The following is a 119,729-nucleotide window of genomic DNA, read 5'->3' as shown; positions in this document are numbered from 1 at the left end:
TGGAACCCGTGTCTAAGGTTGGGTGACTGACCAGGTCCAATTGAGACCCCAGTAGTAATTGGACCGTGTCCTATCAAAGTAGTCATAATAAGCAAAGAGTTCTGGCAACGTAGTAAGAGTATGTAACGTGTCCTGGCTGCACACCGTTAAAAACCGGCCAATTTGTGCTCCAATGAAAATAAAGTAACGTGTGCGCTCGATATCAAAACACTAATGGAAACTGTTGGGTCTCCACGGGCACATACCTTCCACTGACAAAAGTAGTTCTTCTCTGGCTCGAGCTATGGACGCCCGCGCAATGTCGGGCTGGAAAGCAATTAAAAATGGACATGATAGGAAGTAGAATACATGCTAGCGAGCCAACGCTACTCCCTACTAGGTTAAGGGACTTACATTTTTTGCCGGGATGTTGACTCCTGTCCACCTACCCCGTCCCTGCGTCTGCCAGTTATGAGCCAAAAGGTAGTGGGACGCGGTACTAATAAGGGGGAGTATGGGCGGTAACCCTTTCCGGAATAACCTGACGGAGTGGGGAGAAGTGCGCATGCGTAAGGGGAGGAGTACAGTGCGCATGTGCTGAAATGTGGAAGACTACTTTACATGCCCTGCGCAGAACCTTGCTGAGGAATTAACTAGATGGATGCTGGTGTGGACAATACGTACACATCGATGTATTGCCAGCAAATTCCTCAAATTAAAAGCATGGTGTTCTCGAGGTAATGGGCACCCCATAACTAATCGCTTTTTAATCACTGTGTAAGCGTCCAATTGGACATATTATGTTCTACCTCAGCCTATCCATGTAATAAAGGAGGCTGTGAAGGGGGTGCCAGTACTTGATAATTCAAGGAGGAGATTTTTTACAAATCCTATCATTATAACGTTTAAAAGAAGAGGCGAGGCTCAGTAAAATGTCACTGGAATTGCGAAATCCGCATCCCTCATGCCTCCTACCTTAAAGGTGTCATTGAAAAGATAGCAAATCCCACTATCAATAAAATAGTACCTCATGTGCTCGTTGAAAGGAAAAGCAAGTAAAAAGCGACTATAGAAGGGTCCTCGGCTGAACCGCCGTACATTATCAATATAAACAAAGAGGGGGACCCAGGAGCTAATAAAGGTCCAGTATCCATGCTCCATATGCCAATATCAAAACCAAAGGGGGGATACTGTTCCTATTGCATGGTGCAAATAGTCACCATTGCATCAAGGTGCAAAAAGTCACCTATTGATTAAAAAGGACCCCCACCCCACACACCCGCATGCACCATCCGGCAGTCCTAAAAGATCTCCGACAAAGAGACCCTTCGGGGGACCCGTGGGGAATTGCAGCGCCGGCCCCACGAGGAGCAAACGCCCGATGATGAAGCATGACACTCCTTGGGGTGTGTGAGGGCAACAGAGGACTACATGTGTCCTTTCACTTCACTGGTGGGTCCCTCTTACCTAGGATTTCTTTCCTTTTCCTTTTCTTCTTTCATTTTTCCTTTTTAATCAATAGGTGACTTTTTGCACCTTGATGCAATGGTGACTATTTGCACCATGCAATAGGAACAGTATCCCCCCTTTGGTTTTGATACTAATTTCTAGGCCCCAGGCCCCAACATCACACTGGCGACGAGGTGGTCTTGCCACCCCATCGCGTGCTTCACCGCCCCTCGCTCTTGCCCAAGGAGCGGACCTGTTTCCCCTCCTCGTGTGGCCGTCGCACTGCCCCGGTGTGGCCCCTGCAGTCTCCAGGCTGCCTACCTTGTGCCCAGCCGTGCTGTGTACATCCCTTGCCTGGACAGGCCCACCGCTGCACCCTCGGCCCCCAGCGACCGCCTCCTGCCTGCCCGGGAAGCTTCTGAGCCTGCGGAGCCTGTTACCGCGGAACAACGCGACCCGCCTGCCGTTTCTCACGCATCTCGCGTGCAACGCGTGGTCCAGACTTGCCGTTTCTCACGCATCTCGCGTGAGATGCGAATTTAGCCGTTCTGAGGCCCTGGATCGCCCTTCCTGCTCCCCTGGCCGCCCCTGGACACCGCGGGGCCCCTCAGGACCAGCGCACGACGCCTGGAGGACTAGTGCACCGCCCCCGGAAGGGTGAAGGTGAGCCCGCCCCCGCTGCTGCGCCCATCCCTAGCGGTCATGGCCAACGTACCCCCTTTAGAGCCGTTTGCGGTCACCGGTACCCCCCCGTCGCAGGCAGCACGGTGGAAGAAGTGGGTGGAACGGCTCGAGAACTATTTTGTGGCGGCAGAGATCGCGGCCGAGCGGCGGCGTGCCATGCTTCTAAACTTAGGGGGAGAAGCCATTCACGATATATCGAAGGACGTAACCGAGGCTGGCCTGCCCAGGACATATACCACGCTGCGCGACGCCATCACGGCGTACTTTGAACCTTTCGCTAGTGCCGACTATAAGAGATTCCTACTGCGCCAAGCCCGCCAACTCCCGGAGGAGTCTGTGGACGTCTTTTACGCAAAACTAAAGAAGCTAGCCAGCACGTGCACGCTCCCCGACGTGGATGACGAAATCCGCGCCCAATTCATCCAAGGCTGTGCGTTGTCAAAGTTGCGCAAGAGGGTGTTGGAGGCGGACAACATGCCCATGCGCGACATCCTCGTACTCAGGCGGTCAAAGGAGTTGTCTAAAGCACGAGCCGCGCACATGGAGCCAAAGCCGATGGTCGCAATCAAGACAGAGCTAGTGTGCGCCCTCAAGACCGACGCCGGCGAGAACAACACGAAACAGCCTCGGCGGAGGAACCCAAGACCGGCGCAAGCCCCCCCCCCCCGGCCGCGCCTGCGCGTGGTGGCGCGACGCCCCACCGAGGAGCGTGCCCGGCACAAGGCAAAGTATGCAGCGCGTGTGGAAAGGCTAACCATTTCGCGAGCGTATGTCTGTCGGCACCCAGGAAGAAACAGAGTGGCCCACCCAGGAGGGTAAGACAGGTAGAGCCGCTACCTAGCACATCCACCAGCAGCGACATGGATGACGATGAAGCGGACGTGGCCTCCGTCCATGTCGTGAGAGTTCTTCACACACTGGCGGCTACGCCATCCGCAGAACCCATGTGCACGGTTAACGTACGGGACCAAGCAGTGGCGGCCCTGATCGACACAGGCGCATCAATCAACCTGATGGCTGCCAGCGTATATCGGACGCTAGAAAATGCCCCGGCACGCCATCCCACGAGGGTACAAGTATACGCCTACGGCACCAGTCGCCCACTCCGCCTGTGCGGGATGTTCCGAACGGACCTGTCCCACGACACCACTCGTTTACAAAGCAAGATCTATGTGTCGCAAGAGGGATCGGGATTCTTGCTTGGTTACCGAACAGCCCAAGACCTCGGGCTGATCCATTTCGCGCTCACAGTCCAAGCCCGCAGCCTCGACCATCTGGTTCAAAACCACACATCTCTATTCGAAGGGATAGGCTGTTTGAAGGGACCCGCCATCCACCTCCACATAGACAAGTCGAACGCCCCGGTAGCCCTCCGTCACCGGCGCATTGCGTTCCACCTACGACCCAAGGTTGAAGCAGAGCTGAGAGTACTCGAGCGAGCTGGAATCATTGAGAGGGTAAGCGGGCCCACCCCGTGGGTGTCACCCATCGTGGTGGCCAAGAAGCCGAAACAGCCGGACGCCGTGCGAATCTGCGTGGACATGCGCATTCCCAACCTCGCTATCAAGAGCAAACGCCACCTGACGCCATCCATAGACGAAATAGTCGGAGAGCTGTCTGGCTCAAAGTGGTTCTCCAAGATGGACCTGAGGTCTGGATACCACCAGATTCCCCTGCACCCTGATTCGCGCCCGATTACCACCTTCTCCACGCACACGGGCCTCTGGCGCTACACCCGGCTCAATTTTGGAATATCGAGTGCAGCGGAGGTGTTTCAAAACATCATCCAGAACGTACTACAAGGGCTCGAGGGAGTTCTGAATGTCAGTGATGACATTTTGGTCCACGCACCGACCTTGGACGAGCACATCCAACGCCTCCAGGCAGTATTCACCCGGCTTCAAGAGCAGGGACTGACCCTCCACCGAGAAAAATGTGATTTCCTACGCAAGGACATCCGTTTTTTCGGCTACCGGTTCTCAGACCAAGGAATTGGGCCAGACCCAGAAAAGGTCAAGGATATCCACGCGGCTCCAGCCCCCACGTCGGTGACAGCAGTCCGCAGCTTCCTCGGGATGGTCACCTACTGTGGGAGGTTCATCAAGGACCTATCTGACCTCACCTGCCCCCCTCGGGACCTCACAAAGGTGGCTGCCACCTGGGAGGGTGCCCGGCACAGCAAGAGGCATTCCAGAGGACCAAAGCGGCACTATCGGCCGACACCACCCTGGCCTATTTCAATCCCCGCAACGAATCGCAACTCGTGGTGGACGCCAGCCCGACAGGCCTGGGGGCCGTGTTAACCCAACAACAAGCATGCGGAGAATGGGCCCCCATTGCATATGCGAGTAGAACCCTCACACCGACGGAGCAGCGGTACTCGCAGATCGAATGAGAGACCATCGCCATCGTGTGGGGGTGCCGGCATTTCCACATTTACATGTATGGGCACCCCTTTGTGGTCATCACGGACCACAAACCTCTAGTCCCGCTGTTCCAAGGTTCCTCCACACGCCCCCCCTCCTCGCATCGAAAAATGGGTGCTCCAACTCCAGGAATTCCAACTCACGGTGGAGTATCGGCCGGGCACCCGGAACCCTGCTGATTTTCTGTCGAGGCACGCACGCCCTGCCACGGACTCGGAAGCTGCAGAAGCCGCGGCCACGGAGGAATACGTCAGGATGATCGTGGAAAGGTCACGGCCGCTACCGATCTCTTTGGAGGAAGTGGCGTGAGACACCAAAGATGATGACTGCCTACAGATCGCCATCCAAGCCGTCACGTCAGGCAACTGGAAAGCACTCCAAAGCCCATCGTCGTTCCGCACACCGGATGCCCAAGCGACCCTTAAGGCCCTCCATCAAGTCTGGAACGAACTGTCCGTATCTCCGGAAGGATGCCTCCTGAGAGGGCCCCGTCTGGTGCTACCTAACTGCCTCACCCAACAGGCAGCCCTCCTGGCGCACGGCGCGCACCAAGGCATTGTGAAGTCGAAGAACCGCCTTCGGAGCAAGCTCTGGTTCCCCGGCCTCGACAGGATGGTGGAGACAATCATCCAGCGATGTCCTGTGTGTCTAGCGACCAGCCTACCCAACCCTCCAGCACCAATAATCACAGAGGAAGGACCAACGGCTCCAGGGGTGCGAGACAGCGCAGACTTCGGCAGCCTCCCCGGGGGAAAGTACATGCTGGTGGTGGTGGACGATTTCTCGCCATACCCCGAAGTGGAGCTCCTGTCCTTGACAGCCGAAGCGGAGGTAGTTCCCAAGTTGGAAAAGATACTTGCCACACACGGCCTCATTGGGGAGCTGCGCACGGACAATGGTCCCCCGTTCAATGGCGCCGAGCTGGCAGAGTATCTGCAGTCACACAGCATTAAGCACCGACGCATCACCCCGAGGTGGCCGCAAGCTAACGGGGAAGTCGAGAGCCTAATGAGAACTCTAAACAAAACAATTCAGATCGCACTGGCGGACGGCCAGGGCATAGAGCTAGCCCTCTATCAATTTCTACGGGAGTACAGGGTGACGCCCCACTGCACCACGGGGGTTTCTCCAAGCCGCCTCTGTTTCGGCAGAACGGTCACCGACACTATTCCACACCATCCCAGGTGGGCGTCAGCACCGACCCCGCCTAACCGGTCCATGGAACAAAGGAAAAAAACTAATCGCGAAGCATCCCGGAAAAGGAGAGCTGCCGACAGCCCCATCCAAGTGGGTGACCGAGTGCTGGTGAGAGACCGCCACCCAGGGGGAAAGTTCCGCCTGCCCTTCGAGCTAGACCCCTGGACAGACACGAGGATCAGCGGAACACTGATCATGGCGGTCAGGAATGGAGAAGAGGTCACAAGAAATGTGTCGTTCTTTAAGAGGGTCCCAGGCGAAAGAGAGGAAGAGTCACCCAAGCAAGAAGACTACTTGCCGGCGGCGCCCCCGAGTCCCAGAGAGGCCACGGAAGAAGAGACAGCTGCGGCAGGAGATACTCCACGTAGAGTCGAAGACAAGGAGAGCGCCTCGACCACACCGGCCCAAGGAGATCGGGAATCGCAAGGGACACAGAGCAGCCCCAGCGTGGTGGGTACAGACTGTTCGGAGGACATGTTTCCGACTCCTTCAGAAGGGCGCAGCCAGAGCAGGTACCACCTACGCCCATGCCCACAGCCATCCCAGATGTACCGAGACTTTGTGGCCCGATGTCAACTCCCGAAGCGGAAGTGAGCTGCACCAAGACCAAGTAAGACTGTTCTTTTGTTTGTTCAGGAAATCTACAGAGACTGGGCTAGAGACTCTAGAAAAGTTTGTCGTTATGCATAACGTTTGTTCTGTTTTTGCATTTGTGGGTAAAGGAGGAATGTAGTGTTTGCCAGTGGACCCTACCACTGTCACGGGGGTCCCTGGCAATAGCGAAAGTAATTTCCCCCCTTGAGCGTGCCCACCGTGGACGTGTCTGACGTCCACACGGGAGGCACGTGACTTGAGCAAATAAATGGCCCGGAGTGCTGGGCGTGGCAAGCAGTGTTCTAGCCACCACTTGAGAACACGTGTGGCGTGGCTACTAATTTCTAGGCCCCAGGCCCCAACATCACACAGACCACCACACTGAAATGCGTTTGTCTAACGCCTGATGCATTGTACTTGGCAGGGCTGCTGGTGTGTCCAGGCATCATATTAGGAGCACACTTCCACATAAAAAGAAATTAATTAATTTCTGTCCTTCCTGACTGAAGAGTGTGAACAGGTAAACAACCACAACTGCCTGTGAAAAAGATACCAAAGAAAGCTTAACCCACATAATGAACATCTTTCTGTGGTTTAGAGTTATTTTGGACTTCTTTTAACAGGCAGTTGCAGTTGTTTTGTGAAAACGTCCTTGTTAAAGGGTTTAGGGTTGGGCTGGAGTAAGGTAGTACTGTGGTGGCCTGAAGAACAGCTGGAGGCCCGAAGAAATGTTACTGGTGCCTCCAGGGAGACTGAAGGGCGAGGAATCTGCAGAAGCCAGCTAAAATGGGGTGATAATTACAGAGAGCAGTATAAAATGCAGAAGCTAACAAGTCGGAGACATTGGTCCTACCTGTGCAAGCCTGGACAGCTTACACAGCAGCATTTTAGAACAACAAAGTGGGAGATTTAGAAAGAAAATCGGGGAATGTTTTTCCCTATTGACTTATATTGAAACAGAGGTAAAAAAATCAAATGGGAGACAGCTAAGATAACACCATGTGTGGCTTAAGCAATCGTGAGTCTCCCATCTGTTGGCATGTGTAGACGTAGTATCTTTGAATGATGGTCAGCTCAGTATTTAGTCTGCTTAAAAAGTACATTATTCTTTAAGCCCTGGTTCTTTGTGGGACTGTAGTCTAGACCTTCTTCAGCACCCAGTACAAGCAAATGCTGTCAAGACTAGTCCAAGCTCCCTGCACAACTTTTCAGTGGTATGCCAGTTTAGGAGAAAAACATTTCCTTTTTTCCAGATGACAAGTGCCTGAGAATTTTTTTCACATGCCACATGTCAGTTTTCCATAGATGAGTCAAGAGTGTGGATGGGTACCCATGGCTGAAATATGTGGGGGAACAGCTGAAAGGAAAGTGATTTTCTCACAGTGCCTTTGATGGGGTCATAAAAAGTGTTGTATAATGGTCATTCAATCTTTGGCATCTCTGAAAAGCTCACAAAGCAATGGTTATATAAATGCTAATCATAATTTCCATTCTAAAGTGTATGAAAGAAATGAACAGATACTGATACAGGGCTGTGTGTGTCAGCATGCACATGCTCATGTGGGGCCAGGAGCCCCTGTGTTGTTTAGGAACCCTAGCGACCAGGGGGTGGCCCGTGCCAGGGCAGTCATCTTATGCAGAGAGTGATGGTTGGGCACGAGTGATCTGGCAGAAAGGCTATTTTGAATACCATTAAATAAGGAGTGATTGTGTGTGAATTATTCTTATTACTCTTCTCCTGTGGGTTTTGCATTTGCATGTTGTGGTACCATTGAAACACAGGAGACAAAACAATTGTGGGTGGAGGAAGATTTTCAGGGTGGGAGATCCCATTTAGGCCAATTGGAGGCATTTTGCTTGTTGGGAGGATACAATTAGTCCACGGGGGACACTCTCTAGATGAGGGTGAGTTGAGCAGTGCCCCAGAAGTAATGTGTGCTGCAAGAGTCAGAAAGGGATAGAACAGTGCAAGACATGAGGGAGGGAGAGCTGTACGAGTAGGAATAGAGAAGGGCACTACAGAAATTCAGGAGATAGAAAGGGAGACTGTGCAGGCCTGGGGAATTAATGCAGGTGTCAGCAGTGATAGAGGGCTGAAGGAGCCTGGAGGGAGAAGGCAAGAGGGATGACCTACTCCTATACCCCTCATGGCCAAGTACATTTTCCACTGTGCAATACGAACGAATAAGCTTCCACCCATTACACATGTTCTACTCTCCGAAAAATGTGATGCCTCACACGTGCTTCAGAATGAGGGGATGATGTAAAAACCTTTTGCTCAAAGGGTGCTCAGTTGTATAAAATGTTAAGTTCACTGGTTTATACAGACAAGCAGGAAAGCCATGGATGAATCAGAGTGCCCCCAGACATCTCTATCGTCTGCACACACAACTCAGGCCATGTTTAAAAATAGATTAAAGAAATTGAAGATAATCAAGAAAACTCAAATTGAACAGGGCCCTTTGATGGAAGAACTTGGCATAAAAGTAGATGCATTAGATGACAAATTAGGAGTTTTCACACAGGTTCCTCAAGATACTGTTTCCAAAGTATACAAGTTGGAAAAATGCTTCAACATATTGGAAATCAAGTATGCAATGCAGGTTAACACACTAGCTCGAAAATGCGAAGACCTAGGAATAAGTCTCAACGATCCAACTTGAGGATAGTTGGAGTACCTGAAGAACTCAAATGGGAACAAATGGCATGACGGTGTAGGTCAATGTTTTGTTAAAAGAAAGCCTGAGAGAAAACCTTCTTAATAGCTGTCCAATACAGATCTATCCATTACTATAGCCAACAGGGTACCCACAATGATACCAAAACCCAGGGGTAAGTCCAGAACTATTACCACCTCCTTTCAGAATTATAAAATCAAAGAAGTATTTTGCTGCCAAAAAGGATTTGTCTTTTCTGTATTTCTTGATCTGACACGGGAGACTGCAGAATGTAAGTAGGACCTATGTTTCTGGATTCCAGAATTTCATAAGTGTACTGAGATCTGGGAAAGGTAATTATCCAATCTAGAGGAAAGGAAAAACTGATTCAGGACTTCCACTTGTTTTGGAATTAAATGGCATATTTTTGAAGAAGCCATTCAGTGCATGACAGCAAGTCACCTTGCTCGCTGTGTGACAGGGAAAGGGCAGGAATGCGCCATATTTAACATAATATGACTTGTTCCTGTCTTTTCCCAGCGCTTGCACACAATGTGCTGGCTAGTGCCAATGCAGGCACTCCTGCACCGTGGTGCCCCTTCCTGCCCAAAAACAATGCCCTAAGGCATTTTCCTCTTTCTATGTGTGCTACAGCACACATAGAAAGAGGAAAATCCAAGGAGAAATAGAGATATTTCTCCTCGTTTTGCCTCCCCTGGGGATGCGTAGCAGTTTTGGCGCATTCCCAGGTCTACCATCTAGGGTAAATCTCGAAAAGCGTCAGAATCATGAGTTTTGCATGGCAAAACCCATGCACCACCCATAGAGCACCTCCCTGGGGCAGAGAAATGCAAGGCAGCGATTTGCTCTGGGATGTGTTACTCTGGATTCTTAAAGCCACTCAGGGCTACGTAAGGGTGCCTTGTGTGGCTTGATAAATCATCTTAAGGGTGATGCCACTTTTGCACCCCATTACATGGTGCAAAAGTGACGAAACCCTTTGATAAATATGACCTTTGGTGTGACGAGATCTTGGAAAGAGCTTCAAAGGATACACAAAAATACATCCAAAGGGAAGGAAAAAGGTGAGGTCTATCAACCTTCTGAAGAAGGCCCAAGAGTGGAATGGAAGAGACACTGCAGAGATCCAACAGAATGTAGATGACCGAGGAAATGGGGACTATGGAAGGGATTGTGGAAAGGCAGGGAAGAAGGAAAATAGGCAGAAGATAATGGCACCCAGAAATACAGATGAAACCACTGTTTATTGATGTATCCAATACAAATTATTTCTCTAAATGTTCAGGAAACTAATAAAAAAAATTAAACAAAGCAGGATTAAACAGGAATTCGATACTCTCAAGCCTGGTATAGTTTGTCCCCAAGAAACACAAGTGGCTGTGAAGAACAGGGAAGTGTATGCAAGACTTCATGCAAGAAATGTTTTGAGAGCTTGTCAAGTGCTTGTCCTAAATGTACAGATGTTCTAATTTCTCATTCAAGTTAGCAATTATTTACAATAAAAAGAAGACCCGGTGTACAATGTTTTATAGTTGAGTGTAAAATAGGACCTTATTTACTGTATATTTGTTCAGTACCTGGTCCTAATGAAGATAAACTGTCAATCCTTATAGAAATCAAGGATTTACTACAGACACTCTCAGATCAATTTATAACAGCAGTTAATTTTAACTGCATAATCTTTCCCATTAAACATACGCCAACAGGATGCTCTTGGATGACCAGAGTAAGACAATCTATCTACTCTTCATTAGAAAATGCGGACATGTTTTACCTATAGAGTTGGAAAAACTCAAAGGCTACAGCACATACCTTCTTTTTCGATGCACACTCTCAATACTTTAGAATAGACTAGTTTCTGGTTAATAAAACATTGGCTGCAAGAATGGCAGTTGATTTTAATTTGATATGAGTATGAAATCATCAAGATAAATATAAGCACATGCAAAAAACTATGATGGACCTTTCTCAAAGCTTTATTGCAGAATGAGATATTAATTTGAGAACTACGATTATTGGCCACAGAATTTCTATCTATAAAGTTGGATGCAGCCAGTGCTAATATAGTATCAGATATTATTAAAGCCACTATATGTGGTTTCACTAATGAATATTCTACAAGGAAACAAAAGCTTTCTCAGTGGGAGGCTACACAATTATGGGCTAGGTTAAAGGAAAGGGAATGTGCCCACACTGGCTAATCATTGCAAAAAATCCTCTACATGTTAGAGTATGGTTAGAAATTCTTAATATAAGATCATAGATTAGAGGACTGTGAATTAGAGGTATAGCTCAAGGACTGCAGAATACAAGGTATCTGTGATTTGAACTCAGAGTTAAAATTGGATCATTCTTGGCTGCTCAAAAGCAATAATACATCAGAGCCTACACGGCCTTAGAAATGATTGCTATAGAAAGGAACCCCTGTACCTAACTTATCTGAGATAGTGTCTGCTTTTGCCCAGTTTTATTCTGAGCGTTATACTATTTCAATGGAAATGCACAATTCACAATTCAATTTCTCCTTTTATACAACAAATAACCATGCCTAAGTTAACACAGCAACAACAAGTTGACAAGATCAAAAAAGCAACTTTTCCAGAACTTTAGAGATAGTCCACACAACCTCTCCCTAGGCAAAGATACTCTACGTAGTGAGCTGTACATAAAATTGTATATTCAAAATTTGACCTTATTTCCTCCAGATGCCTCATGTAATTATGTTTGGTGGCCCATCCTTAGAAACCTGGAAGAATGCTCACATAATGACTTATGTCAAAAGGGCAAGTTTCTTTCATGTATAGGATCATGCTGACCTATATCTATTCAATGCTCAGAATATAAAATGTATACCTGAATATTGGCCATTGGAGTAATCAGGTTATTGCTGATGTAGATACACCTTGGCAGGATGGGTTTATCCAGGCAGGAAAACCACCATTCATATGAATTTTGCAGACACTTTAATTAATTAGGCCGAAAGACTACAGCCACCCATCTCGTTAATGGACTTTGATGCTGAGAAGGCATTTGATCTGGTCAAATTGTTTTTTTACTTGGGAGGCCATGCAACCTTTTGGATTTCTTGAGTTAGCTATAAAGTAGACTCACACTATATATCATGATCCAGTTGGTATTATTACCATTATTGGCTGTGGTTAAATCCCTTTCAAATTAGGCAAGATATGAGGCAATACTATCCTCTCTCTCCATGTCTGTACACCCTGTACAACAAACTTTTTTTGAGGCTGCTAGTGTCTTAATAACCTTCACCCAGGAAGAGCACTATAGGCGATCAAAAAAGCAGCGTGTTCATTTCGAGTACATTTTTGGTATACATGAAATAGAGGCAATACAGAGATTCTAAACAAGACACAAGAGCAGTACTTGTACCCCGACTAAAATATTTGGGAGTTTGCTTTACCCAGGAATATGATTTAGTCGAGCCTGTTAACTATAAATGAATTCTTAAAGAATTCCCTTATTTGCTCTATAAGTGGGAAGGACTCCTCATGTCCATTTTAGGTCAGGGTAATTTAATAAAAAAATTGTATATTTCTTAATATAGTATATCTGTTTAGAGCTCTCCAAATTTGCCACCCAATGTAATTTTTTAGAAATGTTGATGCTTTGATCACATCCTTCATTTTGGTATAAAAAAGGCCCACACACTCCTTGAGATTCATGCGATTACCTGCATTTAGATGATGAGGAACCCTCCCTAACTTTCATTTCTACTACGTGCAGCACAATGTAGCTGATTAATCAAGCTTATTAAAAACCTGTCTAACACCCCACCATTCATGAAACTATACTGGAAAAACCACCAGCTTTGTTATTATTCCAATCTGCCAATCCCAAACATCACCCTAAACACATCAAGTTTAAGGTAATATTAGCTCTTCTTAAAGCTTGGACAGGTATCTCTAGGTGCCTTAAATATCTACCCAAATATATACCCATCTGGAATAACCATCTGCTCCCTATCTCAATTAAAAGACATCATTATGGGCAAATACACATTTCTTATGCCAATTATTTTACCAATGTAACCTCAAAACTTTTATCCAATTTAATGATTAATTTAATGTAAAAAGAGGTTTTTAAAAAAAATAAATAGACAAATTAGATCATTGCTAAATGAAATAATTAAATTAATTATGAGCCCCGATGAGCTACTGAAAATATGTTTCTTGTTACTAGAGGAAGCGCCACAGAAAATTTCAAAGTACTACCGTATGTTGAATTAATAGACAGACAGCCATTTTGCCAAGTGGGCACTAAAGTGGTCTAATTGACTGAGAGAACATATTACACCAGAAACAATCTCTCAATCAATCTCAGTGAGCTGCTCTGTTAATAACACTGCCAGATCCAGTCTCTTGTATTATTCTAACTTCTGTGGTCAGTCATGGAACAGCGAGTTTCCCTAGATGCAGAATCCTAGAGGTGGGCCTTGTAAATTTGTGCGCTACCAGTCCCAAGATTCAAACCTACAATGAATGTTTACTAATTCCTCAATATTGGATATACTCTATTCAACCTGACAACTTATGAGTTCAAGAGTTACTGGACATCTATAATTATGAGAAACAAACATAGGCCTGAACAATTTCCTCAAATATATCAATCAGTAAAGTATTTATTTTATTTAATCAAAATACTTACATTCTATAGAATTGTATGCATGTAGGAAAATGTCACTAGTTCTATTCTGCATTCTAAATATAATAGTAATACATTTAAATTATTATATAGATTAATTAATTTCTAGATGTTTCAGTATTTGTTCATTTTGTTAAATTATTAAATAGATTATTTTTAGTTACTGAGTATTTTTCAGGGTGATTGTGTATTTTATGTATATTGAAATATTATAATTATTTTTCTTTAGCACAATGTTGGATGTGTAGGGTAATAGGGTTGGAAGTGTTTTAAAATGTATGTTTTTTTAATCTGATCATAGATTTATTAATTTTAACTGGTTAATTTGTTTATAAGTATGTAAATTCGTCAGCATATTTTTGTTAAATATGAATATTTGGTTAGGTTGATAAACATTAAATTGTATAATTATGTTGTTTGTATTAAGAGCTATTTTACAATATAATGTGTTTGTGGCTAATATGTATGATAAACCATAAGAACTGTTATTAAAATCATCGTCTTTGTTGGTTGTTTCTTCTGTAGGGAAGTAGCATTACACGTTTAAAAACAAAATCATTAATTAAATAAAATAATTAATTTATTAATAAATGTTTCCAGATGCTTGCACTCAGAAAGTAGCATTGAATTCCTTTGAGTCTTTTGCAAAAGACCTTACTTTTTGAGTATTTTCCAGTTTGTCTGTGCCCAGCTATTTTTTGTGTTTACGAACTACTTAGCAGAACTGATGAGAGGTTTGTGTGTTTTCCCCATATGAAAGGATCCAAGAGGAGGAGGTGGGGGCTACCAGTTTCAAGACAATCAAGATGACATTTCTATTCAGGAAAAATAATGGAACATACCTAAGCACAACACCCCCAAAGTGGATATTCTGTTCTATAATCTGCCTTTAATAAATGAAAGACCTCCTTTTTGCTTGACTAGATTTGCACATGCCTTTCCACTGTGACTAGATCCACAACCTTTGGATTTACACTGATTCTAGAATTTTTATTTCTCTCCACATTGCTGAAATGATCAAGAGCTTCTTGTTCTCTCACTGGACCCCGTAATGATTTCTTTACTTTCTCTTTTATTGATGACAGTGTTAACACTTTAAATTCATCATGCATGGACTTCTGCAATGTGCTCTATTTAGGCCTTAATAAGACCACAGGTCCAGAAGGTTTCATCCCGGCTACTGCTATATTTCTGTTACTATGGTCTCATTACCCCATTACCTTATTAACTGCACTGTCTCTCTGTGAAATAGAGAATTGACATTAAGTATATCACACAAAACCTACTAAACCACCAGTAGGTTTTCTGACTCAAATGTTGGTCCATTTTGTTACCAGTTGACTATTAATAACTGGCTTGCAACATCTTTTGGAGTCCTCATTTGTGCTCTTGCTCAACTGGGTAGATGATCACTGTTTGTGCTGCTTGCAGATAGAAGGATTAAATACGAGTTCAATTCTCTGAGAGAGACGAAGGGCCTCCTTAGCTTCATATACAATCTGAATACCTGACTTCTCCACCCTGATCCATAAACGTTAATAGCTGAGCCACCTTTGCAACTGTATTAAGATGCCCTTGCTGTCCATACTCAATAAATTAATCGCCTGAATTGTCACTGTGAATGACTCATAAGACATTAATCGAAAAGTCAAATGAGGTGTTGTAGCTGATGCTTAACATTCAGTGAGGCGGCTTCTATATCAGGATGTGAAGTCAGAAGAGTTTACCAATGTGTTGCGAGGATAATGTATGGTAGAACAAATATATACTTACAGTTGAGAGAGATTACTATGTTGAAATCCTTGACAATTGACTTAGTCCACATCATAAAACTGTGCCTAATCTGCGACAGGATTGAAGAAACATTTTTTATCTCTCATACAGTAACACCTATTACAATTCTTGAAGAATAGTGCATTTGTGTGCAACATAGATTTGTGCTACTCTTGTACACTTGGCAACAAGAGTGTACTCTGTGTTGGGGAAAGTGTAAGAGCAGCCTAGTTATGAACTGCTGCCGATACACTCAAAGCATAACAAGGAACTTGGTATCTGCATGTTCATGAAAAATCATTAGTTTGGCATCACTTGGATGATGTTCAGCTGGAAATAGCAAGCTCACATCTATTTAACAGAACGCCACCAACAATCAAAGAAGGACTTTAAAGAGGCTGTTTCAAGGAATTCTGATGAACTAGGAAAGTAATTAATTACCCCTGACTATAGGGTAATAATTATGGATCTTTGGTACTGCTCAACATGGACACATCTCTATCATGGGAATTAACCAACAGAGAGGTCAGGATTCCCCCCTGTGTAGGGTACAATGTTCTTGGATCTTGTCTATTTGTCCATTATGCCAATTAAAATCTCTCTTCAGTTTATCTGAGATGTGACCTGTCTTCCTTTAGTTCGCTAACTTTTCAGTTTGTTTATTGAGGTTTTCTAGTTTGTCTTTTTACTTTGAGGGAGTTTGTTTTTGGGAGATGTGGGTAACTTGTTGGGGTGGGCATGTGAGTAAGATATGGTGGTCTAATTTCTTTTATGTTTTTAAGTGGTTATTTGTTTTACTCTTCCTGTCTCTGTCACACAAAGGGGCCGATTCACAGAACTAATCTTAGATAAAATCCTAAACTTAATACTTTCGGTATTCACAAAAGGCATTTAGTAGTAGTAAAGTTAGGAGTCCTAACTTTACTACTACTAAATGCCTTCTGTGAATACCAAAAGTAGTACGTTTAGGATTTTATCTCAGATTAGTTCTGTGAATCGGCCCAAATGTTTTCTCCTGCAATGTTTTGACCATATATTGTGAAGCTCTACACCATCCATCTTAATTCAGTTACTAGGATTTTAAGTAATAAAAATAGAAATAAAAATTAATTTTTGGACAAATCTCTATGATATTAGTACCTGTGGATGTACGCTCACAATGAACGCGGTGAAATAATAAATGAGCAACATTAAGGGATGTATGTCGTTACAACGCACACTTTTACAACGCATGCACTTACAACGCATTTTTTACAACGCAACATCCACTACAACGCATTCCATTACATAGCATGACACTACAACGCATTTTTAAAAACTACCTTTACAACGCATTCCATTACATCGCATACTACCTTTACAACGCATACCATTACAACGCATAATATTAAATTGCATTTAAGGTAAGTGTTGGATAGTATAGGGGTAAAAATTGCTATTCTAACTCCAGGGGGTGCAACAGTAGGGTAAGTGTTGGATAGTATAGGGGTAAAAATTGGTAATCTAACTCCAGGGGGTGCAACAGTAGGGTAAGTGTTGGATAGTATAGGGGTAAAAATTACTATTCTAACTCCAGGGGGTGCAACAGTAGGGTAAGTGTTGGATAGTATAGGGGTAAAAATTGCTATTCTAACTCCAGGGGGTGCAACAGTAGGGTAAGTGTTGGATAGTATAGGGGTAAAAATTACTATTCTAACTCCAGGGGGTGCAACAGTAGGGTAAGTGTTGGATAGTATAGGGGTAAAAATTACTATTCTAACTCCAGGGGGTGCAACAGTAGGGTAAGTGTTGGATAGTATAGGGGTAAAAATTACTATTCTAACTCCAGGGGGTGCAACAGTAGGGTAAGTGTTGGATAGTATAGGGGTAAAAATTACTATTCTAACTCCAGGGGGTGCAACAGTAGGGTAAGTGTTGGATAGTATAGGGGTAAAAATTACTATTCTAACTCCAGGGGGTGCAACAGTAGGGTAAGTGTTGGATAGAATAGGGGTAAAAATTACTATTCTAACTCCAGGGGGTGCAACAGTAGGGTAAGTGTTGGATAGTGTAGTGTAATATTATGCGTTGTAATGGTATGCGTTGTAAAGGTAGTATGCGATGTAATGGAATGCGTTGTAAAGGTAGTTTTTAAAAATGCGTTGTAGTGTCATGCTATGTAATGGAATGCGTTGTAGTGGATGTTGCGTTGTAAAAAATGCGTTGTAAGTGTAGTGCGTTGTAACAGTTGCGTTGTAAATGTTGTTCCCCAACATTAAGACATATTATCTCATCACCCCTATCCTAATGGAACCCACTGGTTGCCTTGCTTGTTTACAGCACCTTCAAAACCTACTGCATCATTTACAAAGTCATCACAGTGTGCACCGCTGCCTATCTAGCTGACAAGCTCACCGTCTCTGGTGGCTTTCTGCACACTTAGAGCCAAAACACTATCATACGGGAGGCAAAGAAGTGAAAAAAGTGAAAAAGAAACAAGCCTTTTCCATCCATACACCCATGAACAGGAATAACATGCCTGTATTCATCATGACTGCCTAACCCTTGCTCTAATTCAGGAAAGAAATGAAGACACAAATCTCTAAATTAGTAACCTACCTCTCAAATGACTTGATTGCATCTTTGACTTTGACCTTGTATAGTGCTCTGCCGCCTTTGGCTATGTTTGTGCTATACAAATATCACATGCTACACACATAAATACTTACTTACTTACATACATACACACAACGTGGCACATTATTATTATGATGATTATTATTATTATTATTAATATTATTATTATTATTATTGTTATAGTGCCAGCAGTGAATGGAAAACCTTAATTCAGGAGCAGGACAGTTATGGCTTTGGGGCTGATACAAGCAGTTTTTTTCTGCTATTTTGCCATCCTCCAGCTAAACTGGAAAGATTATGTAGTTAATGGCCTGCGGCTAATATCACTTCCATTTCTTAGAGGTTGAAGTGAAACGAAAAAAGAGTAATCAAATTGTGAATGGTACAGGTTACACTTATTTTATTCTAAGCAAGGTAGAGAGGGAAAGGAGGAAGGAAACTAGAGGCAGTGTGGCAAGGGCCAGCTCTGCAGCTTTCCCTTATCCAGAGACCAGGTCAAAATTAGTATGTGGTTCTGCTGCACAGTAGCACAGCAGAGAAAATAATGCAAGTGGGGTAAATAGACCCCTGCCCCTGGCGGGGTACTGTAGGACAGTCTTGACTGGGGTGAAGTGGGTCCAGTGCTGTTGCGCCATTGATAACTATAATCCACATTTTTGTAAAGCGCAAACAATCACCCATAAGAGTCTCTAGGCGCTGGGGGCCGTCAGGAGGATTAAACAAGCTATTGCCCAGAGCCACATGGTGCTGGGCTAATCTGCCACCGGCGATCGAACTGTGATCCCCAGATTCCGGAGTCAGTCGCCCTGGCCGCGGCACCACACCTCTTCCCTAACTGCATCCTTGTTGTCACAGTTTGTAAGCTCCTGGCTGCCACCTGTCGCTCACCTTAGTCTGAGGTATCAGACGCTTTGAAACTTGAAAAGTAAGAAAGCTGCCCCCAGCAGTGTTGCCCCTTCTATGTCCAGGAGAGCCGACCCATTCACAGTAAACCATGCCTCCCTTCCCCTTTGCAAGGAGCCCTGCCATACACCCTTTCCCCAAGAAGCCTGCTATTCTGAAGTCATCGCCATGATAGGAGAGACTCCTGTCTGGTGGCTTTACAAAGCGTTAGTGCATTATTTGTGACTCCACAGAATAACTGCCTGGCAAAAACTGTAGTACAATTGCATGCCATTCATAAGGAGATCTGCAGCCATGTGGGTGCTCTTGCGAAGGGGAAAACTCATTTGCTGCTTCCACCATGCTGTCATGCCCCTGTGACCCTGGTGTCAGAGGAAAGGGTCATGGGAACAACACATCTTTTGCAGAAGTTTGGTATGTAAAGTTGAGGGTGTTCACGGCAGGGTAAATTGGGTTTTTGAAATCTTTGCTGTCAAATGCTTGAACTAATAGTCTGTAACACAGGTTTGGTAGATTGGGTAGCGTATTCTTGGTCAGTTGTCATCTTCCATTGTCCTTCATGAATTTTGGTGAGACGGTTCCAAATTTAGCACATTGGTGTTACTTCAGAGAACATGTGTGGTTATAAACATTAATTTACATGTCAGGAAATTCATTATTCAAACAGTAAGTGAACAACATGATTATATTTTAGAAACACAGAACCGTTTAGGGTGGTTTGTTCATGTGTCCTCTCCAGGCTGTTCTCCAAACATAGCCTTTGTGTAGAATGATGCTCCTCACAGCATACTGCCTGGAGCATCCCCGACAGGGGCACAAAGAGGTGCAAGCAATCTGGCTATCAATAGCTACTCTGACAGTGATCAGGAAAGAGACAAAAGACTGGCCCCCTTCTAAAGGACACTTCACACTCTGACAACAGGAACTGCAGTCCTACCCGCTCCATCTACCAAATGGAAGTGCATGAGCGTTGGGCCAGAGCGGAGGAGAGAGCCTTAATCAGGGAAGACAAGTTCACGAAACGGCGTAAACCTTTGGCGGAACCATGGGCAGAAATACTGGGGGCGTGGGATACCCGTAGCGAGACTGACTGAGATCCACAGATGGACACTTCAGACTCTGAGAGGGTGTGAGGGGCAGAGGTTGGTCCTGTTTAGGCGTAATGATTATCTAAGTGTTTATGGGCCTGAGGAGGCATGCTGAATGGGCAGACCTAGGTGCTTCACACTGTGGGGAAGACACAGGCAGCCCCTCCCCCATTTGGCTTCTTTTGTTTCGTCCCCCGCTCAACCCACTGTCCCCGTTGCCTCCCTATCTCTCTGAGAACCTCCTTCTCTCTAGTTCCCCCTCTGGAAATCCCCGGCTTTCCGGGAGGACTTGCCCCCACAAGCACTGACTTACTGTATAAGCAGAGGACCCCTGGTGGATTTATTTACATTTAAGTTTAGATTGGTGTCTGTTGATTCACAGACGCCCTTAAGTTGGGGTTTCGGTATTTTTTTCCCATCTTTTGGTTCAGTAGAATAACATACATTCTGACTCATAAAGGGCATTAATATGCGAGAATGAAGCATAGACATATACATAACTACTCCTTGTAAAATATTTTGTCACAACAAGACACTAACAAATGGATTGACAGATAAGAGGGGGCTCCCTCCTAAGGAATGAGACCTAGTTAGGAAATGACCTTGGTGCTGGGTATGTTGTTTATTTAATACTGAAGTTTATTACATAGGATGTCCAAGGTCCCCACTATTTGGAGGGGGCATCCACTGTTGATGCTGTGATCAAACATGATTTGTACTGTATTAAATATCATAAATGCCAATAAAGATGATTTTTTTAAAAATGGCAGTGCTTCAGGATGACTAATCAGTAGTTCCCCTCAGCAAAAGGTCTATGTGAATTTTTAAAGGAGCCCAACCTCTTCTGTTCCCACATCAATGTCTAGGTCTCCTCATTCCAGCTTCTGGGATGTCAGCAATATACTTCCAATGCCTGGGAAGACAACCTCACCATCATCTTGTGCACAAGAACAGGAGTGGGGTTTCCAAATAGGACTCACTGTCCTCTATTTTTTAGAGTCCCTCAGACACAAAAGTGTGTACCACACAGACCACAGAAACAAACAAATGCAACATACACTAGCTCTAGGTACCTTTAGCGTTTGCTGGTCTGCTATAGAAATGACCTAGAATGGGGTTAGGTAACATGAGTATAAATTTGAGTACGTGTTGGCGAGATGCTCTCAGTCAGTGCCAAATAACTAATTTTCAGTGATAATAAAATAGTAAGGACAGACCAATAAATGAGACTTCTCCTTAAAGAAAGAGTCTGCCCGACCTTTCCTTTTGCAGTATACAAACTCTGTACTAATCTTGAAACACTCTGGATTGTGTTAAAAGATCTCTTAATGGTGTCATGCATGAATAAGCATTATGTACATTTTAAGAGTAAGCTTTTGTTTACATTTGGTAATTGTCAATAAACTAGGTAGAGGAATTAAACAGAAAAGCACTGACAAGATTTCTTTTTCTAGAATTGATCCTTTGGGTTTGATATCGGGTGTTAGAAGAAAAAGATCAATCTGTAAATCAGGTTTTCATCATCAATCAAGAAACTGTAGAAATAAATACTACCAGGAATTTTACCTGGTAAGTAACTTCCCAGATATCAAACAAAACTGCTGTTTGTGAACATAAATAAATGCAAATATAACTATGTACTCAAGGCAGATGACAGATATTCAAACAGCATGACAGCTTCTTATGGCCAAACAAGCAACAAATGAAGACACTTTTAAAATATGTTTTAAATTTTGATGAACATGATACATCTAAAAAATGTTATCTTGAAATAAATTAAATTAGTAGCTCATATCTTAATTTATTTGCACACTTTCAGATTTAGATACCTACCTGGCCAGAAATCACGAGCTGGAGATGATGAATCAACTGAGAAATTATCAAATCGCCAACCACTTCAAAATATTGTTTTCTTCTGGCACAATATACTTTTTTCTCTATTCTTAGTGTGTTTTATACCTGTTTGATGTTCTCAGAGAATATGTCAGAAACTGTAGCAAGGTAATTAATGTCTAATAGGCACTAGAAGTCATTTCAATTATTGTTGTTCCCTGATTTTCCATTTCCGATGCTTCTCATTACTTTGTGTCTAATGTCATCAGTCATCATTAGAGCAACATCATCTTCTAAAGTATTTCTTTGGCTTTTAGAATGTATACTGCTACCAGAAATCTGGTTGTTTTTATTCTCTTTGCTTATGCTGTTTAAAACATGATATATAACATAATAAGTATGTATTGTTGTTTAAGGAATTTGTGCCACTTCTTCAAACATATCACATTACAAATCAAGTTTGGACATTTCTTGTAGTATAAACTAGGTAATTAACTCAGTAAACAACTGGTTGCCCTCAGTTAAGTTTACATAAACGTCCATGTGAGATTTATATTCTTCAAAACATATAGTGGTAAACCAGAGTCGGCTACATTTTCAATAATATTGCCTGCTATTGTAGGGAATGCCATTTTTTCAGTAATTCTTACAATAATTACTTGTTGCTTTTTAAGGTACAACTCTACAGAGCAAAATAATGTTGCCATTATTTCACAGAATTTATCTTCCTTGTGGTTATTATTCATGTCATATGTTTGGACATCAGACACTATTCTCCAGAAAAAAATATTTTTATTTTGTTTTACAGACAAACAACAAAAAGGGTATGACCTTGGACACACAAGAATACAAAAATGAGTGTGGAGGAGTTGCAGCATTAATTTAGCAATTACAAATTTCACAGCCAGGTACATTGATTCAGTCAGACAGATAGCCCCAGTCATACAGGTAATGGCAATTGTGAATCCTGGGACATTAAGCCTGGGTTGGTGGGGTCTCCCCTCCACCTTCCATCAATTCCAGATCATTTATCCAGGGGCCCCAGATCTTATAAAATGTCCTTGGTTCTTGTAGGTGCCCTTCTCAGCAAACCATATATATAAATATCCATTCCAGCCATCCACTCGTAAAGGGACAGGACTTCGGGGGATTCCAATGTTTGGCCACGTATCTTTTTGCCACCACCAGGCCTAAATTACAGAAAAGGAGCTTGGTACACCATGCATCCACACCCGTGGGTTTACCTAGGAGAATATAGTTAGGCTGTACTGGAAAGGACGACCCCCTTATCTTTCCCAATTCTGCCAGTATTGCTCATCAGTATGGTTGTGTGAGAGAGGAATCCCAAAGCAAAGGCAGGATGAACCCCCTAGCTCCCCTAGACACCAGACACTGTTAGTATTCTACATAAAAGTTTGCAAAGAATATTTTTCAGGAGAAATGCAGAGTAAACCTTATAACATGAATCATTCCCACATAGAGAGGCACTCGGCAATTCTTCATGACAAGCTCTTCAAAAAATAAAATCCTTAGAGCAAAATAATGACTCCAAAAAGATAACTGACCCGAGCCATTTATAAACCAATTCTAATGTTATTGAATTAGGAAGATTATAAACAATAAGTACATTCTCTTTCTTAAATTTTTTCTGTATTGCATATGGAGAGCCCAATTTTCAGGAATGTTTGCTGTAAACTGATTGCAGCACTTGCTGGACTCTTGCTCTTGAATATACAAACAGCTGAAAGGTTTTGAATCCCAAAATTCCTATTTTAAATCCACGATTAGTTGGTTTAGCAGTAATACTGCATTTCTTTTCATCTTCATCACCTTTTCATCTGTATTTTGGGAACTGCTAGTTGTTGAAGGAAAGATAGTATTTTCAAGTTGAATAACAATATCACCTACCTTGGTTCCAGTGACTTTTTCATCATCAATAAATGTGGTTTGACTCTGATTCATTGAGTTACCACCTGATTCATTAACATACTCTGATTCATATATATATATTATCTTTAATAGAAGTCCCTTGACTGTTATCACGTGTACCAGAATCAATCTCTGTTATTGGTGGACGAACAGGTGTCTTTGCCTTTAGTGTTGTTGAAGCGATTCACATACTTAATGTTTTTTTTGATATGCCTAAATCTTCAGGTTGTTTGCTTGCCCTATTTTCCTTGATCACAGTTATTATATTGCACTCTTCTGACACTCTTTACCAACTGTAAGAGGCCCAACATCCAGGTTAATGCATGTATTTTGACATGATTTACGTGTGCCAGTTTCTCTGAAACATAGGGTCAGTGTTGTAAATGGAAGTGAAACATCTCTGCATAAACCTGCCATGAGTGTTTCAATGGCAATGGCAACAATTTCTCCAGAGAGCCATTATAAGTCTAATTTATTCTGCTGGTATACTTTAGGATGTCAAAGGTGTTCTCTAACAGACAGTCAATCACGGAAAGTTGAATGTCATGTGTGTTTTTTTCATTTATGAACAGTAATAGTGCAACATGAGTTATATAATTAATATTGGTTGAAAGGGGTTCTGAAGTGTTGTTATAAAAATTGCCTTTCAACAGATGGTCCTCATGTTTTTCTTATTTGTGCGTATTTTGAATTTGCCATTATTCATATGATTGCTAACTTAATGAAAGACAAGTTTACAGCATCTTGACATATTGATCCTAAAAAGGTGTTGCAAAATTCAAAGTTCTTTAAAACAATGTTTTTTATCATTATACATGTTGAATATCTTATTTTTTACTTCAACAACTGTCAGTTTTACAACTGAATCTTGCAAACAATTTGGCTTCATTTGATCCTGCAAAGGATAATCAGAATAGCATATATTTTTCCTGCTTGCATTGGTTTAATTTTTGTATTTTTCCCCATAGTTGCTCCTTATTTGAAGTGCTATCTATGTGGCCTCCAGCATGTCTACAAGTGATGTTGGTTTTAATGTGCCTTCGTTATTTGTAAATTGGAGGAATTAGGAGCTGTGCACCATTGAAATGCAGATAGCTTGCATAAAGTAGAATCTGCATAGTTAGCATATGCAGATGAAAATCGTTTTTGTCTCCTTTACATACTGGAACTTATCATTCACTTGATAAAGCTCAGTCATATTTTCTAGTCATTCATTGTCTGTCAGCATTTAATACTTGTCATAGATTCTGCTGTAAAATCCAAGTTAGATGACGTGAAAGAGGACTCCGCAGTTAGTGATTTGTTTTCTTGCACTGTGGTCTGCTTAGCATTAGAAAAATGGCATATATGTATTTCTCTAATGAGCTTGTTTTTATTTAATACTTTCTCTGGTTTACAAGACTGAGATTCTGTTGAAGAGATTTGGCAGCCTCCATCACCAACAGAAGATTTATTTAATTCAACTTTTATTGTTGATAATCATGTTTCTAGAAAATGTGTTGTTATTTTTCTGAAACTGCACATGAAAGATTCCTCAAGGAGGAAGATCAGTCATCTCCGAGTAGCTTGTGAGTTGCCAGTATCTCTCCAGCACCTTGTGAGTAGCTCTTCTGTGTCCAGCCCAGCCTCCTACAATAGAAACTTTTGCTTAGCTGAATTATTTGTATAACACAATTACAAAGCATACATTCATGATGAAAATGTGTGTATTTTCAGAACTCTTAAACTGTTGTTTGGAGAAAAATGTTTGCATTTTTAAAATGTATTTAAAGCTGTTATTTGAGTTGGAGAGATTTATTACTCCCATTATTACCTTGGTGCCAAGGGGGTACAGCTATGTATTACCCATGTAGTGGGGAATTTACAAGTAACCCTGCTTAATGCACTGATGTGATTACTGCTGACAGTCTTGTTTGGGGTGGCCACTCCTACATCACTAATAGTAGTAGCTTGTAATGATTTTCATTGAACATAAATAGCTCTTTTTGCAGAAAAGGTTGGCGACCCCTGATTATATGTTCCTAGCTTATTTCTTAAAGCATTGCAAGGACGACTTTATGCTTCTTCATATATAACTGTAATAAATGGGGGTGAATCTAGTAAGGCAATTGTTCAAGCTGAATTGAATGCACTGCACATTCTAAAATACTGTGAAATATTGTTTAATCAAATCATTGGCAATGTTTTTATTTAAAACATCAATGTCATTTGTTAGTGAATGATAACAATTTCACTTTTATTATAGCTGAAAGAGGCATCTTCAGTGGCCAAAATATTTGGCGGCTGGCTATATCAGAATCTCTGAAAATAAGCACAGGTTTGGTGCCGCCATTGTTCATCAAACGTTGCTCTTTAGCTAATATGAAATCAACAGGATGTTCGGAATTGATCAGAGACCATGAATTTAAGGTGCTCTTGACTTCATTTTGTTCTTGTAACAATCATGGGTAAGTCTGACAATTGCTTTTCCTCAGGGAGACGTTTTGTGTTTGGGTTAGTTCCTCTGCAAGCAAACAGTTCTGATGATTTCTCTTCAGACACATTCAGAATTCCATCCGATATGGCAGCTAATGGACTATGAAGTGTAAAGTTCACAAATGTGTTTGATGGTTGACCTAAATTACTTTAAAAATTTGCTATAGATGCATTCAATCTTGCCACATACTCTGTCCTTTTATCCTGAGCTTGAAGTCCAAAGAATTAGTTTTAGACCTGACAGCAATAGGGTGGGCTTCCCCCAGATTTTTGCCTTCCTCCTCCACTTCCACTTTTTCTAAGATTGTTGTTGCTGATATTAGGATACAAAAGGGGGGGACTAGAGAGGCCGTTTTCCACTCACGAGTGAGTGGGAGGTCCAATAGGAACAAAGGCCCCTAGTACAGTAGTAACAACAAGTGTTCCTATAGTTCCTCAAAAAAGGAGAGTGGTGTCAGCAAGAAGGCTGACGTAAATTAGAAGCACCGTGTAGACCTAATTGGAAAATCCATATGTCGGATTTGAATGCCCTCACACACCCTTGCAGGTGTCATGCTCCATCATTTGGGCTGCTCCTCGTCGGGCCGGCGGTGCAATGCCCGACGGGCTCCCTCGAAGGGGCACTTTAGCGGAGATCTTTAATCCGACTGCCGTATTGGTGAAGTGCGCGTGTGGGGCCTATTAGATGTAGATATAAGGTAGTGTGGTTAAAATGAGGTGAGGAGTGCCTAGTGAGAACGAATTTTATTCTGGTGGCCTCCTACCTGGGATTAAAAACGTGTGTACATAGCACTTATACGGGTGTAATGTCCCTGATTAAAGTGGCATGTAACTGTCAGAAGTTGGTCAACATGTTTCTTGCAAAGAGTATCTCTACTCGCGGTTCTTCAGGACCTTATCAAAGAGAAAAAAGATAATATCTACATTTATGAACCTATTCAGGTCAGGGTTGTAAATAGTCTACGTATTTTCAATACCTGTTGGTGTCAGGAACCTAATCGGTTATAAGCCTGTCATCAACAGTACTCGGTGGACTGTACATGGGATTATGTTCCTCAAAGTCATAGGAATAGCTTCTTCCCATGTATCGTAAGTCGACCTACCCTCTCCACCGAGTCCGGTGATATTAGGACCCTGCCCCCTTTACCACTGCTAACCAGTGTTAAAGTGCTTGTGCTGTCGCACCTAAACACCTTAATATTGACTAATGTGTTTTGCATCAGATTAATGTATGAATTCATTTGCTGCTTTTGTCATGTTGCACGCTGTTGCCAATAATTTTTTCACAGTGTCTAAGTCCATTTTTGTCTTTAAGTGTATGTTAATGTGAATTGTATATACGTGTAAGTTCATGTGTGAATTTGATAAGTCTGTGTTTCTTTTTCAGTCCAAAAAATTGTTTTGATCAATTTTTAAATTAATAAGAAACAGGAATGGTCTAATAAAAATTCCATTCGGACAGATAAAAGAGTTGACTGTTCGTTACTCCATGAGTAGTAGGAGTGTACGGTAGTACGGGTTCATTGTATTGTGTTCTGACTTTTAGAAAGTTGCCATTTTCTTGCCTTAGCCGTTTCGTGCCCGCAGCCTGTATTTGATCACATGACTGGGTGTAGTTGGCAGTTGGGCTTTGTGTATTCCACCTAGACAGTCACACACAATGGGAGCTTAGCTGGGACTGAGTGGGCTATCCTGAGAGGATGGGAGGGAAGAGCTGGACCCAGCCTCACTTACACCTGAATAGGCTGTGTCCTGTCACCACACAAAGGGCTGCAGAACCCCTGTAGTTAGTCTGGAGGCAGGGCTGATAGGGCAGGACATCTGTGCACTTCATAGGCATGTATTTGAAGTCTCCCCCACTTCAACGGCATCACTGGGTATAAGTAGTGGACCTCAGACACCATCAAGTCAGTACATTTCTGGACCTGTGGACACTCTACAACAAAGAAGAACTGTTGTGCTGCTGAAGGACTGCCCCTCTCCTGGACTGCTGCTCTGCTGGACTCCTGCCTTGCTGTGCTGACCTGCTGTTGTCCTCCTACCTGGATGAGAAGGACTGACCTGTATCACCTGACCCCAGAACCCAGAGTGACTCCAAGGGCTAGTTGGCTGGCCTCCTGATCTGAAGCCTCATGGACATCACAGGCATCCAACCTCTGCACCTGGCCTCTGCCATCTGTGAGTCTACCCTGCCAAGTGGTGTCACCCCAGGTCCTGAACCCTTGGAAGTGGACCTAAGATACTTGATAGTGGTACCGAAGCATCTCCTCTGCTTAGCGCCGTATCCCCTAGCAGAACCAAAGCATCTCAGCTGAGTGGAACTTCCCCAAGGAGAACTAACGCATCTCTGCTGTTGTGTGAATTGTACCTTGCATCTCCACTGCCTCCCACATCTTGGGATCGATGCATCGCCTTAGGAACCACCACTGTGCAACGCTTTTTCCTGTACAAGTTCCTCATATCCTTCAGTGATGCCAGCCACTATGCCGAAGCCAATGATCCCCTTTGCAGTTTCACCGCTCATCGGAACTGACGCACCGCTTCGGCTCTGCCTCTCATTCTCAACACCAGACTTCAAATCACAAGCTTTGACGTTGATGCATAAGAACCTCACAAAGCAGCCATGTTGCATCTTGGAACCGACACATCACCTTCGCTGCACAACGCATCTGTGACGCAGATCCACGCAACGCTCCACAACCAGGGTTTAACGTACTTTGTTCAGCGGACCTAACTAGGTCCCTGGGGAGGCCCACACTCCACCGTGATGTGCCTGAACTTGTGACTTTGTCCCAGTGCAGAGCGACCAGATAACGCCTAAACGTTTAGTCTTGTTTTATTTATTATAACTTACTCTCGTTTTCCTAAACCTGGTACAGGATCTTTTTGTGTGTTGTTTTCACTGTTGTACTGTTTGATGTGTTGAACAAATACCTTACACACTGTCATTACGTTTAGCCTCATTGCTCTGTGCCAAGCTACCAGAGGGTGAGCACAGGTTAATTTAGGTTTTGCCTGTCTCTTACCCTGACAAGGATTGTGGCTGCTGCTTGACCAGGGCTCATACAGAGTCAACCAACAACCCATTATCTAACACTTAGCAAAATATGGAAATAACCCCAAAGATCCTCTTTTGCAAACCCACAGTCTTTCATAGATCTGCTCTTCACACACTAACTGGGCTAGAGATGATGACATTTTGCACCCAGTTGCTAGAGTGAGACTGGTGCCAAATGAGTTGAGTACTGTGCCTTGTTGCATCTCATGCATAATACATTGCCGAATGTGAACAAAGCCATCGCCAGGTGGAATCCTACAAGAGTATAGTTCTTAAGAAGCTAATCCTTCACTAGGGTTTCTCTGATCTAGGTTTGGTACATGAGCGTGCAAAAGTGAGGCTATGGAGTGTCAGGCCACCTGCATAGGAAAAAATAAGTGAACCCAGTCTGTCAGTGTCGCTCTCAAATATAATTAAGGTATGATAAATGTATACTAAATGTATACTAATTGAGCTTCCTTTGTCAATTATTTAATGTACGTGTCTGTTTGTGACCACCCAATACTTAAGGTCCTCGGCTCCTTCTTATGCAGTAAGTTTTTAAAATGGGAGTCTTAGTCTTTCCCTTCCACATTTTTTTAAATAAGAAGTTCTAATTAAAGTCATTTTATTGATTTTGTAGCTCTTTAAGTGTGGGAAGTACCATATATGTGTCACCCTTCTAACTCCAACTCAGCCCGTCTAGAAAAGTAGAGAGACCTTTTCTGGGATTGACCAGTACATAAATGTAGTGAGTCAAGTAGTCAATCGCAAGCCTGTGAGCAGCTGATTGTAACTAAACGGTGTATAAATTCAGTGGTTTTGTGTGCTGCATAGACCCTAAAAAGGTTCAGACAGAGGAAAAGTATAGCAAAGATTCCCTAATCAGACATCAGAGTAGGGATTATAATTCAGTTTGCTTTTGTAGCTCCTAAATGTGTGATATGTTCCATAAGCACATTTTGAAAAATCTCTGCTTAAATAGGCATGCGCCCACTCATGGTGAGAGCCACTATCCAAATGGTTATTCACAAAGGTCTCATGAATACTCCATTCAAAGTTATAAACTTCTAACTTTTCTAATATATGCTTGTGTCACTAAACCACATGAATGTGGACCGTACCCAGTGTGGAATTTCTGCTATTGTATTTTTAAGTTGTTTGTGAAATGTACAAATATATTATTATTTTTTCCACATTGAAAATGTTCTCAATAGAATGTGGGGGAAAGAACATCCCCAACCATGATCCTACCAGAAGTATTCAAACAATACTCTGCATGGTGAGCCGAAATCCTGGCAGAAGCCTTTGTAGAGATCTCCATCACTGAAGCATGGCCCCTTTTCTGGTGGAACAGCATAATTGTTCTAGTCTACAAAAAAAAGGCCTCAAAGACGAAAAAAAATTATAAAGACCTATCAGTCACGTCGACATTAATTGAAAATATAATCAAAATTGTTGCCAAGTGCCACAGAGGAGTGACTAGCACAGGAAAACTTCATAAACCCTATACAAAGATGCTTCATGTAGGGCTTATCCATGCTGTATTTGTCTTCTTACGCATAATCTACATACAATATAGCACACTACAGAAGATGCCAGTTTATGTTGTCTTTCTAGACTTAAGATCTGCGTTGGACCTCATACTAAGGCAGAAACTGTGGGCAAAACTTGCAAATATGAGCCTTGTACCAGCCCTTCTTTTGCCATTATAAATGATGTATAGTGGTACGACACCACAAATCGTGCTAAACAATAACTGGCTTTTCAGCAGACAGGTAGGGTTAAGCATGGTTGCCTCCCTGCTCCCCTACTGTCCTTGATCTATACCTCTGTATGCTGATGACGTGATTCATTGCACGTGCTCTTGGCAAGAGAAGGGGAAGAGAGTAGTCTGATTTTAAAGGGGGTGTCTTTAAAGGGTCTTCCCCACCCACCACTGACACTCCGAGGTTGTAGGAACACCAGAAGGAACACCAGAAGCTCTTCATTTCAACTAGGTAATATGAGAGTGTGTAGCCTTTTCTCTAACCAGGTTTATGAAGAAATAAATCAAGTGCAGCAGTTGGGTGATGCAAGCAATCTTGGTGGATTGCTCATGACATGTTTTGCTCATCCTCAGGCAGATGGGGCCTGGAAAGGAAGTGGAAGATGAGGAGGAAACCTCATTGGAAAAGGTGAGATGGGGAGACACGGGCAACCCTGGCTGAGTACCTGTGACAAGTTTCTCTCATCCCTGGAAGCCAGAGCCATATACCGAGGAACACTGAACAGAAGCTCCCCCACCAACGTAATGCATCATCCCTGGTGCATAAAGTACACAAACGGCTTTGATAACTGAACAATACCACTGTGAAAGACAAATAGGGACTCTATACCAAACTTGGGGCCTAATTTAAAGTTGGCGGGCAGCCTGTTTCTCCATTAGGGCATGGAATCAATTACTCTGTCGCTCTGACGGAGGTTCCACCAGCCACATTAAACAAGCATTGGCATAGCCAATAGGTCTCGCCTTTGGAACCGTATAAGTGTTTAGCCAGAGATATTGACTTTGCCTATGTCTTTAAACTGTGCTGTAGAGAAGTGTGCAGCATGCTGAAAAGTTATAATAAAGAAGTCTCAGAAGCATTTTTGTTACCTTATATGTGACCAAGAAAGCATTATGTACAACTGAACGACCATATTAAACAAGGTCTTTGTAATGTATAAACTATAGCGCTACAAAGCTGTGCTGGGCATCTGGTGTTTTTACGAGATCTCATTAAAACATTTTCCAATGGAATCCGCAGTAAGAGGCACCGTGTTAAAAACCTGCCCCATTGTTCCCCGCTTGGTGTGCAGTCAGCAAAGCTCCCAAAGGTTGCCCTCTTGGTGATTCTCACAGTCGCACGAGCTTTGCTCTCCAAGCTCCCAATGCAGAGGGAGGGTGCGGAGAGGGTGTGCTTGATTCCGTGTGACTTTACTAGTGAATTCTACATTGAAATTTCCAAATGAGACTGTGGACGATGCAAATAAGAAATAATGTCACTGATGTTTATTAATTATTTTTTCGGAGTTTTTTATATAGCGCGGATTCGACCAAAAGTATCTGAGCGCTTTACATAAGCACCAGTGGCGTTACAGACGGAGCATTGATTTTGTTAGGCACGGGGAGATTAACTAATTTGCCCAGGACCACAGGATGTTGAGGGTTTCTACCGAGACTGGAACCCGGTCCCCCAACTTCAAGGTCCACCGCTCTAGCCGTTAGGCCACATCCTATTGCTGTGGGTAGGCCCAGCAGGACACATTAATCACAAGAGCTCATGCTGTATATATCCATCCTAAACCACAACAAGGTCTTTGTAATGTATAAACTATAGCGCTACGAAGCTGTGCTGGGCATCTGGTGTTTTTACAAGTTCTCATCCAGGGGATACTCATCAATAGTCATAATCTATGAATAATCCCCGCCCATGTGCGGGATCCCGGAGCATATAGAAAATACATATATATACATATATATATACATATGTGAAAACATATAAATGCAGCCTAATAATGTTCAAAACATGGCAATGCTGTAAATTACATATTTTTGCATAGTAGTGCCCCCGTAACCCGTAAGGAAAAAAGGAAGCATCAGGCAAAATATAACACAGCACTGCTTTATTGCCATAAAGCAACATGTAATTGTAGGCATTCGCCAGTAGGCTGCAGTAGAGTATCAAGAAACCAAGAAAACTGACACCCTGCCTTTAAGGCATTAGAGTAGGGGGACCATGCCTTTAAGGCCTGCCTGTGACCCCCTGCTCCCATGATGCACTACAGGTGGCAGTTGGGCCAGTTCTTTTTTCCGGCTCCTTCTGTGAGGATCCTGGAGCTTGAGCTCTTCAGTTTTTTGACTGAAAATTTTGAATTACAGCTTTTTCAAGCTTTTTTCGACGTTTTCTGGCTTTTAAGGGCTAATTCTGCTGGTTTCAAGTGAATTTTCCAATTTTTTCCAGTCAGAATGTCTCCTTTATTTAGGAAATGCCCTTCTTGTGGTAATAAAATGGCACTGGCGGATCCACACTCGGTGTGTATTGTGTGTTTACCAACAAAACACGATCCTGACCAGTGTCCCCACTGCCAGAAGTTCTCAAAGCGCACTCTGAGGGACAGAGAGCGCATTAAACTGCATGCAAGACTGGAGAAGGAACGAAGCCGTCGTGAAGGCGAGCATTCCTCATCAAGACCACCTTCTTTAGCTACGCAAGTACAGAAACGGCGACATACCAGCTCCCCGGGCTCCAAAAAGACCAGGAGTCCAAGAGGTTCGCCGTCGACGTCGAGGATGCCGGCGAAAAGGCAGAGAACTTCGGCGTCGAGGGATTCATCCCACCATCTAGAGTCTCCGCCGCGCAAAAGTAAGTCGGCGTCGAGAGGCGGTCCTTCGGGCTCGAAGGCTGCTGGTCCGGTGACATCTGGACTGTCTCCGTCGACGTCGAGGCTTCCGTCGACGTCGAGACACTCTCCGCCACACTCGAGGGGGTCGACGTCGAGAGATGCGGCGACGTACATTCCGCCGCGAGTGGGCCGGTCGCTGTCGATGGTTACCCCCACTCGGCGACATAGAAGGTCGACGTCGAGAGGAAGATCGACGTCAAGATCACCACGTCGACGTCGAGAGAGGTCGCCGTCTAAGTCGCCCAGTCGACGTCGAGAAAGGTCGACGGCGAAGTCGCCCAGTCGACGTCGAGAGAGGTCGACGTCGAAGTCGCTTCGTCGACGGCAGGAGAGGTCGACGTCAAAGTCGCCCAGTCGACGTCGAGAGAGGTCGACGTCGAAGACACGGCCGACGTCGTGGTCATGTAGCCGACGTCAGGTGCCAGAGAAGAGGAGATCGACGTCGAGGTCTCCGCGATCGGCGTCGAGACCGCCGTCGAGACCAGAACGGCATACCTCACACTTGCCGATGGTGACGCAGACGTCGTCGACGTCAAGGGATTCGACGTCTAGGGCGAAAACTGGAGCGCCCGCGGAGAGGTCCCCAGGAGAACAGACATCATCTCCGGGACTGCACATCGTGCAAATATCTCCGGAAGGATCACCCGAGGCTCCAGAGCGGTTCGGACTGTCACCGCGCTGGTTACGAGATGTGGGCGCAGGCACATGTCAGAGTCCGGGATCGGACTACTCCCGCAGGTATTCCCCACCGCGCAGGAGTAAATCACCTCCGAGGGATCCAAGGCCAATTTCACCACGCCGGTCTCGTTCCAGGGACCGTCGCACCGCGCCAAATCGTCCAAGATCTCCGTCCAAGCGCAGATCAGGGTCAAAGGCTCACCATAGTGAACGCTCCCACAAGAGGCGACGCACCAGGTCGTCCACTGGGACTTCATCCACAAGATCCTCAGTCCGGGACTACTCTCCTACTTTTTCATCCATGCCTCCATCGCGAGTGTCTTCGGTGGATGACATTATAACTTTCTCGGACGTCCTGGGTAGAGGGGCACAGAAGTTGAACATCGCACTGCACGTCCCTCAGGCACCCACTTCTGTGATCTTTGACACTTTCCACCATCGGTCAGCTCCCAGACCTCTGCTCCCGTTGGTGCCAGGATTGTTAGAACCAGCTATGGCCACGTTCCTTACACCGGCTACAGCGGGCTCGGTTCCTTCGAGAATAGCAAAGAAGTACAAGGCTCCGACCAAGGACCCTTTATTCTTGAGGGCGGACCCGCCAGCGGATTCGGTGATCGTGGCGGCGGCCATGAAGTCTCACTCAGCCTCAGTATCTGCTTCTGTCCCCCCTGAGAAGGACAGCAAGCTGATGGACTCCTACGGCAGGAGAATGTGCAACACCTCTGCCTCGCACATGAAGGTCGCTAGCGCTTCAGCCCTGCTGGGGAGGTATGATCGCTCCCTATGGGATTCCCTGGCCAGGTTCGTGGAGAAATTGCCTAGGGAGGACAGGCAGGACTTCACGGAGATCCTCCAAGAAGGCGGACTGGTGGCCAACCAAGTAATAAGCGCAGCGGCGGATGCATCAGATCTAGCCGCGCATGGCTACTCCCATGGCATCTGCTCCCGCCGTTCGGCCTGGCTCAGATTAACGGGCCTCAAACCAGATGCGCAGAAAAGAATTCTTAACCTGCCGTTTAATGGGTCATCGCTATTTGGAGCTCATGCGGACGACCAAATGAGCAAGATGAAAACGGAATTGGACACTGTAAAGGCTGTGGGACTGGAAAAGCGCAAAGAGTTCCGCAAGCGCTTTCGCCAGGGCGACAAACGTGCCTTTCACCAGCGCGTTCAAACGCCCCAATGGTCCTCTCAAAACCAACAGAGGTCCCAGTTTCAGCAAAGAGGGCGGGGCAGAGGAAGAGGAAATGCTAAACAGCAGCAGTCCTCTAACAAGCAACCTCCCAAACAGTGAAAACTTACTTCCTCTGCGCTCGTTCGCCACTCCGGTAGGAGGAAGTATCACCGTTCACCTGGCAGAGTGGAATGCAATTACAAACGACAGATGGGTGCTGAGTATTGTAGAGTGTGGCTACTTGCTGAGGTTCAAATCTCCCCCTCCGCAGGTACCCCCACGGAAACAGCCACTCCCTCCCAGCCAAAACAAGCTTTTAAAGGACGAAGTTGCCACTCTCCTCTCCAAAAACGCCATAGAGGAAGTTCCAAACAGGCAGAGAAATCAGGGAGTGTATTCCCGGTACTTTCTTGTTCAGAAAAGAGGAGCGATCGGAGACTACAGACCCATCCTCGATCTCCGCTTACTCAACAGATTTCTCAGAAGAGAAAAATTCAGGATGCTAGCACTGCACCAGATCTTCCCACATCTACACCAGGGGGACTGGATGTGTGCCATCGACTTACAGGATGCATACTTCCACATTCCTGTCTCAGCGAAACATCGGAAGTTTCTCAGATTTCACATCTTTCGCCAACATTATCAATACAAGGTCCTGCCATTCGGCCTCAAGTCCGCGCCACGAACGTTCTCAAAGTGCATGGCGGTGGTGGCTGCATCTCTCCGCAAACGGAAGATATTCGTCTACCCCTATCTAGACGACTGGCTCTTAAAAAGTTCCACTCCGGCTCGACTCCAGAGTCATCTCTCGTTTTGCCAAAACCTTCTACACTCGTTGGGCCTTCAGGTCAACTACAGGAAGTCGATCCTCAATCCAACTCAGCGGATCCACTACCTGGGCGCCTCTCTAGACTCCTCAAGCGCAAGCGTGTGTCCTTCGGAGGAGAGGTTATCCTCCATGCTGCAAAAAAGCCGCACACTTCTCAGCACGGAATATCCCACAGCCAGACAAGTGTCATCTCTCCTGGGATCCATGGCCTCGTGCATCTACATCGTGCCCAACGCACGTCTGCACATGCGTCCTCTGCAACAAGACCTAGAGGATCAGTGGGCGCAGAGGTCCAGCCGCTGGGAGGATCACATTACCCTTCATCAAGCCGCCAAAGATTCTATCCGGTGGTGGATGAAGCGCTCCCATCTGCTTCACGGCGTCCCTTTCCATCAGGCGCCTCCGACACAGACAGTGGTCACAGACGCCTCAATGCAGGGCTGGGGGGCTCATATGGGCCGGCTTCAAGTACAAGGTCTCTGGTCCGCTACCGAACAGAGCTATCACATCAACTTCTTGGAGCTACGAGCAGTCCATCTCGCTCTCAAGTCCCTGTATCCATCCCTGCAGACCGACTATGTTCAGGTTCAGACGGACAACACCACAACTATGTTCTATCTGAACAAGCAAGGAGGGACCAGATCACGGGTCCTGTCTCTGGAGGCCCAGTCAATCTGGAAATGGCTTCTGGCGAGAAACCTGACGATCGTCGCTGTTCACCTGCCAGGGACCCTGAACGTGCAGGCGGACGGCCTCAGCAGAGACTTCGTCAAAGCGCACGACTGGGTGCTCAACGAAGACGTCGCTCAAGACATCTTCCGCTTGTGGGGCATACCGGACATCGATCTCATCCCGGCTGTGATTCAGAAGTTCTACAGGGCCAGAACTCGGATGATCCTAATAGCACCGGAGTGGCCCCGGCAGTGGTGGTACCCAGATCTACTCCAGCTGTCGGAGGTACCACAGAGGAGGTTGCCATGCCTGCCGAACTTGCTGACCAAGGACAAGGGGAGAGTGTTCCACCCCAATCTCCCCTCCCTCCGCTTGACGGCATGGCTCCTGAATTCATCCAGTACGGACATCTAGATCTTCCACCGGACTGTATGAGCATTCTTCGGGAGGCAAAGAGGCCCTCCACGAGGAAGTCGTATGGCTTTAAATGGAAAAGATTCTGCTTCTGGTGTAGAGATAACACCCTTGATCCGATCCGGGGTCAAGAACAGGTTATTCTCCCCTACTTACTGTACTTGGCGAAGTCTGGGTTAAAGTACTCTTCCATCAGAGTACACTTAGCTGCTATTACAGCCTATAGGAAGTCTCCTACCCAGATCTCATTCTTTCAGATGCCAGTGGTAAAGGATTTCTTAGAAGGGCTTAAGAAAGTTTACCCACCTGTGAGGTCTCCTTCCCCTTCCTGGGAACTGAACATCGTTCTCTCTAAACTGATGGGAGCCCCTTTTGAACCGATTCATAAGGCCTCCTTGCAACATCTGACCTGGAAGGCTGCCTTCTTAGTAGCCATCACTTCGGCCCGTAGGGTTAGTGAAATTCAGGCCCTCTGCTGCAAGGAACCTTACACTGTGTTTCATGCTAATAGGGTGGTGCTCCGTACCCATCCGAGCTTCCTACCCAAGGTGGTCTCGGACTTCCACATTAACCAGGTGATCACGTTGCCCACCTTCTTTCCTCAACCGACCACTCCCCCGGAGAGAGCCCTACACTCTCTTGACCTCCGGAGGGTTTTGAAATTCTATCTGGCTAAGACCCTTACTCTTAGAAAGTCAGACAGGCTCTTTGTGAACTATGGGCCCACGAATACCGGGCTGGCTGCATCCAAGACATCTATTTCAAGATGGATTGTCTCTTGTATAGCTTTGGCTTACCAACTATCCCACAAAGTTCTGCAGGGTAAACCTAGAGCACATTCTACTCGAGGGAAGGCTTCTACGGTAGCACTCCTTCGCAACGTTCCCATGTCTGAGATCTGTAAAGCGGCTACATGGCGCTCAGTCCATACTTTTACGCGCCATTACTGCCTAGATTCAGACGCGCAGGCCGACCCCCAGGTGGGGCAGGCTTCTCTGAGGAACCTGTTTGCATAACTGTAAATGCAAAATGTGTTTTGCTGTTTGTTTTTTAACAGTTTTTTGCTCGTCCGCGAGACTTTGGGTATGGGCTTGCTACTCTATTCATAGATTATGACTATTGATGAGTATCCCCTGGATGAGAAGGATTAGTTACTTACCTGTAATCCTAGTTCTCATCCAGGGGTATACTCATCAAAGTCATAAGCGACCCACCCACCTCCCCGGACGAGCAATGTTTTCTCTTTAAATAAGTGATGTATGGAAGGCAGATCTACTCAGGTGCGGAGGCACCGCCAAAAAGAACTGGCCCAACTGCCACCTGTAGTGCATCATGGGAGCAGGGGGTCACAGGCAGGCCTTAAAGGCACGGTCCCCCTACTCTAATGCCTTAAAGGCAGGGTGTCAGTTTTCTTGGTTTCTTGATACTCTACTGCAGCCTACTGGCGAATGCCTACAATTACATGTTGCTTTATGGCAATAAAGCAGTGCTGTGTTATATTTTGCCTGATGCTTCCTTTTTTCCTTACGGGTTACGGGGGCACTACTATGCAAAAATATGTAATTTACAGCATTGCCATGTTTTGAACATTATTAGGCTGCATTTATATGTTTTCACATATGTATATATATATGTATATATATGTATTTTCTATATGCTCCGGGATCCCGCACATGGGCGGGGATTATTCATAGATTATGACTTTGATGAGTATACCCCTGGATGAGAACTAGGATTACAGGTAAGTAACTAATCCATCTCATTAAAACATTTTCCAGTGGAATCCGCAGTAAGAAGCACTGTGTTAAAAACCTGCCCCATTCTTCCCCGCTTGGTGTGCAGTTAGCAAAGCTCCCAAAGGTTACCCTCTTGGCGATTCTCACAGTCGCACGAGCTTCGCTCTCCGAGCACCCAATGCAGAGGGAGGGTGCGGAGAGCGTGTGCTTGATTCCGTGTGACTTTACCAGTGAATTTCACATTCAAATTTCCAAATGACACTGGGAACGATGCAAATAAGTAATAATGTCACTGGTGTTTATTAATTTTTTTAGGAGTTTTTTTATATCGCGCGGACTCAACCGAAAGTATGTGAGCGCTTTACATGAGCACCAGTGGCGTTACAGGGGGAACATTGATTTTGTTAGGCACGGGGAGATTAACTATTTTGCCCAGGACCACAGGATGTTGAGGGTTTCTACAGGGTGCGGAGAGCATGTGCTTCACGTGCACCCCGAGAACAAATAACACCCGGACACGAATCAGAGGAGCATCGTTGTGCACAGTAAGTTATATTGAGAGGCTGTAGTGAAAAAACGCGCTGGCAGCCTGCAATTGAAAAACAAGTAAACGCCGGGACAGGGGCTTTAAAAATGGCAGCGCGTGTTAGCGCCCAAAGGCTGCCCTCTTGGCGATTCTCACAGTTGCACGATTTTCACTCTCCGAGCTCCCAATGCAGAGGGAGGGTGCGGAGAGCATGTGCTTGATTACGTGTGACTTTACCAGTGAATTCTACATTCAAATTTCCAAATGAGACTGGGGGCGATGCAAATAAGTAATAATGTCACCGGTGTTCATTAAAAAAATAATCGGAGTTTTTTATATAGCGCGGACTTGACCGAAAGTATCTGAGCGCTTTACATGAGCACCAGTGGCGTTACAGATGGAACACTGATTTTGTTAGGCACGGGAAGATTAAGTATTTTGCCCAGGACCACAGGATGTTGAGGGTTTCTACAGGGTGCGGAGAGCGTGTGCTTCACGTGTACCCCGAGAACAAATAACACCCGGACATGAATCGGAGGAGCACAGTACGTTATATTGAGAGGCTGTAGTGAAAAAACAGGAGCTGGCAGCCTGCATTTGAAAAACAAGGCACCGCAGCAAAAAGTAATATCTGTAATGTTGTTTGTTTATTCTTTAGAGACTGGGGTGTCTGCAGTCTTGTGGGAAATGCGTAATTAGTCTGTGTTCCTTCTTTGTGCCTAAAGATAACTTTGCTTCTTTTCACTCGCAGAGGTAAACAGCACAAGGAAAGGAAAGGAAACTGACACGGCCTGCCAGACACACACAGCGTTTACCTTGCGGGAACGAGCAGGGGCACCATCTGTTTGCAAGTTAATTACAAACAGATGTCGCCAAAGCTTGCTCCCGCAAGGGAATCACCAAACGTGCATGCGTTGCCATTGAAAGCAATGCAAAGCAATCACGTTTTTGGGCGAAAAAGCGAATCGATTCCAAGAGGTCCCCTCCTATGCCGCGCATGCGCACTGCGTAGGCGAGACATAAAAATGACTGCAAACCAGGTGGCAGGATCTGCTGTTGGGTGGTTTCCGTCAATTATTTTTTAGGTTTGGTCAACATGACGGAGCCCTGCACCAAACTGGTTTCTTTTTTATTTTCAAAAAGAAAATCCAGAAGCAGGCTTTTCTATTTGAAAATAAAAAATAAAATGCTCCCCTCACCTTGGGAGTCCCTCCTGTGGTGAAGGAAACATTTAGCTGTTTTCAGTGACCCTTAATGCCAGGGTTTTCCTTGCAGTACCGGGCAGTGAAAACTGACTTCTAATTCCATCCATTTAAATCGGCTGGGCATAATCAGAGGTCTATCCCCAACGGCCCTTACTCCGCAGCGCCGTCAGAGGGGTTTAACCATAACAGAAATGGAGTAGTTTACACTGTGATTATACCTATGCTCTGCCCGCATCTAAATCGGTCCGGCTGACCTATATCTTCGCGGTATATATACTCGACCACTGTTGCGCTGGGGTATACATACTAGCAAGGTATAAATCAGGCCCATAAGGGAGTAAATAAGAAATGTTGTTACATCGTCAGGTTCCAAGAATTCCTTGAAAGAGTGAGCTGCGCGCACAGTCCTTACTATTTCAATGTTGTTCTCTTAAAGACTTTTTATATTACCAACCCATTATAATGGTCACAGATTTTCCTTTTTTACTGTTTGAAATACATAAAACATTTAACTGTCTGTATTCATTTGTATATATGGATAAGAGTGTACAATGTATTTTTTTCGAGTGATTATCAACGTGGTAGGTCATGACTGTGAAGCAACAGCTGTGGAGATTGACAGGCATGTGTTCACGTGTTTGTACTAAAATACTCCTGATTTCATATATGGGTTGTTATATCATAAAACTAGGCCTGGGCGGTAAATTCTTTTCCGCTCGCGGAATTTGGGTAATTTCACGTTCCGCGGAGAACGTGGAATTGCTAAAAATTCTGCAATCCGTGGCTTCGCGGAATTTTTTGCTTGTTCGCGCTTTCAAATTGCGTGTTCGCTAGATATTTCTCCCCGAACACGCAAACAGAGTTCGCGAACAAGAAAAAAGCATTGTGAATGGGCAGAACAAGCAATTCCGCATGTTCGCGGAACTTTTGCGTGCTCGCTGAGATTTTTTACTGTTTCACGGAGCTTTGCGTAGCGCGACTATGCAAATTCCGCCCACCCCTACATAAAACCCACCAGGTATTCAAATAAGAGTGTATATTTGTTGATCCAAGGAAAAATACTAGCACCAGCTTTTAAAAAAATTTAAACCCTAAAATAGTTATAAATAATACGAGATAAAAGACTCAAATAATAAATTAATAAACATAAACAAATATACGGATATGTAAAACAGAAAATACAATAAACTAGTTGCACTACTTATAAAACACCTAAACAATGTGTAAAAATATGCAATACCAAAAAGCAATCACTCTGCAACACCTGATTTAATGCAGTCGTCATATTTAGAGCCAAATAAAGCAGTGAGTAGGTACAGCATGGCATTTTGTCAGTTTCCACAGATTGAATTAAAAGTAATTTAATTAAAGAAACATGCTTTGTTTCCCTTGCTTGGTTACTGTGCTGCGCAGCTGAGAACATGAGGAACGTTCACTTTGTAGTTCTGGAAAGAAGTCAAGGTGGTAATAGAAATAAGAATGCGCCTGCCTTCGACTTTTGAAACTGCTGAAATTCAGAATAACTCATATTTTTGGTTGTCAGTCATTCTTTGGGGAAAATTACTTTATTTTTCCTGAGAAAACACAATGTTCTGACCTCGCCCTCCCTCTCTCTGCTCTAGTACTTTTGCATTGTTCTTTTATTTCTCCGGTTCTGTTCCTCTGGTGCCCTGGCAGCCGATTTGTTCTCGACAGGTTGGACTGGGCACAGCGAGTCAGTCTCGAAACAAAGTAATGACTGGCTCTTAGCGACTTTCATAGGCTAGTAAGAGGACAGCCCTTAGAAGCTGCACCTCGCGCATGCGTTACATGTAACAAATTCTGCAATGGAGGCACTACTCGTGGATTAACTCATACAGGGGTCAATAAAATGTTGACCTCCTGCAAAGAGGCAGAGAAAAAGTGGGAGAGCCAAAGCCCCCATTTCGGCACTCCTTTTTTCTTTTTCTGTGTTACAATTTCATCTCCCAGAGACATTCAAGGCTGTCTCTAGGCAGATGTAATCAGTGATGGCTGGCCTATATTTAGGGTGGTGAGGCAGGCAACATACGGGCAGAATAAAAATAATTTTTAAAAAGGCACTTTCCTTGCAGACATGCAAAACGACGTCCTCCTCACATGGGTGTCTTTGCTCCAGAAGCTCCAGATCAGGAAACATCATCTCCAATCCTGGAACGTCTCTCAGCATGAGAGAAGCGTCACGATTGGTAGGGAGCAGCCTCTCGCAGCACTCCTAAGAGTACTGGAGGACTACGCTTTTTCTAACCTAGCTTTTTAAGACAGCTAAGTTAAAGAAGTTTAAATTGTGCATGTCTGGCTGGCCGTTGCAAGATGACCGCCCAAAGGTACATGCACACTTTAAACTTAAGTGGCCAACTCTTTGCTGCCACTCAGCAGTACTGGCCCCACTCCGTTCTGACACTCAGTTCAGGACGGGTTGCTTCAAAATAAAAGGGTTATAAAAAAACTTTATTACCATTTTATATTTTAGATGCTCTGGGATCTTTTTTTAGGGTGGGGGAGACGCTCCTTCGCTGTCATGAAGGAGCTGCTCCTGGATGTAATGAGTCTCCACAGCAGCCCCACAAACTGAGCAAGCAAGGGTGCGCAATGGCTGATTTAATGCTAGCAACTACTGGGAATGCAAATGGGCTAGTCATGAGGATTGGCACACTCTCCCAGCCCCTTTTGGAGGGAGAGCAATGGTTCCTGGAAGACCTAGGCATAGAGAACATTTGGCTTGCCAACGAGGGGTCTTGGGCACTACTTGAGGCCCAGACAGCAGGACTTGATTGAGATGAATGTTTATATCGGGGATTCAGAAAGCACCAATGATTATTACTAATCACATTGGCACAAAACATTCTAGGATTTGTTCACACAAGATACTTTAATACTGGACACTAACACTACTGATGAATCAATTTAATATCGGGGGTGGGGGCTGAAATTGATATATTAATACAAAATATTTTCAATCGTACGAATGCTTCAAATATAACACCAGGGGCCGTATTATACATATACGGTGCATTTTCCTTGCTTGCGCCGGGCGCACCTTTTAAAACGTGCGCCCGGTGCAATCAAGATAAAAGCAACGTATTAAAGTGAATGCGATGCCCCTGGGCAGCCGCAAACTCATGCTGCTCTGGGGGCAGCGCATTCCTGTGTTTTCACAATGCAGGCCGCAACCCACCTGCACTTTGAAGTGGGAATAGAGATCCCCAAGCAGGCGGGTGCAGTGAGTGACTGCACCTGCCTTGCATGGTTTGATAAATCTAGAGCACCGCAAGGCAGCACAAATCGCTGCCTTGCATTACTCTGCCCCAGGGAGGTGTTCCATGGGTGGAGCATGGGTGTGCGCACACATCCACCCAAGGATTTTGGTACACTCCCAGATTTACAATTGCTTGTAGGCCTGGGAATGCGTCAAAATGATACGCATGCCCAGGGGAGGCGTATAAAGAAAGGAAAATGCCTTTCAGGATTGTGTTTTTTGCAGGAAGGTGCCCCTTCCTGCACAAAAACAATCCTGCTCACAAAGCATGCACCATGGCGCAAGGGTGCCTGCGTTAGCATTAGGCAGCACGTTGTGCGCCAGCCCAGGGAAGACAGGAATGCGCCGTATGATGTTAAATACAGCGCATCCCTGCCCTTCCCGATCACGCAGCACAGCAAGGTGACTTGCTCTGCTGCCTGATATTCCAATAAATATGCCCCCTGGTTCTAAGTGTAGTCTTTGTTAAATTAATGCATGTGCTTACGACATTTTGTAATAGCTTTGTTCCACGACGCTTTGTTTAAGCTTTATTGCAACCCGTACCAACCCAAGGACGCTGATACAGTCTATCACAGAATGTATATTACATATTTTTATTGCCACTTGTTCCCCAAATGCTTCAAATATAACACAGTGCACAGGAGTGAAGAAATTACATTTTGGGAAAGTTGTTGCTGGAAATCTAAAGTTCAGACGTTATGCAAAGTACAGTGCATAAGATTTAACAGCACTCTGATTTGCCAATGACGAGTCATTGCGTAGGTATATTAGGGGGAGGGGGCGGAAGTAGAGGGCATAGTGCAAATCTTCGTGGGTGTGTGGAGAAGGGATGTTGAGGGTTGGCATTTTATCGGCGGAAGCACCGAGTACTCGTTTTGTGTGGTTACAAAATAAAGTCATGACTCGGTTTTAGAAGTGGTGTGCTTTCAGTTTGCTTTTGATCTTCTTGATGGCTGCGATTCGTTGTTCCCGTTTGGCCTCTTTGCTTCGCCCAGGGAAGCTCGCCGTTGGGCCTCCTGGAGCTTTGTTTATATTACCAACCAGTGCTCAGAGCTTGGAATGCGGTCCTGCTGGTATAAAGCACAACGCAGGAAACTTCGCTGCCCCAGAACAGGTCGTTTTTCTGGTCAATGCATTACCAACACAACCACATACTCTGCACGACGTTTTCAAATATTTGAAATCAGCTATGTACTTAGACAAACTGTCCAAAACAGGCACCTGGTGGTGGTGGCATTCTTTAGAGAAAATCACAATTCACATTCAGTCATCTGTTGCACGGTTCCTCCTTGGCTTTTTCCATTGAAATTCCTCGTCTGTGTACTTTGTGTTTTTCAGTGCTGCAAGAAGAAGGCAGATATGTCAACACTTTAATTCGGACACAAAATCAGTTTCAACTAAACTTATAAGCAGCTCAGCAAAGCCAGAAACTTAGAAATACTGTACATCATTTATTCCAGGATTAAACAACAGTAAAAAATGATAAATGAAAGGGAAAAAATATACATGGTCACCATGTTATTGCCTTTTTGATGTCCGGGCTGCTTGCTGTTTCTGCGAAAGCTAGTCCACGATTGGCATTACCTGGCTCGTAACAACAACGTCTCGCGAGAGCTGAACCTCATTTTTACAGATTATGGGTAAAATGGGTAAGATGTGCTAAAAAAATTTAAGTTGCACAAACAGCTAAAATTGGAGTTTGCAACCGCAAAAACGTTTTAACAAATGTACTAAACCCATGTTAGGAGTCAATAAATTATCCAGACTCCAAAGTGGGTTTAGAAATGCATAAACAATCACTATTTGGAAGGTCTTTTGAGTCATGCCCCGGCACACATTCATAGTCATTATAACAAGTAAACAACTTGAATATCAGCATGAATACATGAAAAATATGAATTTTTTTGTAATGCTTTTCTTGTTGAGACTCCAGCCAACACGTGTTTCGTCGCTCGGGACAAGACACCCGCGACTTCCTCAATTTTGCACAATAGACGATATTAGACTTTGTGACCGCTTGATTTCTGTAAATGGTGACGGCTTGACTTTTGCAATTTGGAACTATATCTTTCTATTTTTTTTTTTTGAAAACTTTCTTTATTGGCATTTATAGATAGTATAACACACGGGCACAGGCGATATCGGCATTATCACATAGGTTTACATTTCAAGTGCACCCGTGCACAGTCCATACAATCGTGCAGCCTTCTGGCCCTTCAAGCCATTGGAACTATATCTTTCTAATGGTAGACATCTTTGATGATTATAACAATGAACACCATTGGTGGTATTGTAACTGTTCCTTGTCTCACAATCCTTATATTTTAAGTATATACACCTAGCTTGATGATAGTAGTCATGAACAGGAGCCTTTGCCTCAGCGTTTCTAAATAGGACCTTATTATATTTCTGCAGATACATGTGAAAATTAGGACTCTTCATGAGACATCTTGCTTTGCCCAGCCACAATTAGGCTGGGACAGAATTATAACCAGTCGGAAGGTATGTTTATACCCTGTGGATGATATTTAGAATGGGCGTTAATCTGATTAGAAGGGACTTCCTATAGTAATTTTATTTTGGATTTTATTAACTTTAGGCGCACAGACTTTTGCACTTCTTGGAAGGTAGGCCTGGGTTCTCCCAGTATATGTTTTTGTAGACAATCTGCACTGGTTATGTCACTTATGTGAAGATTATTAGCTGCATGCTTTCCATTTGGCACTCCACACAATCTTATTGACCCCTTCGCGTTATCCGTAGGGTGCTTATCTCATTGGTTGGTTGTATTCATCAGACGTGATCAATGGATATATCAAGATGAATGTTATGTAATGCTAAGTTGTCACTGTCCCTTGTGGGGTATTTCTGACACTGATGAAGGACTCATGGTGTGTTTTGAGGAAATTAGTTGGGATCACAAATAATTTACATGAGATGTACTATATCATTGAAGCACCGAATGTGGTGGGCTTACATTATGTTTTTGATATGTTTTCCAGCCCTGAGGAAGTCGCGGGTGTCTTGTCCCGAGCGACGAAACACGTGTTGGCTGGAGTCTCAACAAGAAAAGCATTACAATATTTTTCATATTTTTCATGTATTCATGCTGATATTCAAGTTGTTTACTTGAATGTGTGCCGGGGCATGACTCAAAGTTGTTTATAGATCTGCTGATCTTATTTGTGAGGCGTTGGATGATTGCCTCTTCCCTGAGCACCTAGACTGCTAATTGTACTACTAAATATTTACCGCACATAGTGAGCGCCATTCCCATCCAGGATATAATCATCCCAACGTGTTCGTACTATTTGGAAGGTGCATGTTGAAGGTGTCCCTCAAACATAGTGATTCCTGAACATATGTATCAATGCAGCAGATCGTGAACCACTGAAATGTCACCAGGCCCCCAAGCTGAGGTAATAACTAAAAGGGAAGGGACCTGTTTTAGGACCAGATGTACGAAGCTTTTTACAGCCCGTTGAAATGAAATTTTTTTTTTTAAGAGTACAAAGCATATTTGCGATTTAGAAGCTAGTTCCGAATCGCAGATCGATTTTGTGAGTTGCTATTAGGAAACAGCGTGCAAAAGGTGTCCCTTCCTAATAACGAGTTTCAGGGGCATGTGTTAATGTTTTGGGATCGGAATGCGGTCAGAAAACATTCATACTTTACCGACTACATGAAGGAGGTGGTAACCCATTCGCAAATGGGAAGGGATCACCAAGGGACCCCTTTCCCTTTGTGAATGTGGGCGCCAACATTTTTTTAGAGCCCAGCAGTGGTCCCAGGGAACATTGCTCACTCTTAAAAAATGAAAAGGAAACTTCTTCTTTTTTAAATGCATCGCATTTTCCTTTCCTTTAAGGAGAAAGGGCTGCATTTTTTTAAAAACTGCTTTATTTAAAAAGTAAATACTTGAAATCAGAGTCAATCAAAGATCACTGAACACCAAATGTCACTCTAATACTTGTCACGTCAATATTGCATTTCATTTTAACAGCCCTGTAAATACTTGTAAATACACTTGAGAGCTTCAATTTATATAAAATAATACTTTTGCAAGCATCTACCAGCCAGTGTTGTGCAATTCTGTGTTCCAACATCATTGAACATACGTTATTATTTTTTAATTGAAACAATTGCTGTATTTCTGTTATGTATTAAGCAAACAATCTTTGATTGACTCTGATTTCAAGTATTTGCCTTCTCCCTAACGGAACTATTGTAGTTTCTCTTATACATACCCAGGTTCTGAGGGACACAGGGTTACCCCATTGTGGTTATACTTTATTTAAAAAGTAGTCACAGACATGGAGGCCACCATCCCTGTGAGTGCCGGTCATTCCCAATGGGTCTCAAAAATGCAACCTGCCTCATGAATATTATTGAAGCAGGTCCCTTGTGACCCATTCCAAATTACAAACAGTGTAAAGCACACTGTTGTACATAGCTGTTTGTGATTTCCTAATAGCAAATAACAAAAATTTGCTATTAGTAAATTGCAAATGGGAGTCTATGCACATTTGGGCTTTAGATCCTTTCTCTAAAGGGGGAATAGGCTGTGGTCCAGGGGACCACTGCCAACTCCGAAAGAAAGAAAACTTTTTTAAAGCATCCTTATTTCTTTATTTAAAAACAATTACAGACAAGGTGGTCTGCTGACCCTTGGTGGTCACCACCCCTGTGATAGCCACAAATCTAAATGAGCAATCTGAAAACCATTACCAGGGCCACTGGAATTATGTAATTCTGTGGCTGTGGTGTATTCTGCAAAATGATGGATTTGCTGCATTTGCCATATAATCCCTCATCTGCTGCATAATGTATTTCTAATTCAAATGGGTAAAAAGTTACTAAAATTGTAGTAAACTATTTTGCTGCACAGTGGAAGGCCTTATGCAAATTTAACTGGTCATTTTTTTTAATATCTTATGGCTGTATTCGAATGTTAAGCTAGTACTAATGAGGTGAAACCTTTGCCCAGACAGTGTTAGCCTGTGAAAAATGCCAAAATTATGGATCAATACTATCACAAAATATGCCTCACTAGGCAGCATAATTTGCCTTTTCTTGACGCATAATTTAGTCAAACCTCCCTCATAATTTGGCCCTAGCCTGACGCATAATTTCAGTAGCCATGCCTATTACTCATGATTATTAATGAGAGTGGTCAGAGTGCATCCCACTCTAAATCAACATTTAGGAAAATGACCTATTGCTATATAGGTGTGTTGCAACTTTACACACAATTGTGACCAGTCTCTTAGTACATCTGTCCTAGCTTCTTAGTTCATTCTCCTGACAAATCAATTATGGCTAACTACTAACTGCACAAGTGAGCCATACCACTCAGACCTTCATCTCTTGTCACAGCAAACTCTTAAGGTAAAACCTTAAAACAGTGATAGATATCATTACCACCAGGTTGATCCATTAGAATTTTTTTTATGAGATCTTCAGAGAAGAATATACAAATTAAAAACACACCTTATTCAAAAACACAGCCACAAATGATTCTTGCTTATGAAAAATATAAATCAAGTCTTTGCTTCATTAATTTCTCTAACAATGTTCGTCAATATAATCAGTTCCAGATAACTCATGGCTTTGAACACACATAAAATAAATGGCCATGTCCTATACCATTTGACTACAGAATTAATGTAATCGTTTGTTGAATGGCCAACTGGCTCACACTCTCTCTCCACTTCACTTCAAATAAGCAACAAGCCTATCCTGAAATTAGGAAACTTGTTATAAACACTCCACAATTTAACCCACTATACACTCGCTGGTGGTGCTCTGTTTAATTTCTAATAATGTGCTTTTGACAACCTAGCAGCCAAAAGCATGTGTGCCAAGAGTTGGCCCATCTATGTCAGGATTGGGTAGGGTCCTCCATCTTCGGGGTAAACCATTAAGGGGATAAAAGGATCAAGTGATAAGAGAAGGGCCGTTAATTAGTTATAGGAACATTTTCCAGAAAGTGTGGATGTGAGGGCATTGTCACCACATAGGGGCCCTTGTCCCTTCAGCTTGGCTTGGCAGCTCCATCATTGTTTTGGGGTTCTAAACATAGAACCCAGTCTGGCTGGGGTGAGGTACAATCTTAGCAAGATTTTATGTGAGTTTACTCTGTGGTGGGACTATAGTGAAGATTTTGCAGCTCTTCGCCAAATGAGCACCCATGTATCTTCAGGTATCTCTGTGTTGAATTCTGCTTCCCATTTGGTCATATATATGGGTTTGTGGTTCGTGAATTGTCCTTGAAGAATCCTGTGTAATTTAGAAATCACTTACTTCACTTGCTAATGTGTAAATGGTGTTTCCCTGTTCGTTTTCTCACCCACTTCCTTCTCTGCATGCTTCACTTTCCACCCAAGGTAGAAGTTGGATTAATCAATAATTTAGGTTTCTGGTTTTCAGGTGAAACTGATTATAACTGATAAAACAGTAAGGAAAAAGATATTTGTTTTTCCATAGAAACTAGAAAAAACTGACTTTAGCTTCCCTTCTATTGACTGGGTGCACGCTGGGCCTGTATAAATGCAGTCCCTACTACTAAGCACTATTTTATGATGGATGCTCCCACTATGACCCACTTGGGCCATGCTAAGCCATTTATTATGCCTTTGTGGTAATTTGCAAAGTCCCCCGACCCCAGGACCCACTCCCACTCCTGTTCTTGGAGTATGGCTTACATCATATGGCTTCAGCCCACTGTTCAACTCATGTTGCTGGAAATGGTCAGCAGGTTTGCATCTGAACTCTCAACAGTGTCTCAGTCCAGAGTAGTCAGCAGTGGTTTATGGGGTGTGGGGGCCTTGCCCCCTGCCCCCAAGCGCCATATTAATAACAATTTTAACAACCGGATTGTTTATCAGCTTCAGCACTGTGCGACATGGCCCAGGCAAAGTTTGCCATTTTGCAGGAATACAGTCAGGTGAGGGTGGGCCGAGTCAGATGTGGGTGAGGTGGAGCTTGCTTGAATTGTTGAGTGTAACACTCCAGCTGGGCCTCCTTGGGGTAAAGTGTGCATGTCAGGTTGGACGGGTGCCTTGCTTTGACCAGCCCGAAAGGGTCATTTGAACCCTCACCTATGTGCAATGCTAGGAGCCGGGGGGATTCCATCCAAAGCCTGCAAGTCTCCAACAGAGTATTGGCAGCCCCTGACCCAGCCAATTGTCGCGCTGCTGTCATGCTGTTTACAGCAAGTGCGCAGCATCTAGATTGGCTCAGGAGTAGCGGGTAAGCCTAGAAGGCTGAGCTAGTGAACTCCCATGCACGCCTGGAGGCAATCATGAGTGCTCTCTCCTCCCACGGACTGGTCGACATTGAGTATTAGTGTTTTTATATATTAAAAACATTTGACTTCGTCCTGTGGAGAGTTACTTGATAAATCAGTAGGTGAATGGCTGTCTGTTTGTCGATCACTTTGTTTGCAACTGCAAGAATGACCCCCAGCCATTATTACCTGACATCCGGTCAAAATGATTTAGAGGCCGGGCCTGGACTTACTGCACTACTGTGCTGTGTGCCACAGAGATGCTCTTGGGTTTTTTATAACACAAAGACAGGTTGATAAAGTGGGATCGATTTAAGTTACCAATAGGAGTGTTTAACATTTACTTTAACATGAGAATAGCTCATACTTTGTGTATAGGGAGGGATGAAGCTTTACTTTCATTGTAAGCTGTCTAATCTCTGACACAGAGAGGGGCCACGCTTCACTTTACAATAAGAATGGATGCAGTTCAACTTTACCATGAGACGCGTCAAGCTTTGTTTATAAGTGAAGAGGGGCAGCCGTTACTAAGAAGTGGCGGGCAAGCCCTGCAGGAACATTAGGAGAGGCGATGCCATCAGCAGCGGCCGGCACAGGTAATCACTGAGGAGCAGTGGGCGGGGCAGGACGCGGCAGGGGGGGGGAGTCAACAAACGACGGAATAGGTGTTGTTTATTTTTTTTATTTAATTATACCTATTCTGCCGTTTAGCGACAGAGTGACACTGACTTGCAAAAATTGTGCATGGCCCATATCACTATATATATTGCATGTCCTTGGTAGAAAATCTTCATTCAGCAAATCAAGTCAAGTCAAATAAACTTTATTTCGGAGAATATCTCCATAAAAGATGCATAGAATTATACTATTATAAAAATATTTAAAAACAAGCATAAAATTAGTTAAAAAGTGGTTTAAAATATTTAAAACATTTAGAAGACCAGGACATCTATATGGCCGCTTGTTACAACAGTCATATACAGTTTAAACCAGTAGAAATTGAATCAGGTGAGCGTTTTCAGGTACCGTCTCCTTGTATGCCAGAAAGCCCCCAGAAATGTGGCCACAGCAAACACAATATGGGCAGCCATTTCACTCTTGAGGATTCTAAAGGCTTCATGACACCTAGTAAAACCCAAGTTCCTGCAAATGGGGATGATCCATTTTCTCCGTGCCTCACTATTGCCCGGACAAAAGAATATTATATGCAGTTCAGTTTCATCACTTACTCTGCATGCCGGGCAAGTGCTAGGTGCGGACTCAATCCAGTGACTAGTGAGTGCACGGATTGGCAGGGACCCATGCCTCCATTGCAGATACAGCTTCCTTATTAGTACTGGGTGTATATTGTCCAGGGCTGGTTCCAGGCTATAAGCATTTTTAATACAAATAAATTGCTCCGTGAGGGTCCCAGGGGTTGTGCAGGGGTGGAATGTGGGAGCCTTGGAGTCATAGTACATTTTAGTGAGGGCCTTTTTTGGAAGCCTGGGGCAAGCATCTAGAGGATCATTCCATAGGGTATCAAGGCCTAGACCCACCAGACTACTCCTTACAAATTTGAGCCAACCAATGTTCCCCGAATTCGGAAGGCTAAGGACTTCCTGCAAGCCCTGCCTATAATGGATCAATTCGGGCACCGCCCACAATCTGTGCCAGTAGATCAGAGGGCGGAGCGCCAGATCTTCTTCCAGGGGTCTAATACCTAAGTCAAGTCTTAGTGGCACTAAAGGTGTGCTTGGAGGGAGGGCTACTAAGCACCTGAGAAACCTGTTCTCCTCCTTTGCCAAGCAAGACGAGACTTTGTGGCCCCATAATTCACTGCCATAAATAACGGCTCCTCTGGCTTGCGCCCTATAAATGTGGAGCGGAGGGCCTATAGGTTTAAGAGTTGACCTATTCTTCCCCAACAGCCTTAATATCCCACCCACATGTTGTACTAGTTTTAGCTTTGCTTTCTCCTGATGCGGACCCCACCCCATTTTCTCATTGAGGGTTACACCAAGATATTCAAAGGTGTTAACCCGTTCTAGCGTATTGTTCCCTATACGGGGAATGCAGTGGAACCTAGGTGGGGGATTGAAGGCCATAAATTTGGTCTTCGTAGTATTAATCTCCAGTCCGTGCTCTCTACAGAAGTCCACAAAGCCATCCAGAACACGCTGGATTCCCATCGGCGACTTGGAGAGGAGGAGGGTATCATCCGCAAACATAATTGCCGGAACCCTCCTTCCTGCCAGCTTTGGGACGTCAGAATTAGGGACCCCGTTGAGGTGGTCAATGACCCCATTGACAAAGAGGCAGAACAGGGTCGGTGCAAGTACGCACCCCTGTCTTACCCCTCTGCCAACGGGAAACTTGTTGGATAGGGCGCCCCGCTTACCACACCTCACTTGAGCATAGGTGTTGGTGTGAAGTCGAATAATCATCGACAATAGATCACTTGGTACCCCCACTCTAGCCAGCACTTCCCACAGCTTACCACGTGGAACCAGGTCAAAGGCCGCCCTCAGGTCCACAAATACAGTATAGAGGCTGCCACCCTCCAATTGTATTGTTTTCCAATATATGAGGGACAGCCTGAAGACCTGGTCTATGGTAGAGACCTTTTGTCGAAACCCAGCCTGGAGGGGGCTCAAGATTTCCCTATCTTCAATCCAGTCCGAAAGCCGATCCAACAGAAGCCTCGCGAAAAGCTTCTGGGGGACGTCTTTCAGACTGATCGGTCTGTAATTGGCTGGAAGCAGAGGTGAACCCCTTTTAAATATAGGGACAATCTCTGCCCCCAGCCAAGTAGAGGGAACCGCCATACCGTGGACAATAGCATTAAAAAGTACGAGGAAGTAGGGGGCCCCGATTCTAACCTCATGTTTTAAGAGGTCGCCTGGGAGCTTGTCAAGTCCTGGCGCTTTTCTCGAGGAAAGGCGAGCAATCGCCATTTCCAAATCCTCCAAGTTAAAATCTTCCATCATGGAGGAATTACCAGTGGTTAGGGACACTATCTCTCCAGCCTCGGTTCCCAGGTGATCCAGCCCAGCTACACTATAGAGGGATGAAAAATGTTCCTCCCACGCTTCAGGCGCAATATTTGCCTCTATAGCCAGAGCAGGCTCAGCAGAGCCATGTTTCACTATTTGCCAGAACTTCCTGGGATCTCTGACTTTGAGAGCAGATGTCATTTCTGACCAGTTCTCCCAGTCCCAATCTATTTTGGCATTTTCAAGGAGGAGCTTATAAGCGGCCCGCTTTTCCCTAATAACCAGATGGGCCTCCCTGTTTTTGAGTGTCTGGAGAAGGTCTACCTTGGCTTTCCTGCAGCTGGCATTGAACCAGGAGGCTCTTTCTCTCCTCGCTTTCCTCTCCCGAACCACCGGGTTCAATACCTCAGCAAGGTTATTACACAGGGTCAGATGGATATCCCCCAGAGAACGGCATCCATCAGGCGAAGGCAATTGTGGGAGAAGCCTTCCCACCTTTTCGAGGGCTGGGGCCACTAACTCATAAATCGCCCGGATACGATTTGGTTTTTCCAAGAGTTTTTCCCACCTTATTCTTCGCCTATTACTGGATATAATTAAACTTGTCACCAATGCTCTGTTTTCTACCACAACAGCGTTGAGGAATCCGTTGGCTGCTAAGGAGAGGGACAGGCCATTATGATCACTATCCGGCCTGGGGACTATTTTAAATTCTTTGACTAGTTTCCAATCCTGTAATCTAGTTAGTATATAATATATCCGGGACTCATGGCCTAGTCTATTAAAAGTTGGTCGCGGTGGTATGTCCCCTTTAAACCTGCCGTTGCAAGCTCTAAGTGAGTTTGCAAGGGTCATAGTTGTTATTTGGGATACAAGTGGTGAGCATGCCCTGACCGGGGGACCCGCAATAGTTGGAATATCCCAGAGGTCATCCTCCTCACTACTGACCCCGTCTAGATAAGCCGGGAGTGGTTCGTACTGAGTGTTAAAGTCGCCTCCGACAAAGAGTGTTACTGAGCTAGAGACAGAGTCGAGAAATGTAGCCAGGTCCTCCATTGTCCCTGAAATGCCCGCTACTCCAACCGGTCTGGAATATACATTTACCAGTGTTAGACCCATCCCAGTGGGCCAACACAAGGCCACACACAAAATATCCAGAGAGTTGGTTTCTACAATCTCGGCCTTGCAGCCAAGATGGGAACCAACCCATATTGACAGACCACCGGACGGGCGTCCCTTCCCTCCCCATGTGGCTAAAACATTAAAAGTTGCAAACCCAGCATAGCAGTGACTCTCTCTGGCCCATGTCTCCTGGAACATACATATATCGTATTTTTTAATGAAGTCCGCCCATTCACTACAGTCTAATTTATTGGGTAACCCCGCTATGTTCCAAGATAGGATTTCTAATGACCTCAGATCCTTATCTGTATTTGTAGCAATCTCGGCAGGAATACTTTGATCGGACCCCGGGAGGGCCCGATCCCCAGTGACAGAGCGTTCACTGCCTAGGATAGCCCGTGGCGAAGAGACCTTTCTTGGTGAGCACCCACCCACCCCAGTATTCCTCTCCCCCCCAAATGTTGGACAGACAATGTGCTCCCCTTTGGAATTATACCGTCAATCCACAGCATCAAGACAGTCAAATCTGTTAGAGTGAGTAAATGGGACCCCATTCAGACCCAAGGCTGGCTGGTTCCATCTATTCATACCCCGGGGTTCCCCTTGGGGATAGACTCTTCTCCCCTGGTACAACTTTCTCGGGCCCACCCATGACCAACCCTCGTCGCCTCCCTCCGCAAACCGCTCTAATTTGTCGGGGTAGAAGGCCGATAAGGGAAGTGTCTGTATGGTGGTATGTGGTGAGCCCCCAACCCAATTACAGATGTAGGCAACTGTTCTTGGGTCTCTGAAGTTAACCAGGACGCAGTCCCCTGTGCCCCTTTTGATTGACTCTCCTACCCACGGAACCCGCCTTGCCAAAATAACCTCATTATGCATGCCCGGGGGTAGGGGCCTAAATTTGTTGAGCCAATCTATGGTCTTATTTTTAATAGAAGTGGGAGTCTCATTGGAGCCCTCAGCAAGCTCAGGGACACCACTAAGCACTACCACATAAGGAGCGGCACCTGGAGGTAGATGGGCTGGTCTCCTGGCGGAATTGGAATCAGGAATCTTCATTGAAGGTTGCATGGCTTGCTCCCTAGGATATAGATTGGGTCCCTTTGGCAGATTTACCGGGAGATTAGGTCCCTGTATCTGGGTAACAGGGGTAGCTATTACAGGGATTTTGTTGGTAATGTCCCCCCTGGGAGGTATAGATGGGGGGGGGTGGTGGGGAAGGGTTTGGAATACCCCGTGGTGTGTCATTACTTGGGACTAGATTGTTGGTACCAGATGTAGTAGGTAGAGTAGTGGCTGAATAGAATGGATTCGTTGGGTGGGTGGATGATGTTACGGGAGCTACATCTCCCCTTGCTGCGCACTTTAAACAGATACCACTGCTGTTTTGCGGTACCTTCAGTGTCCCTACACCCTTTACCAGATCTTTCATTAAATCCTCCATTCTAGTCAACCTGCCCTCTACTTTCCCTAGCCCCTGGGTAGATTCCATAAGGGTTTGCTGAGTAACGTTTATACCCTCCTCAATACCACTTAGTCTAGCCTCTAGCCGTGTTAATCTAGCTTCGAGGAAGTCTATCAGGCATTCTATAGTGGAGCTCAAGTCTCTATCCCCCAATTGCACTTCCCCGTCAGCGTTGGAAATTGCAGAGAGACTGCTTGACAATGGGGGAGTAGCTTCTACCCTTGGGTTGGTGTTAAATACCTGGGGGTTCCTCCCTTGTCCCTTGCTCATATTCCGTGAGGATTTGGGGTTATCATGTTTTGGAATTTTAGATTTTTTCCCCCCCAGACCCTCAGTGCACTGTTTCCTTTTCTTGATTGCACCTTCGCGTTGGCCTACCTCTAGGGTCTTATTCCTAAATACAGGGCCCTGTGGGGGTTGGGTGGAGGGGACAAGGAGGGGGCTTTGGGAATCACCTTGTGTGTCAGGGATAACAATGTTAGTTGAGGGTTGAACATCACCAACTATCCCTAATAATGGAGGTGTTAAACTCAAATCCCTGGCATTCACCGGAAGACCCTGCTGAATAGGCGATAAAGCCCTAGCAATAGCCCCCAGAGAGGAGCGTTTCGATGCAGCTAAGCCCTGTGAAAGTCTCCTCTCTAGCGTGGTGATTTCTTTGTCCAGTACAGAGTTGGCCCTTATGATGAAGTTGTCCATAGTCCCCAAAGTAGAAAGTGTTTGGGCTCCAGACCTTGCAGCAGTGCTCCTAGTTTCCCTTGCAGCCATGGCCACCTATTCGTGTCAGAGATGATGTGCACAACTCAGACCTATCCCCTGGCAATTCCTTTGCCTGGTGTGTGTTCAAAAAGGGGGGGCCCAGTCCGATCTCTAACTGGCTACAACAGGCCCAGTCTTGGCCCGGTCTTCATGCACGTCCCACGTTGCGGGAAGAGAAGACTGAAGTTATACCTCTCAGGCAGGGGGCGTGGCCACAAAGGGGTGGAGCGGGAAGAGGACCCAGGTGCGGCCGATGACAATGTTACTTGGCCCCCTGGTCCTCGTAGTCCCGCAGAACACCCAGGCAAGCCTCAGATCAGCTGAGGAGTTGTAAAAGTCCGGGGGGCTTTCTCCTAGCGGGTCCCTTGCGTGTAGCAGCAGCGTCCAAGAAACCACAAAGACTAGAGCCTCAAGCGGCACCCCAATCCTTCCCGTGGCTCCCTTCCCACCACCGGTACTCCCTGCACGTGCAGCCCGCTTCACTTCCTATCGCCGTCCAGCCCCACTCAGCGCCGTCCACACAACTCTGCTTGCCTGAACATAGATAGGACTGCAAATCGCCAGGTGCAGCTGCTCCGATGGACGAAAACCACTGAGTCTCAAGTGAACCAGTGACCTCTCCAACACCGTTCCGCAAAACCGCCCGCAAACCACACCACGGCTGCAGGCGCGAAACCGAGGGTGGAAAGAGCCGCTCCGCTCCACTCCGGTCAAACTTGCACTTCAGAGCGCTGGGAAGCCGTACAATCAGAAAAACGCCGGCCGCCGGCCGCCGGCCGCCATCAACCTGTGCCTCAGCGGTGCAGCCCGGGAAAGAGGAGGGGAGTCTGTGAGCGTGTGGGCGTAGCCGAAAAGAGCAAATCTTTGACAAGAGAAGATCAACAGAAAGTTGTATTAAATGCCAATGGTGATCGGGGCATACACACAATATGGGAGCTATCCTTATAACCAACTAATATATTCAATAAGTTTATCCAGTTCGGTGCATGAGACAAAGCGGTCAATTACCACTCACCCCCCACAGAAGGTAGCAGAATTGCTATTCCCTTACAAACTACAAAGAGCCAATGCTCAGCACCGTCGTAACATTGTCAATTCCTAATTCTGTCTCAAAATGCAAAAACATTCAAAAGTATTTGCTAATTCAATCCCATTCAGGCAGATTAGGACAACGGCCAGGCTTTCCAAGGTTTGCAATTTTGGAAAAGCAACTTCTTTATTGTTCTCAATGCTTGTTATCAATTGATTGTGGCTTATTGTACAAAAACATTTGGCCGAGCATTGTCTTTTGGTAGGTGCATTAAATAGGTACCATTAAGCTTGTATCTGCTCCAATCAAATCTTAATGGTGTTCACACACATCTCCATTCATGCCAGTCAGTCAAAACCACTTTATTCGGTTAGTTAAAAACCATAAAAGTACTATACATAAAATACAATACATCGCACTGTAACACATCAAAAAATCCGAATCATCAGTAAATATGGGTGACCTAGATTGAAAAATATAATATCAAACCAAAATTCATTGAATCACATAAAATCCAGACTACCATTAAAACATACATATCTATGATTCACCGCAGTATAAACGATCCAGGGTAAAAATACTAATAAAAAGAGTAATCACACAAACTTAATTGATGCTCATTATGAAATCATAGGGTACCGGTTCTTCCTGAGTCTAACAACTGCGACTAAAAAACTTGCGATGTTAAAAATTTCCCATGGGTCATTCAGCATCTGAAGATAGAGTAAAGCGGGTTTCACGTGTATAAAACCTTTTCCCCTTAAAATTGGAAATAAAAACCTCTTACGAATAACACTATAATAGTCACAGAACCTTAAAAAGTGCATGGTGTCCTGGGATGAGAAATTATCACAGGTACAAGGACCTAAATCACACTCCCTACTCCAGCCTTGCACGTTACCCAGGAAAAAGTGTATTGCATTAAAACGAAACCTGGTTAAAAGCAGGCGATGGAAGGGTTTCGTGAATATTCTTAGGTAAGGTTCTGTTTCGGGGAAGGTTTTCAACAGGAAGTAAGCTTTTACTGAAGGTTTCATCAACTCCGTTTCCTCCCGCTCGACCGACATCAGGTTTAAAAAATTTGATTTTACCCATGCCAAGTCCTCTTTTCTTATTTTATCAGGGAAATCGAATAAATCTTGGCACCCAAGTTTGTTTAGAATATACTTAACATAGTGAAGCCATGGAATATTGTACGCTCGCTCCAGGGTGACACAGTCCCTTATGATCTCATGGTTTAATGTTAATTCTGGGTTAAGCCATGTCTTAAGCCAGCATACCACCGGAGCCAGCCTCAACCAATCTGCTACGTAGCCGACACCTAACTCTTGGTGTATTATAAAGGTTGGAGAGGATTGGGGGATCGACAGGAGAGAACGTAAAAACTTATTTTCACCTATCTGAACCCCCTTATATCCCCAGATAGCAGAACTATATAGAGCAATGGCTAAGCATTTGGACCTATAGATATTGAGCATGGCATCAATTGGTTTCGCCCCCAATCTCTGGGCAAAACCATGCACAGCAGCTGTTGACCATGCCATCGCATTTGTTTTCACTTTCTGTTGTGGTACCCATGAACCCCTCTCGTCAAACAGTACTCCTAAATAGGTAAACAGGGTCACCCTGCTCAGCTCTACGCCATCACAGTAAAAGGATTTCCCCAGGAAATTTATGGTTACCTTGCTCAGAGGGACTTTTCCAGAACTGCAATCATGGGAATTGGACAGGGAAATCCAACGAGCCCACAGATTTCCTTTGTTTCCTGGGAAACGTGCCACGGCATCACAGCACCCCCTTGCCATGCTGTTATTTTTTGGTAACTTTCTACTCCGCCAAACTCTATTCGACCTGGCGAGACCCACAAACAAGCGAACCTTTGATGGGATAACCTTTTTCACCAGACCAGATTTCGCACACGCCACTGTTGAGCGCAGGTGGAGGCTTCGGCAACTTTTTGAACCATTTCAGAAACAAGGAGCCGAGGTTTACCTGCAAAATCCGGCCAGGCTGAAAGTTGTATACAAAGGTGCCATAGCCAGCTTTAGCTCAGAAATTCAAGCGCAAAAGTACCTAGAGGAACTGGCCAGTCATAAATAAGGTTGGCAATATGCTCAAAAAAAGAAGGGGAAAAAAAAGGAGGTGCTTTATTGAGCGTATCGCTGGGGTAATTTGATAATCTTGCTCAGATATGGATTAAGGAATTTGTGGAGAATGTAGGGCTGTAACAATGCTCAGGCACTCGCTTTAGTTGCGGGGATTGGTCTTCTTGTTTTTTGTTACTGTATTTTGTTTTGATTCGTTTTCTTTTTTTGTATTCTCTCTGAACAGTAAGGAACTCTATGCCTGGGGAGCTAACGGCTACCAGAGGCTTTGAGTTTATTTTCACTTTATCTTTTTTATCTTCTGAGGGGGGGGGGGGGGGGAGGCTCAGCGGGCTCGCGGGGCTCTGCGCGTCGGATATCAAATCCCTGGCCCTGCCAGGTAACCTCCAAGGGTGGTGGAGGGTGGGGGGGTATGGGACGGGTCAGACAGGGTGCTTCAAATTCCAAAAACGGTGTAGACAAACTAGGTATGACGGTAATAGCCGGCTTCGATATGCATCAGGTTCTGGTTATGTGTATGGTCTAATTAAGGGAAAGAAATGGGGCTGCTAAGAGTATTGTCAATGAATATTTGTGTGGCTTAAATGACATCAAAAAAAGACAAACGGTTGCAGCAGGACTACAGGCTTGGGGCACAAATATTGTTTGTTTGCAGGAAACGCATATTGAGGGTTCACAAACACACATTTTAAAAACACTAGGGTATAGGTTGATCTGTGCAACAACACAAGGTGCTAGGGTGCGGGGGCTTGCCATTCTTGCTGGGGGAAGCGGGTTTGTCTTTAGTCACTCTAAGGTAGACAAATTTGGTCGTTGGGCAATTACAGAATGCCAGTATGGGAAAGGGCAAAAATTGACTTTGTGTGCCATCTATGGTAGTAACAGCGATGATCCGTCAGTTTTGGATGAGATCTCAAATGAACTTATGCATTGGCCATTACCCTTAATGATCTGCGGGGATCTCAATATTATTCTTCCCATTGATTGGTCTTTAAAAGATAGTTGGCATTATGTTGGCCGTAAACCCAAAGTATTTAAAGCACTGAAACAAATGTGCAGCATACACGGCCTAGTGGATGGCTGGCAGACCCTAAAACCTGACGATCCTGGTTTTACATTCTTTTCTAGCCCACATCTTACTCACGTAAGATTGGATTATATATTGATGTCTAACTCAATAAAAACAAAATGCAAATTGAAGAAACTCCCTCAAATCCTATCAGACCATAATCCACTAATCTGCTCCGTAGAAATAGATAATGGCAAAGGCACACCCAATTCTGGACTTTTGAGAAAACCCTGCTCTTAGATGACAATTATTGCAGTCACAGGAGAGAGTGGATTTCCAATTTTTTAACAGTTAATGAGGGGAGCACTTCAATTGAAACAGTGTGGGATGCTCTAAAAGCTGGGATCCATGGGGAGACCCTGCAATACTCCTTAAATGCTAATAAATGAGCTTTGGAAACTATGCAGGGGATGCAGGAAAACTTAAGGCTGGCAGAGGAAGGGCTAATAAGAGTGACAACGGGAACTATGCCGGGCGGGAAGGAAGAGATAGATAAAATACAGAACCAAGTGGCAATTGCAAAAGCTCTAATTATGAATATCTTTACTGATAAAGTGGTTAAGAAAGCACTCTCATAAAAGGAAATGCTATATGAAGTGAACGAGCAAATCGTACACCAATTGGCAGTATGTATGAGGCAATAGGCCTCCTCAAATCTGATTCGGGAAATCCTTAATTCTCAGGGAAACTGTGTATCTGACCCAGAACTTGTAAGACAGGCTTTTTGGCAGTTTTATCGCGCTTTATACACAGAAACCGGGGGAGGTGACCAGGCAAGCATTGAGGAATATATAGAGAATGCTAGCAACGAGAAGTTCAGGAACGAGGATGCAAATCTCTTAGAGGAAATCCCCACAGTAGACGAACTTATAAACACTATCAAAGAGCTGCCAAAGGGGAAAGCAACAGGGTTGGATTGCATCCCGTCGGAGTTCTATGTTTCCTTTCTAGAACAAATTAAAAATATCTTGTTAAATCTTATCATTCACATCTTTAAAGGGGGTCAGCCACCAGAATCATGGTCCTGGGCCAAAATAGTAATCTTCCCTAAAAAAGGCAAACCCCCGGAGCAGCTAGGCTCATATCGCCCCATTACTCTTATTAATTCGGACTCCAAACTATATTCGAAAGTCCTGGCAAACAGAATTGCGCCCATTATCCACAAGGTGATTGCTCAAAGTCAACATGGCTTAATTCCAGGCAGATCTACTATTAATCACATCCAGTGTGTGATCACCTTGTTTGATGGCATGGATGTCACAGGAGACCCTATGGCGCTGGTTCTGCTTGATGCAGAGAAAGCTTTCGATAGGGTCTCCTGGCACTTTCTATGGGCTGCAATGGCCAGAATGGGCATAAAGGAAGGGTATATACAGGCAATCCAAAAACTGTATCAATCGATCAATCACTGCAATTGTAAAGCGCGCTACATACCCGAGAGGGTCTCAAGGCGCTGGGGGGGGGGGGGCGGGGGGGGTGGTGCTACTGGTCGAAGAGCCAGGTCTTGAGCAGTCTTCTGAAAGCCAGCAGGTCCTGGGTCTGTCGTAGGATGGTGGGGAGATTGTTCCAGGTTTTGGCGGCGAGGTAGGAGAAGGATTTGCCGGCGGCGGTGGTTTTTCGGATGCGAGGGACTGTGGCGAGGGCGAGGTTGGCTGAGCGGAGGCTTCGGGTAGGGGTGTGGAAGCTGAGTCGGTTGTTGAGGTAGGGGGATCCGGTGTTGTGCAGTGCTTTGTGTGCGTGGATCAGGAGCTTGAAGGTGATCCTTTTGTTGACGGGGAGCCAGTGCAGGCCTCTCCGGCGGAGTGTGATGTGGCCGGGGACGTCGAGGATGAGTCGGGCCGAGGCGTTCTGGATGCATTGGAGTCGTCTCAGGAGCTTGTTTGTAGTTCCTGAGTAGAGGGCGTTCCTGTAGTCGAGTCTGTTGGTGATGAGGGCCTGGGTAATGGTTTTTCTCGTGTCGAGGGGGATCCATTTGAAGATCCTGCGGAGCATACAGAGGGTGTTGTAGCAGGACGCGGAGACGGCGTTGACTTGCCTGGTCATGGAGAGAGTGGAGTCGAGGATGACCCCCAGGTTGCGTGTGTGGTCCGTGGGTTCTGGGCTGTGCCTAGTGACGAGGGCCACCAAGAGTCGTCCCAGGCTGATGGGGTGGGTCCGAGAATGAGGACCTCTGTCTTTATCTGAGTTCAGCTTCAGTCTGCTGTCCTTCATCCAGACGGCTACGGCCTTCATTCCTCTGTGGAGGTTAGCTTTGGCGGTGTGAGGATCTTCGGTGAGGGATATGATCAGCTGGGTGTCGTCGGCGTAGGAGATGATGTTGAGGTTGTGTTGTCGTGCGACGTGGGCGAGGGGGGCCATGTAGATATTGAACAGCGTCGGGCTGAGTGAGGATCCCTGTGGGACGCCGCAGATGATCTCGGTGGTTTTGGAGCGGAAGGGTGGGAGGCGGACGCTCTGGGTTCTGCCAGAGAGGAAGGATGTGGTCCAGGCCAGGGCCTTCTCTTGGATACCGGCGTCATGGAGGCGTGCTGATAGGGTGCGGTGGCAGACCGTGTCAAAGGCTGCTGATAGGTCCAGGAGGATGAGGGCGGCTGTTTCTCCTTTGTCCATCAAGGTCCGGATGCCGTCAGTGGCGGCGATGAGGGCGGTCTCGGTGCTGTGGTTGCTGCGAAAACCGGATTGGAAGGGTCCAGGATGTTGTTAACTTCGAGGTAGCGGGTCAGCTGTTTGTTGATAATCTTCTCGGTCACTTTTGCCGGGAAAGGGAGCATGGAGATGGGCCGGAAGTTCTTGAGGTCCTTGGAGTCCGCCTTGGGCTTCTTCAGAAGGGCGTTGATCTCGGCGTGCTTCCAGCTTTCTGGGAAGGTTGCTGTCTCGAAGGAACAGTTGATTGTTTTCTGGAGGTGGGGCGCGATGGTTCGCTGGCTTTGTTGAAGACGTGGTGAAGGCAGGGGTCCGATGGGGATCCGGAGTGGATGGAGTTCATGGTTTTGATGGTGTCTTCGTCGCTGACGCTGGACCAGACGGTCAGGCGACTGGTGCGAGTGGTAGTCGCAGGGGTGGTGGACTCGGTGGTGGGTGCGGGGGGGTCGGAGTTGAAGCTGTCGTGGATGTCGGTGACCTTGCGGTGGAAGAAGGTGGCCAGGGAGTCGCAAAGGTCTTGAGATGGCGGGATGTCGTTGGTGTTGGAGCTGGGGTTGGAGAGTTCTTTCACAATGCTGAAGAGCTCTTTGGTGTTGTGTGCGTTGTTGTCTAGGCGGTCCTTGAAGGCGGTCTTCTTGGCGGTCCTGATGAGTTGGTGGTGTCTGCGGGTGGCGCTCTTGAGGGCTGTGTGGTTGTCTGGTGTTCGGTCGTGGAGACATTTCTTCTCCAGCTTCCGACAGGTGTGCTTGGAGGTCCGGAGGTCCTCGGTGAACCAGGCGGCTTTCTTGTTGGTGTGGTTGGTTGTAGAGGTCTTGAGAGGGGCGAGGGTGTTGGCACAGTGGTTGATCCACTGTGTGAGGTTGGTCGCGGCAGAGTCAGTGGGGTCGGTGGGTGGTCTCAGGGCGAGGGTGGTAGTCAGATGGTCCTCGGTGACCTTGCCCCAGCAGCGGCGTGGTAGTTGTTGGGTGCGGTGGTGTGTGGTGGTTTTTCTGAAGGTGAAGTGGACGCATCTGTGGTCGGTCCAGTGTGGTTCGGTGGTGTGGTTGAAGGAGACGTGGGGGCTTGCGGAGAAGATGGGGTCGAGCGTGTGTCCAGCGGTGTGAGTAGGTGTCGTTACGAGCTGTTTGAGTCCGAGGTTGGCGAGGTTGTTGATCAGGGCGGTGGAGTTGGCGTCGTTGTTGTTCTCGAGGTGGAAGTTCAGGTTCCCGAGGAGGATGTAGTCCGTGGAAGCAAGGGTGTGGGTGCTGATGAGGTTGGCGATGGTGTCACAGAACTGTGGGCGGGGTCCGGGAGGTCTGTAGATGAGAGTTCCTCTGAGGGTGGTGTTGGGGACGGTGTGGATCTGGAAGTGCATGTGCTCGGCGGTGGTGATGGTGTCATCGGTGTTCGTTGAGATTTTGATGTAGTCTTTGTGGATGATGGCAATTCCTCCTCCCACTCCGTTGGTGCGGTCTCTGCGGGAGATCTTGTAGCCCTGTGGGATGGCTATGGCGATGTCTGGTGCTGAGGTGGCGTTCAGCCTGGTCTCCGTCAGGAAGGCAACGTCGGGGGCGGTGGAGTTTAGGAGGTCCCAGAGTTCGATGGCATGCTTGCGAGCGGAGCGGGTGTTGAGGAGGATGCAGCGGAGGTGGTTGGGTTCTCTGGCTGGTGGTGTGGAGGGTTGGATGCTGGTGAATCTGCAGTTCCGGCAGGTGAAAGGCCCCTGGGTGCGATTTGGGGTGGCCCGGTAGCAGGGGTGGTCTCGTCTGGTGTTGAGTGCGTGGAGGGTGCTTGCGTCGTGGTGCAGTCTGGTGTTGCGGGGGGTGCGGGGTCCAGGGGTTCTGGTGCTGGGTGCGGTCCAGGCGCGGACTGGCGCAGACGGGCTTGCCTTAGGCACGCCCGCTGCGCACGGCCGCTGTGCGGCCGCTTCGCAGCCTCCATATGAGGGCAGAGGGAGGGAGGAGCAGCTGGGAGGTGGAGCGGGGCGGCCAATGGGAGTGAAGGGGGCGGGCCGCAGGGGCTCAGCGGCGGGGGAAAACCCGGGGAAAAAACGTCGGGAAAAGACGGCGGGAGTGGGACAACAGAGCACAGGGGTACAGAAAGCAAAACACAGGGGCACAGAATGAAAAAACAAAGTGGCACAGAAAGCCAAGCGCAGGGGTACAGAATAAAAAAGGGAGCGAGCAGTCAGGCGGCAAAAGCGGCAACGGAGGTTCAACCCATAGGGGGCTGCGTGGCGGATGGGGGGAGCGACCTGCCTGGTGACAGGGTCAAAGGTCACTGCATGTGAATCCCAGGGCTGTAGTCATGGTAAATGGTAGCCTAACTGAAGAATTGATGATATCACGGGGAACACGGCAGGGCTGCCCTTGCTCACCATTGCTCTTCGCAATCTATATAGACCCTTTTATCCGCAGGCTAGAAGAGAACGGTGCGATCAAACCCATAATGTCACAGGACTACGCCACTAAATCGCTGGCGTATGCGGATGACATCGCAATTGTGACATCCGAACCTAATACGGCCATGATTGCTATTGAAAGAGAGGCGAGCCAATTTGGTATGGTGTCCGGTTATGCACTTAATAAAGGCAAAACACAGATTGTGTTATATAGGAAAAGCGAAATGAGGGATGCACGCGTGGTGGAACAAGCTACTTATCTAGGAGTCTGCATAACATCTGATCTGGTTAATCTAAATCTGAAACCTATGACAGCTGCAATGCAGAAAGACCTCCAACGCCTAGACAACTTACATCTCTCTATTATTGGAAGAGTGAATGCGATTAAAATGGTCTTCTTTCCCAAAATTCTATATCTACTCAGGGCAATTTGCCTAGAATTCTCATCTTCCTGGTTTAAATCAATAGAACAGATGTTCTCAAATTTTATCTGGGCATATTCACAACCTCGGCGGGCATTTAAGCTCCTTACTTTACATAAGGATAGAGGAGGATTAGCTCTCCCAAATCTAAAAGCATATTATTGGGCAACAGTGCTATTATATAGCAACGAGCTATTACAGAACACCAGGGGAGTGGAAGAGAGAGAGGACCATACGCCTTCTATATTTCAACTGCGTTTAGGCCGTGAGAGCAGAGGGTATCTTTGGCGACATCTACACGATAGCTACCACAAAAAGTTAAATTTAAAACATTATTCAGCGGATTCAAGGTATGGAAAGCAGTTAGAAAAATGCTTGGTATAGGGAGATTGTCCTTCTAACCCCCTAGAAAATAACCCACTTCTTTCCGAAATTTTTAAGGATAGATACATGCACAAATGGCTGGACGTGGGAATTGTTCAAATAGGCTGTCTCCTCTCCTCGGGCGGGATTCAGTCTTTTGAAGAACTGAAAAATAATTTCGGTCTGGCTTGACGGGACTTTTTCAAGTATCTTCAAATTAGGGACTTCTTGTCACGTAAGGTAGGGGGGGGTTGAAAAAGACAATTTAGTTGAAACACTAACGCATGGCAAAAAAAATACTATTGGGGGGAGTTATTCTCTTATTAATGAACTGTTTCCGGATGATATGGTAAAAACATTGCAGAAATGGCAAGAGAAAGTTGGAATGTCAAATGACGAGTTTAATTACGCTTTTCTAATGTTGAAAACGATACTCTTGTCAACCAAATTGCAAGCACAATTTTTTAAAACCTGTTTTTTTTTATACTATACACCGGATAAAATAGCCAAATGGGGAAGTGGCAAGAGTACGTGTTGTCCTAGATGCAGCCTCTATAGTGCTGACTCTGTGCATATCTTCTCTACTTGTGATGGATTAATATCTATCAAACAAGAGATTGGGAGATTTCTAGCCACAGTTTTGCAAAACCCGATAGTTTTATCTAGCGATGTTATCCTACTTGGAGCAGCAGATCCTAGCAATGCCAGAGTATGGCATGAACTCATCTTCATAGCTTTGGCTGTCTTTAGACCCGGCACGGAAACATTTGTTGGCGCCTCCCCTGGCGCTTAGCACTATGGGAGATGAGGTCTCCCTGATGATGGCGGCAAGGATCAAACAACACGGGCTCCCACGATGCGGGAGCCCTGGGCTGCACTTAAGCACCTCCTGGTGCGGAAACACACGTTGGCGCCTCCCCCGGTGCTTAGCACTATGGGAGATGAGGTCCCCCTGACGCTGGCGGCTGATGGCGGCAAGGATCAAAAAACACGAGCATTGATGCATATCCTTAACATGGGTGGAACTGAACTGCTAGAAAGAGGGATTTGAGCACTGAGAAATTAGGGAGCGGGGAGTTAAGGGAAATAATCAAAAGTTACTTTAAAGAGTACATTCAATGAAAGGGTACAAAGAAGAGTGTTAGAATCAGGAAAGAATGAGGGAAGGAAGGAATATAAAACACAATTCATTTTAAGCACTCAAAGAACACACTCTCCTTGATTATGTATGGAGCAAAAAAGAATAAACACTGATAACTGATTTAATTTTTGTTTTTAAAACATTGGAAAACACTGAAAAAGCCCCACCATAATTCACAAGAAATAGAAACTGAAAACAGGAAAGCCTATCAATAATTTCCTCTTGGGGATAAGTCAAAGGTTTCTATGCATGTTTCTCTATTAAGTAACTCTTTGTCAAAATGTACTGTTCCTAATGTGAGGGTGGGCATCACCATTTCTCCAGTTTTTGAACATGGGATCTCTCATTTTCGATGTAAAGTCATGGTTTGCTACTATGAGAGTCAGTGGGAAAGTTTTAGAAATGAATCACACTCATTTATTGTATCCTAAGACTCTCGTGGTGTGATTACTGACGAATGCTGTCTTTGATGGTTGCCGATATCTGACTTGAATCCAGAGTATATGTTGTAGAGGAATGGGTTTTCTACCTTGTTCAACCTCAGTTCACAGTTTCATGTGGAGGAGGCAGTACCATTCTAATGCTGGACTTAGCTCGACTGCTCTGATATCGTTTCACACCTCGAGCATCCCAATGTCTCCCTTAGCTGGCGATGTGTATAAGGTCTTTTTAGCGACTCTGGTTATTTGGCCTTCCAAACATAATCCAGAAGCTTCTATTGTGTCAAATTGAAGGTTGTTTCTGTACAGAGGGACTGTTTGAAGGATGTACAGGAGACATGGCATAAAATGGATCATGATACCGGTTTCCTGTACCGTCCAAGGGGTTACTAATCTCTACAGAGCTTTAACAGTGAGTCTAACATTTGGGGGGCTTTTATCACATAGAGTAAGGACATTGTATTAGGGAGGAGTATTCCCAGATATTTAACAGGATTGTCAATATAATTCACACCTTTTTTCCTGAGTAAAGTTTCTGTAGTTTTTAAGTAGTCAAAGACTCCCATACCTACTGATGTGGATAAATTGATGTTGAAGCTACAGGCCTCAGAGTACCGCTGGATTTCTTAATCAGATGGGGCGTGAGAAGTTTCGTTTTTGTTAGGAAGCACAAGATTTCATCTACAAACACTGCAAGTTTGTAATGTCCGCTAGTTGTTTTGCATACTTCTTTTCTACAGATTGCTGTCTAGTCTCAAATTCGGGATAAATATTGTTACTTCTAAGATTGAGACTATAAACTTTAATTTTTCTTCAGGAGACACACAGCTTCAATAAACGTATCTACTTTTAAGGATCCCTACTCAATAGAGGCTATGTCATGCATCATGTACAATTATGTAGAGTCATAGTCCCGAACTTTTAGTCTTAGTCTTAAAACTTCACTTAACTTGGCCCAGTCTTCTCCTTCTGTGTTCTTCTTTTGCTCCTAATCAAATTTGAAAGTATTTTATTTGTTCCTTCAAGAGCAGCAATACCTTCTTTCCATTTTTTAAATGTCACGTTATATCATTTTATCATGCTTAAATTAACTTCTTTCTTGCTCCAGGATTTCAGGACATCACCAATTTTAGTTATCCGTTATCCCCAAATTAACTATTGGTGTCACACTTTCTTTTTAAACTGTGCACTTTTCTATTACACCTTTCAATATGATGATATATCCAAAGTTTTAAGCTGTCAATTCAAATATTTCATTCCCTTTAATTCCAAATGATCATATGCTGTTTCATGCAAAGAATGACTGGCCTACATACGATATTCCTCGTATATAATTCTGTATCCAAATGAACTACAATTATGAGTTATGATTTGGAAAAAATATTGATTAAACAATATGGTGGCATTGTTTGTTATTTAAGAACTCAAAAGTAGCAGCTAATTTAAACTAAATGTGTAAATTGCAGTCAGCCTGGGCGCTTGTTTACTCCTATTTAAAATGCATAAGTTCATCAAGCCACTTTAGCAGTTCTGCCCCTCTTAATTTACATAAGACCTGGAAAGTTCAGCATTGGGAAGCCCCACACATTATTAGGTTTTGCATTTTATATATAGAGGTTTGCATTTTCTGGTATTTTCTGCTTTCAAAGTACAGACTACAGCTAAATTATTTTTTAGTTATAACTTTAGCAAATTGCACATTATATAAATTACCATCTCACATATGCTAACCAATAAGAAAATTAGCTTAGAAGTAGCATCATTTCCTATAGAGTTGGTTCTCTCAGCTAGTACACATGAATGACTACCGAGAACTTCCACTGGACTAAGTTGTTGGGGTGTGCGGCCAATGTCTCTGAAGGCGTGCTAGGTACTCTTCCCTTTTCTCCTCTCTCATGAGGGCACAAGCACTGACCCTCACCCTCTAATGGCTTGGTCTGCTTCAGCTCGAAGTAGTCAGGGACAAGAGCGGGCAACAGAAAAAGTAACAGTATCAGAGGTAGCTCACTTTATTATCTTCAACAGAGGGTGATGGGACATGTGCAGGTGGCAAATAGAAAGGGCAGTAAGCAAGGGGTGCTCTGTCGGTGCCTTGTGGGCACAACCGCTGCCCAGATCCCTCTAATAGCTTGGCCTTGTTAAGCAACGAGTGAGAATTTGCTATAGCCAGCATTAAATGCAGGAAGTAAAAGCATATACCATTGATAGTGGTGGTCTACGTCGTAATGTGTAGGTTGATGAGGCCAAAGCGAATGGTAGCAATCAAGACACTCTCTGTCAATTCTCGTGTCCTTGTATGAACAGGCACAGTCCCTGTCCCTCTCATAGCCTGCCCTTGTTCAGTAATGTGTGAGAATTTCTTGTAGTCAGCGGTAAAAGGAAGCAGCTAGGCAATCTTTAGCATTCAGCACAGGTAATTGGGTATTGCACGTGGGAGTTTACATGAGCCTACTTTTAGAAATGCTAATACAGTTGTGTTCTTGACTGAACCAATATTTTACCTATTAAACTCACCTACGAAGAAACAGAATTTCTAGACATTTATGGCAAGAATTTGAAAGAAAACGAAAACAGAAAAAATGATCAGTGAGTGTACTAATCTGTGCAAAATAATTTATTAATTCAAATGCGAGACAGACAATGCATAGAAATCAAATTTAATAAACAGCATTTAAATAGATGTAGGCTTGTTTATTTGATTTTCTCACCGTTAGAGTCCCGCTGCTGTTTTCTATCCCCGCCTGAGCCATCAGATCGGTAACATCGATCTGCAGATCCTCAATGCTGGTGCCCATTTCTTCCAGTATCAAGTTAAGGGGCATACAAGTGAATCATACACAACTCTTTCATGCTGTGGAGATACTCAATTACACGGGAATACAAAAAGTAGAGTTTCAAAAAAGCAACTGCTTCTTGTTAACAAGCTTTTAGATGATTATTTTATGAAAGAGCACAAAAAATTATAATAGAACATCACCCTGAATCTCTTATTCCACCCTCAAAACAAATTCAATCTATGTAGGTTCTTGTGTTCTTTTAACATTCCATTAATCAAGAAAGGCACATTAGAATTTGCTATATACAGTGTTTGTATTTATTTCTACTTCACCTGTTTATTTGATAAATAGTGTTTCAAGAAGAACCCACTGTACATGGCATTGCAATATAGCAGAATTGTTATGTTTTGAGAAGACCTTATAGGAGGTAGCCTGTCAGATTGCCTATGATTTTGGGTAAGAATATAGATCTCTGGAGATCCATGTGAAGAGAACTCCAGTGGAGAGAAGTCAAGAGAGAGAATTATAAGAACTGAGATAATGACAGTGTGATTTTGGGTACACAGAGAAAGCAGATGGGGAGGAAATAATTTTAGATAGTTTGTACAAAAGTGAATAGGACTAATTTATGAACTGGGGTGAAGAAGTAGTACAGGGCTCTATGTTGTACTGTTTAGTCAGACTCCATGGTGCTCGGATATTCACCTCCTCACTTGTTGACTATCTTTATTATCCATCCTCTCCTCTGTGATTCGCAGATGTAAATGTACCCTCTCTGGGTCCACCTCCCCAACCACAGTCTAGAGATTCACCAGGGCATCAGTGAGTCAACACTCTACCTGATCATCTTCGCAATCAATTATCTCCTTCTTAAAGGCTGCATTGTCCTCATATACACCTCGCACTGATCCCAGTGAAGACCAAATTCATCCTCAAACATGCCAAGGTATTGGAAGGACTGTTGACAGGAATCAGGAAGGATTCTCACCCAAATTGTCTGATAACGTTGTTTGACCTTCCATCATCGAAAGATGCCTCGTCTTTAAAAACCTCTGTCACCAGGAAAACTCAGATTGTTCCTTACCAGTTCTCCCACAACCCTGGATTAAACTCTTGCTATCTGAAACAGATGCATGAAACTAAGGATTGATGTATTTTTTTCTGAATAGTTAAGATTATGATTATACAACTTTCCAAAGAGATCTGACTTGTAAATAAATTCAGGTTGCATATGCCCTGATATAGCAAGCACAGGGTATACTGTAAATAAACTCCAGAGTATGGTACACAGGCTGCTGTGTACCACTTGTTTTAGAGGCAGAAGTACTTATAAATTGGGTATCCTGGTCCCCAATAAACAGGTGGAGGTGCCAAGGATAAACAAATGTGTTCAAAGAATGCTTTGTTTCTCCATCTGCACTTAGCACACTGAACCAGGGATATGTGGCCAGTCTTATGCAAGAAAGCTCCAAATCCAGACAGGTATACGAAATCTGCATGGGTCTTCCTAAACATGTATGTGACAGGAACGGTAACATTAAGGGACTACAGGCAGTGCACTGGCCCGTCTACCTGGGGGAAGGCAACTGGCATGGTGCGGCTGATTGGAGGAGTGAAGAAGGGAATGGGATGGCCTATGTGTTTTCATCCCCAGATGTCAGGCAGGTGATTGTAAGTATGGAAGGCAAGAAAGCCATTTATATGCAAATGGTGGGACAGGTCAGTTGGTAAATTTGCTTATATGGTGAGGGTACTTAAACAAGTATAAGCTCATGAAGATAGGAGAAACAGGCTGAATGGTGGGTATATAAGGTGCTGGGGAAAAAGAAAGCCAATCTCAGGCTGTGTGACACAAGGAGGCCATTTTGAAGCACTAGCATAAGAGCACTGTAATATATTGCACTGTGATATGAATGAGCAACTCTGTTGTCTTCTTCTGCTAATGCTTTGAATTTAATTGCATTAGATGCTTCTGTTCTAAAGCGAATAAACTGAACGTATGACATATTGAAGATTTTGGTGTACGCCACTATTTATTGTTTATACAGAAGTGCTTGCTGACCAATGGTGTGGCAGAAGTTGGGAAAGGATTAGCTGCTGAACTGGACAAAGCAAGAGAGACTCATGGGAATGGCGATATGTGAAAAGGTGGAGGTTAAAGACAATAAATTGCCTTACACAGGCATAGCAAAGCATGCTCACTTGTTGAAGAGTATACTGGAAAAGATTTGGTCGAGTGAGAGGTCTGATGTCTTTCAACAGTTCCACAGAGAGACGTGGTTCAAAGAGAGGTCCTAGTGGAGAACTTGGAGCTTGCACAGTGACCAAGAGCTCTGATCATGGCTTTCTTAATTAATGCCACTATTCACTATGAAAGATTTAGTGAGGAGAGGGTGACCCTATCGAAGGAAATGGACGAGACCAGGACAGCGCAGGTCAGTTTCAATGATGGGGGAGAATTATCTGGGTTAAGGTAACAAGGTTCAGAGTGAGCGAAGATGAGTCAGTGGAGTGGAGGATGAGACAACAATTTGTGGCAATAGTGGATGGCTCCCGCAAATTTGATTGTGGCAGTACACACAGCTAGAGGTTTGTCTGTGCTGCATGCATCAAACTATGGCCTCCTTCTGGAATGAGAAGCGGAATGATTTTACTTTCCAATAGGAAAGTACAAATGTATTTGTAAAGCGAATTATCTCCCTTGGGTCATTTGGTGCTGAAAATGAGAAATGCTTACTGTTACCTTACTCGATGATCCTCATTTTGTCCACCTCAGAAGAATGAAAGCCTGAGTGGACCCAGTGAGATTTAAACCTGTTATAAAGAGATCAAAAACATATTCCTGGAGTGGTTTAATTAGTTCACTTATCCACATGACCCAGCTTAAAGAAAAAGTTTTTTTAATGAAAAAATTGAGAATCAGCTGATGATCCACCAGGTTCTTTGTGATAGCACCTTCTTTCCCGCATTGTTTTAGGTGTTTGGGTGATTCTAATGGCACAAACTAACAATTACATTACAAGCAGGAATGAAAGCATACACTCAGACCATTTGTAGGAGAGATTCTGCATGGACATATAAGATATTAGGGGGTCACAAACAAACTCAAAGCAATCTGCAGTGTGGGGTGATCAAGATGGATTAACTCACTTTTTTTGCCGTTTTAAATTCAAGTGCATTTAGAAACTAGCATACTACAAAACATTCGCCTAGAAACAATGTTTCTCTTTGTTTATCTTCTGAAACCTACTAGTGCTCTCAGAAGGTGTTTACATCCGACTGGGAAACTCCAGTTGACCAGTTACTAATGGTTTACATCAGGTCCATTTCCGATTTATGACGTTTTGGACAATGGACTACTTATGTTCAGCAAAATAAAAACAGGGAATTTCTATTGGTTAAGTAAAAATAGCAACTGACGCCACTGAACATCTTTCAGCACCAATAGGGAAGTACATAATGCAGCTGTAGACTTTAAGACTCACTCATCGCCAGTGAGACTTACGTATCAGAAGATTACACTGCTCACTCTCACCAGGAGTCATCGCTCACCTGATAGCTAGACCCCACCAGCAGGTTGTTACTCTCGTCTATGTGTCAGATAACTGACAGCACAGACGACTTTAAGAAGCTACTTAAAGATAATATATGCACGATGTTCAATCAGAACCACTGCATGTATAATCACTTCTATTAATTTGTACAGCATGGGACTGTTCGAATGAGATTTGGTTTTAATGTGTTCCTTTTACAGTTAGTTTGATCAGTTTTCATAGCGTATTTGATGTCACTGCATGCGCTGTCACTGATGTCAAAGTGAGTGACGTCACTTCATGTGACATCATGAAACCTTAGTAAGCAATTTTGAAAACATTAGAAGTCTATAGAAGTCCAGTCCATAGCTGCCTCTAGAATCCATCTGGAATGTCCAACGTGCATAATGAAATCACCAGTGGGAGAGGTTCCCCGCACAGACCTAGTACCGTTGGTCTGTAAAGCCAGGCCAGTTAATGTGCTCTTAGAAGGATATTTCTCAGGATCAGCTGGTCCGTCAGTGTTTCAAACCTCTCCTGGAGTTTCTGCAACAGACTGTCAGCCTGTGGAATAAAAGAAAGGCACATTTATCAAAAACAGTTTGGGTGGTTGCTTATGCATGCTTCTTGAGAACTACAACAGATGTTTGACAGATGAGCAAAATATGCTAGTAAGACAGATGAACTCTAAAAACATAGGCTACTGCCATGGCACCGAAACAACACAAACATATTGTTAACCCCTTCGATGCGAGTGACGGAGCGGTTCCGTCATGCGCGTCGGTTGCGCTGTGCGCATGACGGATCCGCTCCGTCATGGCCCCGCCCGCGCACGGAACCTTCAGCACAGCGCGGTAATCCGCGCCGCGCTGAAGGGGTTAAGTAGCATATCAATAAGCAGCATTCGAGACACGAGCAAGAGAGAACATGGGCAAGGAAATATGATGGATTCCCCAAACAAAATATGTTCTGGGCCCTGAAAACGCAGCCAGCTTCAGTGCTGATGACGCCTGGTGCAACAATCTTTTTGGATTCCCCCATGACCTCCTCTTCTTATTCTCTCACTACCACCTGGCAAAAGTGCTACTCCTCTCTCCATAGCCCCTCTTACACATACCTTTCATTTGTTTTAAAGCACTGGAAAAGGCTAGCCTTACTAATCCACTCAGCTATCCACATAAAATTCAGATCTGTTGTTTGCAGAAGGCATATTAACCCTTGGCGCTACTTTATGGTGCATCAGAACTGCCTCTTGACAAAACTCCGATCTCTAACTCTAGCAGGAACATGAATCACAAGAGTTATCTTGACATTTTTATTGCTGCCTGAAAGCTGAACGCACAAGGAACTCTGCAGCAGGTGCTTTTAAATCATAAATTATTGCTAAACACAGCACCCCCCCTGAGGTCAGTGCCTCCGCTCCGAGTCAGCACCCAGTGCTGCCGCAACGGTTGCATCACCCTAAAGCTGGCCCTGAACCAGAAAATTCCACCACCAACAGTGTAATTACTTTATCAGACTTGTAGCTTGTTAGTTTCAATGGCAGTGTGGCTTGGTCTTATTGACAGTATATGGGACAGTTTTTTAGGTTTTGCCTGCAAAGCGCTTGCACTTTGCTTATGATTAGGTTTCGCCTGCACAGCACTTGCTCTGTGCTTGTGAAATCTCTTGTATTTAATATATCTTAAAAGGGGGCTTTTATCAGTTCCTGTAGACAAATTACTGTGTCCATCCACTGCTGTGTGGAACTTTTGTTTTGTTTGCTTTCCCTGGCTGCACGCATTGAAACAGCTGTGTTACACTCCTGATCTTTTCATTGTGACGCCACCTAGGAGTATTCATTTGACCTCACTCTACATTTTATGTGAGCTTAAGTTCTTGAACTCGATTTTATGACTTTGCTACGAGCCTGTGTGAAGATCTCACCGTCACTCTCCCCCCATATTGGAAGAACTAGACAACTCAGCCATCAACCGGTTATTTGTTTGTTGAATATAAAAATGGCTCTTGCATACGTTTTCTCTTCCATGCAGTCAGCTCTTGAGCTAGAGGAGTCCACTCCACGGAAGTCCTCTGTGTCAATCCCAGCACCTCAAAGGTACTCAGTGTCCTAACGTGCTAGACAAATTAGCACCTGTCATCCCAGTACAGTACTATCTATCTATCTATCTATCTATCTATCTATCTATCTATCTATCTATCTATCTATCTATCTATCTATCTATCTATCTATCTATCTATCTATCTATCTATCTATCTATCTATCTATCTATCTATCTATCTATCTATCTATCTATCTATCTATCTCTCTCTCTCTCTCTGTCTGTCTGTCTGTCTGTCTGTCTGTCTGTCTGTCTGTCTGTCTGTCTGTCTATCTATCTATCTATCTATCTATCTATCTATCTACCTGTCTGTTTGACTGCCTCACCCGCCTGTATCTCTCTCTATCTACCAGCCTATCTACCTCTCTTGACCTTTCTTCATCCATCATTTAACTATCAATCTGCAACCCTCAGTGGTGCAGAGCTCTAGCACTCTTTGCATGTGCCTGCACACCCCTGCATTTCTTTCCTTCTCTGCCCGATGTGCACATACACAGTCTTTGAAAGATGGGCTGTGCTTGGCTGAGGCAGCAAGTGGGAACGATGGTTGCTGCATTTCCAGCCCCCGCGCCTCGTGAACTGTGCCTGTGCCCCCCTATTCTGCAGGATCCTTGCCAAGCCCGCAAAGACATGGTCATACGGGGTACTATCTGCGACCACCCGAGACAATGTAGCGGTACCCGGGCATGCCCGATAGCCACACAGGAGATTCTAAAGGGAGTAGCCATAGCAGGTACCATTGTCTGCAACAAAACCGCCTCTGCTTGTCCCTGGCTTTCCAGAAGTGAGCTGCAGTGAGACGAAATCACTGGCACACTCTTGAGATTTCAGAGTCGCACAGAGGAAGGGGGCTCCTAGGATTGCTGTTAGTCTGAACCCCTGAAAACTTTTCCAAACCAAACTTTAAAATAGCAGTGAAGAGCAGGGTGAGTTTACACAACTCCACCTCGGGTTACCAAGTCAGATCAAAACAAGCTCTTTGCAAAAGTAAACTTTAAAAGGGGGTGTTAAGTGCCGAGGACCTGCCGAGCTTCATGGGTTTGAAGTTGGGGTCTGTTTGACTAATGAAGAGATAAATGATTACACTTTTGATCCAGCGTTGAATATTCCCCCCTTAGTACCACAGACAGGAATGCTGCAGTCTGTCCCTGGCCCCAAATGTTACATTTATTACAGATGCATGAAGGCGTAAGCCCCCCCACAATAGCCGCTGCTTGGGCTTTATACAAAAAGCACTCACTGGAATCTATATCAAGATGCTCCACAATGATGCCTTTAGTGACAACAAGGGGCAGAACCGGTCAGGAACTCTTCCGGGTTAAGTTACCCGGAAGAGTTTGAGCTGCGGGGACCCCCGGAAACACGTCACACGGAGGGAGCCACCGGAAATAGGAAATTGGATTTAAAAGCTCAGGGGAAAGGTAGAACCCCCTCTTTGTCCTCTCGCTGCATGGACGGCGACATCAGAGCGTCGCAAAGTTACCCACCCACCCATCCCTAAGCTCAGAGTTTTGTTAGGCGGGGTCCTGGACAAGAGAAATGACAGGGACTCCGGTTGGCGGCGGCTGCTTGGCCCCAGAACAGGGCGCGCAGTCTATTGTGGGCTCCGGACTGGCGGGAGAGGGGGCTGACCTGCTGGTGGCCCTGGACTCTCTGGCCCTACCCAGGAAGCCGACGCTAGTTATCAGCAGTGATGAAACTACCTGCGGCTCTGTTGGCCGGTGGGCGGTCAGCACAAAAGAGAGCAGGGTATCTTGGTTGTGGCCTGCTGGCCCAATCCGCGGCAAAGGGCCTGTGGAGAGTCAAATGTAAATACAAATGTAGAGATGTAAAATATATAACCTTGATATCTTCTTGGTGTGCTGTGGTGTATTAAATAAAGCAATAATAAAGTTGGTCAAGAGATTAACAGTGAGTGAGCCAATATTGAAATTGGCGGTATCATGTTAAAATTAATAAAGACTATGCTGTGAAGACCAACTACAGTCTGACGTGTTTTACTGGGTGTAACCCACACGGCAGGGGTGGGGAGGAGTGTGATGGTGTGGTGAATTGCACATTGTCTGCCAACTATTACATTACTCCCTTTTGAACCTTCCATCTTGCTATCAAACGGCAACCTGCACTTTAAATTGCAGTTATGGCCTGCTGAAATCGATAAACTGTGACAAAAAAATGTACTGTGTGCTAACTAGTACTGTCACAATTCCCAGTCTCCCAATTCTTCATCCGTTTTCCATAACTAACGGGGCTTCGTGGTGCACACTTGATTGGGAAGTTCCGGAGTGCAAACTCAAACTAGCACATGCTCATTCCTCATGATTTAAAGGCCTCCTTCAAATCTCTGAGCATTGCCTTCTTTAACACTACTATTAACATCATCAAAACGAGCCACAATCTCTGCTTCTGGGAATCCTTTAGCATTTGCTGTCAACTTGATTCACGTGGTCTCTGGACTGACATGCGCTAACCACTGATGCACTTGTCTCCCTAATATGACACATCATAGTGATGGAATATCGCCCCCTCACCTGGAGCCAACACATCATCTCTTTCTATGCAAATCTCGCTACAAGCGCCATCCCTGCTCCATCGGTCATCTGTGCATTACTTACGAAAGCAATTAACCATGTGCCTTTCTCTTGTTAAACAGAGTAAATTGTATGGCAGCCTGCTTAATTCCCATTGGCTACTGTAATTGTGGGAAACAGCCATTACATTGCATGCTTAACAACGCATGCGATTCCAAAGCGGTCGTTACAACAACTTGCTGTAGGTGGCGCTCTAAGTTAAGGAATAGTATCATTTACTATTCTAACACCTTCCCTACTGTTGCACACACTGGAGTTGGAATAGTAAATTATACTATTCCAACATCCAGCGCCCCCTACAGCAAGTCGTTGTAACGACTTGCGTTGTATTGGTACTGCGATGTAATAACGTGGTTGTGACGACTGCGTTGTAATCGCATGCGTTGTGAATGCATGTGATGTACAGGTATATATTCATAATTATAAGTCGTAACACTTTAACGAAGTTTCAGAAACTTATATTGCACAACTGCTCACCAAGCTACAACTTATAACAAAAAACTGCTTATTATTAATCAACAGGCGAAACCTAAAGTGTTTAGCAATGCTTGTTAATATTCTGACTTCAAACCAGTGTCTGATGCACTTCGGCGGGATAAACAGGACGCTTGGAGGGGTAGTTATCATTAGTACAGTAGTGACTGAGTCCCCTAGGCTCATAGAGTTACCCTGCCTCCTATGAGGCCCCACATTCTGCGCTTTGCCTCTCTGGTTCCCGACACTGACATTGCACATCATTTAATTTAGTAGTGTTCATTAAAACATGGCTTTTATGTTTTCATGAACAATGCCAGTGCGCAGGTCAGCCGTCTTAGCCTCCTTTTCAGAGTCCTGATGACAGGAGGCGGAGCAGCGGTGTAGCTTGGTCAGTAAGACTAGGGGCGGAGGGGGCTGTGAGCTTCATATTTTCCGACAAACAGGCTGGCATTTCATGTTAATCAATATATGAGCAGCAGGGTGCATGAGGGGGGTTTAAGGGCCAGTGGAGATGGAAAGGAGTGGGGATTTTGAGGAGTACTATAAAACACAGTATTTAATTAAATAACTATGTTTCAAGACCTTCAAAATAGAGATGAGAGTGCGTGTGTGTCTGAGTATTTAAAAATCCCAGGCGAACCCGGACAGACACCTTACCACACCTGTACCCAACTATTTATTAAATAATACATTTATTGGGGGGTGTAATACCCCTTTCTGAAGCTAAGCCCCTGAGGGGGAGGGGGCTGAGAGGGCTGAGGCACGATCTAGCTACAGAGTGCTGTAAAAACACAACACTGTAGGTGGGTTTCTGGATTGCACATGTCTGAGGGGCATAGTTCACATACGGTGCCTTTACACAGGCACAACCCATTTTATTTAGCAGATATAAGGAAGCACAGTACCTCTGCTAAAATGTAACTGTCAGGGTGCACATCAGTGCGTCCCTTAAGTCAATCATCGGCCACACAGTGCAGCAGGGGCAGGATCCCCCATCTCTGTCCCAGCTTCTTATAGAGCTGTGGTCCCAGCCCTATCAAGAAGCTTGGTGAGGGATGGAGGTGGATCTTCTCCTTTTAGAACCTACCTTTGCTGCTCTGTCTGGCTCCTTCTTGGGAATCATGGCTTGCTGGGTCCGATGTCCAGCGCCAGATTCCTGTTCTGCTGCTACCATGAAACCTCCAAGTTGCCAGAAAACAAAGCAATGTAAGTAAGACAGTGTTTCTCTGTTCATGTGTGTATATGTTTGTGAGTGTGTCTGTGAGTGATTAAAAGTGAATGGGATTTAGTGAAAGTGTGTGTTAGAAAGTGAAAATGAGCAAGAATCGGAGTTTGTGAGTCTGTATGAATAAGTGAAAGTGAGTACGTGAGATGAGTCAATGAGTGTGAGTGTATTATGAGGAGTGATTGATTAGAAATTGTGAGAGAGAGTGGACATGAGTTTGGGGTGTAGCTATTAATGGTGCAGCAGGTGCAGTTGCACCAGTGTCTAGAGTCAGTAAGTGTAAAAGGGTAAGTGAGTGTTCGTATGATTGTAAGTGAGAATGATAACCAGTGAGTATAAGTACGTTTGTGTATGAGTAATAGTGAGTGGGATTGAGTATGTGTGAGAATAAATAAATGACTTCATGTGAGTTAGAGTGAGCGAGTAGAAGGAGAGTAAATGTGCAAGGGAGTGAGTAGGAGTCAGACAAATGTTGAAAAAAATGGGGTGAATCCCGGGCATGTATCAAGCCCCACCACTTTCACAGATCACCAACAGTCCCTTGGGCATGGATCCCTTTTTACTTGATTAGATCATGGCCTATGGCACCTTTACTAAGCCACTGCCTGTAGTGCATTAAACCCCTGAATGCTTATAGGATCTGCCAACTCACATGATGCCACCTTGTGTCACACAATATCCGCCACCTCTGAGGATCCGCTATCATACAATAGAAGGGAAAACAGCTGGAAATCACTGCACAGGTGAATTTTCAGCTCCTTTTGGAGGCCCTGAGTATCCGACGTCAATTAAGAAGTGTGAAAACACCACAGGACATCAGCGGCATATTCTCCGAGTCCACCACATCACTTCTTTATTCCAGCTGTTTTCTCAAATAAGGAAACAAACCACGTCCTGGTAAGCTGCAGTGAACATGAGGGTCTTGAGACCAGATACCATGCTCTCTGTGAGCCCTGTGGGTTCAGGATGGAAACAGGCCACGATTAGGAAGGTTGTGACTCCTCTTGTATTTGATGAAATCCTTGCTGTGTGTGGTAGCAGGCCCAGCAGCCAGACACCATCAGAATTTTTCTTAAATCATCAAAGCTATCATTACAGTGTCTTTGGTTTAAAACTTCTCGTCAACCAAATCCTGACAAAACATTCAGGCACAAGTTCTGATTTCAGCATCCTACATGAGTTGCTGAGTATACGCTGGTATTTTAGGTTCCTCAGTGTAGCTTTAATATATTGCATTTGCACTATTCATATTTAGATGACACGAAGTGCTTGGTTGCTTTAGCATTTAATATAAAAAAAAATTGCATTTGTATTCGACTAAAGCATCAGAATGTTATGAGGGATCCCTGAGCCTCCCACATCTCACAAATAACCAGTGGCCTTGGGTTGAATGGAAGCACCCCGAAAAGTTGCCCTGCCACACAGGGCGTAAATTAGTCAGTAAGATTGGGGTTGGGGCAGCCTCTTAGTTTCCAAAATCAGGCTGGCATATAATGTTTCAATACAGTATACGACAAGCAGGGTGCTTGTGGGGCCTGAGGAGCACTGGAAGGAATGAGAAATACATATTGGAAGAAGTATTAAGAGAGAAAGCACAATTTTCTATAAAATAACCAATATTTTGAGGACATTCAAGACATTCGTCTCTGTGAATATAAACATCCCATGTGAATTCCTACTGACATCTCACTATACCCGACTGAAAGCACCTGTACCTAACTATTTATCAGTAAATTAATTTATTAGGGGGTGTAATACCCCAAACACCCCCGCTGAAGCTATGCCCCTGCCACCCACCTCCCCAATGTGCCTTACTGCAGAGGTCTGTGTATAATATGTGAGGCAGTTATATTTTTCGGCGAATCAGTTGAAAATATATTCGGTATATTTAATGTTGTGACCTTTCCTGTGAGTATCCTTTTGTCCACACGGTTTGTCGCACCACATATCCCAAAAATATAAGTGTCTATACCAAATGAAGAAAAGGTTTGCCCTGATATTACACTTCAAAAATATGACCTGACATTTGTCAGTGCGTTGAATCAACTGACTTTGTTGCAGTGCAGAGGCCACTAAGCGAAAAGTTAATATATTCCACGAATTGTCTTCTTTCCTTGTTAAAAACTGAAATTTCTTGAGCCCACAATCAACAGTTAAAGAGGGGCGCCATTAAGACAACCGTGATGGATTTATTTTAATTAATTTGAGAGGTTTATGAAGGGTTGGGTGTCTCCAATCATTTATTTCAGAAAGTCTTCCGAAATTAATCTTGGACGCTTGAAAGGATATTTAGAGTCTGAGGTTAAGGTCAAATCTCCAGCCCATCTGTTTGCTACCGCCCTCCCGGGAAATGTATCTTTATATTTTAAAAATATGTCAGGAAATAGGATATAGGACCCAGGACTTAGAGCGAGGATCACTACACACTCTATTGTTACCGATAGCGAAAATTCCCAGACGGTGCTCCACTGTTGGAAAAAGGCACTGCTTTATACCTCAGGTGCGACCCCTTACGCTAGTAATATCCCACTATTGGGACTACCAACCCCTGGTGGCAAGCACACTAAGGCTCGGCTACACGCCTGGTGGGAGGCTGGCGTGGACACAGTTGGGTCACTGTTCGTTGATGGCGCTCTCCTCGTTCACGACACTTTAGTACAAACCACGGGTGTACCGTATCGACTTTACTTAATTATCCTGCGGTATCCCACTACGTAAAGAAGACGTGGGCCCCTCAGCGACATGAGCCTCCACCACATGAATTAGTCCGCATGTTATATTATATGGGGGAGGGTAGCCATCTTATCAAATGGGCGTTCGTTGGCAATCGGGTGCAAGCATCCGTCGCACTCACGGACCTAAGAACAAAATGGATGGAAACAACTGATGGTGTACTAACCGATAAAGCATGGGCAAGTATCCTGGAGCACCTCAAGCGAGTGTCCCGCAACGCCAAATTTAAATTCATACAAAGCATGGTGTTACACAGATACTATGTAACCCAGCGGAGATTACATCATATGTTCCCAGACGCCCAACACTGCTGTCCACATTGCAGGTCTGAGGAGGCGGACTTTGTTCACATGCTATGGGCTTGTCCTCACCTTTCTTGACTATTGGGCTGGGGTTCGAAATGCACTTGGGGAGATAACACATTTTTAGATCGAGGACAACATAACTGAGTGTCTACTAGGTCTCCGCAGGTGCACAAGCACCCTAAAAGTTCAATTGCGCTTCCTAGACCTTGCCCTTATACTAGCTATACGCACTATCACCATGAGATGGCAGTCCACAAGATGTCCCACTCTATCCACATGGCAAGATGAGGTGGTACGTTGGAGTAGTGCCGTAAGCACGGCAATTAGGCACAAAGAGGCACGGGGGTTATGAAAACACCCCATTTCCGTGGAAGGGGATATCATGCTGGAAGGGTTCAAAACACTAGATCTTTTTGCACAACAAACCAATTCTACCCCTCTGTGAAACCCGTGTTATGCGGTTCTGGGTTCACTAACTGTCAAATGATTATATAGCATAAACACCCGCACATCAGCAGTAACTCACACCAAGTGATGTCTACACAAGTAGATAAACGCGAGAGGCACATGGAGCCGACAGGCCAGGGGATGGGAGGGGGGTGGGGTTATTTTACAACTGGGATTGTTTGGAATTATGTTAATTATTGAATCAATGATATTTTCACCTTCTACCTATCCATGTTATCATAACAATAATGATGTTAATAATTCCTTCCTGCTTATGAACGCATACACTCGGGAATGCAAATAGATAACATATGTAAACAGTGTGGAAATAGAAAATACCACAATGTACTGTATATGATAACTCGTAGCTACTATGTGCTGATCAATAAAGTTTGTTTAAAAAAAAGATATTTTAAAAATATGCATCACATCACAAAAACGACCTTTTTTTCGGACAAACTCGCCACTCTTCCTACTTTTTGAGGTACATTCTAAGGGGACGATTACGATGTCGTCCGGAAAGCCTCCAACCGACAGTCGGATTCTCCTAGGCCGTGTTGGAACCCATCCGCACGACTCGATCAGATTCCAATCCGCCTGACCAATAACGATGTTCGTGGTCGGAAGGGAAACCGTGCAGTCATTCCGAATTGGTTCCGACTGGCTCTTGGCGTATCTGTGTCGGTAGGAGCTAAATCGTACAGCTCTACGGACAGCGTTTCCGACCAAGCAATTATGATGTTGGATTCCAAAAGCCTTTCCGAGTCGGACTGTCCGACATGAAAGACTGTTGGAAACTGACTTTGGGATCTCCTAGCAGGCCCCCCTTCATCCTGAGGCCTCAGGTTGGGGGCCGAGGGGGAACCCAAAAGACCCCCCTGTAAGACCATGCACTGTGTGGCAGGCACCATGGGATGGCCACGACAGGATACAAGGTTTTCCACAAACACCCCTTTTTCCCCTAGGAGTCAGTGTTGTCGGTCGGAACACAGGCTCCCACAGATGTCAGTGGGAGTCTGACCGAATGGTGTATCATGACATCGCAATCATTCGTGCGGAACCACTGATCGTGAGACGGTCGGAACTGATTCCGAGAAGAAGTCGGGTGGAAAGTTTCCGAACTACATCGTAATGAGCCCCTAAGATGTGAATTTCCCTCTGCTATGGTATTTATTTTCCCTTCCTGTGCTCCAAGCAAACACATCTCAAATAATTTTTAAAAGTTGAAAAACTGCCCCTCTTCATAGTTACAGCATGTTTTACATATGGAGCCGTTATTTATTATTACAGGGGGGCAGCCAGTGAAGAGAAATAATTGTTCTCTTCATTCAGGGCCACATGTACAAAAGGTTTTAGCAGTCACACATGGAGAAACAGGACATTTGCGACCACTAAATAGCCTCTTAACCCTATTTTGTGAGTCGGTAACCTATTACCGAATCGCAAAATATGGTTTGCAAGTTGGTATTAGGGAATGCGGTCGCAAAACATTCACAGTTTACCACCAACTTCAAGTTAGTGGTAACCCATTTGCAAAGTGGAAGGGGTCCCTCAGGGATCCCTTCCACTTTGCGAATGGGGGCACAAACATTTTTTAAGAGCAGGAAGTGGTCCCACTGAAGGGCTGAATTACAAAATAAAATAGCTTTATTGAAAATGCAATCACAGACATAGTGGTCTGTATACCCCAGCAGGCCACCATACCTGTGATTTTGGCCATTTCAAATAGGTCGTAAATAGCGACCTGCATCATGAATATTGATGAGGCAGGTCCATTTGCGACCTACTGGGAATCACAAACAGTGTCAAACACACTGCTGTACATAGCATTTTGCGAGTTTCTAATAGCGAGTCGTAAAAAGTCGCAATTAGGAGTTCCCAAAAGGTAGCGATGAAACATGTGGCCCTCAGTCCTGTAGCACTAACAATCACCAGCAATAAGCATTCTAGAATGTTCCTTTGTTTGATGAAATCTGCTGGAGGTTTTGAGACAAACTGTGACATCATTCACTGCATGATCTTTTAAGTCAATGTACTTTGACTATCATAGCTATGTTTTAATTGTTTTAACCCCTTCAGCGCGGCGCGGATTACCGCGCTGTGCTGAAGGCTCCGTGCGCGAGCGGGGCCATGACGGAGCGGTTCCGTCATGCGCACAGCGCAACCGACGCGCATGACGGAACCGCTCCGTCACTCTCATTGAAGGGGTTAATAGCAAACTTGATGGCCTCTGCTAAACGCAAACATTTTAATACGGACATCTACAATGATACAGTAAACTGCAAAACAACACAGACCGATGACCACCAACCCCATGATTCCCTCTCCTCATTTAAAGGGGGGTAATTACAAGGTTCCCACCAGTTTAAACTTAGCTGGCTCTGCCAGTGGAATGCTTGACCTCATATCCCGCCTGCAACTGGTCTCCCAGAAAACATTAATGGTCACCACATCCTTACTTAGAGAAGGGCATCCTTCACTGGATTTCTAAGTCCATGAAAACCAGGCGAGATATTGCAGTCCCACATGGGAAAATCAATCAATGATCCTGACGTATAGGGAGAGGAATTCTTGTTAACGATTTTTATTTATTTATTTATTCAGTGTTTTCTATAGCGCGAACAAGACCCAAGAATTGGGTGTCAAAGCGCTTTAGATAATTCAAAATCAGCGGATATTCAGTTCTTTAACAAGTGTATAATGGATTCAATATTATTGGCAAATGCTAACCCTTACCCAACCCACAACATATTGAAGCGTAAAAGAAATCACTAGGAAAAAGTAAAACATGCCATAACAATAATTAAGTATCGGAATAGGTCCACTCCTGATATCCTAGCTATCTACGATGGATTTATTATTTCTACTCTAAACAAATATACATCGATCGAGGTACTTGTCTGTAGACAACATCCCTGTAGACGGTCAAGGAACTAATTGTTTTTTGCCTAGCTGAGTATAGCTATTATAGTTCCATCAAAGAGGGGCAAGCTGGTTCTTGCAATGACCAGTTTCTTTGATCTGTGATTAACAGTACTTAATCCAGTTTACAGTAGTCTACTTGAACAGTGTTGTGTTGGTGCGATATTATGTATGTTCCTGGTATTCGTAATAGAATCGAGGATTTCCTGAGCAGATGCCCCCTACCTATTAGTGTGGACACTAACAAGGACCATTGGTTAGTGGCGAGTATTTTTGGCGAAGATTTAGTAGGTATACCTCATAATGACTGGATTAACAATATTTCCCTGGATGAGAATTTAAATGTGGTGAGTAAGTACGTTCATAAGGGATGGCCAGAGAAAACTAGTTTATCCAAGGATTTAATTCCATTTTGGGAGGTGAGGGACGAACTTTCCTTTGAAGACGAACTCTTACTCGGGGGGTGGGGGGAGGGGGGGGGTGTCTGAGAATGGGTTCCGCCAAAAAAAATCAGTGAAAATGTTATCAACTTTTATCATGAAGGCCACGTAGAGATTGTTAATACCAAGTGCGGAATTAAACAATCTCACTGGTGGCCAGGTGTTGACAGGGACATTGAAAGGGTTGTCTGTGATTGTGTCGAATGTACACACTCTGACAAGAGCTTAATTGCTTTTAAACCAACTTTACATCCAATTATGGTTCCTAACATGCCATGGGAAAGGATTGGAGTAGACATTTTTGGTCCTGTAAAAACTGTGGATGGGATACATAAGTACATTTTTGTGATAATAGACCATTTCTCTAAATGGCCAGAGTACAAAATTATAGAGAAAGCAGGTTCAGAGAATTTGTTGTGGTTCTTGGGAGAAGTTTTTTGAAGGGAAGGTCTTCCTAAAGATCTTAGATATCTGACAATGGTGGACAGTTTGTAAGTGAGTGTTTTAATAAGTTTATTAGTGACACTGGCATTGTACATAGGACAACTTCTCTTTATCACCCAGAATGGAACGGTGGCGTTGAGCGCTTCAATAGGGTGATTAAAGGCATTATTGAGTTAGCTAACAGTAATGGAAATGATTGGGAGGATGAATTGAGGAAAACGGTTTGTGCATATAGAATCACCCAATGTCAATCCACTGGACATTCTCCTTTTGAAATCATGAGAGGGAGATCTCCCCGTACTTAGGATAATATGGGATGGTTAAATTGTACCAAGATTGTCTCCTGGTCGGTTAAGGAGGTTAAGCAATCCCTTGAGACCAAGCAAAGCCATGTGGTAGAGAAACAAGCAGGTGCTAATAAGGGGAGAAAAGTCAATTTACAGGTTGGTGACACAGTTAAAGTCAAGAAAGGAAGACTTGTATGCAAAGGTGAGAGCAAGTATTCTGCCCCCTCTCAAAGTAGTTAAAATTCTGTGTAGTTCTGCACTTTTAAATGATGGAAAGGTGAAGAATGCTAACAGAATGGCTTTATCCAAAGGACAAGTTGAAGTGGAACATGCCAGGAATAAGCAGGCACAGTTCAGTAAGTATGACTGGGTTGATGAAGTAGTTAACTCTAAGGAGTTGTGTTTACCAAATGATCCCATCAACTTTACTGTCAAATCTTTTACTGCTTCCAATGGTGAACAACGTACTGAGTGTTCCAAGCAGAGTGATCAAGGTGCAGTTTCTGCAAATGTCGAAAGAGGTGTGGTTGCTCGAGCAAAACGCTTGTGTGTTAAGCCAAAAAAATTTGATGACTATATCACACACATCTACAATTAATCTATTGTTTAATTCACTGTTATGTCAAAGTGTTACTTGGTTTTACATCTTACTTCATTAGTGCTTATGTTTTTTTTTAGGAACAACTTTGTATGTTCTCTTTACTATTTTATTGTTCTTTTGTATTTCATTGTTTTATTTGTTCTTGGGGAAAGGGGTAAGTGTTGTGTTGGTGCTCGAGCATGTGCTTCGGTCACCTCAGATTGTAGGGATTTTAGAGCGCGGTTGGGAGAAGGCTGAAGGAGTTTATTTGTGAGCAGCTACCTACTGGCGTTTGCGTACGCTCTTTGTGGCTGCCATTGGGGTTTAAGCTGAAGAATAAATCATACAACGTACTCAACGCCTGGACATTTATTCTTCTTTACAAACAGCTGACTGTAGCGCATCTACGGGTTGTCTGCCGAACTCAGAATAGTCTTAGTGTAGCCTGATGTTTGTTATGGGAAAAATTTACCCTTCAAAAAGGACTTAGACTCTTTTTTAATCGTTGACCATGCGTGATTCTTCTTAATATTCGATGGGTGGGAATTCCAAATCCTTGGTGCAGCTCCTGTGAACGCTCTATCGTATGATCTCTTCTTAAGGAAAAATGCTGGTTTCAGTAAAAATCTGTAGATCCCCTGGAGGGTCTACTGCCTCACGACATCGTGATTTTCTGGGCCAGGTAACTTGGAGTTTTTTTGTGTATTGCCTTGTGTGTGATACATGCAATCTTGAGCTGTATTCTTGCCTCGTACGGTAGCCAATTGAGCACTTTCAGATGTGGAGTTATGTGGTTAAATTTTTTTGATCCCGTTATTAGTCTGGCTGCTGTATTGAGACATTCTTTTAGGGGAGCTGTAGAGATCTTAGGAAGCCCTGAAAGAGATCATCTGATTAGATGAACGGCTTCAATTTTTTTAGGTAACTCAGATGGAAACGTGTGTTTTTTGCCATTGTGTTGATGTGGGTTTGCATGTTTAGTTCTTTATCCAGAGTGATTCCAAGAGATTTGGGTGAGTCTACTAGACTCGAGGAACCATTTAGCGCAGTGATCATCTTGGTCCATTCCTTAACCCTGGCTGCACTTTAAGGAGGGGAGATCAGGAGGAATTCGTTTTTTTTGCGTTGAGCTTAAGATGTTGATATTGATTTTTTCACTTCCTAAAAAATATCCTGTTAGGAGTTTGCTTTAGAAAAACATATAGAATGCTACACGAAGTCTTGGTATGGCAAATTATAGGATAAAATAAAAACATTTATTTCACTCAAAAATAAACATTAAACATATTTTTATGTTAAATATTCATGTTAATTCACTTTTTAAATTTACTTTAAACTCAGAACTAAATAAAAGAAGGCTACAGCACAATTAACATAATTTGGAATTAAAACCTTTATTAATGGAAATATATAAAAATAAATTACAATTATTTTTCTGAAGTTGAACTTAAAAAATAAATTCCCACCTAAAGAAAAGCCTGCTTTAATGTGCACTAATAATTATTAAAAGTGATGTACACATCATTACAATTAATGTCATTTTTTTTAAATATAATTTATTTTTACATTATTTTTTTAATTTGACATATTTTACTCAGATATTTTATAATTATATAATAAATACTATTTTATCATTTAAAAAAATATAAATTTATGTGTATTTTTACTTTTAACTATTTAATTCAATTTAACATTGTTTTCAAATGGGGACTTAGTTTAAGTCCCTACCACCATTATTTTTCTGTTGGGAGGGTGTTGCAGGACCACCACTGGTTGGTCAGATGCAGTGCTGGACTTACTACTGTTGTTGTTTTTTTTCTTTTTTTTTTTTTAGTAGTAATAACTTACACTCAGAGTTTGTGAATATCAAAAAGTAGCAAACTTCCTCAAAAGTTTAAACAAAGGTGTGAGATACCTTTATGGATCAGGCCCTATATAGACATTGATATAATATGATATGATGTGATATGATATGATCCATCCCAGCCATACTGTCTCTCCATATAAAAGGGGAATAGGGCAGTGAAATCTTGATAACACCTGAGTTCACACAATTGTTTTTCCTGCTGTACTTCAAAACTTACCCTTTCCTCTTCCCTGCAGCTTCCCTAGAATAATGAACCTGGATCTAGTGGCAATGTAGGACATTATTATGAGTGGGCAATAAAGGAAATTTTTGCCTAAAGTGACGGAGTCATCCTCGTGTTTTCTCTACATGGAATCTACAACAGGATTGGGCATCGGAATGCTGTACCAATATCACCTCTGGCTGACTGTCATGGCTGGACCTAGATAAGGGAATCTTTAGTGTCCAAATGTACCCATCCAGTGGGGGTCACTATCTGGTGACCAAGGGTAGTCTTTCCACCTTGACATCTATTCAGACTACTCTGATTCACTTCACTCTACAGGTGAACATATTGCCAAACCTATTGAAAGATGTGTTTACTCCTAGATAAACTCACTGTATGAATGGATGAATACATGATGAGATTTAAAAAGGGTAACAGCTACCCAATTAGGATGTCCTGGTGCTTAAAGCAATGATAAAGCCAGAAAAGGGGTACAGCAGAGTAACCCAGCCTAGTTTATTCCAGAAACATATCATAATAGCCACATCATAATTTCCTTAGGACAGGAAAGGTAGGTGTAAACCAGTTAGATACTAAGGGGCCGATTCCGATCTGGGTCGGAAAGCACTCCGACCGAGCCGGATCCGGAGTGTTTTCCGACCGAGCGAGTACGATGCGGCCATATGCTGCCGGACTCGGTTCGGTCGGACTCCCATAGAAGTCAATGGGAGCCGGTCGTACGACGTGTACATGGCCTCCCATTGACTGAATGGGTATGTCGCGGACAAGTGCGCCCCCTACAGTGGGTACACGTCGGTGCCATCCACACCTTACATGCCTGTGTTGGGGAGACCCATGGGTCTCCCCCTGTGTCCGAGTCATAGGGCTGCGGGTGTCAGGGGGTCCGACACGGACCCCCAAAGGCAAACACCCGGATGATTTGCGAGCCGGACACTCCGGCTCGCACAGGCTGTCCGACGCGTGCATCGTACTGGCTCTGTCGTGAATGACATCCATTGCACGCTACGGTTAGCTTACGACCGAGATGTACGGAGCAGTTCGGACCCGGAAACGTCGCGGTCGGTGACTTTCATGTAGCTCGCATCGCACTTGCTCGCTCGTACAGCTGTACGAGTTGGCCGGAAAACACGCGTACGGCTTGTAGTTTTTCCGGCCGGATCATGTTCGGTGCCCTTCCGACCCGGATCGGAATCGGGCCCTAAGTGGTAGATCATTCCATCACTTTGATGCAAGATGAGAGTGGCCTCTGATTCCAGATATTTTTATTCAGGGGATGGCAACCAAGCATAGGGAAGCAGAAGATAAAGTACAACTTGGATGGTAAGGCAGAATAAAACAGTGAATGGAAGTCTCAAGTCAGAGAAAACCTTAAGAATAATACATAGTGGCTTAAACAAATAGGCTGGTTCTGTATTGGGAGGCACTGTAGACTACAGAGATTGTGGGAAATAGAGTGACTTGCTGGGAAACTTAATAAAATCTTGTCCGAGCTATTGTGTATAAGCTATTATATGCTTTGAAAATTATTAGGAAGTCCAATATATTGTGAGGTACAGTAATCCATGTGGGGTAGCATGACAGACTGCATTATAGATTTACGATGTTCCATGTGAAGCAGAGGCAAAGCTTAATGCATCAAGTGTCAATGGTGAAAACAAGCAGAGATTAATCTGTTGATCTGAGGAGCAAGAGAGAGCAGTACCAAAAGTAACACCTACAATTTTACAGATACTTTGGGTGCCAATGGATGTCCCCGTTCTTGTGGCCTTCAACTAGAAGACCACATGAGAAAGGCCCACCAAAGATAAGCACCACCTTTTCTTTGTCGCTAATCAACTTTATGGCGTTATTAGCCATTCCTCTAGCTACCACGTACACGCATGATCAAAAGCTGACGGTCTTACGCTTAAAATCATCTTTAAATAAGGCGATAATCTGAGGATCATCTGTATAAGATGCCAATAGGAATCAAAAGCTTCAAATAAGATCAGCAAGATGTGAAATATGCCATATAAAAGCATAGGGTTCAAATTCCTGAGGAACCCCGCACGACATGGCTTGTGAAGGGAAACAAAACAGAAGAAAAAAGACCAGATAGAGATGATAATATCCACACTAAAACTTATCCTTGAATTCCAGGAGTGCTCAAACACTGTAGTAATGTGAGTGTGAGAAAGGGTGTCAAAACTGCATTCAAATCCAAAAGGATGATTGCAAATTTATTGGCCGGATCTAAAGTTTCACAAAGAGATTTTGAGAACGATTGAAAGGCAAGTTCTGTATTATGAGAAGCTCTGCACCTAAACTGAGAGCAGCCTAACAATCCTGCAGAATCAATGAAAAGGGAGATTTGTTGGTTAGCCTCTTTTCCATAATTTTAGAAGGGAGTGGCAATAGTGAGACAGGTCGGAAGTTGCTAAGGACTGTTGTATCAGCAAATGGTTTCTTACATGGAGGAGCTACTAAGGCATGCTTTAAACTAGAGAGAACAGTAGCCAATTTCAAAGATAAATTGCAGACATCAGGCAGCCTTTGGGCGATTTCATTACATACTAAGTGTAGGATGTTAGATGGGCAGGGATTGAAAGGCTAGTCTGATTTCCTCTGGGAAAGGAGGGGCTGGTGTCCTATCTGCAGATAAAGGGGTAAACTCAGTGAGCAACACTATTATAGGACGTTTGTCGCATCTTAGAACTAGCTATATTGGCTAGCATAAATTAAGTGTTAAGTTTACATATATCCTCCCCAGAGAAGGAAAACTCATCCCACAATGGCTGTGATGGAGGGATATTAACTGTAAGATGCAGAGGTTGCGAACACCCAAGAAGATGTCACATGAGCAGTTTTTGTTTGAAGCAATACGTTCAGTCAAGAAAGTGATATGAGCAACTTTAACTATGTTTATGTTGTTTTAATGCTGCCACATAAGCAAGTTTGTCCACAGGACTGCATAAACAATGTCAGGCTCTTGCAAACAACTTACAGCTACTTGTGCATGCTGCCAGCTCTGCAGAGAACTCTAGGGTAAAGGATGCATAGCATCGAGGTTGTAGGCCTTTCCAAGGGAAGATTACATCTAAAACTGCTCTAATTCAAACACTGCATCCAGCTAATGCTGCTTCAACATCCAACAAGTTTATAGAAGGAGTAAGACAGCTGAGAGATAGGGCACCCTTACATTGCCCTTGGTCTCTTTAGACCAACATCTAGTTACATGAATTGACTGTTTAGGCTTACTAATCAGATTTCAGTTACAGAGCACAACTACAACAGAAAAAAGAATTGCACAATGATCCAACCATCCCCAAAGAATTGGGGGTACCTACAATAAGAGCAGTAGGGGTTGAGGTTAAAATGGGATCCAGATGTGATGCAAGGTCCCGCTTCGAAAATAACCTCAGGCCACCTCTGCAGCGGTTCCAAAAGGATATGGCTATTTGGAAGAAGCTCCCGCTGTCGCTGCTGGGTCGGGTGGTCCTGTTTAAGATGATCGCGCTGCCGCGGTTTTTGTCCCACACAAGTACTTCGCAGATATTGAAGCCACTCAGAGAGACCTTCTGTGGAGTGGCACACCACGCATATCGCTCCCAAAACTTACACTGGGGTGGTATGACGGGGGTATAGCACTGCCGGACATCCGTAAATACTACTGGGCAGCACACCTCTCGGCTATCAACCAGGGCACATATGGAAGTGGGGATGATCCCGGGTATGGGATGGACAGGTGGCTTCTCCCCGGGGGGAACTTTGAGACCGCGCTTTACTCAAAGCCTAATAAGTTCCACCTCACGGGGCCTACAAAGCACTCGGTCCAACTTTGGCACATTGTGAGCCGAAAACTAGGATGGGCCGACAAACTTACAATGGCAACCCCGCTCTGGGTTTCCGAAAGGCTTGGGTCGCACCAAAGGATTTCGTAATTGGGACCTGATCGGGATATCCCATATACGGGACCTATGGGGGCCCAAGGGAGTGGCGACCTTTGCCTCCCTACAGCAGTCCCATGATCTGGCGCAATCAGAGTTTTTCCAGTACATGCAGGTTAGGCACTCTCTCCAATCTAATATTCCACCAGGGACAACGCTCCCGGAATCCTCCCCCTTAGAGGACAGGCTGCTTGACGGCTATTTGCCGGAGAGGGCTATATCCCTTACATACAAAAAACTCGTACACCACGCCCCAGATCCATTGCGCACCCTCAGGAGGAAATGGGAGGCGGACGGTCTGGAGATTGAGGATGAGGAATGGAGGGAGGCACTTTCTTCCCCCAAAGAGGTGGCGATATCGGCAAAGTTTAGGCTGATACTGCTTAAAATACTGCACCGGGTGTACGTCTCAGGCACCCGGCTAATATTGATGGGGAGGAGTGCAGATGGGCTTTGTCGATGACGGTGTGGGGAGAGGGGGACATTTCTTCACATAGTATGGGAATGCCCGCGAATTCAAACATAGTGGGCGAGGGTGCATGATTGCATGAGTGAGGTCTGGAGGGTAAGATTGCGACCTGAAGCTAAGAGGTGCCTCCTGAACATATGGGAGCCCACGGACCTGTCTGTAAAAGGTAAACTGTGGGCAACGCTGAGGCTGGTAATTGCAAAACGAAACATAGCGCGCCTATGGGGAGCGGGAACACCCCCACTGATTAGTGCATGGAAGAAGGACATGGACTGGTGTATGCTGCAAGAGAAGACAGTGTATATTTCAAGGGGGTGCCCCGGGAAATGGGTAGCGGTCTGGTCTCACTGGAATGAATATTGCGGTAACCTTTGCGAACCCCCCATGCTCCCTCCCCTTGAAGAATCGTTAACGCCATAGTGTGCCGGTACTGCCTCCACCCTGAATATAGTTCCACCTGAAATGATAATAATGTCTGTTAGTCCAAGGATGCAACACTGTAAAAACTATAAGTGCAAAATGTAAAATGACCAACAATACTTGTCTCAGCTACTAGATCTGCACAAAATTGCTTCCAAATACATGCTGGCAAAACACAACTTTAGATCTGACGTGGGTACTTCCTGAAGTATCATTACAATATCTCCAAGTGCCTAGGCTACATTCAATAATATACAACAGAAAGCTTCCCTTGCAAACTCACTTCCCAGGTTCTCTCGTGGCAGATCAATCTTTGTAGAGAATTCTCATCCTCTGCTGCTAGCAAAATTAACAGACAGTGATCTGGAAGGGGAAGCCTGCTGACAGGACACTGCCATTCACCTGGTGACTTAGTTACTCCATTCACTAATCCATTTATTGGGACAAGAGTACCACTCCTCTTACATGCATTAAAACTACAGCCACTGTGATATAAATAAAATACCTGAGATTCTGTAAACGGTAGTCACAAATTTCTTTACAATCGGCGACTTGTGACGCACCAAATCGCCGATTATAAAGAAATCAGACATCAGAACTCAGCTATTATAAGGTGATTACGATCAAGTTCTGATGTCACAATGCCTGCTGCCAGAGCCAGCAGCAGAGTTAAAGGCAGGTCAGCTAACGGAGCATAATTAAAGCAGCTGTTTAAAGCAACAAACAGAAAGTTTAATTTATTCTTCTGCTCTATTTTAATGCTTACAATGACAAGCAGAGAGAATATGTTTAATTTTTGCACTCTTTAGACAGAGAAAAGTTAGACTCTTTCTGCATGTTTCCACACATTCTGAGCTACTGCAGCTTTAAAAAAAAAGAATAAAAAACCTGAGTTGTTTTGAACTGTTTTGAATAACTGATTGCAACAAATATCTAAGAGGTTTTTAATATGTTTGATGTTGCACTAGAGGATTAATTTGTATTCTTCATGTTTGGAAACATGCTTGTTCTTTCATATAAAAGTGCTATGCAGAAAGGTTTTAAGTGATTTGCGGGGAAGGTGATGGTGTGGCAATGTATTATATGGGATAAAGTATGTCTGGTGCACACCTAGAACTTCTATAACCCTATAAAGGAACTCGGCGTTCGGCCTTATTCCATTATGATGGTTATGGAACTTCTCTGTGACTTTCAATATCCCTATAATGTAAAGCAAGGGGTACTTAATCATATATAGTACCCAGTAGGTAGTTATAGTTATGACCTAGCGTCCATAGGAAACGCGTTTTGTGATTTGCTTATAACTTTGGCGCAGTTTGATAAATCTTCACAAAATACTACTGTATTCTCTGTAACTCTATGATCCTACCGTACAGATTGTCTACTTTCCATGATTGTGGTTATGTTGAAATGCTAATAAAAATATATTTTTTACAACATATGCCCTGCAATGATTAAGACCTCAATATTAAATCACTCATGACATGATCAATGACATCACTGATGACATTTCAAATGACATCACTGATGACATCATCCAGTGAGTGTGTTTCATAAAATGTTTTAGAGACTTATTAAGCTATTGTATAAGTTAAATTACTATTCTTTCTGTACTACTAATGAGTCATACTATTTCTAATATATGTTTGCTGAGTGGCTCTGTGACTGTCTGTTTCGGTGTGTGAGTTGGGGTCTGACTGGTTGTATTGGTGTATGAGAGGGTGTGTGAGTGGCTGTATTGGTGTGTAACTGGATCTGTGAGTGCTTGCATGGGTCTGTGAGTGGGTGTGAGTGGTTTTGTGGGTGTGTGAGTGGTGCAATACGTCTGTAAGTAGGTGTGTGTGGTTGTATGGATCTATAAGTGGGTGTGTGAGTATGTGATAAAATGGGGTTCTGTTGCAGTACCCCCCCCCATTTTGTTTGGTATCTGGTGCAACTTCAACTGCAAGTGTGCTGGTTCCCTGCTAATCAGGTCCACAGCACCAGGGTTCTTTACTAAAACTGTTCCACATTTGGCCCTTCAGGACTCCTGTAAGTCCCTAGTGAATGGTACTTGAGTACCTAGGGCATTGGGACTGAAGAGAGTTCCCTAGGACCCCCTCACCTAGGCCATGCAGACTGCCACTGCAGCATGCATACCCTGGTGCAGACAAAAATGACAAAGTCAACATGGCACACTGCTTGTGTGCCATGCCAACCAGCACTGCCTAAGGTATAGGTATGTCACCCCTCTAGCAGGCCTTACAATCCCTAAAGCAGGGTGCACTATATCTCAAGTGTGGGCCTATCTGCATATTTAGGTCTATTCCCTAATATTGTAAGTGTCAGGGAAGCCAAAGAGAGTACATGGACTGGGAACTCAACAACTCGAGTTCCACAACACCATGATGGCTTCACTGAATACAGGAGGGTTTGGTACCGAACTACTCCTCTCAATAAACCCACCCTGATGCCAGTGTGGGACTTATTGTAACATGTACCCGTAGGGCACCTCAGTGGTGCCCCTGAAAACCTACCAACCCTGGTCACAGATTGGGTTGCCACCACTAGATATGCTTCTGGACCCTTTGGTCATGAGTCCTCGCCCTTTGGGACCAGAAATAAAGCACATCCTGGGTATGGTGTCATATACCTCCTCCCCCAGGATGGGCTCAGTGCTCAAGAGGGAAGCTTCAAAGGTAAGCAACCTTTGTAATGTGACGCCCAGCCCCTGCTGCAAACAGCAGATGGCAGCCCCCAGTTTAGACCCCCACTTTGGGCAGGAAAACCGGTGGGAAAACTAGGAAGAATAGGAGGTGTGCCCATTTCTGCCAACTCCACCCATTAGATGCAGGAGGTAAAGGGAAGCACATCTTTCAGTCCCAGACATATTGAAGATGGGGTGACTCCTCCAATCAGGGCTAGGACTATGCCCCCTCCCACAGGAGGGTTGCATAATTAAGGGTGTAGACACCGCAGGTAAGGTGCCCATTGTCCCTACCTGTCACTCCCTTAAATGCCCTTAATTCTAGTATTTAGGTGGCTACCCCAGACCCTGAAACTAGCTCCTGCCGACTTAAGAAGAAGATGGATGAAGAAGATGCTGTGCAGGAATGTCTGTCAACGCCGAGTGACATGGCCCCAGCCCTATTACCCTGCCTGCAGCCCTCGAAGATCCTGCAAAGAACCAATGCCTGTTCTGCAGCCAGTGACCTCCACAGCCCCTTGGAGGACTGTCTGCCTTTGAAAAAGACCAGAACTCCCAAGGACTGTGGCTCTGTCCACAAAAAAACAACAACAAAGACTCTGCTGCCCTCAGGAACCGCGATCCTTGACCATTCTGCACCTGACACATCCGGCCTGTGTTAAGGTGGCCCACTGATCCAGGAATGATCCCTAGTCATCCTGAGTCCAAGTCCAGAGTTGGCTGACACCTCCTGGACTCCACGACGAAGCCTGCAGTGTAAATCCGTAGGCTCCCTCGACCTGCTCCGATAAGAGAATCCCGATGTCAAAGGACACCCCTGCACCCAAAGCCCCTGGGCCTTGAGGAGCGTGACTGATGGGGTCCCTATGACCCACAGTATCCCAACATACCTCTGCTGTCTGTGATTTCCTTCGAGCAGCCTCCAGTTCATGGCCTGCAGCCTGTTTTCCAAACCAAGTTTCTCCATTGAATTGCATTAAGTGCCCGACACAGTGTTTGCACCCTGCAACTGGCTGCCTATGTGCTTCTGGTGGTGTATCTTTGGTGCTGCCCCCCTGTACTTACTTTAACCTCTGAAGCTTGCCCCCTGCAACGGATTTACTTAACTGCAAGCAGTGTGTCTTCAAGCACCCCCAGTCTCCATTGGGTAACATTGGGCCTGATCCCCAACTTTGACCTCTGCACCAGCCGCCCCTGTGCCACTGATGGTGCAGTGTCTGTGCTTACCTGAACCTTGCCCTCTGCTGACCCTGCAACCTGAAGACTAGATTTGTAAGTTGGTTACTTTTACCTGTAAAACAGCATTATTGTTTTCCTCTCTATGTTAACATTGCAGAGTGAAAATTGTACTTAGTGTACACTTTTGAAACTTTTTAAACTGCTATTTAAAAACGTACTTACCTTTTTGCGAAGATCTTGGTCTTTAAATAAATCTTGAGCAAAGCCTATTTTTATAAAATTGGTGTGGATCTCCTTTTTGAGCCGTGTGTTATTTATTGGTCATGGAGTACACAGCAAATGTCTTACACTCCTCTGTGTTAGGCCTAAGGCTTCTCTCCCACACTACCACAAATAGAGTACTTTGGGTTTGCATTGAGCCCTGTACACTTCTGAGGGAATCTCTGGACTCTGTGCATGGCATAACCACTTAGTGGTATACCATATACAGAGCCTGCTTCCTACAGAGTGGGTGTGCAAGCAGTTTTATGGGTGTGTGAGCAGTTGTATGGATCTGTGAGTGGTTGTGTGAGTTGCTGTATGGGGGTGTGAGTGGGTGTGTGAGTGGCTATATTGTTAAGTGTGTGAGTAGCTGTATGGATCTATGAATGGCTGTGTGAGTGGTTGTATGGGTGTGTGATTGGGTATGAGAGTGGCTGTATGGGTGTGTAAGTGGTTGTATGGGTGTATGAGTGATTACATAGGTGTGTAAGAGGATGTATAGGTGTGTGAATCGATGACTGAGTGGCTGTGTGGATATGTCAGTAGGTGTGTGAGGGGTTGTATGGGTGTGTGAGTAGTTGTGCGGGTGTGTGAATCGCTGTATGGATGTGTAAGTGGGTTTGTGAGCGGTTGTATGGGTCTGTGAGTAGGTGTGTAAGTGGTTTTGTGGGTTTGTGAGTGGTTGCATAAGTGTGTGAGTGGTTGTAAAGGTCTGTAATTGGGTGTGTGAGTGGTTGTATGGCTGTGTGAGTGGGTATGTGAGTGGTTGTATGGATCTGTGAGTGTATGTGTGATTTGTTGTATGGTTGTATGAGTGGATGTGTGAGTGGTTTACTGGATGATGTCATCAGTGATGTAATTTGAGACATCATCAATGATGTCATCAGTGATGTCACTGACCATATCACGAGTGATGTAACATGTAAGGTTATAAAAAGTGCATTGCAGGGGTTAAGTTATAGTTAGCTCAGGTAAGTATAACTGCAGAATTTCTATGGTTTTGTGCATTTGAAATCTGAGCCTAACTATAACATCCCTTAACCTTTTTTTATGAGTATATATACATGTATGTATATATATATATATATTCAGTGAAAAAACCATAGGTTTCACACACGTTATAGTTAGGAATTAGCATTTAAAAAACCTTAGAAATTCAGTGAAAAAAACCATAGGTTTCACACATGTTATAGTTAGCTGGACATTTTACTCGTAAAAAACCATTGAAATTGCCCCGTTATAGTTAGTTCAGCTAACTATAACTCGCGCGCCCGCAATGCACTGCTGATGACGTCACATATTACATCACTCATGACATGGTCAGTGACATCACTCATGACATCACTGATGACATCTCAAATGACATCACTGATGACATCATCCAGTGAATGTGTGTTTTTCTGAAAATTAAATATGTTTTATATATGTATATCTCAAGGTCGATGAAAGAATAAATGGGTATATTACTGTCTAAATGGATGATTTCTTATTGAAAAATTGATTGTGTAACTGACTGATTAAGTGTATCATAGTGAATACATGGCTTAGTGAGTAATGTTTAAATATATAAATATCTGTATCAGTCTCTCACTTTGTGTATAAGTGGCTGCATGGGTTGGTGAGTATCTACATGGGTGTCTATATAGGATATTAGTTGGTTTTTTGAGTATCAGTCTGAGTGTCTGCATGGTTCGGTGGGGGGTATTACGTAGTGCATAGGTGCATGAATGATTGACTCACTGTTTGTATGTGTTGATCAGAGCATGTGTGCAGGACTGCATGGGTGGATGAGTGTGTGTATGGGTGTGTTAGTGAGTGAATGACTGTCTCAATAGTGTCTTTATGAGTAACTACATATGTTTTAAACTAGTATATGTGACTATTGGTGTAAATAAGTGAGTATATGTGAGAGTGAGACATTGGAAGAGTTCCTGTATGAATAAGTATGTGTTTCTATAAGTGATTGTTTAAAAGACTAAGTATGTGTAAGTTTCCGTAGAAGTAAGTGTGGTGGTGTGTGAATAACTGTATATGCAAGTAAATGTATGTTTTATTCTTTATTAGCATGGGTGACTATGTGTGTGAGTAGCTCTATGGATAAGTGGCATTGTGTAACAGGATGTATAGGTGTATGAGTACATATGATAAGTGAGTACATGTATGAGTGACTGTATTGAACTGTTGGTGAATGAATGGATGTGTATGTGGATCTTAGAATTACTGAAGAGGTTGTTGTAACTGTTATTGGTATGTCCATTCTTTTGTAAATTTTAGTCTCTATTTTTGTATGTGTGTATCAAAGGTTATATTAGGGTGAGAGGAGGTCTGCCACTCTATCACAAGGATGATGTCATCAGTGATGTCATTTGAGATGTCATCAGTGATGTCATGAGTGATGTCACTGACCATGTCATGAGTGATGTAATATGTGACGTCATCAGCAGTGCATTGCGGGCGCGCGAGTTATAGTTAGCTGAACTAACTATAACGGGGCAATTTCAATGGTTTTTTACGAGTAAAATGTCCAGCTAACTATAACATGTGTGAAACCTATGGTTTTTTTCACTGAATTTCTAAGGTTTTTTAAATGCTAATTCCTAACTATAACGTGTGTGAAACCTATGGTTTTTTCACTGAATTTCTAAGGTTTTTTAAATGCTAAGTCCTAACTATAACGTGTGTGAAACCCATGGTTTTTTCAGTGAATTTGCAAGGTTTTTTAAATGCTAATTTTTTTTTTTTCTTCTATTTTTTCTAACATATTTTTATTTTAATTTTGTTACCTTTTATAAAGACTATGATTAAATTTTTAAAATTCTTTAATATGTTTTTTTTAATATATTTTTTAAAATAAACATGTAAAATTTATTAGCAGTACTTTTTTTCTATTTTTTTTATTATTTTTTTAGTACGCGTACCGTAAGCTTACGGTAAGCGTACGGTTTACGCAACGCCCGTAATTTCCCTACGCTGCTTGCGTATAGTTACGCAATTTGCGTAGCCGCGCGTACTCCGCGTGGGACGCGTACGCGTGTACGCTACACGCGCACGTTACGCGGAAGTGTCGGGGAGTGACTGTTATGCGCATGCACGCAAGCGCGTGTCTTTTTTACGCGCATGCGCACTTTTGCCGTAAGCGTACCGTAAGCGTACCGTAAGCGTACGGTAGGTCATGTGATCATGAAACACAACTTTTGATTGGTTGAAACTACTTTCAGTTCTAGAACTCTCCTACACCACACCCATTCCCCTCATTTCTGCTTGTGATCCCTTAGGAGAAGGAGCTGGGTTGTCTTTGTGATACGATGGCAGAACAGCAGAGCTCTTCTGAGAGTGAGGCTAGCACTAGCAGCACTGTTTTGAGGCAGAGAGCGAGGAAACAAAAGCCCTCTTATGTATGGGATTATTTTACTTTTCCTGAAGGCCAGCAAAAGGTGAATGCACCCTTAGTAACTTGCAAGCTGTGTCAGCGTGTACTTTCAAGAGGTAATCCTGACAGGAAGTATTCCTTTGGGAATCATACCATGAAGAGACACCTCAAGGATGTACACAGAAGGACACATGGTCATCTTTTTGGAGGTAACTCTTCAGAAAGACAAGCAAGTACATCCACAGCAGCTCAGCCTGGACCATCATCTGCAGAGCTGACTCCTTCTTCTGCAGGTCAGGTGAGCCCTTCATCTGTGGGGGTAGCATCTCCTTTTGCTGGCCCTCTGGAAATGAACCCTCGATTTTGGAGGGTTGATATTCGATGTGCCTTTTGTCAAGATCTAATTTGCCATAGGGAGACCAGTGTTTCCCTAGTGAACAACAAAATAGATCAGCACACTTGTCGCTTTGAATAATTTTCCCATTCTTTCTTTCCTCTGTCCCTGCATGAACACAACGGTTCTTTTAAGAGCCAACCTTATCTTTCATCTTTTTTTTACATATGTTTTTAAAAACTTTTTTTTTTTTTTTTTACCGTACGCGTACGGTGCGCGTACCTTTTTTTTAAAAAAAAAAAACACTAAAAATCAATTATCACATTACAAGGTCTTTGAGAGTACAATTATTATTATTGACTTACCATACCCACTCAAAAAAATATTTATTCATTTGTTTTTTTAAAAAATTGCTTTAAAAATGATTCTCTGCCTGTAATTCCTATTTGCACACAGAGTCATGTTTTCACATTAGTCACAAAACGAAATTTCTTTGCCAATTTGAAAGCACACTTACTGCTCTTTTTTTTGGCAAGTGAAAATCACTTTTACAGACTGACACATTATGAAACCACTTTTTTGATTTTTTTAAATGCACATGTCCAAACTGCTTTTTCAGACCACCACCATGTGTAACCTGGGTGGCTGCCTACATTCCAGCAAGGGCAACCAGCCTTAGTGATGCTGAATGTATTTGCATTACTGAGTCCAACCTCAAACCCTTAAACTATTCTTTTTTTTTCCAGTACACCTTAATTTATCGTGAAAACATAGTCCATATTATTTTACATGTTCCTCACATTTAAATTTCTCCCAAAACAGAAAATGATAAACGCAACTTCAACAAAAAGAATTTCCATTTCTATTATTCATTTCTTAATTTACCATATACATCTCCTCTCAAACTCTAACCTCACCTTTAAAATTAGTTAGCTGTGAAAGAAATGTGGCACTCAAACAGCAGATTATCAGAGCCAGGATCTCTGTTCTGTTCACCTCTCTCCTCTCAGCAGAACCAGATAATGGCAAACTTTCCCTCTATTATTCCACACATATACATGTAAGTTTCAAATCTCAGTGCTTCCCCCTTTTTTTCAAATGTAATCACACATTTCTATTGGTTGAAAACCAACCCTTTTCCAAAAGTACCCTGCCCCCAACTTGACTTCTGCCTAGTACCCTTCCCCCAACTTGACTTCTGCCTGCTACCATAGCAACAGCTCATGGAACACTGCTGTGTGGAGTTAGGGCAGAAGTTCGCCACACAATGTTTCAATTCCACAGAGCAAGAGTGCTTGACTTTTCAAACCTAACAGCAAATCCATAGTACTGTTCTTTGGTAACACATTTTTTTGTACCAATACAAACCATGCTTCTATTAATTTACACATACAGCCTAGTTTTTATTCTAGAATGGTATGAAACAGCCAATTTTGTTTTGAAAAAAATATGTATGCCTCCATTTCCAAACTGTCTTTCTTTTCATATTGCCATTCTACTGAAAGACACCTCCTGAGTGCATCCAGTTCTCCTTTGAAGATGTTCACAGTGTGGATTGTAGGGCACAGCTATGTCTTCTGGAGTGAAAAGTTTGCAGAGAAAACAGATATGGTGAGAGACCTTGCTTTGCCAAATGTAGACATTAAATGGATTGGTCAGAGAGGGTTAAAGTGGCACCAATTGATGCCATTGGTGAAATCCTTCATGCAAATCCAACACCCTGACCTCATAATAGTGCACTGTGGTGGTAATGACCTAGGCACTTTGACTGGGGTAGGTCTGGAAATGCTTATGAAGGACACCTTTGCACAACTGTTTTCACTTTTCCCTAAAACTGCCTTTGTGTTTTCCAACATATGCCAAAGGCAAAAATGGAACTGGTCCAATCATTTCTGTCCGCAGATTGACAAAGCAAGAAAGCACGTCAACAAATCTGTTTCTGCTTTCCTCCGTGACTATGGTATGGGTGCCATTTACCACAACAACTTGCGTTATGACATGCAAGACATTTATAGAGGAGATGGTGTGCACTCCAATGATGAAGGGAACAGAGTCTTCCTCTTGAACCTTAGACTCTGCATCGGTACTTACTTGTAGGTACCACTAAAAAATCATTTCATAAACACAACGGCTCTTTTTAGAGCCCCCTAATATCTAAACACTTAAATCTGAATTTCATTTATTTATTTATTATTTTTTCTACCGTACGCTTACCGTAAGCTTACCGTACGCGTACCCCGTGATTTTTTTAAAAAACAATAAATGTTTTTTTTGTACTTTACAGTCCTTCTTTGACCCCCTCACAAATGTAAGGGGGTCTGTAACTCTCCTCTTTGCCCCCTTTTCTTGTTTTCACTCTTTTTTTCAGAGTGAAATACACAAAATGGCGGCCGCCGCTTCCTGGTTTCGGCCGATTCGAATGTTTACTAAGATCTAAGAGCCAATCAGAATCGCGCTCGCGCACGCCACCGTACGCGTACGGTAAGCGTACGGTAAGCGTACCGTAAGCGGGCTCAGATATATATATTGATTTAAAGGCTATTTTTTCAGAATCTACTGAACAGATTTACACCAAACCTACAAAAGGCACTTCCTTGACCTAGGGACTACCTCTCTGCCAAATTTTGAGTAATTCTGTTCAGCCGTTCGGGCTGTAGCTCGTTCTAAAGGTCCTATGGAAAAATGCATGGAAAAAACGCGTTTTGGGACCCCCCTTTTATCTCAGCCCCTGCTTGATGTATCCCCCCGAGACTTTCAGGGTAGGAGCGGAGCGTAGCGCCCCACCTATTTTGAGAAATTCGCGAGGATTCGTCGACCGGCGCCAAAGTTATTCAAAATAGAATGTTGCGGATTTCCTATGGAAAAGGGGTCCTAACTATAACTACCTACTGGCGACCGCCAGTAGGTAATATATATATATATACATGTATGTATGTGTGTGTATGTATATATATATATATATATTCACTGAAAAAACCATAGGTTTCAGGCACTTTATAGTTAGGAATTAGCATTTAAAAAACTTAGAAATTCACTGAATAAACTATTGGTTTCAGGGGCGTTATAGTTAGCTGGACTTTTCACTCGTACAAAACCATTGAAATTCCCCTGTTATAGTTAGTTCAGCTAACTGTAACTCGCACGCCCGCAGTGCACTGCTGATGACGTCACATATTACATCACTCATGACATGGTCAGTGACATCACTCCAATGACATCACTGATGACATCACTGATGACATCATCCAGTGAATATGTGTTTTTCTGAAAATTAAATATGTTTTATATATGTATATCTCAAGGTCGATGGAAGAATAAATGGGTATATAAGTGTCTAAATGGATGATTTAAAAAAAAAAAATTGATTGTGTAACTGACTGATTAAGTATATCTTAGTGAATACATGGCTTAGTGAGTAATGTTTAAATATGTAAATATCTGTATCAGTCTCTCACTTTGTCTATAAGTGGCTGCATGGGTTGGTGAGTAGCTACATGAGTGTCTATATAGGTTATTAGTTTGTTTTTTGAGTATCAGTATGAGTGTCTGAGTGTCTGTATGGTTCAGTGGGGGGTATTACGTAGTGCATAGATGCATGAATGAGTGACTCACAGTTTGTATGTGTTGAAGACAGCATGTGTGCAGGACTGTATGGGTGGATGAGTGTGTGTATGGGTGTGTTAGTGAGTGAATTACTGTCTCAATAGTGTCTTTATGAGTAACTACATATGTTTTAAACTAGTATATGTGACTATTTGTGTATATAAGTGAGTATATGCGAGAATGAGAGATTGGAAGAGTTCCTGTATGAATATGTATGTATTTCTATAAGTGATTGTTTAAAAGACTAAGTATGTATAAGTTTCTGTAGAAGTAAGAGTGGTGGTGTGTGTATAACTGTATATGCAAGTAAATGGATGTTTTGATTCTTTATTAGCATGAGTGACTATGTGTGTGAGTAACTCTATGGATGAGTGGCGTTGTGTAACAGGATGTATAGGTGTATGAGTACATATGATGAGTGAGTATATGTATGAGTGACTGTATAGGACTGTTGGTGAATGAGTGGATGTGTATGTGGATCTTAGAATTACTGAATAGGTTGTTGAGACTGGTATTGGTATGTCCATTGTTTTGAAAATTTTAGTTTCTATTTTTGAATGTGTGTATCAAAGGTTATATTAGGGTGAGAGGAGGTCTGCCACTCTATCACAAGGATGATGTCATCAGTGATGTCATTTGAGATGTCATCAATGATGTCATGAGTGATGTCACTGACCATGTCATGAGTGATGCAATATGCAACGTCATCAGCAGTGCGTTGCGGGCGTGCGAGTTATAGTTTGCTGAACTAACTATAACGGGGGAATTTCAATGGTTTTGTACGAGTGAAAAGTCCAGCTAACTATAACGCCCCTGAAACCTATGGTTTTTTTAGTGAATTTCTAAGGTTTTTTAAATGCTAATTCCTAACTATAACGTGCCTGAAACCTATGTTTTTTTCAATGAATTTCAAAGGTTTTTTAAATGCTAATTTCTAACAATGCCTACAGAGATAGGACATGTGAAGAAAGAAGAATAAATGCACAGAAAGTAAAAACAAGAAATGCAGAAAGAACTACAGAAGTCCTCAAAGACGAAGAAAAGTGCAGCAAGAAGGATAACGTGCAAAAAGACCAAACAGAAGAGCAGAAAGAAGCCTTGTTGCAAAATCATCCTGTACCCTGAACTTTTTCAGATGGATACTGGTGGTAACTGAGTCTGACTAACCAGTCCTAGAGCCAGTGCTATGTTAAAAGACACTTAGAATACAGTGAAAACACCTACATACACTAGGGAACACTATGTGTTGGGGTCTCCCTGACCTCCTCTGTAAACCCCTAGTATATAATAGGGCAGGGGGATTAAACCAACCTCCTAAATCGTGCCACAGGGCGTGTTTGCACACGTCACCTCAGGCACCGTCCCCTCCCTTCCCCACTGTGTAAACACGCCCTGTGGCCGTTTTAAGTTGGGATATTAAGTCCCCTGGAATCCTGAGAGTTCCTAGGGTCCAACTAGCCGACTAGGTACCTCCAGTAAGCGCCACAGAGCTGCGTTGCAGACAGATGCAAAAAGGGGCACGGCCTAGACCACCTCTCTGTAACGCAGGGCAGTGGTGCTTACTGGAAGCACCTGGTGTGCTAGTTGGCCCCCAGGGCCCCTCAGGATTGAAGGTGAATTATTTCCCCAACTTAAAACGCGCCACAGGGCGTGTTTGCACACGTCACCTAAGGCCCTGTCCCCTCTCTTCACTACTGTGTAAACACGCCCTGTGGCCATTTTAAGTTGGGAGATTAAGTCCCCTTGAATCCTGAGGGTCCCTAGGGGCAATATAGCCCACTAGGTACCGTCCAGTAAGCGCCATTGCAGAGAGGTGTAAAAAGGGGCACGGCCTGCACCACCTCTCTGCAACGCAGCAGCGCTTACTGGAAGCACCTGGTGGGCTAGTTGGCCCCCAGGGTCCCTCAGGAGTGAAAGGGAATTATTTCCCCAACTTAAAATGCACCACAGGGCGTGTTTGCACACGTCACCTCAGGCCCTGTTCCCTCCCTTAACCCTGTGTAAATGCGCCCTGTGGCCGTTCTAAGTTGAGAGATTAAGTCCCCTTGAATCCTAAGGGTCCCTAGGGTCAAACTAGCCCACTAGATACCTTCAATAAGCGCCAGATAGCTGCGTTGCAGAGAGGTGTAAAAAGGGACGTGGTCTCAGAACACCTGTCTGCAACGCAGCTCCCTGGCGCATACTGGAGATACCTGTTGGGCTAGTTGGTCCTCAGGGACCCTCAGTATTGAAGGGGAATTCATTCCCCAACTTACAACTTGCCAGGGGGCGCGTTTGCAGAGTGCTGTAAGGAGGGGGCGTGGCCTCCGGCACGATGCCGGTCTTTTATTTATTTTTATTTTTTAAGAAGGGCGCTGTGTGGCCCCCCTTCTTTTTCTAACTTATTGGCCCTGGGGACCCCATACCCCAGGGCCTGCCCCTTAATTTTTTTTTTTAGAAAAAAATAATTGGAAGGGGGCCGCGTGACCCCCTCCCAAGGCCTTAATCAGCCCCGGGGACCCCAACCCCCGGGGCATGGCCTTTTTAAAAAAAAAATATTTAGGAGGAGGCTGCGTTGCCCCCCTCTTCAGGCCACTTATGGCCCCGGGGACCCCATCCCCTGGTGCCGGCCTTTGTTTTTTTAATATATTTATAGAAACACCTAGGACATGCTGGACAAACCGTACGTACCTATCACCATGATGATTTGCGTGATATTCATTAAAAGGCGACTATGCATGCAATGAATCCACGTGGAATGTGTTTACTCCGCTAGTGATGCTCTGACATGTCTGACGCCCTACCGCCCTACCGTGCCTAATGCCGGCGCCCCCGCCGGTGGGTACTCTCCAAGGAGACACCCTTGTCATTTATTTATACAAACATGGGTAGCTATTGACGGGCACATTTAATTCACACGCACACCAAGCCACTCAAAGGGGATTCGACAAAAATTCTACCAAAACTATGCAAGAAACCCCCTTCACGGTTAATAAAACACACATCCACCGCCGGATTTGTAATACTTTTTATTTTACTCTCTGGAAAGGAGATGAACCTCACTTGAGAGTCACAGCGTGCTCTTGGCTGAGCCCAATGATGTGTTACACCCACCAGTGCCCCCCGAGTGCCACACACCTCTGTGTTGTATTCCACCAGCTAGTTTGTATGCTATGACACTCTCTAGCCCATGTGCACTGTAACACCACCCCGTGAATATGTCATGCCACACCTGCCTTCGCACAGGTTATATTGCCCCATCTAACATGCCTTTCTCGATGCCTATGTTATAACGCACAGCGCTATGCCATACATATTACAATCTGGGATCCATATCTTTGTCACAGTGCATATGCAACGTTACACTCCCCAGCACATATTTTATATTACAACTTTAGAGACTAGTTAGGTTACACAACACTGCCCTGTGCATATTACACTCCAAGGTGCATATCGCTTAGCACGCGCTAGTGCCTGTGCTATCTCGTGCTCTCCAATGAATCTGTCATTGCGCACAATGTATTGCATATTATATTTCATGCCCCGGTTCATCTTATATCACACTTTTTGGTGCATAGTTTATACCATACACTATATCTAGTTTTCATTTTCAATCGTGCTCTCAGGACTATATTCTATATAACACTGCGTTCACCTACCCTTTTCATGGGCATTATATTTTGCGATGGGGGTGGAGGGTCAGGGGGTGTTTCTGCCAAGTGAGCCCGGAGTCACAGTCACAACCGTCCTCTTCTTCCTGACTAAAAGTGAGATTATGCTGCATACTTGTTCATATTTTAAGTAGTTCGCACAGACACACATTTTAAAAACAATAAAGTTCCTAATACCCGCATTCTCTGAACAGTTAGCTTGCTGCCCCATCCACCTCCTCCCTATCCTCTGTTGTCTGAATCCATGGACTAGCCTCCTCCCTCCTGCCATGCATGGTCTGATGTGCTGCCTCTGCCCTCCATTTAGCATGATGTACCAGTCCACTCCTCCTGCCCTCCATTGCCCAATTCTATTTCCCATCATTGACCTCCTGCTTAGCCTCTGTGCTTAGCTTGCTGCCCCTATTCTCCTTCCCCCTGCCCTCCGATGTCTTTGTGCATGCCCCTGCTCCATCCTTTTTGCCCACCATGTCCCATGGACCTGCCACTCCTATCTACTCTGAGTTTTCTGTTGAGCTGCCACTCCCCTCCTACCTGCCTAGCATTGTCAGATGACCTTAACCTGTCCCTGCCACCTCCACCCTGCCTGTCCACATTCCATGCCCAATCCCCTTTCTCCTGTCCTCCATGGTCCATTTTAATACCACACCCTTCTGCCCTCCCTGGTCTGTTGTGCTGCAACTGCTCCTCCTGCCTGCCCCATGTGGTCTGTTGTGAGGCCCCTTCCCCTGAACTCTCTTGTCTGTGCCCAGGTCCTGACCCTCCCTTCTATCCTCCATGGTCCTTTGTGCATGCCACTGCACCCTCCTTCTTGCCCATCATAGCCATTGTGCTGCCACTAACCCTCCCGCTTGCCATGCATGGTCTTCTGTGCTGCCACGGCCCCTCCCACCTTCCCTGTGTGGTCAGCTAGCTGCCCCTGACCCCCTCCCACCTTCCCTCCATGGTCTGTGTGTATGCCATCATAGTCTCACTGTTGCTCTCCATGGTGTGTCTTGCTTCTACTGCACATCCTGCCTGATCTACATGGTCATCTTGCTGCTCCTGCCCTGCCCCCTTGCCCCCGGCCCTCTGTTTCCATGTGCAGACCCCTATTCCCTCCCCCTTGGCTTGTCTGTTCCATTGTAATGCCCCTGATCCGTCCCTCCTGCCCTTAATGGTCTATTATGCTGCAGCTTTCTCTCCTGTCTGTCCATTATGGTCAGCTAGCTACCATTGCCTCTTTCCACTCAGTTCTCTGTTGTCCATGTGCATGGTCCTGTCCCCTCCCTATTGCTTTCTATGGATTGTTGTGCTGCACTCCCGTCCCGCATGCCCTGTGTGGTGTATTGTGCTGCTACAAACCCTGATGCCTGCCCTGTAGGGTCAGTTTGGTGCACCTCTCCATGTCCCTCCTGTCCTCTGTTATCCAAGTCCATATCCCTACCCCAATTCCTCCTGCCTTCCATGATCCAATGTACCATAATTGCGAACATTTTGAACTTGGTAAGAGGGAGATTTTGAAAAAAAAACTGGGGTATTGATTTCCCCCTTTGAGTTACATTGAAAAAGAGGAGATTGTAGACAGGAGACAGATCAAATAAAGCCCATTTGAGCTTAAAAACATTGGACGTTTCCTGGCTGAATCGGGTCTGTTGGCATGTATGGTTGTACTACCACTGCCTCTCCCTTCTGCCCACAATGGTCTATTATATTGCCACAGCCTCTCTTGCCAGTCCTGTATTGTTGGTTTGTTGCCCCTGCCCCCCTTTCCACTGCCCGCCATAGTCTGTTGTGCTGCCACTGCCCTTCCTGCCTGCCCAGAGTGGTCAAATTGTTGCCTCTGCACCCTCCTTCCTGCCTTCAATTTTCAGAGTCCGTGCCCCTGACCTCTGCCTCTCAACAGTATCCTAATGAACAACTAGAATGCTAACATTCTATATTTATTACAAAAGTGTGGAACGCCTGACGTCATCTTGATGTAATCAAAACTGTAATACCTAGAGCATTTCCTTTAGAAATTACATATATGAGAGGGTCTTATTTGCATCAAAATTATGGTTAGTGCTCTAAAAAGACTAAAATGAGGACATATTTTCTGAGTTTTCAAATAGCGACAAAGCACTTTTAAATTATTTGTTATCTTTATGTTTTTTTATCCAGTTGACCACTTGATTAAATGTTGCACTTAGGGGAGAGGATGTGGTGTTACTTCCAGAGTTGCAGACTTTGCAACTGGGGAACCAGGTTGGAGTTTCTGCTTCAGATCAACATTCTGTGATTCTGGTCAAATCACTTAATCTCCCCATGTCTACAACCAAATGAATTTGTTCTTGTGTGATGTAACCAATGCTCATGTAATGCACTCCAATATCTGACAAATCTGCACTATATAAAACTGCAAAAACACAAAAAATAAAAAGTGTTTTGCACACTTCTGTCATTGGGCTACATGTGGGCTACATCTGGGAGATATTTGTGCTGCATTTGGGCTATTTTGACTCTGGTGCCCATCTTGGGAGATTTATTTGTTATGAATTTTCCTTATTTCCTCATTTACTGCAGTCTCCTCAGTAGAAATGCTTTCAGTTTTTTACTTTGATTCCATCAAGAAGGTATTCAGATATGTCACACATTTGCCATGAATTCTGAATGTTAGCACTCTAGTTGCTCATTAGATCACTGTAGTAAAGCTACTGCTCACCACGGAAGTCTGCTGCTGGTATTAAAAGTGCATGTTTCAGTCTGCATGTCAGAATTTTTTAATAAAATAGAAGTGGATTTGAGAAGTCACTCAAAATTTGCCCTAAAGTGTTTTTTTCAGCACTAATCATAATTTATATGGCAAAATGAAGCCCCTCATGATGTTCCTTTTTAAATTAAATGTTTTAAGTGTTACCAGTTTATTCCAATCAAGATGGCTTTAGGTGTGCCATACTTTTGTCATAAGTAAGACAGTAAGCGCTCTAGTTGTTCTTAAGAACACTCTGGGACATTCTGTCATTGGGCTATACTTGGACTACATCTGGGTGATATTTGTGCTACATTTGGGCTCTTTTGTCTCTGGTGGCCATCTTGGGAAACTTATTTGTTAAGAGGTTTCCTAATTTCCTCATTTACTGCAGTCTCCTCAGTAGGAAATACTTTCAGTTTTTTACTTTGGTTCCATCAAGAAGGCATTCAGATGTGTCACACATTTGCCATAAATCCAGAATGTTAGCACTCTAGTTGCTCATTAGATCACTGTAGTAAAGCTACTGCTCACCAGGGAAGTCTGCTGCTGGTATTGAAAGTGCATGTTTCCTTCTTCAAGCCTCACACGCATTCCCCCACACCTCCCACTTGTTTCCTTCTTCAAGCCTTGCACGCACTCCCCCCACCCGTCCCACTTGTTTCCTTCTTGAAGTCTTGCGTGCACTCCCCCATCCCTCCCACTTGTTTCCTTCTTCAAGCCTCAAGCCCGCCCAGCTGCAAGAGTTGTTCTTGTCAGGTCTGGCACCCGAGCTGAACATAAAATGCACCCTTTATGTACACAAGGTTTTCATGGTGAGTTCAGCTTGTGCGCTGGTACTTGAGGGTGCACGGACTCAGGCCACCCTGTGGGTCTGCCCAGCTCTGTTGGCTTTTGTGTGTAAATGGATATGCAGCTTGTGTATGTCTCCTAATCCAGGGTTTTGGCCCGTTTAATGCTGTGTTGACTTTTGGCACGCAAGGCAAGCGAGCCACTGGAAGACAGAGGTCATTTGCCCAGGATCACGCGGTTTGGACAAGTATATATTCCGGCATTATAAGAACTCTGTTTCCTTGTCCGCCACTAGACTCCTAGCAGTGAAACCACATAAGATATACATTTTCAGGTCGTTTAGATCTCTGTAAAGTTTGTTTTCCAGTTTTATGTTTCTAGCTTGTAGGATTGTGTTTTGCCTACCCTGTCAATAAAATCCTGCATATGCAGGTGAAATCCTGGCTTTGTAGTGAGCCCACAAGGCTTACCGTAGCTCAGACGAGTCCTCCCCTTTTAGATGTCAGTGCCTCGTGGTTTCCCTTCCCGTGACCCACAGAGGGCCATAGGAATTGTGCGGCTCTGCAGCTCAGGCCTTTCCTGTTTAATGATATATTTACCGTACTCGCCACATAATTTACAGTCGTCTGCACAATGTGCAGATTTCAACAAAAATAGTTCAAATGGATCAAACGTTTCTACAGAAAAGTGCTGCGTGATGTTCAAGCTCAGTGGCAGACCTTTTTCAAAGGTAACTGACCGTCCTTCGGTTGCTGGCTGCTGTATATAAGTATTAAAAGGCAAATTGTGAAGTGAAACTTTTGCCCAGGCGATATGTATGCATGTTAACATAAATTTGTCACATAATTCTGCCAAAGAATGTCACATTAAGCCTCATTGTTTATCATTTCTTGCCACATAATCTAGAATGACCATGCTGCATAATTGGGTCCTCCATTGCCGTATAATTCCATTATCCCTGCTTATGAGGCACAGTGCTCGGCTTTGGTGAGCTAGTATTTCTTCGTTTTGACAAAATACTTTTCTTTCGTAGGCTGGTGAGTCTTGCTTTGCCATTCGTAGTAAGACACAAGGCTCTCCATTGGCGTGCTAGCGTTTTGTTGATTTCAGTGTGAGGTCTCGTGGGGACTACTGTGGCATATGTGGCTCTTCATTGGTGAATTGGGTTGTTGCGATTTGTGTGGATGTTCTCCGATCCTCTGGTCCAACTCCACCCTGCTTTAACTCTTCCCCGGTCGCATTTCTTTCTCCACCCTTCCCTTTCTTCTCTCCCTCATCTCTGCTCTCCGCTCCCCTTTAACGGGCTTCCTTTTGTCTACCCCTTTTTTCCCTTTTATCTTCGTTTCCCATTTTCAATACCCGTACCACTCCTCTTGCCTGCAGGGCTTCAATTAGGGCAGTTTAGGTGTTAGTGGTGTCTTCCGGGAGGTTTTGCCGTGGGCGTGACCGAGGAACAAACCAACCCGGGGAGAGGAAGCAGACATATGGACTTTTGGCAGCTGGGAAACATTAAACTGTTGCATGGCTAACAGAATTTTGTTGCGCTATTTACAGTGAGCCTATTCTCTACATAATGGCACATTCTTGATGCTTATTTGGCTTTTCCTCCTTCACGGTGGCCCATATTTACGTGCATTGAGCTTGATATGGTGAATTTTAATTCTTCCTTCTTTATGGCCCATAATTAACGCGTATTGATTTCACTTCCTCAATCATTAGTGGACCTACTTATTGTGAAGCGATTTCTACATGCAGTGATACACACATGGCGCTTCTTTACTTGTAGAATCCACTATCCCTTAGTGGATCCTCCGAGCAACTACCTGGGTGGCTCACCCCTGGCACCCTTAATTTTTGCCTACTTCCTACCTCTGGGTGAGACCTTACGCCATTTCCTGGACCCGTACACACACATGCTTCCTCCACCCTCTGTCTCTCTTCCTCCACCCTCTCTCTCTCTACCTTTCTCTCTCTACCTCTCTACCTTCACCCTCTCTCTCTACCTCCCTACCTCCCTCTCTACCTCTCTACCTCTACCTCTCTCCCGCTCTCTCTCCCTCTCTCCCTCTCTCTCGCTCTCTCTCTCTACCTCTCTCTCTACCTCTCTCTCTCTACCTCACTCTACCTCTCTAGCTCTCTCTACCTCACTACCTCTCTCTCTACCTCTCTCTCTACCTATCTCTCTCTACCTCTCTCTCTCTCTACCTCTCTACCTCTCTCTCTACCTCTATCTCTCTCTCTACCTCTACCTCTCTCTCTACCTCTCTCTCTACCTCTCTCTCTACCTCTCTTCCTCTACCTCTCTCTCTACCTCTCTCTACACATCTCTCTCTCTCTACACACCTCTCTCTCTCTACCTCTAAGTGGCAGCTGGAGCCTGATAGCACTGCTTGTCCTTTAAAAAAAAAAGCATTGGCATTGCCAATAGGTCTCGCCTTTGGGGCCATAAAAGTGTTTAACCATGCAACAGTTAATGTTGTTGCACCAAGGATATTGTGCTGCATAACTAAATACTTATAAGGTCCCAAAAGCGAGACCTATTGGCTATGCCAATGCGTGTTCCATATTATAACCTGCCCCAGCCTTAACCCTACCTTTAAACCCTACTAGCCTTATCACAACACTCAACCCCAATCCTTTATTTTACCTGAGCCCTAATCCTAAACCTGTCACCACCCCTTACCGTAACTCTATCTCTAACACACCACAAGCCCTACCCCTACTCCTTACCCTAACCTGTTAACCTAACCCAGACATCTTTAGACTCACCTGAGTAAAGGTAGTGATATTGTCATTCGATATATTTTTGATATGGTGCTTAGTAGTAGGCCGAGGTTATGAGTCTTGAAAGGTAGCGAACAGAAACGAAGAGAACAGAACAGCGCCATACGTTCAAAGAAAGGGTTCCTCTGCTTTGGGCCGGTTTGCATCCCTGCTTGTGACTGCACAGGTTGAAACTGTTGATAAAACCGGCCCGAAATTCAGAAACTAAACTAACCACATTGTAATATGCATCACTCACGTAAAGAAGTTTCAATGGTATTCATAATCAACTTTCACCGGGTTGCGCTGTCTCTGAATGTACACGTCACGTGTAAAGAGACTGCCTTTAAAAAGAGATTATCGTTTCTTGGAATAAATAATGAAGTCTAAAGACTGGTGTCACCGAGATAATTCTAAGCTCTGGTTGCCGTGGCGAAAAGCTGCTAGCTGAACAGGTTTTTTTTCTGAAGTTTTTTTCTATAGCGCGCGAACTCGACCCGAGGGTATTGACTGAAGCGCTTTACACAAGCACCAGTTACATTACACAAGGAAACAATTTCTGCTGATTACTTACAAAGTCGGCGAGCTCCTGTGGGGTCCTGGGGTCGGTGTCAGCCATGCCGCTGCCGGTGTCTGCGCGGTCTGAGGACTGCCTAGCCTTCCTTTATCTACAAGGCTTCCTTTAGTCTCCCACCTTCCTTGGACTTCCCGCCTCTCCACGCCGTCTTCCCGGGGAACGAGGTCAACTGGCGGCTACCATCAGCGCCTCCCGCAAACAAACAAGCACTGGGCAAACAGGACACAAAGGAGAGAGCAACTGTCCAGGGAACGACTAGGAGACCGACTCCATCCCCACCCAGCCCGACACACTCACAGGGAGGCACCTGCGAAGAAATGTAGACGAACAGGACCGTCCTGTTCTTCGGCGTCGAGAACAAATGAACGAGGGAAGCTACGTAATTATAGAGGTCACCCACACAGGAAACAGAGCATATTGGCAGGAATAAAATGGTGACGCATGTAGCAAAAAGCGAATACCGTTGGTTGACACAAATAGCTTCAAACTATACAATGCCTTAGCCTTTTGGCACATAATATGCTGAACCGTCACACGTCAGATACGAGGCCGTGTTCATGTTG

The 119,729-nt window shown here is 44.4% G+C and overlaps 1 protein-coding gene across 1 annotated transcript; it reads right to left on the bottom strand.

The window, feature by feature from the left end:
* Nucleotides 1-44,847: 44,847 nt before the first annotated feature.
* Nucleotides 44,848-119,511, bottom strand: LOC146831600 (heat shock factor-binding protein 1-like protein 1). The gene is made up of 4 exons (XM_085605945.1): nucleotides 119,164-119,511; nucleotides 76,278-76,344; nucleotides 72,179-72,273; nucleotides 44,848-45,608 (listed from the first exon to the last, which is right to left on the bottom strand). The coding sequence occupies exons 1-4, from the start codon at nucleotides 119,206-119,208 to the stop codon at nucleotides 45,603-45,605; spliced, it is 213 nt and encodes a 70-aa protein (XP_085462071.1). The 5' UTR covers nucleotides 119,209-119,511; the 3' UTR covers nucleotides 44,848-45,602.
* Between the last annotated feature and the right edge of the window lie 218 nt (nucleotides 119,512-119,729).

Source organism: Triturus cristatus, chromosome 5_1 (assembly GCF_964204655.1).
Source record: "Triturus cristatus chromosome 5_1, aTriCri1.1, whole genome shotgun sequence".
NCBI classification, from domain to species: domain Eukaryota; kingdom Metazoa; phylum Chordata; class Amphibia; order Caudata; family Salamandridae; genus Triturus; species Triturus cristatus.
The sequence above is the reverse complement of the archived record's forward strand: the minus strand, read 5'-3'. Positions and strand labels throughout refer to the sequence as shown.

What these genes read in the sequence shown, in the direction of transcription:
- LOC146831600 (XM_085605945.1), bottom strand. Translation starts at nt 119,208, where the DNA reads ATGGCTGACACCGACCCCAGGACCCCACAGGAGCTCGCCGACTTT. An exon ending in CACAGGAGCTCGCCGACTTT is followed by an intron (nt 76,345 to 119,163) that starts GTAAGTAATCAG and finishes TTTATTCCACAG; the next exon opens with GCTGACAGTCTGTTGCAGAA. An exon ending in GGACCAGCTGATCCTGAGAA is followed by an intron (nt 72,274 to 76,277) that starts ATATCCTTCTAA and finishes TTAACTTGATAC; the next exon opens with TGGAAGAAATGGGCACCAGC.